We start from the raw sequence: 144,179 nt of genomic DNA on the forward strand, positions 1-144,179 counted from the left end.
ACATTGTCAAAATCACTGGATTGTAGTCATTATTATACTTTGACTCTTCAGTTCTTCTTATGTTGTATGTATTCTCCAGAGATTTGTCGTGTTATTGTATCTCTTACTGCTGACATAAAACTATTGCCTCTTCCTTTTGAAATTACCTGACGTGGGAATCCAAAACAACATTTTGTATAAAATTTTCCTTTTGAAAAGGGTGAGACAGACACTGTTTAGTACTCACATTTGGACCCATTGTCATATAAACACCTTCCAGGGAACAATAAATAGTGGCATTCAATTTCTTCAATAAATCCAAACCCATCAAATTTTCACCATGATTGGTCATCAACATAAATGGGGAATCCACAGTAAAGGACCGACAGTCAATGCTAGGGGTCGTGGAATGAGGCTTAAACTGGTACACCTGAAAACCTACCAAAACATTATTATGGCAGAACAGAGCCACCCTAGAGACCATATGCCGAGAAACAGAACTCTTTGTGGTACCAGTGTCCACCAAAAATTTCTTAGTCAAACCTTGCAACTCCACAGTGACATAAGGACCATGCTGATTTACAGGTATCAGATCTGGTCCCTCAATATGTCCCTGGCTATCCTAGCTATAAGATATCCCTGTTGCTTCATCCATATCATAATCATCATGCTAATACTGTCCATCGCGAGGGTCATCAAAATAATTGGTGTCAGAACGACCCTGCGAGACAGCAGCACTCTGAGCTCTATTGGTCCCACGACCTCGTCCACGAGGACCTCGCCCTCCAGGAACTGCCACCTTTTGCAAAAGCACGGGACCCTCGATATGCCAATGACCCTCCTCCTTGCAATATGCACACTGATTTGAAGTGTGGTAGTCGGCTGCCTACTAGTGTGTGGAAGCTGTCTGACAGGACCACCACGTCCTCTACCATTCCCTCTAAACGCTTGCTGCAACAGCACCTTTATCTTTAGATCCTTATGTTTTTTCTCGCTCTTCTCTTTCTCCTCTTGGTCACGATGTTCATAATATTGAACTATATACAAAATTACAGATGGGGAATAGGTGGACCAAGTCCTCTCAGATGCCTGTAAATGAGTTGCAATTTCGGGAAGCAAATTAGAAACAACATGTCAAAAAACAACCAAACTCCAACCTCAATAGACATATCTTGCCCACTATAAGCCCAAAATGTATCTTCAAACCGGGTAAAGAAATCAGACACACTTTTATCCTTTTTCTGTCAACAAGCCATCATCTTATCCCAACTTACTTTCTTCGGCAGGATAAGAGAATGCAATATTGTAATATTACCACTGGGTAAAGCAAGTATCTTGGCTCTGGGCTTATCGCCTGGCTTCCGTTCCTGATCCCATCCCTTAATCGCCTCCCAAGTGCCCCCCAACTCTGCTACATGAGCTTGAGTATGAACCTGTATTCAAATGTCAACCGGAACAAGAAGGCCAAAAAACATTTCAATATCAGCAAGGGTCATTGCAGTAGAAGAGGCAGACTCTGTCAGTTCTTTATATTAAGTATTAAGTAGTAGGATATTTCCTAGGACCAGGCAAATTAATCTTAAGGGATAAAACCTCACTTCTTTTCCACTGAGTATAAACCCACTGTTCTTGAAAAGAGGCGTTATACCTAGTCTGGTTACAGTACAGCGCTGATCCGTTAACTCTGGTATTTCTGGGTGATATCTAGGATAAACCTCTCGCATTAAAAAGTAAGACACTGGGGTAGGACTCTTCTCATGCAACCTATCGCTATAAGCAATTAACGTCGTAACATTCCCGAAAACTTAACTGGGCTCCATACTGCTAGCATACACACGATCTCTAATATCAAATAGCATTTGCGGTGCATCATCCCCAAAGTGTTGCTGCCAAAGACTAATCAATGTAGCAGACATATGCTTGAGAGCATGCTGCTATACAAAGGGCTCAAAATTCCGCATAACTGCCCAAACATCCCTTACACTACATGAGATTACGACCCCACTGTGCAGCCTGATCAGCTACTACCTTCTTCTCCTTGCCCCCACCCCAGATCGCACTAATGGGCCCATTCGCTCCTTACATTTTGTGAAATATCTATCCTCAAATCCGGGTACTGGAGTCTCAACACTAAAAAATGTCAGGGGATGAAGAACCATAGAAGGAGAAGCAACAGAACTAACAGGAACAATCGTCGCTGGCGGTTGCGCTGGAGGCAAGAAAGCAGGAGGTATAGGAGTCGAGACAGTAGATGTGCTAACAGTCACACTTGCCACAGATGGCGAAGACAAAGAGGGAGCAGGGGGTGCCATAGCCAAAGCCATCGTAATGTCAGCAGTGGACACGGGAAAAGTTGGAGCAGTTGTAACAGGCTGCTGTGATAACAAAGGAACAACCGGATATATCCTCTATTGGGCATATGGGGGCAGGAGTCGGTGTCTAACAATTCCTCCACAAAATTATTAATTTCATCTTGGGCCAAATAAGATTTATCAATATGTAATCGAAACCTCCTATCCTCACACTCAACTCCTGCCTCCTGCTTCTCTCTATCATATGCTACAGTTTTCTGAGTCAGTATTTGCATCTTCCCTTTCTGTGCGTTTTTTTCCATCTTCAGTCGTCTCTGCCTAGCTACTTTCTGCGACGTTCTGAGGGAATCAAAAATAGACTTTGTCATTTAAATAGCTGTAAAAACCCAATCTTTTGCTCATCAAAAGTGCCTGTCAATGGCCACTGTAACTTGGCATTGTCCCCATATATTTGTGCCATAATGTACTAAACATAATAGGGCCAAGACCATGCTTCACATACATATCAAAATTAGGAGTGCCTTCTGGGGGTGCCGGCTGGGCTTCTTCTAATCGAGCATCTGCAGAACAACAGCGATAACACAAAGAGAGCAATTTACTAATTCCCGAATTTTTCAAAAAGAAAACAAGTTTGTTATTTATGAGGATGTATCCCTCCTTTCCCAATCTTTCAATTAACTCCCATCAATGGGTGTTTTTTTACTTGATAGTAGAAAGTAGTACAGTACAGGTTAGCTTGAGTGAACACAGTTCTTTTTATTGATGTTTTCATTGGATTTTATCCATTTCCACTTATTTTTAAAATATTCATTGTGCGTGTTTTCTTGAGGAACAAAAAGGCAGAACAGCCAACACGTGTTTCGCGCTGTGTGTCGAGTAAAGCCAGGGCTTTCTCAAGGTTATTTTCAAAGCAGCAGTGCATCATGATTAGTTAATTCATTTTCACTTAGTATGGTCGACATCATCAGCGGTCAGTCAAATTTCAAAGACGGTCGTCATTAGTTCTGAAGTCCCCAGATCAATCCGCTGCTTTGAAAATAGCCTTGAGAAAGCCCTGGCTTTACTCGCCACAGAGGGCGAAACTGGGTATTTTAATGGGTTTCCATTGGAGGATCTAAGCGTGCAGCATGGAACATAGTGGGTGAACATGGAATGTAGATATTGGGGGCTTTTTTGCTCTCTACTGATAATGGGTAGACCCAAAAACACGAGCCTAGAGATAACAGCACTACCTGCACCAACTTTGGTGAAAGACTACAGCAAATATGAAAGTAAACGTACTGCATTTACCAGGATGTAATGGGGTGAACTGTGCTGGGATGAGAGGCAGTGTGCTCCCTCCCCCCCTGTGCTCAAAAGGCTCACTGAGCCAACGAGCTGACGAGCTCTCCTGAGATGCACCTGTGTGCCTGTGGAGAGGTACTGTGACCTGTGAAGACTTGGGCACCATTTCAGCAACCCCTGATGACTTTTCTCTGCTCCTTACTACTTTTTGCACTCTACTGATGATGGGCTAAACCCAGAAACACGTGTCTAGAGATAACAGCACTACCTGCACCAACTTTGGTGAAAGACTACAGCAACTTTGAAAGTAAGCGTTCTGCATTTACCAGGAAGCAATGGGGTGAAGTGTGCTGGGATGAGAGGCAGTGTTCTCCCTCCCCCCCTGTGTTCAGAAGGCTCCCTTGAGTCAACGAGCTGACGAGCTTTCCTGGGATGCACCTGTGTGCCAGTGGAGAGGTACTGTGACCTGTGAAGACTTGAGCACCATTTCAGCAACCCCTGATGACTTTTCTCTGCTATTTAATACTTTTTGCTCTCTACCGATGACGGGCTAAACCCAGAAACACGTGTCAAGAGATAACAGCACTACCTGCACCAACTTTGGTGAAAGACTACAGCAACTTTGAAAGTAAGCGTACTGCATTTACCAGGATGCAATGGGGTGAACTGTGCTGGGATGAGAGGCAGTGTGCTCCCTCCCCCCCTTTGCGCAAAACCCTGAGCCAATGAGCGGACAAACTCTCCTGGGATGCACCTGTGTGCCTGTGGAGAGGTACTGTGACCTGTGAAGACTTGGGCACCATTTCAGCAACCCCTGATGACTTTTCTCTGCTCCTTACTACTTTTTGCTCTATACTGATGATGGGCTAAACCCAGAAACACGTGTCTAGAGATAACAGCACTACCTGCACCAACTTTGGTGAAAGACTACAGCAACTTTGAAAGTAAGCGTACTGCATTTACCAGGATGCAATAGGGTGAACTGTGCTGGGATGAAAGGCAGTTTGCTCCCTCCTCCCTGTTTTCAAAAGGCTTCCTTGAGCCAACGAGCTGACGCTTTCTCCTGGGATGCACCTGTGTGCCTGTGGAAAGTTACTGTGACCTGTGAAGACTTGGGCACCATATCAGCAACCCCTGATGACTTTTTTCTGCTCCTTACTACTTTTTGCTCTCTACTGATGATGGGCTAAACCCAGAAACATGTGTCTAGAGATAACAGCACTACCTGCACCAACTTTGGTGAAAGACTACAGCAACTTTGAAAGTAAGCGTTCTGCATTTACCAGGAAGCAATGAGGGGAAGTGTGCTGGGATGAGAGGCAGTGTTCTCCCTCCCCCCTGTGTTCAAAAGGCTCCCTTGAGCCAACGAGCTGACGAGCTGTCCTGGGATACACCTGTGTGCCAGTGGAGAGGTACTGTGACCTGTGAAGACTTGAGCACCATTTCAGCAACCCCTGATGACTTTTCTCTGCTCTTTAATACTTTTTGCTCTCTACCGTTGACGGGCTAAACCCGGAAACACGTGTCAAGAGATAACAGCACTACCTGCACCAACTTTGGTGAAAGACTACAGCAACTTTGAAAGTAAGCGTGCTGCATTTACCAGGATGCAATGGGGTGAACTGTGCTGGGATGAGAGGCAATGTGCTCCCTCCCCCCTGTGCTCAAAAGGCTCCCTGAGCCAATGAGCTGACCAGCTCTCCTGGGATGCTCCTGTGTACCTGTGGAGAGGTACTGTGACCTGTGAAGACTTGGGCACCATTTCAGCAACCCCTGATGACTTTTCTCTGCTCCTTACTACTTTTTGCTCTCTACTGATGATGGGCTAAACCCAGAAACACGTGTCTAGAGATAACAGCACTACCTGCACCAACTTTGGTGAAAGACTACAGCAACTTTGAAAGTAAGCGTACTGCATTTACTAGGATGCAATAGGGTGAACTGTGCTGGGATAAAAGGCAGTTTGCTCCCTCCCCCCTGTTTTCAAAAAGCTCCCTTGAGCCAACGAGCTGACTCTTTCTCCTGGGATGCACCTGTGTACCTGTGGAAAGGTACTGTGACCTGTGAAGACTTGGGCACCATTTCAGCAACCCCTGATGACTTTTCTCTGCTCTTTAATACTTTTTGCTGTCTACCGATGACGGGCTAAACCCAGAAACACGTGTCTAGAGATAGCAGCACTACCTGCACCAACTTTGGTGAAAGACTATTGCAACTTTGAAAGTAAGCGTGCTGCATTTACCGGGATGCAATGGGGTGAACTGTGCTAGGATGAGAGGCAGTGTGCTCCCTCCCCCCCTAGATTGCCATTTAAGTTTATATCATTAATGTGTTGAGCATGTTTACATAGTGATCTGGAGTTGATAAGACCCCTTGCAGGTAGGTCGATTATAGTCTATTTCCAGTCGGTGTAGCTTGCGTGGGTTCAAGAATAGTATTACAGTTTCTACAATCATTTGGACCTATCCATTTAGCCACATTGATGGAGTCTTTACAGTTGCGAGTGCTGTTATTAAGTGACAAAAGAAATTCTCTGTAAGAACGTGCAACTTGTATGTTTTAGGCATCATTTCTGGCCCTGGACGCGTTCCGGATGCGGACGTGCGCAGACAGGCTTGCCTTTGGCACGCCTTCGGCGCACCAGTGCCACGCCCACCGCACGCATCAACTGCACCTCTGCGCCATCCCTTGCTTAAATATGGGAAGGGAGAGGTTCCGGGAAAAGACTAGACCATCTCCTTCAAAATGGGGGCTGTTACTGTCCTCCCGGAAGTGAGGAAGGTTAAGGATTACGTCTTCCCTCCACTCAAACAACTCGAGAAGGCTATGGTGGACTGGGCAAGAGACAGTCAAAGAGACTTGGTAAGTAAAAATAATTAAAGAAGTGTGCTAGCAAATTAACAGGCAGCAATTACTAAAATACGTTTTTCAGACTATTTAAGAATCAGTGCAGGCTTAGTTTAAAAAGAATAGACTGGGTCCGCAACTCATCTACAGCGCCTCGGTGCCATCCCTAGCTTAAGTACCAGAAGGGAGAGGCCTCGGAAAAAGATTAGATCATCTCCTTCAAAATGATGTTAGTAAGGCATGGAGCATGTGCACTTTGACAGTATTTATTCAAGATTACAATGTCTACATTTGCTAGGTGTCATCGTCCACATCAGTTTTGGCTATGAGTGTGAGGTGAAGTCACAAAGCTTTAATTTGTACATCACAATTGCACATAGAAAATCCTTCTCATATGTCAACATAGCGCAAGTGTTTCAAAGTGCAACAGTTTAGGAGGAGCATGCTGCATATGTCTGTGATGTACAGAAAGACACCTGTCTCATCGATTTACCTGGCTACAAATAGATTTTGACTACATGGTAGTGACTTTGGACACACCCATGCACACAGAGAAATGATACAATACATGTATGTGACTTGATAGTGGTGTACACATGTCTGTATATTCTTTAGATCTGGTAGACTGGTGGCAATGGCATGCCACAGCAGGCAAATACCTTTCATGGCTTTGTTATCATCTGATACACTCCCTGAGCCCATGTTGAGTGTAGGGTGAGCAGTATTCTCACATTCTTCAGACCCTGATACCTTCAAGGACTCCACTTTCTGCAGTGATTCATTTTAGGCAATGTATGTGTTGCCCTAATAGTCCATTGCTTTCAAATTTATATGTCAGACAAACCATCCTACTTTTGTTTGGGGATATCATGTGTATGGGGTTTTTGTCTAGCCAAGCTTAAATTTCATATTTACAACCACACATCAGTCGCAGTTGAGTCTATAAATTGTGTGCATTTTGTCATTTGTGGATGACTGACAATGGGGTCCTTTTAAGCTATGATTGATGATTTCCAGGTCACACAGTGATGACCTAGGAGTGGCGTTGTGTCTGTTGGATTGCCCTGTGCTACATATGGTGATCCAAGTGGACAGTGAGTACACAGAAATGATGTGTGTATGTCTACTGTGTGTATGCTACAGGAGCCAGTGTCACATCCACACTCTTAATTGCCACACAGGGGAGGATGTGTTTCTTTGAATGTGAGGCATAGCTGGAGATGTGTTATCCAAGGTTAATGTTGCATGTGCTGAGCTCGATAAACAAGGGTAAAGGTGAGAGTGACTAGTCTTTCAAATTTGGAGATGGAGTGGAGATTCATACGTCATGTGGGCAGAACAAATTTAGTGATTGTCAGTGAGTGTAAAGTATGAGTTAATTTCATAGGCAGTTCTTGAGTTGGAGACATGAGGTAGCCACATTCACACAATTTGAGTGGTTAAACATACGAGAGAGTGAATTAGAGTATGCAAGCTTGTTAGACTGGTTAAATCCTGCGCAAGGTATGGTAGGAATAGGTAGATGTGATAGTGGTATGTCCATGTGGACAATGTTGTATTCTGGTAGGAGATGTGAGCTGTGGTCTCAGTCACTACGGTGAGAGATGACAGTAGCAAGTCAGTTTCATTGAGTGAAAATTGTTGTTAAAGTGTATAAGTCAATGGTGGTATGGAGCAAAGAAGTCATATGTGGATGTGACAGGGCCACAGTGAGACAAGGTTAAACTTGTCATTTGTAGCAAAGTGTATAAGTGTATGTCAAGGGTATTCACCAGTTGTGAAAGTTAGGGTGCTGAATGGTGACATATGAGGTGTTGTATAGTTGATGTATGTTTTTGAAATGACTATCTGTAAAACTTAAGCAGAGTAGGATGGGTGTAGGTTTATATACAAATGACTAAGGACATATTCATGGAGCAATGTAATTGTCTTGTTGTGAAATGTGGTGAGGTGTTACATGAGCATGTCAAGTGGGCTGTGATGTTGCACGTTGTGATATGAGTACAGTTCAATACATTACTGAGGGTGCAACTGGTGATGAGAGTGGTCCATTTGACATTCTACGTTTGACGTCTGCTGAGGAGGTGATGAGTACATGTCACGTATGTGTTAGATATTTGGTACATAGTGATGAAGAGTTGCTCAGTGGATCTAGGTGTGGAGGTAAGAAGGGCATGGTAAGTGTGAGATATTTTTAATCAGTTTGGAAGAGTTTGAGTACAATGCTTGAGCTTGTGGGGCAGACATACTTTTCCATCGAGATGCACCAGAGGGTGCTTATAACATGCTTGTGTGTGTATGATAGTTTTGAGAAACGGGCATGCACTTTGAGGCGGAAGTGATGGGGTCATAGTGGAGATCATGCAGGCCATGAGGAAATGTTGAAATGTACATATGTGTAGATTATGTGTATGTAAGTAGGCAAAAACAGTAGCAAGAGTAAATAGGAAGATGTGGAATGTGTTTGATGCAGCTTACTGTCTGCCACTGAATGTTCATGACTGATTGTTGTAAAGGCCGCTCTGAGTCCAGTGGCATATGCAAAACATATTGTCCTTAAAGGACAATTTGCCTCCACCTAGCCTTGCCATGTCTGAGTTGTGTGTGGTCAGCTGTGTGGAGTTACCCTTTGTAGGTAGTTGTAGTCACTGATTGTTCATTTTTGCCCTTGCGTATTTCCTTTTGATAGAGGTGTTGATTACATGTATTGTAATGTCATGAAGCTGGAACATTGGATGATAGTACATTGCTTAGAGGGCTATCAAGTGGGAATTCAATGACGTGTGTTGTAGTTCCACCTGGTGTCAGACTACTCCAGAAACGCATCCCCACACTTCCAAGTACACTACACACGCGTGGTTATTTTTGGCATACTAACTTTGAATTTTCAAGTTATGGGGACACCAAGGGAGTTGGACTCATAGTGATGATATATCTGGTTATGCTGAGGAAAATACATTGGACTGTATGCAAACAGAAATGTGACACTGGAACATTACACCCAGTTCCAATGAGTGTTTGCATTGTCAATATTTTGCAACCTCTAATCGGCTTTGGCAAGGGTAGCCCATGTGCATGTCCATGGGTGCTCCCATTTTGCACATTAAACACTGCCCTAGAGCATGATGGCAATATGTCTTTGTGGAAGGTCTCGTTGACGTTTTCATAGATTTGGAGACAGTGGTTTAGTGCCATATCTGGACAGAAGAGACTTCATTCTGCACATATCCCTCATCCTCACAAGATGTACCCATATCCCCTGGCTTGAGGATGGCTATGTCGATTGTGTTTGGGAGCCACAGATTGAGACATCCCCCCCTTGTACCTCACCAGTACTTGCAGCTTATCCTACCCAATAGGCTGTGCACTAGACCCTCCAACACTGTTGGTGGGCCGTACGTCCTGAGTCTCATGCATAATCTTACTACTCTGCAGGACACAATACGCACATTAAGCATGGGATATTTATTTGCGGCACACACTACAGCCTGAGGTGGTTGATGCAGAATTGCTGCAAGTGACATTCTCCAAAGATGACCGTGTACATATACAGTTTGGGAGCTGTGTGCAGCACCCACAGTCCACACCTGGTTACTGTATCCCACATTGTTGTTGGTGCCTGCTTCTTTCCAAACCAGTATGGATTTTATCTACAAATAATACAAACAGGAATGTAACAGAACCACTTCTAGGTTGTTGTATTGGGAGGAACTGAAATCAGTAGTGTGTTGTCTGGGCTAATATAATCTTGGCTTTAATGTACAAAGAGGCATACTTTTAGGTGTACATTTGAGTTATGTTGCCCTGCAATGTTTCAGTGTGTGTTGTGGTTAACTCATGCATTGAATTTGTGATACATACATATGTGTGGTTATGGCAATTCCTGTTCCATTGTCAAAAGTGTGTTTCTAATATCATTTTGCCAGGCTAAGTGTACCTGCCTGATGATTAAATTCCCTCATTGGACACACACAACATGCTAGGGACCCATGTTCGGATTGGGATTAGAATGATGTTCAGGCACTCTGAAAGTAATTGGCAAACATTCTGTGATCATGTCTTTCATTGTAGACTCTGTGCTTTTATCAAGGTAGGTTTCACAAAGGTACACTGGTGCTGATCAAGATGGTGGTGTTTAGGTTAGACTGTCCAAATGAAACTTGCCTCCCTGCAAGGACCCTACATACAACACAACCTCCCTGCACCTGTCATGACCTGAAAGTGATGGACGGGTGGGAGAGATGACACTGCTTCTGTCAAGGCATGTAAGGCAGTGCGCAAAGGTAAGTATTCTCCAAACACTTGTGCCACATTGCAGCGGCCTGGTGGAGACTGGTAAAGTAAGTCAGTCTCTTGGTGTGTTTTTAAGAGGCCCCAAAAACCATGGCCCACAGGTGACCCAGGTGCCCCGGACTATCAACCAAGGTCCAATTTCACACATAGACAATCCAAGCCTATGCAGAACACTTTCTGATCAAAGTTAATACCCTCGCGATTGTGTGTGTCAGCCCAGGTTGAGACCGCTTACACACACACACAGTCCTGGAGCTTCTGTGTGTGGCTAGTCTGTCGTGTCTGTGCATCAGCACCTGAGTATTTCACATGTTTTTAAGGAACCATTTGCAAGAAGATCAGCATTTATTTGTTTTTCAACAGTCCCTAGAGCACCAGCATCTCCACTCTGCCCATTCCTCAACGTTGCCAGTTGCTTTTGCTGCCAAAGTGTGGGAAGGAATTTTTGGCAAAATGACATTTGGATATTTTAAAAAATAATAATTCCTGCAGCATGTACTCCACCTGTTGGTATTGAGGCACTTTGCATGAGCACCAGTTACATTGTTCAGACACACATTGCTTGGGGTATTAGTCCCCCAAAATCCCATACTTGCCTCAACATTGCTGGGGATATTTGTCAGTCAGCCCCAGGTTTGCCTCTACATTGCTGGGGCATTAACCCCCAACACCCATGTTTGCCTCTGCATTGCTTGGAGTATTAGCCCTCAGGCACCCCCTTTGGGTCAGAATTGCTGGGGAGATTAGCCCCCAGCCCCAGGTTTCCTTCTACATTGCTGGGGGTATTAACCCCCCAAACCCATGTTTGCCTCGACATTGCTTGGGGTACTCGCCCCCAGCCGCCCCTTTGGGTCAGAATTGCTTGGGGGATTAGCCCCAGGTTTGCTTCTACATTGCTGGGGGTATTTTCTCCCCAAACCCATGTTTGCCTCTACATTGCTTGAGGTATTAGCCCTCAAGCACCCCCTTTGGGTCAGAATTGCTGGAGGTATTAGCCTCCAGCCCCAGGTTTGCCTCTACATTGCTGGGGGTATTTACCCCCAGCCCCATGTTTGCCTACACATTGCTTGGGGTGTTAGCCCCCAACTCCCCCTTTGGGTCAGAATTGCTGGAAGTATTAGCCCCCCAGAACATTGCTTCTACATTGCTGGAAGTAGCTGTAGAGTATAAGGATGACATGCATGATGGGATACATGGCTGCGCCGTCTCCTTCGCAGGAATCGTGTTGTGGCACGAATCTGAGCTGAAATGCTCCCCTTCCGGATACTCTGAAGAATTGCTAGTGGCGTCCAATTTGACGCATGGGAAGTACGCATCGTACTTGTCTGGTCGGATTCGGTCTGGGAAATGCCTCCGGACGCCTCCATACTGTGTTTACAGAGGCTTCTCGTTTGGATAACGAAGATGGATTCAGAGTGACCAGTCATTCTGTAAGTAAAAGGTTTTGGGCATCGTACCGAGTCGTTTGGTAGAACCGGATTCCAGTACGAGTCGATTGGAAAGTCTGACTCCAAACGGCTCTGGGATGGCCTTCCTAATGACATCAGAATTGGCCCCTGATTAGTTATAGTTAGGCCTGCATATCCATAGGAAATATGTTTTTTGTGATACCAATAACTTTGGCCCCGATAGACGAATCTCCACAAAATGTTTGAAAAAGGTGCTATTTTCAGATTCATTTGTACTTGGAAAGCCTCAGGGTTATCAGTCAAGTGAGAGCAAAGAAAAAATGGGGGGTCCTAAAATGCAAAATCCCCATGCATTTTCCACTGACTTTGTTGAGAAGCACTACTGCAAGAATTGCTGAACGGAATTACACCAAATATGGCAGGAAGTTGGATTTTGGTCACAGTTTGTGCTTTCTATGAATTGGTGTTTGAGAAATGAAGGCTCAAAAATATATGTATAATTACACAATTGGGTTCAGGATTCTCTCATGAGAGTCACTCAAACCCAATTTTAAAAAAACAGAGCATTCTTATTGGATCAGGAAGCTTTTTTTCTTTGGTCCATCTCACTCCTGTGGTTGCCAGTCTCCCGTGGGTAACATGAGACGTTCCTGGCAGCCATCCCAAAACTCAGGGACTTAATTCTTTGTCCTGAACTTGTAAAAACTAAATGATATAAGCGGACAGGGTAGGGATACCCTGCTCTCTTAAGCCCCAAAAAGTTGGCCCTGTACTGCATTCTTTAATTAAGACCAAATATCGGGCCCGGGATCCCATACCCCAGAGCTCAATTTATTTAATTTGGGAAAGGGGCATTCGACATCCCTTCCCAAGCTGTATTCAGCCCTGGGAAGCCCATCCTCCAGTGCCCAATTTAATAATATGGGGAGGGGGCATGCAGCCGCCCCACCCGAGCTATATTTGGCCCAGGGACCTCATCCCCCGGAGACCAATTTATTAATCTAGGCACGCTGCCCCACTACAGGAGCTGTATTCAGTCTTTGTGGTCAAATCACCTAGGGCTGTCATTTTCTTAAAAAGGGAAGGGTCCATGTGGCCCTCTCCCCTAGCATTTAATGGCCCTGGGGACCCCCATCCTCTAGGGCCAGCATACTTGCTGTGTCCCAGGGAGCCTACCCCGGGACACAGCAGTTTCCCTGCCCTCACCAGCACAGGCAGGGAAATGTGTGTGCTCCCACCTGGGTGGAACATTTTTAAAACTTCCACCAAAAGGGAGCAAACACAAAGTCTTTAAAAATGCTCCCACCAGCTGGGATCAGACTTGAGATCTGTTCCTCTGCCTGCACTGATGCAAGCAGGGAAACAGGCCAACATATTGCTTCTGGCTGGAGCAAGCAATATAAATAGCTGCTCCTTAAGTGCAGGAGCAATGCCGGCTCCCGCAGCATGCAGGGAGTTGGCTGGGGCAGCAGTACCCGGGGGCACCCCGACAGCTCCCAATGTGTGCTTGGGGTGGGCACTCATTACCCATGTGTTTTAAAAAGAAGACACTGGGGGATGGGGTCCTTAGGGCTAAATAGGCTCAGAGAGGGGGGCTGTGCAATTCCCTTCCCTTTAAAATTCAGAAGACCTGGAGTATGGGTTCTCCAGGGTCTAATGAGGGTCGGGGAGGGGGAAACATAGTACTACAGGGTACGAATCCATGATTTATGGTGGCTACATTTTTTTGCTAAAATAAGAAGTAAATTAAAACTGACAACAGTTTGTTCTGTAGGAACAGTGCACACTGCACACAGGGTGTACCCTGTAGTACTATGTTTTCACTAAGTGTGTAGCCGACACATGATAGTAGTGTAGCACCCTTTGTATATTATTTGATCAGTACTTTTCTTAGAACCAGTATTAGTGGAGTGTGCCTCATCATTCTTAATAGCTCGGGGAGGGGGGCCACACAGCCCCCTCCTCTTTAAAATAACTAAGGCCCTAGGAAATGGAGTCCCCAGTGCCTAATGAAGCTTGTAGAGGGGGGCCACGTGACCCCCTTCCCTTTAAAATACATAATGCCCTGGGGACACCAGGGCTTAATGAGGGTTGGGGAATGGGTCATGTGGTCCCCCTCCCTATTAAAATGTATACAGCCCTGGGGGATGGGGTCCACAGAGCCTAACAAGGCTCAGGTAGGGAGGGCATGTACCCCCTTTAAAATAAATAAGGCCCGGAAGGATCGTGTCCGTAGGGACAAATGAGGCTTGGGAGGCACACAGCTAACTATAACTTGCGCTCTCGCCATGCACTGCTTATGATCTCACATAATGCATCACTCATGACATGTTCTATGACATCATTTTTAGGTCCAACCTGGAGTTAGCGCACAAGCGCTGCTCTGGTGAGGATCTGCTTTAGTTCAGTACGTGAGGGAAGCCCCGCCCACTCCCCCGCCCATATTTTTTATTTGCTTGTGTCTTTGTCCTTCGTAAATACTGCCTTTGGATTAGTTTATAGGCTTGTTAGTCCCTCCTCATTACTGCCATGTCGTCATTTGTATCCTCCCATGGCTACTGGCCCCTTTACTTTGATTGTTACATGGTACATGTAATTTAGACTGTGAGCACTATTTTCTTTAATGAGGTTCTCCTACTGCCTTCTCTACTCCCCCCTCGCTCCTGCTGTCTGTGCCTTCTTGCCCCCTTCCTTCCCCGTCCGACTCCCGATGTTCGTGCCTTCCACCCCTGCCCGCACTCCCTTTGTCTGTGCCTTCTCCCCCATTGTCCGTGCCTTCCCCCCCTCCCTCCTGTTGTCAGTGATGACTACCGTTTGCAATGCAATAGGTCTCTCGTAAATGCGAGTCCTATTTCATTGCAAATGTTTGTTATTCATTCCTCTGGTTCTACTACCATCTCGGGCTCAGGTTCTTGTTTCCTCTGGTTTTCCACCTTGATTTCAGCATTCCGAAGGTTTGGTTGACTTTGGGTGGCAAATCCTAACTTTTATTTGTGTGGAAAAGAGGTATCTTTATTCATTTGGTGACTTCTGCGCCCAGAGTCGAGGACTTTTCCCACAGCGCATGAAAATTATTTTGAAAGAAAACATTCTTCAGGAAGTTTCTGGATTCCCAGCCCAGCTCAGTGCGTTTGTTGGTGTCAGGTGTTCACAGCTTAGCAAATTTAGGAATTTAATTGGTCTCCAGTCCTGATAGGGGTAATAATTCTGGGTGTGTGCTACGGTCCCAATCAAACACAGTGCAACCTTTGTTCTGCTGTGAGAAGCAATGAAGAATTTGGGGTTCCAGTATTTTCTCGGGAGCTGGCATGTAACTCTGCAGGGTTAGATATGTGAAAGCCAGCCTTGTGCACGTGACCCGATGGGGACCTGAAAAGCTGCATACTTGCAGAGGTTTAGCAAAGACCACTAAACAGCAAGTGTTAGGAATTACATAATAATTTATTGAAAGCAGGAGACAGCTCTGAAGAGATGCCTGTACACTGTTGTTAACCCGTTCCCCCACATGGAAACCATTATAAAAGTTTTTTTTAAGTAGCGCACCAACAAAGTCAGCGAACATTCGAAACTCTATTGTGCTCGTTATGTGCAGCAAGTTTTTTATTTCCGCAAATCTTCCAGTTTGTCGTGTAGTTAGGTGACATCATTCTCCAAAACTGAGTGCCACCTAGCCTAGATAGTCAGTACTTTCTAATTTGAAACCTAAATTGAAATAACAATTTAATTTAAAAATCGCTTCAAATGTATTTTAAATCTATCCAAACTATTCCTAGATATTTTTTTGTTTTTTTTACTTCTAACAAGGTATTGCCTTATCCGAAAAAAATACAGATAATTTTAGTTGAAATTCTGTTAAAGTACCGGCTGCTGACCCTTCCAGAATCACTGAGCACAATTAAATGGCGATAATTGTTCATGAGAACAGACCAGCATTCCATCTCATTCGCAAAGCCCACTTTTGTGCTGCTTGAGGTAATAGGATCTCTGGGGGCTCGTGCCCAACCAGGGTGTTGGCATTTCCACTTCTAAGAGCTCAAAGAGAGCTAGTAAACGTAGGTCTCGTTAAGGTGGTGGGTCCTTGTATACGTGTCAATATGAATGCTGGCCACAGTGTTGGACTGAAACTTCGGGCAGTCTGGAACTGCTTAAATAGACGTGTTTCAAAGTCAAAGTCAAAGTCAAAACATTTATATAGCGCACTACATACCCAGAGGGTTTCAAGGCGCTTAGGAAGGGGAGGTGGATTATTTGTCAAATATCCACGTTTTAAGCTGCTTTCTGAACGCTAGGTGATTCTGGGTGAGGCGAAGGTAAGCGGGGAGTGAGTTCCATGTTTTGGCAGCCAGGTATGAGAAGGATCTGCCTCCCATGGTGGTCTTGTTGATGCGAGGTACAGTGGCGAAGGCTTGGCTGGAAGAGCGGAGTTGGCGGGAGGGGGTGTAGAAGGACAGTCGAGAGTTGAGGCAATCTGGTCCGATGTCGTAGAGTGATTTGTGTGCGTGGGTAAGCAATCGGAAAGTGATCCTCTTATTGACCGGTAGCCAGTGGAGGTCTTTAAGGTGACCGGAGATGTGTTCGTTGCGTGGGATGTCTAATATGAGACTGGCTGAGGCGTTTTGGATTCGTTGTAGTTTCTTCTGGAGTTTCGCGGTGGTACCTGCGTAGAGGGTGTTTCCGTAGTCCAGTCGGCTCGTGACTAGAGCGTGGGTGACTGGTTTCCTTGTTTCGGGGGGGATCCAGCGAAATGTTTTTCTGAGCATGCGAAGAATGTTAAAGCAGGAAGAGGATACGGCGCTGACTTGTCTGTTCATTGAGAGTGAAGAATCCAGGATGACGCCAAGGTTCCGTGCGTGGTCTGTCGGGATGGGTGCATTTCCGAGGGCTTCCGGCCACCAGGAGTCGTCCCATGCAGAGGGGGATTTACCTAAGATGAGGACTTCTGTTTTGTCTGAGTTCAGTTTCAGACGGCTTTGTTTCATCCATTCGGCGACTTCTTTCATTCCTTCGTGTAGGTTAGTTTTAGCGGTGCTGGGATCCTTGGTGAGAGATAGGATCAGTTGAGTGTCATCCGCGTAAGAGATGATGTTGAGGTTGTGTTGGCGGGCGATGGCCGCGAGGGGGCTCATGTATACGATGAAGAGGGTGGGACTGAGTGAGGATCCTTGTGGTACGCCGCAGATGATTTCAGAGGCCTCGGACTTGAATGGTGGGAGGCGGACTCTCTGGGTTCTTCCGGTGAGGAACGAGGTGATCCATTCCAGTGCCTTACCTTGGATTCCGATGTTTCTGAGGCGTTGTAAAAGGGTGCTGTGGCAGACTGTGTCGAAGGCTGCAGAGAGGTCGAGGAGGATGAGGGCGACTGTGTCTCCATTGTCCAGTAGAGTTCGAATGTCGTCTGTTGCTGCGATGAGGGCGGTCTCAGTGCTGTGTTTGGCTCGGAAGCCAGATTGTGAGGGGTCGAGTGATTTGTTGTCTTCGAGGAAGGCGGCGAGCTGGTTGTTGACAGCTTTCTCGATGACTTTGGCCGGGAATGGAAGAAGCGAGATGGGGCGGTAGTTTTTGAGTTCGGTGGGGTCTGCTGTTGGTTTTTTCAGAAGGGCGGTGAGTTCAGAGTGTTTCCAATCTTCTGGGAAGGTAGCGGAGTTGAAGGAGCAGTTGATGACGTCTCGGAGGTGCGGAGCTATGACGGAGTCTGCTTTGTTGAAGATGTGGTGGGGGCATGGGTCTGTGGGGGATCCAGAGTGGATGGAATTCATCAGGCGGATGGTGTCCTCAGTGGAGATTGGGTTCCAGGCGTTAAGGGTGTTAACGGGGGGAAGATGGTCAGTTGATGGTGGGGTGGGTTGGCTTCCGGGTTGGTTGTCAAAGCTGTTGTGGATGTCAGCAATCTTGTTGTGGAAAAAAGAGGCTAGGGAATCGCAGAGGGTTTGAGAGGGGGTGATGTCGTTGGAGTTGGCCGAGGGGTTGGAAAATTCCTTGACGATGTTGAAAAGTTCCTTGCTGTTGTGGGTGTTGTTGTCAAGTCGATCTTTGAATGCTGTTTTCTTGGCTTTTCGGATCAGTTGGTGGTGAGTACGGATGGCGCTTTTGAAGGCGTCCTTGTTGCTGGTGGATGGGTCTTTTTTCCAGGCCTTTTCAAGGGAGCGGCACAGTTTCTTGGATTTCTTGAGGTCGTCGTTGAACCATGAAGCCTTCTTGATGCCAAGTATGTGTTGACGTTTTTTCAGTGGTGCTAAGGTGTCGGCGGTGTTGGATAACCAAAGGGTGAGGTTGGAGGCGGCTTCGTTGGCATTAGAAGAGAGGGCTGGGGAGGTTTGAAGGAGTGATGTGGAGATCTGCTCTGTGGTGATTTTGTTCCAGTTTCTTCGTAGAGTTGGTTGGAGGTGGATGATGGGTTTCGGCTTGTTGTAGGTGAAGTGAACGCAGCTGTGGTCAGTCCAGAGGAGATCTGTAGTGTGGCTGAAGGAGACATGGTTGCTGGAGGTGAAGATGGGGTCGAGAGTGTGACCTGCGATGTGGGTGGGGGAAGTGACCAGTTGTTTAAGTCCGAGGTTGGCGAGGTTGTCTAAGAGGGTGGCGGTGTTGCGGTCGTTGCCCTTTTCAAGGTGGAAGTTGAGGTCTCCCAGAAGGATGTAGTCTTTGGAGGGGAGCGCGTGTGGGGTGATGAAGTCCGTGATGTCTTCACTGAATTTTGCGCGTGGTCCTGGTGGTCTGTAGAGGAGGGTGCCTCTGAGTGTGGTCGTGGGGTCGATGTGGATCTGGAAGTGAAGGTGTTCGGAGTTAGCAAGGTTGGCATCGGAGCTGGTGGTGATGCGGATGGATTTCTTATGGACGATAGCGATTCCTCCTCCTGTATGGTCGGTGCGGTCCTTGCGAGTGATCTTATAGTCTTCAGGGATAGCGATGGCGATGTCAGGGGCGGAGGAAGCGTTCATCCATGTTTCCGTTAGGAAGGCGACGTCAGGAGAGATGGTGTCTTTTAAGCTGGGTTTTTTTGTATCGTGGGCCGTGCCAAGAACAACAAGCATTTGCAATGCAATAGGTCTCGCATTTACGCGAGTTTAAGCTATTGGTATTGTAAATGACAATACATTTTATTTATGTTTTAAAAACAAAAACATAAATAAAAGGCATTGTCATTTGCAATGCAATAGCTCAAACTTGCATAAATGCGAGACCTACTGCATTGAAATGCTTGTTTTACTTTGCTGGCATCATCCAAGCTTCTTTGCTTTCACATAACTCTATAAACTAGTATGCATTAGATGCCTGAAAGTAAGTATCCAATAGCTCAGAAAATTTTGAACCATCATTAATGCCATCACAGATACATGCAAGCATGTTTTATGTGGAACATTGACCTTGTGCCATACACTTCACTGGTAGCCTAGTTCACAATACGAAATCTACCACAGATATATGGGAATTCCTCATTGCACACCCTGTCCAACGTCTGTTCCAAAATAAACGCTCTACTACGGACAGCTTTTATCTGTGTCAAACCCCTCACAGTCACCGAACCTACACTGAAAAATTAAGTTGATTTGAGTAGAAAAGTGGGTACTGTGAACAGTGTTTACACTACGGAGAGAGTTTAATCTGTACTGCACTGTTTGTAGACAGTGAAACTCTCTTGAGAAATACATCACACAGTATTAAAAAAAGCATCTACTAAGAACAGTGTACAATTTATGCAACATTAGTCAAAAAAGACTGTATTCTCTTAAAAAAAACAAAGTCTGAAGGTTCATACTGTGGGGAAAACTTTACAAATAGCCCATCTTCTGAAGCAAACAAAACACATGTACATAGGTTGGTACCTAGTGTACACAGTCTGTATGTTATGTAGAAATTGTCCTGCCGAAATGCTGCTTACAAAACATTAGTATATATTTACTAAGAATTTGTGCCGTGTTTGCTTCACAAAAGTGACACAAATCTACGAGAAATCTATTTTTCACAATTTACTTTCCAGCGCAAAACAAGTTTTCCCTTGAAAGTAATGAAAGCAACGCTATGCGTTGTTTTGCATTAGTTAGTACCCAGGGAGTATTCGATGGGTGGTGTTTGGGTGTTCCCAGGCACCCACCCATGTGTTTTTACACAAAACCCTATTTGCTAAACAAAATAGACAGGGATTTTCATCATAAAACAATTCCCATTTCAAATAGACACTGTCAGCAAGAAATGTTTTTATTTCTCCTTTCTTTGCAGACATTGCATGTGTGCCGCACTGTACAGCACATGCACAAAGTGGGAAAAGTTTTAAAGCTAGTCTAAGCAAGGTATTTCACACTGGAAAGGGTATCCATCCCATACAAAACCTATACTAGACTCGCGCAGACACCCTTTCACTTGCACTGGTGCTAGAGAGAGGGAAGGACAGTGCCATATCTCTGATAATATGGTGCGCTCAATCTCTCTCCTTATCAAGCGGCATTGCATTTTTACTGGTGCACTGTGCTGCACTGCTTGGGAAGTTGGTAGAAATACCACTTAATATCTACTACATAGAATCTATGCCCTTTTAGAAACGTTTTCTGCCTTACTAAAAAACTTGTGTGGAACATACTTGACACAAGTCATCAAGTGTCATCTACGCACAGAGTTACTCTTCATTACAAACATTTACAACATGTTCAATATCTCTACACACACGATGCATTAGGAGCACATGCGTTTTGTAAACACTTACACTCATTAGCTGGACACACCCTGTACAAAATTAGGTGGAAAAGTAATATGTAGCTACCCTTCACTATGTACAATATGAAACAAATGGAAAGGGGCGACCATTCGGTCCCCCCGAACGTATGGTGGAGTACCACGATCCCCCCGGGAAGCCATCTTGGGCGGGAGGCGAGTCTCGGCTGGTATGCCCGAAGCGGCGTAGCCGGGGCGCGCCTTTTTCCCGCCCTAGAGTGGGTTGTCCTAGACACTGACGCGGCTGGCCACGCCCTCCGAGGCAGGCGGGGGCGGGTTTACGCCCGCCCTGAAGACGGATAAAAGGAGCAGAAAGCCAAGAAAGCATCCTCTTGTTCCTGTGCTCTGAAGCTGTACCTCCCCGCTGCACGTGAGCTCGAGACGGAACGAAGAGCCAATTTTGAGCGTAGTAATCTTTCTTTTGTCTTACAGATATTCCGTCTGAGAATGCCCAAGAAAGTCGGAAAGCGGGTCAGTACCGATCAGATGCTCCGCATGCTCATGAAGGAGGTAGCCGATTTGAAGAAGCAGATGGCGGCTAAGGACGGGGAGGGAGGACCGAAACGGCCTTTGCAGGGAGCAGTCCCCGGTGGGAGAGGCAAAAGGTCCAGAAGGGGGGCACTCGGGGGGGAAACCCCGGTTCCCGATACCCCACTTGAGGAGCCAACCCCGGTGCCGAAAGAGGGGAACCCGATCCCCGTGGTGGTCACCCCCGTGAACGGGGAAGATATGCCTCCTGAGTTAGCGGCACAATTGGCAGCGTGGTTGGGAAAAGATAGCGAGGGCACCACGGCTGACGACGCCCGGGCAGTAATGAGACAACTGCGGGAATCTAGGGAGGCTGCGAAGGCACCATCTTCTGTTAACGCATCAGGCCCAGGTTCGGTGGCAGATGCAGCGTCTGGTTCAGGTAAGCGGCCATTGCCGATTGCAGGGCAGGGGTCTGTACCTTCACGAAGGGAAAAGGTGGCTCAGCATGTGCCACTAGAAATTAAGGAAAAAATTTGGGCGAATAAGTATGTGAACATTTTTTCTTTGCTTACCGATCACTATGAGATGGAGCATGTAAAGAGCCAAAAGGAGCTCATGCATCCGAGTGTTTGGCGCGCAAAGATGGCCGCCTTTAAGGTTGACGAAAACATTGGTACTTGGGGCAGAACTTGGGGCAGAGCGTGGGGCATTTTTACCTCCATCATGGGCGAGCGCAGGCCCGAGTTGCTGACCGAGTTGCCTATTTATCAATCACGTATCATGGAGTATTCTGTAGCATATGGGGGCAATCAGTGGTTCTGCTATGACAATCTTTTTAGAAAAGCTAAGGAACACGACCCATTTTTGACTTGGGATTGTTACGACTCCGTGTCATGGCAAAAAATGGAGAGTACAGGAATGTTGAAGGTACCATTGTTAGGGAGTATCGGGGGGGAATCTTCCCGCCAAAACTCTGGGACACCCTTTCGGACGGGTGCAGGTAACGAGTACCACTCAAAGCCGAGTGGCAACACAGGTAAAAGGGGGATCTGTTGGAATTTTAACAGAGGGAAATGTACGAGGCCACAGGGGTCATGCAAATTCAGACATGAGTGTGGGGGGTGTGGGCAGCCATCCCATCCTGAGTCCATGTGCAGAGCCAAAACGGGTGATAACGGTGGTAAGGGAGGCGCCAAACAGGTCTAATATAGTCCGAGGGGCGCCTTTACCTACCCCGATTGATACCATGGCAATGATTCCTTGGCTCAACGAATACCCAGATCATGCTTCCGCTGGGGTGTTGCGAAACGGGTTTTCATATGGTTTCCGCATCCCAGTGGGGGATTTTCAGGGTGTAGCAAACTGTAAGAATCAACTGTCGGTCTTGCAGCACAAGGCAGTGGTGCAGGTAAAGATTGGGAAAGAGGTGACTCGAGGTCGTGTCGCCGGTCCATTCGATTTGCCACCGGTTGCTAACTTTGTTTGTTCCCCTCTAGGGGTGGTCCCCAAGAAGGACCCGGGTGAGTTTCGGCTGATACATAACTTGTCAGCCCCACGTGGTCTTTCCGTGAATGACGCAATAGACCCGGAAGTGTGTTCGGTGCGGTACGCATCTTTCGATGAGGCCGTTGCCATGTTGAATCGCCTGGGGCCCGGGACGCTGATGGCAAAATCGGACATCGAGTCAGCGTTCCGGTTGCTCCCGGTACACCCAGACGATCAGCGTCTCCTTGGTTTTCAGTTTCAGGGTCGCTATTACATGGATAGATGTATGCCAATGGGGTGCTCGATTTCCTGTGCCTATTTCGAGAAGTTCAGTTGTTTTCTGCAGTGGGTATTCACAAGGAAGACAGGTTTTCAACATGTTATGCACTATCTCTATGACTTTCTGTTTTTGGGGGCAGCCGGGGATCCTGAGTGTGGACAGGCTTTACATGAATTTTGTGTCTTAATGAATCAATTCGGTGTGCCATTGGCGCCAGGTAAGACTGTGGGTCCCTCGACCTTGATCGAGTTTCTGGGGATCGAGCTCGACTCGGTAGAAGGTTGTTTTCGATTACCCAAGGAAAAAGTGTTAAAATTCAGGTTATCCCTTGAGACATGTATTCGTGCAACAAAAATAAACCTGCATCAATTGCAACAGGTGGTGGGTCAGTTGAATTTTGCCCTGAGAGTGATGCCAATGGCGCGCCCCTTTTCCCGCTCGATTGCACAAGCCATGGTCGGCCTGAAGGAAGGACATCACCGCACGAGACTCTCGGCAGAGGTTTGCCAGGACATGCGCATTTGGTTGGCATTTCTGGCGGATTTCAATGGTCGAATTGTCTGGAACAAACCAGCGGTGTCCTCCGAGGAGCTGGGGCTTTGGACAGATTCGGCGGGGAGTATAGGTTTTGGTGCCATATTTGGTACACAATGGTCGGCTCAAAAATGGCCGTCATGGTGGCATGAGTGCGGGTTGACAAGTAACATTGCTTTTCTCGAACTTTTTCCTATTTTGGTGGCCCTGAAAACGTGGCCCGAGGGGTTCCGTGATCACTCTGTGGTGTTCTGGTCTGATAACATGACCGTGGTTGAGTGTATCAATAGTCAGGCAGCACGATGCAAATTGATTCTGAGACTGCTCAAGGAAATTGTGTTGTTATGCATGCAACTGAATGTACTGTTTAGGGCAAGACATGTGCCGGGGGTGATGAACCAAGCGGCTGATGCGCTTTCTCGTTTCCGTATGCAGGCCTTCTGGGGTTTTCTGCCCACAGCGGACCCGGTGGCGGCACCCTTTCCCGAAGCTCTCTGGTCTCTCGGTGCCCCGAACTACAAAACCTCGTGGGAGAGAGTTTAGCACCCAGGACGAGGAAGGCATATGAAGGGGCGTTCCGTTCCTATTGGGCCTTTTTGGGTACTGCTAGGGGGGAGCTTTGGGGTCAGGAAGAGTTTGTAGTGAAATTTCTGCTCTCTTTACATCAGGCAGGCAAATCAGTAGCTACGGCCCAGAGGCATCGGGCCGCCATTTCCTTTATGGCAAAGGCTCATGGGATCCAGGACCCGACAGCGTCTTTCGTTGTGCAGAAAGCGCTACGTGGGTGGCAACGCCTTGAGGGTCGCAGAGTAGATGAGAGGCACCCAATAGGTCTGGATAGGCTGACCCTGTTATTGTCCGTGCTCCCGGCAACGTGTTCATCCCAGTACGAGGCAGTGTTGTTCCGAGCCGCATTTGCACTAGCATTCCATGGGGCTATGCGGGTAAGCGAATTAGTGGCAAAGAACAAACGGGATACGATGGGGGGACTGTGCCGGGAGCACATTCAGGTCAGGGGGGAGACGATGACGATCTCATTTGTTAGGTCCAAATCCGATCAGGGAGCAATCGGGGACTGCGTAATCATTCAGAGGATCCCCGGGTCTTCCATGTGCCCTGTGGTATGCGTAGAGGAATATTTAGCGCAGAGGGTTGCAGCATGGGGGGGGACCTTGTTGAGACACGCTGACGCCACCCCACTGACGAGGTTTCAGTTCCAGAGGGTGCTTGCGATGTCGATTTCGGCCGCGGGCTTGAACCCCGGCGAGTTCGGGACCCATTCCTTTCGGATAGGGGCTGCTACTGAGGCTACAGCCAGGGGTCTGAATGTAGAACAAGTAAAACGTGTGGGGCGTTGGTCCTCGAACTGTTATAAAAGGTATGTGCGGTTGCACATGTTGTGAAGCTGTAATGATATACTCACGCTTCTTGTTTTTGTTTGGTTTTCAGTTGCGCAAGCTTACGAAGCGGGGCGGACTGTGCAATCGACCCGACTCCTGGGGACCAGCGGTCAGAAATCACCGTCTGCGAAAAAGGAGGTGTGGGTCGTGGGCCACTCATACGTGAGGCGTGCCGCGGACGTATTCAAAGCAGGTGATATGATTCACGTGGCTGGGGAATACGGGTACAGGGTGTCCTTCTACGGAAAGGGCGGGCTCTGTATTGACCAGTTTCAATCCTTTTTTGAGGGTTTGTTAGAGCGGACGAGGTCACCGCCGTCTATAATCATAGTCCATCTTGGGGGTAACGATCTGGTGGCCACTGGTAGACGACTTCTTCTTGAGGCAATGCTTTCCACAGTAAGTTGGTTGGCAAGAAGAGTTCCAGGGTGCACAATTGCATGGTCCCATATGATCCCACGAAAAGTGGGGCGGGGGGCTATTTCGGTTTCTGCTCTGACTCATTCAGTAAAGAAAATAAATAACAAAGTGAGTAGATTGTTTCGTTCAAGTACACTGCATTCTGTTTCGCATGGTTGTATCAAAGGGGACAGCATGTATTTGGGGGACGGGGTTCATTTGTCCCGGGTGGGGAATGAGTTACTCATAGGAGACCTCATAGCTTGGTTGAAGGGTTTAAAACATGACCTTTAGGCAGGAGTGGGGGGTCCGGATAGCCGGTCAACTATCCGGCCTGTGGCGGTAAGGTCATGATCGGTGAGCAGTAATTGGAAGATCCCTATGGGGGGGCGTCACCCATTACGGATGGGAGCGCTCGGGGGAGGTGGCCATGGGCCCCTCAACGGGGAGGCGGTCCTGTCTAAGGATAGGCCGCCGGAAGGAAAGGAAAGGTGGTCAAGGCCCCTTCCTGGATAGGAGGGGCTACGGGCCCTCCTGGGGAATTTCCCGGGGCCAGGACATCTGCGACGGCAGATGGGTAAGTTGTGTGGGGTGCAGGAGGGGGTTTACGCTACCTTTTAGACACCTCACACGAGTCCTCGGACGACCGTTAAATGGCGTCGAGTTCATTGGGGCCCCCGTCAAGTCCAAGGGAAATTGGTAGATGCACTTGAGGTACGCCTCTGTGCGGTCGCTCCCCTCACAAGTGAGGGTGGTTTTTCTGGTTTAGGGATCTGACACCGGTTACGACCTTGCCGTTGGCCCTTAACGTTAGGATGTACAATTTCAAGTCAAATGTTTTGTAGGATGTTAGTTCGGCTAGGAGAACCTTTGTATTAGAGATCTGTTAAGGTTAGCCAAACATCGTAATGTGGAAATGAAATTGTACATAATATGAAACTGTTATTTTAATGTTTTGATTTTGTTTCATATTTTAATAAATACGGCCGGGAAGGGTAACTCCCTTCCCGCCTTCCAAAAGTTCAAGAACTGTTTCCGGTTTCCCAATTCTTGGGGATTGTGTTGAGAGGGGGTGGCGGGTATCTCAGCCATATGGAAAGGGGCGACCATTCGGTCCCCCCGAAAGTATGGTGGAGTACCACGATCCCCCCGGGAAGCCATCTTGGGCGGGAGGCGAGTCTCGGCTGGTATGCCCGAAGCGGCGTAGCCGGGGCGCGCCTTTTTCCCGCCCTAGAGTGGGTTGTCCTAGACACTGACGCGGCTGGCCACGCCCTCGGAGGCAGGCGGGGGCGGGTTTACGCCCGCCCTGAAGACGGATAAAAGGAGCAGAAAGCCAAGAAAGCATCCTCTTGTTCCTGTGCTCTGAAGCTGCACCTCCCCGCTGCACGTGAGCTCGAGACGGAACGAAGAGCCACTTTTGACCCACCCACCAGCCCCTGAGGACAGCTAGTTGTTTTTGAATAAAGTTTGGATGTGGTAACTCTGTTTTTGCAGGTTGTGATGATTGTCGTGAAATTTTTGAATATGCAATAAAGAATGGTTATTTTCAGTATGTTTTTGCAAATAAAGTAATTTTGCACTAGTGTTGATCAGTATTCATGCTTGTAATAAGTTATGTTTGTTTTGTAATCTTAGTGAGTTAGGTAGAATTGTCGTATTTATTTTGGTCGGGCGGTAAGGTCATGATCGGTGAGCAGTAATTGGAAGATCCCTATGGGGGGGCGTCACCCATTACGGATGGGAGCGCTCGGGGGAGGTGGCCATGGGCCCCTCAACGGGGAGGCGGTCCCGTCTAAGGATAGGCCGCCGGAAGGAAAGGAAAGGTGGTCAAGGCCCCTTCCTGGATAGGAGGGGCTACGGGCCCTCCTGGGGAATTTCCCGGGGCCAGGACATCTGCGACGGCAGATGGGTAAGTTGTGTGGGGTGCGGGAGGGGGTTTACGCTACCTTTTAGACACCTCACACGAGTCCTCGGACGACCGTTAAATGGCGTCGAGTTCATTGGGGCCCCCGTCAAGTCCAAGGGAAATTGGTAGATGCACTTGAGGTACGCCTCTGTGCGGTCGCTCCCCTCACAAGTGAGGGTGGTTTTTCTGGTTTAGGGATCTGACACCGGTTACGACCTTGCCGTTGGCCCTTAACGTTAGGATGTACAATTTCAAGTCAAATGTTTTGTAGGATGTTAGTTCGGCTAGGAGAACCTTTGTATTAGAGATCTGTTAAGGTTAGCCAAACATCGTAATGTGGAAATGAAATTGTACATAATATGAAACTGTTATTTTAATGTTTTGATTTTGTTTCATATTTTAATAAATACGGCCGGGAAGGGTAACTCCCTTCCCGCCTTCCAAAAGTTCAAGAACTGTTTCCGGTTTCCCAATTCTTGGGGATTGTGTTGAGAGGGGGTGGCGGGTATCTCAGCCATACTAACACACTCATTGGATGATTTCATCAGTGATGATATGTCATCAATAATGTAATTTGAGATGTCATCAGTGATGTCATAAATGATGTCATAGAACATGTCTCCCGTGATATAACATAAGAGGCCATACATTGTTTATGGCAGGGTCACAAGTTGTAGTTAGCTCTGCTAACTATAACGGGTGAATTTCTGTGTTTTGTTTAGTTCAAACCATCAATGTTGTCACTGACATATTCACCTAACTATGACATTACTTTAACCTTTAGGTTTTTCAGGGAACTTTTAAGGCTCTTTATTCTTTTTAAACAAAACAGATCTATTTAACATACCTAAATATAATGTCACTTTAACCTTTGTTTTTTCAGTGAAAATATATATAGATATATAGAGAGATAAAGATACTCATGTTTATGTTCATACACACTTGTGTTTGTAGTTACTGCTCCTTGTTGACTATATTCTTCAGGGAACGGTATTGGTTACAAAATCAGCTACCGGTGGGCTTTTGGTTGCACTTTGACAAGGATAAATATGTATAAAGCTTAGAATGTCCATCTTTGGCTGTACCCTCCTTTTTAGAATGTGTGGTGAGTTCACAGTCAAGCCACTGTGAACAGTTTTTTTAGTGACTGAAGTTTTGTAAAGCATAGTTTAAACTTTAGAAAGTGCTCACAAGAGCTGTTGAAATGATTGAGTTAAAAAAGAGCGATAAATAAGGGTGAGAGGATAATCCCTTTACAGGGAATCCTTGTCTTTGAAAATGTCCTTAAGAGTCAGTAACTTGAATACTTGGATTGCATATTTTGTGAAGGGCATAAATCTACAACAAATTATTTTCTGAAAATTAGACGATCCTACGTGGAATTTCATGCTGAGTTTATTTTTGATTTAATGTGAAATTGTCACTGTAAAATGCAGCCTGTGAGTCCCATGACATATATCAAAGAATCAGTGGCTTATGAATGTGCGTTAGCCACTTGGCAGAAAGTGATTGATCCAAATTATGTTGAAGTTTTTTGGGAAGTGATTAAGGGCACTCCTTTTCTTGGGAGACTACAAGTCCCATTGTTTTCCACTTTGACCAGCAGCATCCCTTGACACTACCAATAAGCCCTGCATCTACTAAAACCTCTGGAAATATTTGATAACAGTTGAGGAAAATCTGATACTCAAGTAACCATTAGGTGTAAGGATTCAAGACATATACAATTGTAAAATGGTGTAAAATAAGTATATTCAAAGTGAAAGACAATTTATTGTAGATTTGTTAAAATCATTACATTCACACAATGAAATAATGAACAATCAATAGGTCAGGGATCATACATGCAACAAAACAAGCATAATAAAAATAAAATACTGCATTACATTCAGCTGTTTGCTGCTAGATGCAAGTATTTTTCAACTCTGAAACCTGCTGTTCACTAGTATCAAGCTAAAGGTTACAGTGCAGCAAATACCTGAGATATTCATAAACATTCCTTTTCGATATTAAGTGTTTCTTTCTGAAGCACAAGTAATTAATTGATAAGATCAAGCCTACTTTCATATTTGCGCAATTTAAAATATTTTCATGAATTCTAACAAATTTGTTTAGCAATAAAGATCCTCAAGCAGTTCAGTTGGTGCTTCAACAGCCAAAGCAGGCAGCGTATGCACAGACTTCACACTTGTCTGGATGTTCAGCCACTTGTGCTGTTAACAAAGAAAACACATTTTATGAGATGATAGTCACAATTCAATTCAATATGCTTTATTCGATCTTTTACAAATAGTCATAAAAGCAGTAACAATAAAAACCAGTATGTATCATCATACACATTTCATTTTTTTTTTTTATTGAAAGTTCATAACAATATAATGTACACTATACACAGCAATATATATTAAAACAAAAAGATAAATATACATGATGAGTATAAAAAAGGCAAGTGATAAAGCATAAGGCATTAAATACGATAAATACGATAGATTGATAGTCATATCAAAGTTAGGAAATTAGGAAAAAACTATGAGTCCCCACACTTCGACCGCCTCCATGCTGCCACGGGCGCCCAGATCCGTAGCCCCATTTCCCTGGATTTAGCTCCCTTTAGAGCATACAATTCTGACTCGATGTTATGGATCCCTAGCATACTGCAAATCCACATTTGGAAGGTTGGGGCCTCAACATCCTTCCATGCAGCAGCAATTAATATTCTAAAAACAGCTGTCGATATAAAAACGAGCGCCTCGAACTCTGTGCTTAAACCCAGTTTGGCATCACACCCAATTATTAAAAGTGTAGGGGATAGGTCTATTTTGACAGCTAGCAGCCCCTCTAAAAACTTTTCAATTTCCTTTTTAATGGGGCCTAATTTTCCACAGCTACAAAAGATGTGCACTGCGTCAGCGGGCCCATTCCCACACCTAGGGCAGTTGTTATCCGCCCTCCTTCCCCAATCATACAGTGTTGCCGGTGTGTAGTATAAATTGAAAAGAGTCTTAAAGTGCTGTGCTCTTAGATTTGAGGAGCGTAAAAACCTTTTATCCATTAAAATAGTTCTGTCCAGGTCAATATCTGGATCTCCCAGTTTAGCAGCCCAAGCAGCCTCTGTCTTGAGCATGTCATCATGTAGCTTTTCCAAAAATAACCCATATATTGACCTGATTCTGCGACCACCTCCCTTCATATAATCTTATAGTGCACAACTTTTTGATATATTTATACACTGTCTTTTTGATTTTATTGTGTTAGCCAACTGCATATATTTGAACTCTTGACAACCTCGCAGTAAGTACCGTGACTTCAGAAGTTCAAGGGGCCTCAATGCATCCTTTATCATCACTTGACCTAGTGTAGTGATTCCCTGTCTTTCCCAATATCTCCAAGGGCCATCCCTGCTGAGATGCGGGAATAATCCTGAATTCCAAAGTAGGGTATGTTGATTATATTTTGGAATACTCTGATTTTTCTGTACAGCGGACCATAACCCCCAGATGTCTTCCAGTATTTTATATCCTAATGCCTTATAAAAGCGTTTATCATATTTTCTCAGCATTACCCCGTATGCTTCACTCCCTAGAGCCAGCTGATAAATAGAGGGGATATCTCCCTGGCTGTGCAATCTGTCCTCAGGGAAGAAGAGTATAGCCATTTCTGTGAGAAGGCAAGACCAATTGTAGAACCTAAGATTAGGTATTCCTAGCCCACCCTTTTCCTGGGGAAGAGACATGTATTTGATTGATCTCCTCACCTTACCATATTGCCACACAAAGTTCATGAAAATTGCCTCCATTTCCTTGATCAATGTATCTTCTATTTTAAAGGGGATAGACCTGAATTTATATAAGATCTTCGGGAACATTGTCATTTTAATGACATTGACCCTGCCTATAATTGACAAATGGAGAGTATCTATTCTTTTTAGGTCCTGTTTCATCTTTTCCAATAGTGGCAAAAAGTTGTCTTTGATGATGTCCCTTGGCTGGGCATTGATTGTTATACCTAAGTATACTACTGATTCTACATATCTATCATCCTGTTTGACTATATTTCTTGAACATAATACCTGCGTTTTTTCCACATTAAGTCGATATCCGGATAACCTCCCAAAGTCAGAAGTGATATTAACTATTCCCCTCATGGCACTGTCAGGGTCAGTGGTGGTTATGGCTAAATCGCCCGCATATGCGAGGATTTTGGTGTGGAAACCGTTAATGACAACTGGCTTTATATTGGTACTATTCTTTATAAGAGTTATTAGGGGGTCTATGTATAATGCGAAAAGGATGGGTGAGCACGGACACCCTTGTCTCGTGCCTCTCGTTATATGAATCTGCCCAGAACTTTCACCCATAAGCTGGATGCTAGCGGTTGGATTAAAGTACATAGCCTGCATTGCCTGCCGGAATCTAGGACCAAATCCTCTATCTGCCATCACTCTCCACAGGAAACTCCACCTAACACGGTCAAACGCTTTTTCCGCGTCGAGGAGGATCATTGCGACCCCCCCCCCCACCAGCAGCATGGGTGTCGAACAGAGTTATGGCTCTTCTTATATGGTCAGTAGTATCCCTGCCCGGGACAAAACCATGCTGCCAGGGAGAGACCTGAGTCCCAATAATCCTCCCCAACCGTGTCGCCATGATTTTTGCATATAATTTGTTATCGCTATTTATTAACGATATTGGCCTGTAAGAGCCGGGACTTTCCTTAGGTTTCCCTTTTTTGTGGAATACCACTATACTGGTTTTGGTCCAAGATTCCGGTATAACTCCGGTAGTCATGACCCCATTGAATAGATCTAAAAGAAGTGGTGCCATTTCTTCCTTCAGGCATTTATAAACCTCCAGGGGTATGGCATCGGGCCCTGCTGCCTTGCCTGCTGCTAAGTCTTGTAGTGCCTCAGCAAGCTCATCCATAGTAATATTCTGCTCCAAGGTTTCTTTCTCGCTAAACGTGAGTTTAGTACCTGTTTCCGGCCAGTTTATACCCGGGTCATCTATGCCCAGCTCTTCCTTATATAGATCCTGATAAAACCTCCTAAAGACTTCAAGAATTTCAGTTGGTTTATTAAAGGTCCGATCCCCCATAGTATTTTTAGATGTGGCCTGTCTTATCCGTAACGCTAGAGCCCTACCTGCATTTTCCCCTGTTTCATACATTCTGGCTCTCTGGGTTTGGTATTCTGCTGCAGCTTTTTTAGCCAATTGCCGCTGGATGTCTGCCTTCATACTATTCAGCCGCTCTAAACTCTGAGTACCCTGATTCCCGTGGCATACATCCCTCCTATGCTGTTCCTCAGCCTCTGCCAGTTTTGCCAATAGACGTTCTCTCTCCCTTAGCTCCTTTCCACATCCGACCCGAGTAGCTAATTGTCTCCCCCCTCAGACCAGCTTTAAAACTATCCCAGACCATGACACGGGAGGCACTATATCTATTCGCGTCAAAAAATGACTGGGACCACTTCTTTACGTGCGCTATATAATTGCTGTCCACTAAAACCTTTCTGTCAAAAGTCCAGGGTCTGATTTTTGTCCTTTGTTTATTAACGCTCATTGTTAGGACAAGGGGGTTGTGATCTGATATTAACCTAGGGAGCATTGCGATTTCCAAGTTAGGAAGACAAGTAGCTAATATCATGAAATAGTCCAATTTTGTATGCTTATTGAATGGATGTGAGAAATATGTGAACCCGGGTACATCTTTCTTTAGGCTTCCCCACACGTCCCTCAGCCCATGGGATTGAATTATAGAGGATACTGCTCTGAACACCCGGGGCTTGCGACCAGTATATGGGGTATCACCTATAAAATCTGCTGAGATATTAAAATCACCGCATATTACTATAGGTGCTGGCCAGTGAGTTAGTTCCCTCTCTATGTGATCCATCACCCCCGGGTCATCCAGGTTAGAACCGTATACTGAACATAGAGTTATGCCTAGGTTCATTTCGCATATTGCCCATCTTCCCAATACATCGGCCTTAGATTTTTTTGCTCCCCCCAATCCTACCCTACCCATAATTGCTACCCCCTTTACTGTTAATGTCTGTGAGGAACAGGACAGAATTTCATAACCCCTTAGATTTAGCCAGTGTTTCTTTTTCCAAGGTAAGTGGGTCTTTTGTAGGCATATGATGTCAGCCCCTATTATTTTGATATACTCCTCAAACCTACCCCTCTTTTTCCAATTGTTCAATCCGCCTACATTTAGGCTTACTACCCTGATCCTAGACATAGCCCTGTAGGGAACATAGCCAATGCACTAACCAATCAAAAATCCTCCTGAACATTTCATGAGTATACATTTCTTCTTTAAACATTTCATTTATATTAATATACACATTTATTGCATGAACTTTCTTTTTACTTTTTGCTTTTCCCTTCCCTTCCCCACCCCCCCACCCCACTCCAAACCTTGTCCCCCCTGACCCCAACCCCAACCCCCACCCTAGCGAAGCGCGCAGACTGAGTCTGTGCGTGTGATGGATGCAGCCCAGCAGTGGACACTATGCAAACGACTTATTGGACCTCAACCTCAACCTCATAATCAAACCATAAACCACCTTATCGTGACACCAATAACTCAGTGAAACCTAAAACTCGGAAGTCATACACTGCACCCCAATAATCTATATTCTACCCCCCTTAGACTACATCATTCTTTGAAACAGATCATTTGAAGGCTTGGTAAGAAGGCACACTGCCGGTAACTATATTATACATAGTATGATACTGTACTATACTATATTGAGTCCAGATACTCCTGAGCTTTGATTTCTGAGGAGAAGTATATTGTCTTGCCCAGGTGAATTACTTTTAGTTGGGCTGGATTGATAAGATAGACCTGTACTCTTTAATCCTGGAAAGGCTTGATTAATTATCTTAATCTCCAACGTCGTTCGACGGTGGCGTGGCAAAAATCAGGCCTTACGAAGAAGGATCCCCCCTCCAAGGTTCTTTTGGCGTCTGGCCTCGCCTTCTCTGAAATGGACTGTCGCAAAGAAAGTTACCTATGTAGATGAGAATTGCTCTCGGCTTATCACCTGCTCTGGCATTCTGCCTCAATTTGAACGGTGTCCTATGCGCCCTCTGGATTTCAGTGGTCCAGTTCCACCCGGCAACATCTGGAAAAGCTTTCTCGAAAATTTTAACCATAAAGGCTTTGACATCCTATCCCTTCAATTCCTTCCGGAATCCCAAGGACTCTGAGATTATTCCTCCTTTGCCTATTTTCTAGGTCTTCCAGCTTCCACTGGACATCCTGTGCTTGTGCTCCGAGAGATTCCTCTCTGCTCGTGGCGGCTGCAGCCTCTACTTCAGTGGCGACTATCCTCTCTTCTAGATTTGAGACCCTATCTCCAATGTTCACACAGGCTTTTGAAAGTTTTCTGACCACTCCTTTCATTTTTCTCATTGCTGCTTGGGCCTTGAGACTATCTGAACGTGTCTCTTCTCGATGTGCTGTGATTCCTTGATGGATTGATTCCATCATTGCCATCAATTACATCATTGAGAGTTGTGTGGTCCCCTGGTTCTGTGTATGACCCGTCCCCTGATTAGAGTTTCCTTGTAGGGATGTTGTTAGAGAATGATCCCATGTTAATTCTGCTTGGTTCCTTTGAGGAAACATATTTTTAATAGTCGTTGATGGTACCCCCACCTCGATGTCGCTCTCTGTTTCTGGATTACTGCAGTCGATATCAGAGCTATGCAGCTCCTCATCCTCTGACCAATCAGCCTCCTCTGTTACGGAAAAGAAACATTCACTAGGGGTCTTCTCTTTTTCCCTCTCCTTCTCCCCATGTATCAAACCACACTGATTGGCGTTTGCTGTTGTTTGTCCTTGTTCACCAGGGGCCACAGTAATCGTGATAGTCTCTTTCGATATTTCGCCTGTTGCTGGGCCTCCTTGATCGTTTCCGCTATTTTTTAATGCAGGTGTGGCAATATGCTCTACCATGCCATCTGGAAATGAGGTTATCGTGTCCTTAGCTGATATAGGATCTGTATCCTCATTCCCCTCATTACCAGGTCCTTCATCACCCTCCACAGTCATAGGAATTGGAAGCGCCGAGTGGGCCGTCAAGCCCTGAGCTCCATTAAAGGCATCGCCCACGGATCCAATCTCCTGGTGTGGCTGCAACTGCGGTTGAAGTTGTGACTGTGGCGTTGAGACCGACTGTAGCACAGGCTCAATCTCTGGCTCGGGTTCATGCTCCACATCCTCTTCGGTAGCCAGTAATGATATAATTGCCGCTACTGGGGCCATTTCCATTTCCATTGTTTTCACCTTTTTTGTCTTGTCCTTTCGGTTCATCAGATCTACCACACTTATAGTGGCAGTGGCAGTGGCTGTGGCGGCGGCTTGCCTGGTTCTAACAGAGGGGGGCCGCATCTCTTTGGGGGTACTCTGTCCTGAGGACTGTTGTTGCTGTCTTGTCCGACCCCCAGGTTCTACTTCAAGCGTTACTCCCTCAGCGCCAATGCTGTTTACAGGAACAGGCACAACGTTTATAGGATTGTCTATGATATTACCTGCTGTGCCGGCATTTTCAGCTGCGTTTTTCATTTTAGATAGCGGCTTACCTCCGGTGTTGGTTTTCGGGGCCATCCGCACAGAGAGCACTGAGAGTAACGAGAGCCACTGCTTTGCTCTAATCTGCTTCCTGTCCCCACGGTCTACACAGCCTCTGAATACCGCTCTGCGATTGCCGCTGCCTCCACTCAGCTCCGCCGGAACTGTACTGCTCCGCCTCCTGACTCCGCGGACTCTGCTGAACCTGCCGGCCAACCCGATCCTCAGGAGCAACGAGGCTACAAGCCTCAACAGTCCGGGAGGGAGTGCCCTGCGGTGAAGAGCGGCCAGAAACATCCAAGCCGCCATGCTGTATCTGGGCGTTTTTTCATGCAATTACTCGCCTTTCATCATAATCCTTTTTAGCTCGGAAGCTTCTCTTCACTGAGTGCCCGGTAAGTCCATAGCATAATCCGGCATTAAAGAACGAGTTTGTCGAGGTTACACACAACCGTGTCCACACTGCCGATGCTGCTGCTCAGTCATACCTCACGGCCGCCATCTTGCTTCCGCTGTGAGACCGACTGTAGCACAGGCTCAATCTCTCTCATTATACACATTTAATATGTAATAAAAACACACGTATTTATAAATCATATACTGAATCCTAAAAACATTCATTTTTTAAACATGATATCATACATTTTAAAAATGAAAAAATTACAAAAACAATATAGCTGGTCGGCATTCTCTAAAACCCAATATCTTTACAATTGGTAAAGTCCATCTCTTTCTTTGTACTAAGTAAAATTTACAAAAAAGTACCACATGAATTTTAGATTGGGCTGACACTTCGTCACATGGACACTTACTTAGTATTTTTGTCCAATCGTTTATTGTAGGAAAAGATGTTATACAGTGGAAGATACCAAACCTAAATCGGGTCAGGACAAATCCATCCTGTTTATCCTCCATGTGTTTTAGGTATAGTTGCATGCCATATGAAGTAAGTGTCAGTTGATTGGACTGGACTGTTGGCCTCCCAATTTCTGCAGAGAATCTGCAGGACTCTAAAAGAGTCATACTCTCTTTTTTATATATATTTTCTGGTAACCGAGAGTGTAGAACTTGGCTCCTCAAAGTATTCCGGGTGTCGTAAATCATGCATAAAACCTTTTATATATTTCAACCATGGGATGTTGGAAGCACGGTCGAGTTCAATACAATCTCTTATAATTCCCCTGTTGAGATTGGTTTTCGTGTTAGTCTATATTCTGTGCCATAAGAGGACTGTTTGGATTTTTATTAAATCGGTTATGTATGGTAACCCCAATTCTGCATGACATATATAAGTGAAGGAACTATCCAGGACTACTAGGAGACATCTTAGCAAAGCATTTACCACTATCTGTAGGGGCTGGGCATTAGTATAACCCCATATACCTGCCCCATATATAGCTGTGATAACGCAATTTTTCCCTATATATGTTTATCAGTTCCTCAGGGGGTCTTTTCTTTTTCCCAGTTTCCGTGCAATAATTCAGTAGGACTGCTGTAGATTTCAAGAATAAGAGCTTCCTAGCTTTAACTGCCCGGGACCATGTTCCTTTATGATCAAAAATAATTCATAAGTAGGGACATTTCTTTGTGGAGTCTATCATTGTTTTGTCTATATATAAATATATACATATATGTCTCTACATGTATTGCTCCCTCTTCCACATTGCATAATAAATGCATTTGGGATATTTACTCAGCGATCCAGCTTCTGCGTAAAAATGGTGAAAGAGTATAACACCCGTTGTAGTCCCATATGTGTGACATCAAAACTGCGTCATCTGCATAAAGAAGGGCTGGTATAGGGCGTCTGACAAGTTGTGGCAAGTCCTGGCACTGATCTACCAATGCTTGTTCTAATCCGTTGGTGTAGAGCGTAAATGAAAATGGTGCCAGGACGCAGCCCTTTATTACCCCCTTCTCCTGCCAAATGTAGCCATGCATTCACCTTTTACCCCATAAGGTAACCTAGTTCTCATATTTGCGTAAAGCTGTCTAAAAAAATGTAAGAGTGGGGGTTCCACACCCATATTGGGATCAGGAAGAATGAAACATTTTCAAAATATTAATGTCTCTGCCTAGCTGCACAATGGTCCAAGCAATCAGAATGGAGCTAGGGTGAATATCTTGGAGTGTGCAGGCCAAAATTGCTTTATTAAGATTCTGGAAGTGTCAGGACCCAGGGGATGTACAGATGGTCTCACAATGGTGCAGAGAGGAGATTGAAACAAGTAGCCTTCGTTGGGCAAAGGACGTGAGAAGAAACCTCCAGAAAATAGCAGCGCGCCTTAACGTGAGACTTTCTCAGCAATCACTGATGGTCGACTTTACAAAGAGAACTCTTAGGGAACAAGGGCGGTCTTATTTAAGATCACATGACCTTGATTATATGACAGGGTAAAAATCGGTCCAGTGGATAAAAAGCTCATGGGCAAAGGAAGCTTGGTTTTCGTACCTGGATAATTTGCCCAATCAAGGTTTAAGACATGAAATCCTAAGGACCCGAGTTGGGATTAACCCTTGGAAGACGGAAGAAAAAATAAAGGCTGCATTGATCGGCTCAGATGGTAATTGTAATTGTGGGCTAGGAATAAGAAATTACATTTTGCACATATTGCTTGATTGCACATTTGTCTTAGCCATACGTAGATTGTTTTTACGCCCAATATTGTTATCACATAAGATAAATTTGCGTGCCCAGGCGGTTTGTTTACTTACAGATATGCCATAGTTAGAAATTGTTATTGGATTGGGAAAAATCCTGAAGGCAACAAAATATTTTTTAAGGGTGCAACTAAAGGATGGGCACTGATCCTAAATGTTTTAGGGCTCTCCCATTAATTTGAATTTTTAGGAATTTAGAGATTTTTGTAAATTGTGTTTAATGAATTATATGTGTTTGAGGGTTACCTTTTTCTAACTTGTATAGTATTTTAATTATTTATTTGTTATAGAATTTAGATTGTCCATATTATCTGGATACCGATTGTGTTTTGTACTGTTTAAAATACTATGGTCTAAATAAACAAAAGTTTTCTCTCTCTCACACCCATATTGGCCAGTATGGTCCACAACTTATCATGTTCCAAGCAGTTGAATGCTGCAGTTAGGTCAACAAAGGCCAGATATATTCTGCCCTGCTTGGCCACTGCAAACATTCCGATTGCAAGTTTAGGTTAAGCCGTGCTCGACCATACCCACGCCTTCCTGGAAACCAAACTGCAACTCTGATATTATATTATTGTCCTCAGTCCAATCCTGGAGTCTGTTAGATACTATGCGCCCTACCACCTTATCCAGGGAATCAAGAAGTGATATTGGCCGATAAAAAATTGGGTTTTGTCGATCCCCTTTCATAAAGATCGGAACCAGGAGTGATTCCGACCATGTTGTAATGAACCCTGAGGAGCAACAAGCCTCTATCACTTGGGTCATCAATGGGGCCCTTGGCGGCAAATTGGCTTTAAATAAATCTACAGGCACACTGTTCGGTCCGGGTGCCTTACCTCCGTTACTAAACTTAATTGTGGTAATTACTTCATCTAAAGTAATGTGGAGATCTATTGGGTGTGCCCTTATGACAGTTGAACCCCGCACTAACTGGGTTTGGTCAATGACTGGCCTATCTGGTGTGGCTTTATACATGTCTGTAAAGTGTTTTACCCATTCATCTTCGCCAATGGCAATTTCTATAGAGGGCGTATCATGAGATGTCAGAAATGGAGCGTTGACCGCCCTCCAAAAGGCTGTATTATCTCTGGCCGTTGTTGCTTCATGTAGCTCTGTCTATGCTTTCTTCTCTACATCCACCTTGCGCTCTTTCAAATCCTGTTTATATTCCCATCTACATTCTTTTGTCTCACTGCTGTCTTTTGGTGTCTTATGTAGAACGTGTTTCAGTTTAGTGTATGCTTTCGTACATCTAGCGTTAAACTAACCTTGGGGTTTCTTGCGTTCCTTTCTATTTTTCATTGCTAGTCCCTCCTTAACTCCTCTAGTAATCATTGCAAAGGCTTCTAAAATTTCCGACCCATCGGATGCGCCATCAAGACAAACTGAAAAGGCTGGTTGATATTTTCTCACAATTTTTCTAGTAAATTCGGATGGGTCCACCTTCAATTACCGTAGGGTATAACCATTAACTTTATTGAGCGCTATATCTTGCACTAGGTGTGTAGTTGTACCCCTAATACATATTGCCTTTATTGGCATTTCAATAGCTACACTCAGGGGAAAGTAATCACTTTAAGCATTTTTATGAGTTCTAAAACATTTGAGTCTATTTGAAATGATTATGTTATCAATAATTGATTTTGCACCGCTCCCATTAAAGGTAAAATCAAAAGGCACCGAGGGGGTACATAAATCATTTGCAAAACCTAAGTCAAATCTAGACAGGATATCATTTAAATAATCCCCATAGTGTGAGTGTGGGAAGTGGGTGTAAGGCTCATTATCGTCAGATACTATACCACAATTTTTCCCCTTGTTGAGAGCACACAACCCAATATTAAAATCTCCACACCTGAGTTTTAAAGGTACTTTTACGGACCAATGCAGTGCATTATGAAGATCAGCACTCATTTTCCCTAAGACCCTCAACATTTGGTCCGGCAAGCATTATTATAGAAATTAATCACAACTGTGCAATGATGTTTACCTGTTTCAATAATAATTAATGGGTATCAGAGATTGCCAGAGTTATCCTATCCGTGTTCATATAATTAGATACATATGTAGATAGTCCTCCTTTAGATCTCTCATGTACCGATGGTATTGCTGTAGTATGGTAAGTCTTGTACCCATTAATATGCATAGGGTCTTCTGCCCAAGTCTACTGGAGACAAAGAATATGACATTTATCTACCAAGCCTCGCCAGAGGGGATCTGTTATTTTCTTCTGTAAACTCGTGACATTCCAGAATAATACTCTTGCTTGGTCATATTTACTGTTACTGCCGTTCAAATTATTTCCACCAGTCATTAGAAGGGGTGGCGAGGTAATAGGTCGAGGGTGCAAGTTTAAGTCTCTTTCTCCATCTGTTTCATAAAAGGGATTGCTCTTTGAGGTATTAGAAACTATGTGATGAGGAGATAACATTCTAGGTGGTGTGTCTAGTATTATACCCTTGTGTGAAGTTATATCTGTTTCAAATATACTCTCTTGTGGATCTAGGCCTTTATCTAGCATATGTGGATAAAACTCCCCCACTGGCGGTCCTATTCAGTCAGTCTACTTCGTCAAGTACTGGGAGACCGTGAAATCAGTTACTGACGGGGAGGTTATAGGCATACTGTGTGTTTTCACCTATCTCCTCATACCTATTTCTGGGTCTTGTGCTAAGGTTTACTTGGGGATGATAGAAAAAACACAACTGAAAAAGGTTAATACTGTTACTATTAATTGTTTGGCTAACCAACCCTCTAAGAACGTTTTCTACCAAAGATTTATTTATTTTGCCTTTATTTATAAAGTTTTATATAGCACGAACTAGATCCCGAAGGATATCCGAGCGCTTTACAAGAGAGGCCAAGAGTGTAATGACAACAACAAATTAGTAAAAGACGGGGATCATACAATAAACAGAAGTAAGCGGGCCATGAGGGGGGCAAAAATAAGCATAGTAAACAGCAGGGATCATGTAATAAACAGAAGTAAGTGGGCCATGGGGGCGGGGGGCAGTAATATGCATAGTAGCAGATCCGTATAAAATTGAAGGTACGATTGAAATAATAGAAAAATAAAGTCACCCAATCCCGAGAGCCTAACCCACTAGGATAAGAATTTTTTCATTAGGAAACTTTTGGTTTCCAGTTTGAACGCCGTTGTCGAGGTGAGTTTGCATACCGTTGGTAGATAGTTCCAAATCTTTGAGGCAGCACCGGAGAAAGCTCTGTAACAAGTTCTCTTTTTGCTAAGGATGCAAGGTTTCAAGAGGAAAAAAGTAGAGGAGCTTATAGTTCACGTTTTTATGCCAGGTACCTGGGAGTATTGAAGTGAAGGGCTTTGTGTGCTAGAACTGCAGTCTTCAGCTGAATCCATGCTTCATAGGGTAGCCAGTTGAGAGATTTAAGGACTGGGGAAATGTGCTTGTTTCGTTTGGCGCCAGTAACTAGTCTTGCCGCGGAGTTCAGTGAGACCCTTAGTGGCGTCAAGGCGTATTTGGGAAGGCCACAGAGAGTAGCACTGCCATAGTCTAGCCTTGGCAAGACAAGTGCTTGTACCACATGCTCGAAATCATTTTGTGACAGGAAAGGCTTGATATTTCTAAGAGTCCTTATCAAGTAGTTTGTCCCTTTGCAAATATTGCTGATCTGATAGTTCATATTCAAGTGCTTGTCCATGGTGATTCCGAGCGATTTGTCTGAGTCTATGATAATCGGAGTGCAGTTGAAAGCAGTGAAGTGAGTCAGCCAGAGATCTAGATTTGAGTTTCGGAGGGTAGATGAGCAGGAACTCTGTTATGGTTGTGTTAAGCAGGAGATGGTTCTTGGCTAACCAATTTTGAGTAGACGTTATGATAGTATTGAGTGAGATGATATTTTCCGGGGATTAAATTTTCAGGTAGAGTTGTGTGTCGTCAGCATACATGTGGAAGAAAATGTTTGTTGAGTTTAGTGTGTTAGCTAGAGGTTCCAAGAAGAGGTTGAAGAGGATGGGAGCAAGGATGGACCCTTGGGGGACCCCCATGATTACTGGAGAAGGCTGGGAGACAGAGTGGTTTGACTTGAATCTTTGTGATCTGTGCTGGAAGAAGGATGAGAACCATTGAAGCACCAAATCCAAGAAACCCATTCTAAATGGCAAGATGGATAGGAGGTTGTCATGATTAACTGTGTCAAAAGCTGGGGAAAGGTCCAAGAGTATGCGTAGGCATGATTCATTATGATAAAGCATTTTCAAAATGTCACCCATAACATGTGTGAGGGCCGATTCGGTGCTGTGCCCCCTCCGAAAACCGGATTGATGCTGGTCTAACAGTTGATACTTCTCTATGTGAGCACAAAGTTGGGATTGAACACATTTTTCAAGGAGTTTCGCTAGAGTAGGGCTGTTGGAGATGGGACGTAGTTATTGAGATCAGATTTGTCAGTATTGTTTTTTTTTTTAGAATAGGTGATACCTGAGCTGCTTTTAAGCAGTCAGGAACCATGCCTTGCGATAAGGAAGCATTTACAATTTTTGTCAAGGTAGGGATGAGAGCAAACTTGATCTCTTTGAATATGGTTGTGGGCAACGGGTCACTGAAGTGGTTGGATGGGCTGATAGTCTGGAGAATTTTGTTGATGTCTTTTTCAGTAAATGGGGAAAAGGTGACCCATGACTCATTGTTCTTAGCAATCAGGAGGGGGGAGTTATATTTTTCAAAGAGGTCAGGGGGTGTGGAGGCAATAGAGGAGGCTAATAGTGCCTTCTTATAGGCAAGGTCAATAGAAATGGGCCGTGATTTCTCCGTGAAGAAGGCATCAAAATCCTCACAGGAGGGATGATTGCCAACTGAATACGAGAGGATTGGAGTAGAAACCGATTGCTGTTTGACCAGTTCGAAAGGTTTCTTGGGGCGGTTTGCTGCTTGGTCTAATTGTAGTCTGAAATTGTCAGCCCTAGCTCTCTTGATCAATTTGTTGTAGAGGTTCCTGACCTCTCTCAGAAGTTTTAGTTGGTCCAAGAAGGGATTGGATCGCCAAGAGTGTTCAACTGCTCTAAGGTTGCAACGTACTGTGTTTAAGTTGTCGTTATACCATGGTTTGGATCATTTGGATGAGGCATTTTTGAGCTGGAGTGGTGCAATGTCATCCATGATGTTAGTAATGGTCACATTGTAGGCATCAGTGAGTGTTTGAACCTCGTCTAGGTCGGCTTGAAAGGAGAGGACAGATTTACAGTGGTCAGCGGGATTGCTGAGGTTTACTGATCTGAGGTCCCTTTTCCATACCTTTGATTTCAGAGATTGAACCTTCCTCATCACTACCACCCTGTTGATAAAGAAAAGGATGCTGTGGTGGTCCAATCAGTCACGCAGGGTTAGTCTGTTCCTTGGAGATGATGAGGTCAAGAGTTTCTCCTTTACTATGGGTTGTTTTGTCACAGTGCTGAGTCAATTCATGAGTATTTAGAAATGATTTAAGGCAGGCTACCGCTGGATCGTTAGGGTTAGTCCAATGCAGGTTGAAATCACCCAGGAAGATTTGTGACATAGCAGAGTCGATATTGCTAGAGATGATTCCCATTATTTGTTCAATGAAAGGGAGGTTATTCCCAGGTGGGTGGTGGAAGGTGTGTAGTTTGTAGATCGGTAGGTTCTTACTCGAGATGCTAAGACCTAGGTATTCACAAGAGGAAGGGGAAGAGGACTCCACGTGAGAGATCGAGAGATTGTTCCTGTGAATACAAGCTTTCCCCCACCTGTCTTTAGCTCTCTGTCAAGCCTGATAACATCATGAGTGGGAGGAACTAGGAGGTCTAAGATAGGAGTGGAGGAGGAATTTAACCAGGTTTCAGTGAGTAAGATAATATCTAAGTCATTGTGTTGGATGAGGTCAAAGATTTCTGATACGTGTTTATTGGCTGATATGCAGTTTAGTAATACACATTTGAGAAGTAGTGGATTAGGGGGGGGCGAGAGTCCAGGATATGTTCACCCTGGTGAGGTTCTCAGAGTTGCTGCATCTCAGATTGCGAGGAGGTTCTCTGTCCGATTTGGAAAGGATGGGGTGAATTTGCCTTGGCGGGGTCATGTTAGAATTGGCAGTGGGCGCAGGGTGGTACTCACTTTTCATTGGGCAGGGTTGGGAGTATCGGGAGGGAATAGGGTTCATAATCGAGAGGGCTAACAGCTGGCCTATGTGCTCACTATCCATAGTGGAGGCTCTGGGCCGGTATGTAGAGCTGAAAAGAGAGCTGATCATGGGGAAAATATCTTTTGATAGGACTTTCAAGTCATGTAACTCCGTCATGAGAAGGAGCAATTGTCGAGAAATGTCCTCTAACCGCGTCGTCAAATCTGAGTATTGGGCGGGGGATGTAGCGTGTGAAGAACATTCTAGCAGCGTCAGGGGGACTTGGAGAGAGCCTGTGAGGTTTGTGGTGGTGGTGTATAATTCCTGGGTAGGGAGCTGATCAGTGGGTACTAGAGGGCAGTTTGACGTTGAGATTGTAGTCTTCTCGAGATGGGGGGAGGTGATTTAAATGATAATACCACACAGCCACCATACAAAATTGTAGGTTCTCTGATAATCTAGCTAACTCTTCTCACCATATTGAAATCTGAAAAGAGTGGCTGGGTTAGGCCTGTTTTCATACCTATCCAACGCAGTGCCTAATTTCTTAAGGTATCTCAAGATTCAGTTCCATGATCCGCTAATCTCGGTACATTCGCAAGAACTACTGTGTAGGGAGTGGCTGCTTGAGGGAAATCCAAGCGATCCCAATTGGACAAATGTCAATTTTGGTGCTCACTAGGTTTAGGTTAAGGATGTTTGTTATTATTTAGAGGTGGAATACTAAGAAGTTGTGGGCTTACCCTCCCATTTTCAACTAACCCCCCTGTGTCACGTCAAGATGGGTAGATTGTACAGTGGGCATTATGATTTCTACTTGCGACCTCGGCATGATCTTTATTTGGCACATCTTACAATATGATTCTCTAATGTGTTTGTCTAATCCAGGGGCCACCTGAGGGTCTGTTGTAGTCCCTATATTGCTGGGCTCAATTGCCCCCCTTTGCTTATGGGACAATAGCAGGCTTGCCTGAGTAACTACACTGGCCATTCCTCTGGGGATATTTTATAACAGCTCCTCGATCGGAGCCACTCTGGTCGTTAAGGTGTCTAGCGCATGCCGAAAGAATCTACCCAGTTCTTCCACTGTTGTCAGAAATTTGGTAGGTTCTAATTGTGGGTTTTTCGGTTGCTTTTTCTGGCAGGATTTTCCTATGGGACCAGTGAGGTAGCTGCTGTTTTAACATGCTTTATATTTTTACTCATTATTTTCTTTTTGGAAGCACCCTCATGGTTTCTGGGGCGTGTGGCTTGGTGTCACACTCCAGATCGCAAACAATAATATGATACGGCACGTTTTGAACACATCCTTTCCGGTCTTGTGTTGCCTTAGGGGACTCTATTGTTGTTATCCCATCTATCGCTTCCACCCTGCTCGTTGAAGCTGCCTCCACAGTCATAATTTGTTTCCCTATTCACCCCGGTGAGATATTTCATCAACGTTAAAGAAGGGGCCCCTAATACTTTTTTCTTTGGGGCGATTGACTACTTATCGCCTTTCTTTTGCCGAACGTGCCCCCAACTTACCCAAGAATGCATGAAGGGTACAGTGTATAATCAAATGGGGGTGAAACAGCAACCACAAAAAGTCTCAAGTTTGTGAAGAGTCTGCTTAATAGTTACGTGCTTGCCAGGCGCGCAACACCCATTGGGCTCACGGGGCTTCAGCCTCCCCCCGTCGTGTGTGTCAGCCCATTCTGACACAGCTTTGCGGGCTGGCGACGATCTAATTGCAGCCACACCCGAGTACTTAACAGGTGTTTCAAAGACCATTATGACCATTTACTTGTAAATTAGGCTTTTGTTATGTTTTCACCCCTTCTTACAGCCACTATGTCTATGGTTGTTAGAATTAGCCCCCCCGAAATATTTTTCAGCCCCCCCCCCCCTAAATTTGGCTTTAGTTGCCCGCCTGCACTTGCTGCCGGAAGCTATTGTTGTGTAACTCGCGCAAAAGAAGAAGAGCATGCAGTCTCGGTCTTAGTGGAAAATAAAATATGCCAAAGTTTTAAAATACCTTACAGGGATAACAGCAGTAGTACCCAGTCAATTCTAAATGCAACATTCACGGGGGTGGTCCTGCCCTGCCTCTTCCTGCCAATGGCGGGCAACGACGGGCCCGCCCTTGGCCCGGGCAGCGGGGCTCCTGTGCTGGTAATAAGCGCCTCCTGGTACGAAAAGGATGACCCAGCCTGGATGTGGTCATTCCCTGTGGTGCCTGGGGGCTGAAATCCTCGCCTGCCTCTGCAGAATGGAGTCCCATGCAGCGGGGCTCCTGTGCTGGTAATAAGCGCCTCCTGGTACGAGAAGAATGACAGGGCCTGGATACGGCAGTTCTCTGTGGTGCCTGGGGGCTGAAGTCCTCGCCCAGCTCTGCAGAATGGAGTCCCGCGCAGCAGGGCTTCTGTGCTAGTAATAAGTGCCTCCTGGCACGAAAACGAAGACACAGCCTGGATGCTGCTGTTCCCTGTGGTGCCTGGGGGCTGCAGTCCTCACCCGGCTCCTGAGGAGGTGTCTGATGACAAAAAATCAATTGGAGGTTACAGACCTGGTCGGTGAACAAGCTGCGGTCTGTTCAATTATGGTGGATGACTCCTGGGTATTGGGGCAGATACCCCAGTTGTAAGCGGTGACCTTCCGTTTTGTCATTGGTGCTGTCATGATGTGATCCACGTAATTGGCGATATCGGGAAATGTGGACTCAAGGAGGGTCAAAGTCCCCCGACATGAGATGATAGTCACATTACTCTCTTTCTGCAGGTACCAATATCAAAACCTACATTTTATAGACCCTGAACTAGCATATGAATAATTACAATCTAAAAAGTATCTTCAAAGTTAATAAAAGTAAACATTTCTATTTTCCACATGCAAAACTTTGATTTGAATGAGTAGAAAAGTCTCATAAAAACATATTGTTTGAATGAAGCCAACACAATAAAATACAGAATAATTATGCCGATTTTCAATATACAATTGGTTGGCATCAACATCAGCTTAATAAAAATAGCCAAACACATATTAAAAAAAACATAACAACAAACACTGTGAACACTTGGGCAATAGCATTTGTACAACCTCAAATTACACAAATGTTTTTCCTGCAATTGCCGTTGGTAATTTGCCTAGCACGTCTCTGTCACTAGTGTGGTTTTGCAGTGCTGCAGCACTGGCCAATTAATTGCAAGATTGAGTAAACATAACTTGTGTGATAGGTTGCAGGCAGGGCATGCATGCTTGTTAGGGACTGGTAGCAAGTTAGAATATGGTTGCATGGTTGGAAGAACTTATTGGTGGAATAAGAAATTTTGGAATTTCAGGTTTGCATATGACTCTAAGCAGTATGCAGAACATGAAGATTGGTTCACTGCTTATATGTGGAGATTTCAACAAGAGTTTGAGGATTCCAAATCATGTATTTGTATAGGGTATTACACGCTTACAATACGTCTGACAGTTAGGAGTATTTAGGATTCATGGTAGGGTATAATTTCGGAGTAGCAAGGTTTTTTTTAGAGTTCAGGGATGGGTATCGTTTAGAGGTAGTAAGGGGTTTTAGAGTTCAGCATAGGGTTGTGTTATGGGGTATCAAGGGTTTTTTAGTGTTCGAGTAAGGGTTGCATTAAGGAGTATTACATTTCTTTAGATTTCATGAACGGGTAGCATTGAGGGGTCGGAGTGGTTTTTAAGATTCAGCAAAGGATAGCGTTAAGGGCTAGTATGGGGCTTTAGTGTTCAGGGATAGGTAGCATTAAGGGGTAGTAAGGGCTTGTTGGGGCTCATGGAAGGGTAGAGTAAGTAGGGTTTCAAGCCTACTGGAGGTACAAAAATACAAAGTCAAACAGAAGTTCAGGAGCTCACACTTGTCTGCAGTTTTTATTGTAGTTCTGGTGTGTAGTAACCACAACTGTGCAACAGAGGCAGACATGATGGAGGGTGTGTGTCCCTGCAGCAAACAGTACACACTACCCTTTACTCCCACCAGATATGTAAGGTGAACATAGAACGTTTGAAAGCTATGATGTCACAAGGGAATGAGTCTTCCCCACTATCACTGTTGATGAACACTTTTTGTGTGTCACTAGGGAACTCACAAGTCATTAAAAAAAATACTAGCATAGATCAAATATTCTGAAGAAAGTTAGGAAAAACATCAGATCATGCTAAACCCTACTATGGTGTGGGGATCGTAATGACCACAACCAAACCCAGATGGTGACCAAAGAGTGCCCTCCAATAGTATGTCTTCACAAGTCTCATATTTCAACACTCTTATTTTTATCTGGCCCTCCAGTGAAGGGCTTGGCAGAAAATGTGAAACACCTGACAAATGGTCTGCTTAACAATCTGCCTGGCTGGAGCAAACTTTCTTTCTGTAATACTTTTCTGATCAGCTCTTTTTTAAGAGGATAGAAATACGTCATTCACACATTAAGGTTGTCATTTTTTACATGATGCAATTTCTATAACCATTAACAGATCAAAATAAATGCTGTCTGGTGTAGTGTCTTGTGAGTTAAAAATTACAGAACCCATTTGGCACCTGATGAACTCTGTAGAGCTATGATATAATGGCTAGAGTGTATTTCAGTGTAGGTAGTTTTTTTAATGTTGAGTTCACAGTTACACGCAGACAAATAAAGACAAGTATACCAAGCTCTGTGAGTGGCATACTCTTTGGAGGATACCAAACCTGGGAATAGGCTACAAAAGGCAATGAGATAGGGGGTAAGGAACCCGAAGCTTAACACTGCTCCCTTAGAGAGTTGCTGTGGTCCATGCAAACTATTTTTGCATGCCATACGTGCTGTCGTTGAAGTATCGAATCAATGCTTAATGCATGTGGAGTCAAAGCGCAGTTCCAGGCACTGCGAAATAGTTTAAAACTAAACCATTTACAGAGAATCTACACGTTGGTGGTCAAGTACCTGTTGGTCAAGCCATACATAAAGGTACCGCACTACTACGCAACATAGAACCATACCTAGTAGGGAGTGATCAAGCTGCAATTACAAGTGCTGCCAGGCAGAGATCAATCTGGTGTCAAAAAGTGCCAAGTGACTGCCAAGTGCAAGATAACGCTGTGATTACAAGTGCTGTAAGGCAGAGATCAAATAGGTGTGAGCAAGTGCACAGAGACGTTGCAAGCAAAGCTACTTAAATGCAAGAAACAGCCGTCTGCTTACTAGAAGTAATTAAAGAGAGTCGTCATACCGCAGCACTGGACACAGCAGCCCCAAGGAGAAATGCCCAGGGTTGTGCTTATGGAGCTGTCCATACCTGGAGAGGTGCACCACCAAAACTGTTGAATGGGGCTCAGAACAAGACCCCAGGTCTTTGAAGAATTGAAAGTCAAGAGCGACAATCGGAACAGTGCAAGTCTTCAATGGCAGGGAAGAAAGAACTGAAGTCTCTAGTCAGTGTCAAAGATGACCCAGAAGTTAGTACATTGCAAGGCCCCAGAGATGGCTTGCATGAACAAGATCACCACATCGTGACAGAGAAAACATTACTCTCAACATCTGTAAGTTCCACAAATGGTTGCAATGCTGCTGCCTTCTTGAAACTACCAGCATCCATCAATGCTGCAAAAAAAGCAAAATATTGGCAACCGAAGGACTACGTGGATAGAGACATTTGAAGATTTCATTGAGGTACTTGAAGAGACTGTTAACAAAAAGATTATCAAATACCTCGAAAATCTTGTAGGTGATTGTATAAAGGAAGTTATAAACAAAATGCCACAAACTGATGAAGAAATCACATACCATCAGATTAAAGACACCTTGAATCTCAAGTTCAATCCAATGCTGATTGTTGACTATGAAACATATATTGTCAGTCAAGAATTACAGAAAGTTGGCAAAACCATCAATGAATTTGTAGAAAGACTTAACACACTCATTAAACAGTTAGTTCAATTCATGTAATAATGAATAAGCCATACGGCTTAGGGTAATTGATGAGTGCTTGTCCGATTCATTCAGATGGCGAATGCTGAGAGAAACTTTGAGACTGGAACAAGTGTTAATGGCTTTTGGAGGTGAAGAGAATGCCGATCAAAGCTACTGACATGGAGGCCAGAGATGCCCAAAATGAATCAGTCATGAGCATGAAAAGTAAGCCAACGCAAAAGACCGAAGGACACAAGGTGATGGCCACATGTAAAAAGAAGTTATGTTTTAGATGTGGATTTTCATTTCCACACAAAGACAAATGTACCACTCTTGGATAGATATGTAAGGGCTTTGGGAAGGAGAACCATTTTATGACTGTTTGCAAAGCAAAGGGACAAACAAGTGCACCACCGCGTGAAGACAAAATGCCCGTCAGAACGTTACAGAAGCAACATTCGACACGTACCCACAAAACCCAGTGGTGATGCCAGCTATGACAAATTGACACTTAACTTAGTTGATTGTCATCTAAATCATCCTCAAATAGTTATTTTTTATCAGTATCAAGTGAAAGTGAAGAAGATGCCTGTGCCATGCCAATGTTAACCTCAGTAAAGCATGTACCTGTTGGACCGGTCACACGTGAAGAAAAATGTCAGTCAAAGAAAAGTCGACATGCCAAAGCACCAAAATCATTCAAACATTGTCTGAAAATAACACTGAAAGTAAATGGTTGTTCGATAACTTTCCTCATCAACAGTGACACGTCGATAAACATTATGACTGAGGAGAAATATAATGAATCGCATCCCTTACCACAACTTATGCCATTGAAAACTAAAGAGTACACATTGCGTGCATCGACTGCCTTAAAAATTTAATGTTCATTTTTAGCGACAGTTAAACACAAGAAAACAAAAGTGCAAACACCCATCCATGTACTTCAAAGGACAGCATCAAATGCCTGGATACTCTGCTTCAGCGCAACTGCTGATATGGGACTGATTTCCGTGAACTACAACATGAATGCTCACCATGAAATAGTAAGTAATTTCTCTTAACTGTTTCATGTTATGGGAAAGCTTAATACTTAAAAGTAAAGTTGCATTTTAGTATTTTTTACAGATAAGAAACCTTCCCTACTCTTGAACCAACCATCTTCCTGCTCCCTGCTTAAAAGTTACTGAAAAGAAGGGAACATCTAATGTAACAGGCATCAAGGTTATAATGGTACATCATCTTTCACTTTTAAAGGATACGCATGAGACCTACAAGTACCTCCCCCGTTAAGTCGTCAATTTGAACAAACTTAAAAACCTAATACATTCCAAGCCCATTCCCTTGTCCTTCATCAAAACTTGCCACTTTCAAATTTATGGCCCATATCCAGGACCCTCTATCTTAGATTTTCCATGATAATCAAGGTCCTTAGCTTTCCCGCCCAGTCTTGGACAGGTGGAATGGTTGGGGACCTCCATCTTAGCGCTAGCAATTGCTTTGCGGCTAGAAGCACGTTGCTGATAACTCTACAGTCCACATCGGCCATTTTTTTGCAACTGATGGGTTGATGATCCAGGATTATAGTTGTGGGGTCAGGCCTTTGTGGGTATCCAATAAGCCCTTTAATATGACCAAAGATCGCTTTACAAAACAGTGTTAACCTTGGACATGACCACAACACATGCAATACATCACCATCTTCACCGCAACATCTCTAACATAACTCTTCTGCTGTTCCATACATTCATATTAAGCGAGCTGGTGATAAGCTACAACATCATGATCTTGTAAATTTGCAAATTTGTTCAAAAGGAGGTAATGCCAACCCAAGGTTTTTGCCACTTTTCCAGAGGAATTGAGTGACCAAGAGTCTTAGACCAATGTTTCATGTAAAACCATTCCAAATCTGGTGTCAGGTTGTGCAGCATCATACAGCCATCATCAGCCCACCTCGAACAGTCATTCTTTATGGTACCCAGAGAAAAATCCATGTTTACCTGCAAGGGGGTAAACGGGGATGGGAAAATAGCAAGCTTATGATTTCTGATGAGGGTGTCTCAGACATCTAAGGTCAATTTGATAATTTCAGAGAAGTAGCAAACAAAAGGCCTTGCATATTTTTGGAGCCACGGTATCGGCCAGGGTGTCCGGCCATTACTGCAGTGTCCATGTTTCATATAACAACCATTCAAAATGTATTCTAAGCTGCCTGGTAACTTCAAATGTCTAGAAGACCCAGCCCCCCCCCCACAAGACATCTTCGAAGCTCTTAGAACATTCCTGGAAATTCATGGTCTTTCCCACCCCAGATAAAGTGATCTATAGAATTCTGTAGGACCTTTATTTCAGTCTCTGGGAACTTAACAGGGAATGCCTAGAAAAGATTCTGTAGTCTGGGTAGGATATTTTGTTCAATTACCACCACTCTCCACAACCAGGAAATGTATAACGTTTTCCATTGAAGGAGATCATTTTTGATAGCATACAGTAGACGTAGTTAATTTGCTGCATAAAGCGAGTGATGCTGCTGGATGATGTAATCCCTCAGGTACCTAAGTATTTCATTTGCCCGCCATCGAAATAGAAGCATATTCACCAGTTTAGTTTTCATCTCCAGTGGCAAGACCACACTGAGCATTTCCAATTTCCTAGGTTCACCTTAAACCCTGAAACCCTATTGTAGGCCTAGTGGAGTTCCATCACCTTAAGAATTGACCTTAGTGGGTCTGTTAGCATCAGGAGGGTATTGTCAATGAATAAATGTACAATGTGTTGAACACCCTCTAAAGGCATACCCACAGTATCCAAATGCTGTCTGATATCTGCAGCCAGTGGTTCAACAGTGAGCACAAAAAGCAGCTGAAACAGTGGACAGCCCTGTCTTGTTCCACTGGACAGAGAAGTTACTCCCGATCTACCCTTGTTGTCAAGAACCCATGACATTGGGAATTTATAACTGCTGCAGGGCTATTCAGGACGTTGTACGGGATGCAAGGCCAATTACCTCCAAAACTTTAGTGAGAAAAACCCAGTTGACCCTGATGAAGGCCTTTTCGGTGTCCATTGATGAAATCACCATGGGAGTAGCTTGGTAGTTGGCCTTCTCTATAAAAATTAATACATTCACTGAGCTGGGTGGCTTAGGTACAGTAAGTGGGGCATGAGTCTATTCGCCAGAATATTTGTATAGATTTTTGCGTTGGAGTTTAACAGGGGAATGGGCTGGTAGGAGCAACACTTGTCAGCAGATTTACCAGGCTTGTATATCAGGTTAATATTTACTTCGACCATCAAGTGGGATACTGTTTGGTAGGATAGGAAAGAGTTAAATACGGAAACCAATTGGGGGACCACCACATCTTTGAAATGCTTATAAAACCAATTTGTAAGTCTTTCTGGAACAGGGGACTTGCCTGGGTGATGAAGTAAATTTGCAGTGGAGACCTCTTTCTCCATTAATAATTCCTCTCACTTATCTATATCAGTTTCCGAGGCCTGCTCCATCGAAGAAAGACTATGCTTCAACAGAAAGAACTGGATACTTTTGATACAAGGCCACAAAAAGGTCCCTGGAGGACATCATTAGCTTCATACTATAAGGGTGACATCCCTGCTTCCCTGAAAGGAGGGAATTGCCCTAGAGACTGTCTGAGCTCCGAGCCTTCCACCAGTAGCGAGCTGGTCTTGTTGCCTTGTCATAAAATTTCTGGTGGTGGCATAGCAAAGCTTTTTTAGATTTCTCTGAGACAAGAAGATCAATTTAGCCTCAAGAAATCCTCCAGGGAGCCCATTAGTCTATAGTGGTGCAAGGCTTACTCAAACACTGTTTCCAGGGATACTGTTTAGTCCCATCGATATGGTATTGCCGCACTCTTTCAACAATACACTGTCCTCTAAAGATTTCTTTGAAAGCCTCCCATACTACATAGGGTGAATCTCTCCTGTGTTTTTTTCCAAAACATGGTGTTTGATCTGGTTTCCCAGGCCATGGAACCCTTTTTTCAATTTCCTAAATGAAACCTCATCTGATTTGAAAAAAAAAAGCTAATGGATATTAAGGTAAATATATTTTTCATAAATCAGACTTGGTTAAGGTCAAAGCAAATCAGCATGTATGGATGATTGCAGACATTGGGCCTGATTGAGAAAGGTAGCTTACAGTTTTGAGTGAGGTTAGACTTTTGAGTAAGTTTACTATTTTTCATTATTCACAAACTCTGAGACTATGTTACTACTAAAATAAAAAAACACTAGCAAGTCAAGCACAACATATGGCCAGCAACTGGTTCTAAAACACCCTCCCATAGAAAATAATTGAAATAGGAACTTAAAATAGTTGGTACGATGCAGCAGAGTAAAGCAATCTAGATTCTACCAGTGAAGCTACTCCCTTGGCGTAAATGTGCCAACAGGGAAGCATCTTCTCCTTCTAAGCCGATGGGGGCCCTATAAAGAACACTGTAAGGTTTTGCTTCAATTATCAGGTAGGAGAGCCTTATGTCTCCTTCTAGCCCACATACCCCTAGGAATAAAAAAAAAGGGAAGGCATTGCCTCCAAAGGCAGACGCAAACAAGGAAAATGTGCATCAGGTTGCCCGCCTTAAATATGGCTGGTTTCTCCACACCTCAAAGGTGGCAACCTTGTGCCAGGTGTCAATGACTGACTTCTGGCAGAGCCAGGAAAGGCTTCATCTCTTGTTAATCTCAAGGTCTCCAAACTCCAAATGTGGTGAGGAGGCCACAGTTTGGTGGAGCAGAAGCCAACCTGATTGACAGAAGTGCACCCGCTCCACATATACTGTGTGCAAGTAAGCATATGTATTTGTATTTATTTATCACAAACATATCTAGCTGAGAACAACTAAGTACTGTACATGATAGTGGTATTAGGAGCTAAAAGGAGTTTGTGTACATCTCTCAACGATCCCCTCAGTGGTCATAAACCAAACGATCATTTTGGGTGGCTGTGAACTGCCATTCACCCAAGATTCTTGTGAATTCTCTTCTCAGGACATTTCCATGTAATCTCATGATGAAACAAACATTCATCCCATAGTCTTCTTACCATATTTGTCACAGTATGAATTATCATCAGTACGTTTTTTTACAATTAAGAATATTGAGATTAATTTAAACCTTTTGGGATGAAACCATCTAAGTAATTGATCCACACGCACTTCTGGTGAAGCAACCACAGTGCAGAAGGGGAGTAGCACAGGCGTACAGTTTGTGACAGAGGAACAGGCTCTAATAAATGAGTAGACAACAGACACAGGCGCAGCAGCAATCAAATCTGAGGTAAGCACAAGAGGCAGTACATCAAGAACCACAGGCAGAGAAGCAGACATGAAGCATCAGTACAGAGCAAGCTGAAGAGCTGCCACTGGATATTAGTAAAAAGGTAGCAAGCAGCCTGACTGAATCTGGAAATCAACCAGTGGCCACAGAGAGCATAAAAAATTAGCCAGGAAAACAGATAGTTTCTAAGAATAAGGAGCAGGCTCTGACTGCAGTTGTGAGCTCATGCAAAATTGATACTTGTATAGCGCACTACTCACCCACAAGGGTCTCAAGGCGCTTGTACGAATACCGCTGTGGAACCCATCCTGGCTTTCCCTGTGAGGCGTCCACTCCTGGGCACCCCCAAGGTGGAGGCCAGGCATCCTTAGCGTTGTGGGGGCCGTTGTGGAGATTAAGCAAGCTATTGCCCAGAGTTGCAGAGTGGGACTCCATGATTGGAATAGGCACCGAGGCGAGAATGATCAGGTCCATGGAATTTTTGAGCCCAAGACCCGTCGAGGCGGGGAATTGAACCCTGGTCCCGGGCTAGACCTCTGCATCAGGGTCTGCCGCTCTAACCATTGAGCCACATTTCTCCACTGAAAGGCACTCTGCGCACATAGACAGCAGACGAACCGCCAATTTGTGCCAGCAGAATCAGAGAAGCAGCAAGGGACCATGGTCTGTGCATATTTAAAAATTCTGGGTCTGCAGGATATTTCTGTTGGCACACGAGTAGGGTTACTAACCGTTCATAAATTTCACGGACCGTCTGTAATTTGGACCTCACGTCCATTGTCCATGAGGATCCCTTTTACCGACGCCTTTTGTCCGTAATTTTGGGCATTAAAGGGGACAGCACTGCTTCCCTGCATGAAGCCTCAGCTCCCTGATGGGTCCGCCTCACACTCCTCCTCGGAGCACAAGAGCAGCCCCACCCTGCCCTTTATCATTCTGTATGCGGCTGATTGCAACATACAGAATGACAATGGGCCAGTCTGGGCTGCAAAGCGTGTGGTGGGCCTCCCCCAGCCTTTCTCTAGGGAAGGGTATTCTGTCAGAAGGAAGAAATGTGCAAAAACGCCAATGCTGCAACGTGAGAATCCCGTTCAAGCAAGAAAAGAAGCTGGTGAAGGAAGTTTAAAAGAAGGGGCTAGAGTTTTTTCACAGTCTCATCATTTTAGAACTGATGCATTTTCAATATTCTATTCAAAGAAGCCATGCTTGCAGCCTTTTCCTAGTTTATGCAACTAACAACCATTGACAAAGTCAATAGTTCTGGCTTGTTGCAGGTTTAACAGTACTTGTTGTGTTATATATCTGGATACAATGACAGAAGAAGCAAAATACCAGTCGGGTGGCACACTATTCTAAGCACAGATTTTTAGCTTAGGTGTTTTAAGCCACACCTTTAATTACATCGAATACCGCCTTTGAAGAGTCCCCCCAGTTTTTTCATCCAACTTGAAGCCCTGGAAACAACACCATGTCACAGTCACCACATGGCCTGGCACTGTGCATCATGCATGACTCATGTCTTCCACTTTTTCAGATTGCCTATGTGCAACAGCATAGTGAACCCTACCTCCACCCACCCCTTGCCTCAGGAACTACAGCAAGGGTGAAATTCTTGATGGGCCTCTTCTGTCTGCAACTCTGCAGACAAAAGCTCAGCTCATAATTAATATGAAAAGGTGGTTAAGTGAATAAGTGAAGGGATGGGTGGATGACTGGATAGATTAGTGAAAGGGTGAATGTAAGAGTGAATGGATGGATACTGAGAGAAAAGATGGATGTATGAGTGAGTGAGTGAGTGGAATGATGGATGAGAGAAAAGGTAAATAGATGGGTAAAAGGGTGGATGGGTGAGTTAAAGGATGGATGGATGAGTGAAAGGGTGGATAATGGATGAGTGAATGGGTGGGTGCATCAGTGAAATGATGGATGATTGATGAATTTATAAGTGAAAGGGTCAATGGATGGACGGATGAGTGAAAGGGTGTCCTGAATTTTTACACTCACCATCCTGAATTTGCACCCATGCCAGTTGGTCACCCTACTCGCGAGGAGGACATGGTTGGGATGGAGCATCTTTTTATTGCTCATAAATACCCCCACTCCACCCTGAGAAGAATGTGATCATTTTCAGACAAAACCACTGAACAAGTCGTTTTTCATCTCCCACATCACCTGTATCACTCCAGATCAGATCACTCTCATGCAAAGCTCATACCCGGCTTATACACTAAATTATCTTACTTAGTACTGCAAAGGCTTCTGCAGGGTTGGTGACACACGCCGCTTTGAACTTCGCAGGAAGGCCGTTGCACCAAGCACCATAGTTTCTTGGACTTATCCTGGGTGTGTTTTTCAATTCCTTCACCTCATCCAGGGTGAAGGAGCGACCTCCAACCTGCATGTAATAAGAAACCATGAATTACACGATGCAAACTGGCTGAGGTTTGTAAAATCATGCTCCAGCATACTCAGCAAAACTCCCGCCTTCCACCATTGCAACTTTTGAGTAGAGTCCTCCGATGATGTAGTCAACGACATTGCCTTGGGCTCCATTATGCTCATGGAGTTTATGGAGCAGATGAGAAAAATGCCCCATATTTAGATCACAGGACTTTTTTCCTCACTTTCCACTATTGTTAAAACATCCCTAATATTTTCGGGGATTGCAGTTCATTTACTCCAGCAACACAGTGCATCCTCTGGTAATTCTCGGCTATGTTTCTAACAAGCATTTGCTTCTGAAGAAAGCTGAGGGAATTAACAAAGGTAGCAATGTTTTATTTTCCAAACCTAGGTGTCCAGGCTTAAGCATGGGGAACACAGTAGCTGGTAAAGGAATTACCAGGGCAGCCTTAACGATTTCTTTACCAGACAACTTTAAAATCGGGAAATAATTTCTTTCCAAAATGTTGATAAATCAGCTGCTCAGACTGCGTAGAAAAAACCCCACAACGTCCTAAATATATGGGAGGAAATTAGACTGAGGTGTTTATTTAATGAAAGAGATAATTGTTCCTTCGTTGTTTGAACGTGCATAAGTTGACATTATAGAACATACATACAAATAAAGTGTCTCCTTTTTCTACATCAGGTGTCCTTAGAACACCATACATTTAAGAGTCAGTGAGTGTTAAGTGGGTATTACAGCAAGTGACATTGAAAGGTCATATGATCCTGAAATGGAATTAAACAGAGTGAGAGCAGCCAGTTTAACGTAGAAGGATTGTGAGTTCAAAACAGAGGGGCTGTCCAAAACTCTTTTATGTAAGGGTGGAAGGAAGCTGTGCCCAGCTCTTTCTCCACACCATCTCATGACCGATCTTCTATCTATCTATCTATCTATCTATCTATCTATCTATCATCACTGAAAAAAACAAAGGTTAAAGGAAAGTTATAGTTAAGTTCACCCACAGAACCATGGAAATTCAGCATTTATATTTATCTCAAGTAACTATAGCTCGTGCCCTCAGGTAACTATACCTCGCCCACAAAGCACAGTTTTCTCATCAATATTTTCACTGCAAATTTTACAGTGATATTTTCAATGATGTGATAGATGTCATCAGTGATGTAATATTTGAGGTAATTAGCAGTGCATGGGGAGGGCATGAGTAATAGTTACCTTAGTGCCCACGTTTTAGTTACCTGAGATAACTATAACTGCTGAATTTCTATAGTTTTATGTCTGTAAAATCTGTACCTAACTATAATGTTCCTGTAACCTTCACTTTTAAAAACAAATTCTACAGTTTTATTTTATTTTCTATATAACATCCTTTGCTTTTTTCATTGAAGTTCTATATTTTTTAAATGCTATTTCCTAACTGTAATGTCCTTTGAACCTTTGATTTTGTGTGAGTGTGTGACTGCGTGTGTGAGCGGGTGTGTAAGTGGCTGGATGTATGTGTAAGTGGGTGTGTGAGTGTGTGAATGGGTGTTTGAGTGGGTGTGTGAGTGGCTGTGTGAGTCTGTGAGCGGATATGGGAGTGGATTTGTGGGTCTGTGAGTGGGTGAGTGAGTGGCTAAATAGGTGTATGAGTGAGTTTGTGAGTGGTTGTGTGGGTGTGTGATTGGATGTGCAAGTGGGAATACAAGTGGCTTTGTGGGTCTCTGAGTAGGTGTGTGAGTGGTTTTGTTGGTCTGTGAGTGGGTGTGTGAGTGGCTGTATGGATGTGTAATCAGTTGTGTGGGTGTGCAAGTGTGTGTTTGTTTGACTCTGTATACTTGGCATGGTTTCCCTAACATTTTTGCCTCTACCCTCTGTATTTTTGATGGTATGCTAGATTTCGTTTCTGCTGACTTAGATGCTTTGGGCACTTTACCACTGCTGTACAGTGTCAAATAGCAAGTGCTCCCTAGGGAAATTGTTATTCTGATTGGTTATCCATGATTGACATATTTGATTTACTGGTAAGACGCTAGTAAATTGTACTGTGTGTGCCCAGGGCCTGTAAATCACATGCTACCATTGGGTTTGCAGCACTCACTGTGACACGCACATGAGTAGCCCTGTAAGTGTATCTCTGATCTGCCTCTGCAGTGTTTGCACGCACAGTTGTAAACTACCACATCAAACTGGCAAATGTAACCACTTGCCAGGCCCAAACCTTCCCTTTCCTCACATGTAAGGCACCCCTAAGGTAGGCCCAAGGTACCCCCTGGGGCAGGTTGCAGTTTATGTGATAGGTAGGACATGTACTGGAGTGTGTGACATCTCCTGATAGTGAAATACTGCCAACTTCGTTTTTTACTATTAAAGGTCATCTATTCGATTAGTTAACATGGGAGTTACTTTGTAACATCTTACAAGTATACCTTTCCACTGGGACAAGATGTAGAAATGGAGTTTCGCCTCTCTGAACTTAGAATCTTTTTAGGGAAATGGTTTTTAAATTGTGTGTTTAAAAATGACACTTTTAGAAAGTAGACATTTTCTTGTTTAACCATTCTGTATGCCTCAGCTGGTTTATGTATTGACAGTGTGGTTTGGGAGTGACATGGGCTGGGGTTTGCCATCTTTAAAGACAGCCACAAGGGGGTTGAGGTGAGTCCTGCATTTCCTGGGTGACTCATAGATGAACTGAATAGTCCTTGGCCACATTTAAAGTGGTGGGAGGAGTTTCACTTGCACGTGAATAGGCAGTGTCTCCTTTGTACAATGCCATCTCCATCTCCTGTGGTCATGCTACACCAGGAGGACAGAGCTGGTTTGGACTGGGCTCAGAGACCCTTGCCACAAAGAGAACAAAGAGAAAATGGGCTATAAGTATTGGACCTTAAACTCCAGAGAAATAGATCACTTCTGGACTCAAGAGAAACCTCTGCCAAGGAGTAGAGATGGAGGGCTGTAAGGAGGAGTACTGCCTCTTTGCTGTGTGTGATTTGCTGGGTGGGCCTGCAGTTGTTGCTTCTGCCAAAGAGAGGACAAAGACTGGAACTTTGCTGTGAACCTACTTGAAGAAAAATTGTCAAGGGCCTGTGTGTGCTGGCTTCCTGTTCTGAAGTCTCAGGGCCACAAGGACTTCCCCTGCAACCCACTGACCAAAACCTGTACTCCTGTGTGGACTCCTGCATTCAAAAAGGCGCCAATTCCAATTCCTGGGACATGAGAATTGTGTGGTTTATGTTGCAAAGCAAGAAGAACAACTCCGACACAGTCAGCGCTGCCACCAGTGACCTTTACTGAGGCCAGGGGCACCGATTGCGAAGTGCATGATACACTGCCCTGCTAAACTGTTTGACTTCGCATCGCCTCACTGGAACCGAAGCCTCACCGCCCATGCCGCCTAACTTCTCCTGTCCTGGACTCTATGCCTCGTCTCCTCACATACTTGACGCCTCACCTGCCCTGTGGCAACCAGGGAACCGTCTTCACCTCAGCACCGACGACTCATCTCCATAATGCTCTGCATCATCCATAGACTTTTTTTTCCAAGGTACTGTTGCTTGGGGGTCCCTGTGACTCCAGGCTCATCGCCACCCATCTCGCAGTCAATGCCGCACTTTAGATTTATGCTGGTGACAATGTCATAATAGCCCCAGGTGGAGCTATTTTGTTTCTACAAGTTCTATTTAAACATCTATTCTGAAACTGTTACCCTATCCCCCAGGGCCTGACCCCCATTTAAAAATAAATATTTATATATGAACGGGAAGGGGGCCGCGTGGGAACCCTTCTGTGGCCAATTCAAGCGCCAGGGACCCCATCCCCCAGGGCATGGCCACAATTTTTTATTGAGGAGGCTGAGTGGCCCCCCTCCTGAGGTCTCTATTGGCCCACGGAACCCCATCCCCCGGGGCCAGCCTTATTTTTTTAAACTTTTTATTTTTTTATTTTTGGGGAGGAGGGCTGTGTGGCCCCTTTCCCAGGCCACTTCTAGCCCCAGGGACCCCATCCCCCGTGGCAGCCCCTATCTTTTGGGGACCGCGGGGGAGCCCCAATGCCCCCCACGGTCCCGCCAGCTCCCCGCCTCCTGAGGGAGCCTCCATTGCTTTTCCACATGGGGAGCTGCTGACGTGCAGCTCCCCTTGTGGAAAAGCAATTCTGCTTTGCTTCATTGAAGCGAGAGCAGGTTTCCCTGCTCTCGCTTCAATGAAGCAAAGCAGTTTGTAATGAGAGGGCGGGGCTCCTACCCTGTCATTGCAAACAACAGTGTCCCAGGGGTGGGCAGCCCGGTACACTGCAGGAGCCGGCCCTGGGGGTGGCGGTCCCCAGGGCCATGGAGGGCTCCAGGAGGGGGGCCACATGGCCCCCCTCCCACCTATTGCACAGCCCCGGGGAGGTGGTGGTTACCGAGGCACAAGATGGCTGCCAACACTTCCTGGTTTGGAGTGTTGACAGCCAATTAGAATAAAGCTCGTGGTGGGGTGGGTCCGCGGATCCACCGCACCTCACTATATCAAAACCTTTAGTTTTTGATTTTCTCAGCAACTACTGAATGGATTTACACCATTCAATAAAAGGGCGCTTTCTGAATCAAGCACTACCTTTTTGATAAATTTGGTGTAATTTCGTTCAGCAGTTCGAGATGTAGCTGTGTCTAATTTTTCCTATGGGAAATTCATTTTCCGACCTCTTTTTTTTTAAATTTCTCAGAAACTACTGAATGGTTTACACCATTTAACAAAAAGAGTTCTTTCTGAAACAAGGGCTACCTTTTTGCCAAATTTGGTGTAATTCTGTTCAGCAGTTCGGGCTGTAGCCGTGTCAAAAGTTCCTATGGAAAATAACATGGAGAAAACATGTTTTGGGACCGCCTTTTTTCCCGACCCCCGCTTACCAATCACCCCAAAACTCTCAGGATAGGAGCTGACCAGAGCACCCCAAGAGTTTTGAAAATTTCGCTAAGATTCGTCATCCGGTGCCAAAGTTATTGGGAAAACAAAAAACGCTTTTCCTATGGAAACTAGGTCCCAACTATAACTACATACTGGTGACCGCCAGTAGGTAACATATATATATATATATATATATATATATATATATATATATATATATATATATATATATATATATATATATATATATATATATATATATATCAACGTCATACATGAGGTGTGAGTCAAAGAAAAAATCATAAAATATTTGAGATATATTGATGATGTCTGTATTCTGTGGCAAGGGGAGGAAGAGGAAGCCATTTTATTTATAAATGAAATTAACAACAACTCCCTTAACTTGAAGTTCACGTCTCATATTAGCAGGAACGAAACAGAATTTCTAGACATGAAGTTTTATATTGCCAATTGCAAAGTACAATCCACCCTCTATAGAAAACCGACGGCGGGTAATACCACCTTACACGCCACCAGCCTCCATCCAAAACACACTATTCATAGTATTCCCTATGGTGAGATACTCTGTCTCAAGAGAATATGTAGTTCCACTTGTGACTTTGATCTATGTGTAGAAGAACTCAGGGTGAGGCTCAAGGCACGTGGATATTCTGACCTTACTTTTAATCAAGCCTTGGGTAAAGCTAATTTGAGAACTAGGGAGAGTCTGTTTGTTTCAGACTCTCCGTATTCTGACAATAATGACGTACAGATTATGACTGGTAAAGAATCCAATGATTGCCCGCGATTCATCACTGTATTCAGCGATGAAGAAAACAAAATTCGGGCTATCATGAAGAAAAACTGGCCCATTGTGTTAACCGATAACATATTAAGCTTATCGTTACCTAGTTAACCTCTGGGCACTTTCGCCGGGCTAAAAGTATGGAGTCAGTCCTAGACAGAGTCAGTCCTGAATTGAAGCAAAAAAGCACATGGTTGAAACCTAAGACAGGGTTCCACAAATGCTCTACTGGTAGGGCTTGCAAATTTGGGACCAATAAAACACATTACCGGACCCTTTTTAGCCCTACTGAGATCCCAATTCAAGGCAATCACACTTGTAAGACAGAGTTCGCTGTTTATGTCCTGACGTGCACCTGCGGTCTAAATTATATAGGCAGTATCAAACTGCAGGTACACGTCAGGATCTTGCAACTTCTGAGAGCTATATTGCACAGCGATACAGCTTACTCAGTAGCTCGCCATTTTCTGAAACATCATAATAAAGATGTGAGCTGTCTGTCTTACTATGTGGTAGGATCAGTCCTCAAGCCTCGACGGGGTGGCAATAGGGAACTATTACTCAGGCAGCTTGAAACACGCATGATACTCGAGTTTGATAGTAAGTTGCGGAATGGCATTAACAATACCGAGGACATACATACGTATCTATAAGAACCTTTTTGATCTCGGATCCTTATTGGACTAGCTTTGCCTGTTGTCGCCCGTATGATCTATTAGCCTTAAAGATGAACTGTGAAATCCTGTCTAGGTTCATATTGAAGAAGGACCTGTCCACGTGGGGGAGCGGGCAAGGCCCCCCCCCCCCTCAGGTAGTCAGGTTCCCTGTTACCTGCGGGGGGTTTTCCTTTACCCCTCGGCTACACTGAGTGATTTGGATGCCTATTACTGCTTTTATAGGTAGTCAGGCTCCCTGTTACCTATTCCAATGTTCAGCAGTTCCTTAGTCCTCTCTTTACATGATTATCCATCTGTTGGTCCTCTCTTTTAGATGGTTATATGTATCCCACATTAGGTTTGCACCACGTGTAAATATGATGAAATTGTCGTTTTTTATGTAATGTTTTATAATTGACTTTTTATTTAGAAAATATGGTTTTGACCAGTTTTTAATGAAAGCAATATTTATACATATGCATTTTGGCTTTTTTATCATAAGGGTATGCACTGTTTACCTCTATACTCAGCACTTTAGACTCTACAGCTCTTTGTACTGTTGGTAGATGAATTATGGCACTGTTAGTAGCACTTTATTATGAAGTATTGCCCACATTCACCCCAAATTCCCCTTTCTTTCCACATATTACAATTGATAGAATGTTTTAATGTATGATATATACTGATTCCCCTTCTAGCCCCAGGATTTATCCTAGAATGTGATTTTATAAATGTTTTTTTATAAATGTCTTTTCAGTCAGTACATTGGAGCATAGGAGGAATCAGTTATTGTGCGTTTTTTCTATCGTGAAATGTCTTTATACATATGACATTAGGTGCATTTATGCCGTGATTTTGGGATAACATATATTTAATTATATGTTTATACATCTATCTATGTATTTTACATGCGGACATAGGGATGAAGCAATGTCACTTTTTTCTATGGGGATGTTTTCCATGTCTATGGTCACATGACCAGAACAGAGGTGGAGTTTGGGCGGACACTTATGTTTTGCACTATATAAAATGTATTGAAGCCGCAATTCTATGCATGTGAACAAAGGCTCTCGAGCCCGAAACGCGCCATTGCTGTCTTTTATACCAGAAACCTGACCGAATAAAGACCTACGATCAGATCCTGTGGTCCGTCTCCTGCTTGCTAGTCCTTGCGGATGGGAAGTGTTGGGAGTCTTGTGCGCATATAGATATATATATATATATATATATTTATATATATATTTTAGTCTATTCCTCACTTCTTTTTTTGGAATATATGTGGGTTGGAGTTTGTAAAACGGGTAGCTTGCAAAACAGACTGAATTCCAAACCCTACAGTACAGCACTTTAATAGGTGCAATAAATAATGCATGCATAGCAGCAGGGAGTTGTTTGAGGTGTGAGACCCTCAAATAAACTATTTTTGGCTTGGTAGGTGGATTTGAGGACCTGAGTCTGATCAGATTTGTCTGTGTCAGTTTTTCTGGTCGTATGCCAAGAATAAAAGACAAACAGTGATAATTGGAAACATGGAGCCCTGCATACATGCACTGATTTGACCACTTTACCATCAAAACTTCTCGTAGGAGAGACTAAGACGTGATCCCAGGGCGGGGACTAGAGGCTGCTGCTTTGAACTCGACCATGCAAACACAACAGGTGATGGACCGAATGTGGATCAATGTCACACACTCAACCCAGTCCAAAGATCTGGGCCCAAATCCATCGTTATTTTGCACTCCACACCACCCTGGGTTAGACAATGGCGATATGCAAATCTGCTCTGACCCTGTGCCCCATGGGAACAGTCCAGTCCGAACTACAAAAGCCATGTCCTTCCCAGAACGGAATCAAGCATCCGAGGACCGGACCGGTTTCGAGGTAACACCTCTCATCAGCCCGGCTAGCTTGACTCCAGTGGTGTGGAGTGCCTGGGACCCACGTCTGGGCATCCCCAGCGCACTTAGGGCGGAATACGCAAACACAACAGGTGATGGACCGAATGTGGATCAATGTCACACACTCAACCCAGTCCAAAGATCTGGGCCCAAATCCATCGTTATTTTGCACTTCACACCACCCTGGGATAGACAATGGCGATATGCAAATCAGCTCTGACCCTGTGCCCCATGGGAACAGTCCAGTCCGAACTACAAAAGCCATGTCCTTCCCAGAACGGAATCAAGCATCCGAGGACCGGACCGGTTTCGAGGTAACACCTCTCATCAGCCCGGCTAGCTTGACTCCAGTGGTGTGGAGTGCCTGGGACCCACGTCTGGGCATCCCCAGCGCACTTAGGGCGGAATATGCAAACACAACAGGTGATGGACCGAATGTGGATCAATGTCACACACTCAACCCAGTCCAAAGATCTGGGCCCAAATCCATCGTTATTTTGCACTCCACACCACCCTGGGTTAGACAATGGCGATATGCAAATCAGCTCTGACCCTGTGCCCCATGGGAACAGTCCAGTCCGAACTACAAAAGCCATGTCCTTCCCAGAACGGAATCAAGCATCCGAGGACCGGACCGGTTTCGAGGTAACATCTCTCATCAGCCCGGCTAGCTTGACTCCAGTGGTGTGGAGTGCCTGGGACCCACGTCTGGGCATCCCCAGCGCACTTAGGGCGGAATATGCAAACACAACAGGTGATGAACATGGGGCAACAGGGTCAGAGCTGATTTGCATATCGCCATTGTCTAACCCAGGGTGGTGTGGAGTGCAAAAAAACGATGGATTTGGGCCCAGATCTTTTGACTGGGGGAGTGTGTGACATTGATCCCCATCAGTCCATCACTTGTTGTTTTTGCAATTGCCGCCCTAAGTGCGCTGGGGATGCCCAGACGTGGGTCCTAGGCACTCCACACCACTTGGAGTCAAGCTAGCCGGGCTGATGAGAGGTGTTACCTCGAAACCGGTCCGGTCCTCGGATGCTTGATTCCGTTCTGGAAGGACATGGCTTTTGTAGTTCGGACTGGACTGTTCCCATGGGGCAACAAGGTCAGAGCTGATTTGCATATCGCCATTGTCTAACCCAGGGTGGTGTGGAGTGCAAAAAAACGATGGATTTGGGCCCAGATCTTTTGACTGGGGGAGTGTGTGACATTGATCCACATTCAGTCCATCACTTGTTGTTTTTGCAATTGCCGCCCTAAGTGCGCTGGGGATGCCCAGACGTGGGTCCCAGGCACTCCTCACCACTTGGAGTCAAGCTAGCCGGGCTGATGAGAGGTGTTACCTCGAAACCGGTCCGGTCCTCGGATGCTTGATTCCGTTCTGGGAAGGACATGGCTTTTGTAGTTCGGACTGGACTGTTCCCATGGGGCAACAGGGTCAGAGCTGATTTGCATATCGCCATTGTCTAACCCAGGGTGGTGTGGAGTGCAAAAAAACGATGGATTTGGGCCCAGATCTTTTGACTGGGGGAGTGTGTGACATTGATCCACATTCAGTCCATCACTTGTTGTTTTTGCAATTGCCGCCCTAAGTGCGCTGGGGATGCCCAGACGTGGGTCCCAGGCACTCCACACCACTTGGAGTCAAGCTAGCCGGGCTGATGAGAGGTGTTACCTCAAAACCGGTCCGGTCCTCGGATGCTTGATTCCGTTCTGGGAAGGACATGGCTTTTGTAGTTCGGACTGGACTGTTCCCATGGGGCAACAGGGTCAGAGCTGATTTGCATATCGTCATTGTCTAACCCAGGGTGGTGTGGAGTGCAAAAAAACGATGGATTTGGGCCCAGATCTTTTGACTGGGGGAGTGTGTGACATTGATCCACATTCAGTCCATCACTTGTTGTTTTTGCAATTGCCGCCCTAAGTGCGCTGGGGATGCCCAGACGTGGGTCCCAGGCACTCCACACCACTTGGAGTCAAGCTAGCCGGGCTGATGAAAGGTGTTACCTCGAAACCGGTCCGGTCCTAGGATGCTTGATTCCGTTCTGGAAAGGACATGGCTTTTGTAGTTCGGACTGGACTGTTCCCATGGGGCAACAGGGTCAGAGCTGATTTGCATATCGCCATTGTCTAACCCAGGGTGGTGTGGAGTGCAAAAAAATGATGGATTTGGGCCCAGATCTTTTGACTGGGGGAGTGTGTGACATTGATCCACATTCAGTCCATCACTTGTTGTTTTTGCAATTGCCGCCCTAAGTGCGCTGGGGATGCCCAGACGTGGGTCCCAGGCACTCCACACCACTTGGAGTCAAGCTAGCCGGGCTGATGAGAGGTGTTACCTCGAAACCGGTCCGGTCCTCGGATGCTTGATTCCGTTCTGGGAAGGACATGGCTTTTGTAGTTCGGACTGGACTGTTCCCATGGGGCAACAGGGTCAGAGCTGATTTGCATATCGTCATTGTCTAACCCAGGGTGGTGTGGAGTGCAAAAAAACGATGGATTTGGGCCCAGATCTTTTGACTGGGGGAGTGTGTGACATTGATCCACATTCAGTCCATCACTTGTTGTTTTTGCAATTGCCGCCCTAAGTGCGCTGGGGATGCCCAGACGTGGGTCCCAGGCACTCCACACCACTTGGAGTCAAGCTAGCCGGGCTGATGAAAGGTGTTACCTCGAAACCGGTCCGGTCCTAGGATGCTTGATTCCGTTCTGGAAAGGACATGGCTTTTATAGTTCGGACTGGACTGTTCCCATGGGGCAACAGGGTCAGAGCTGATTTGCATATCGCCATTGTCTAACCCAGGGTGGTGTGGAGTGCAAAAAAATGATGGATTTGGGCCCAGATCTTTTGACTGGGGGAGTGTGTGACATTGATCCACATTCAGTCCATCACTTGTTGTTTTTGCAATTGCCGCCCTAAGTGCGCTGGGGATGCCCAGACGTGGGTCCCAGGCACTCCACACCACTTGGAGTCAAGCTAGCCGGGCTGATGAGAGGTGTTACCTCGAAACCGGTCCGGTCCTAGGATGCTTGATTCCGTTCTGGGAAGGACATGGCTTTTGTAGTTCGGACTGGACTGTTCCCATGGGGCAACAGGGTCAGAGCTGATTTGCATATCGCCATTGTCTAACCCAGGGTGGTGTGGAGTGCAAAAAAACAATGGATTTGGGCCCAGATCTTTTGACTGGGGGAGTGTGTGACATTGATCCACATTCAGTCCATCACTTGTTGTTTTTGCAATTGAACTCGACCATAGTCATGAGTTCCCAGAGAGAACAACCTCCCCAGGTAAGATTTGAAGACGCATAGCTTCTGGGGCGTGTTTGGAGTATGACACTCTTAACTGCATTCTTGGTTTGGTAGTTAGGTCACTTTTTGGAGTGGGCATATCTTAGTGACTGGTTTACCAAAAAATAAGTACATCTACACCTATAAATGTACTCCTTGAATGGGTGCAAATGTACTGCCTTTTGGAATTTACAAACCTTGGCAGTAGTAGGTTTGAACAGCTGTGCCAGTCTCAGGTTTCCAGGCATACTATTGGCAATTTAACAACTGAAAGGTGATGGGATGAATGTTTGCAAATAGTCTTACCAGGGCCAATCGCTTGGGGTTGCACTCCAACCCATAATTTGTTACCAGCTGTGCCACTCTAGGCAGAGGCCCAATTAATGCAAATCAGTACTGACCCAGATCCTCAAAGAAACAGTCCATCCTGAACCTTGCTCATCTCACTCTCTCCACCTTGCAACCCACTGCTTTTTTAGTTGGGAAATTCGAGATTCACATTCTCACAAAATTCACCGACTAAGCTACATCCCTCTTCAGATGCTTGTACAGCCTCTTCTGCAATACTGATCGTGCTGGCTCATATGTTTCACAAATGCTATCTTCAGAAGGTGTTCCCTCATTTGCGTGGGGGCATGGCTCCATGCAATTGAGCAAATCACTTTCCTTGTTCACCTACTCCGTATTATGGATACAGGGCCGGAGGGCAAAAAGGCCCTTAAAAGGTAAAATCACAGTGCAATACAAAAAGTGGAGCATTGTCAGTGTGCCTCCTTACAGTCGCTCACTGGACTTGCATGCTACGGGGGCTTTCTCCCCTCTTTAATGTGCAGACAGCATCCCATCATAACAGAACAGTGAAAACATCCGTTCCATATTACACTGAATGTCCTGCACCAGGGCAAGCGCAGGTTCACAGATGCCCTGAGGGCAGCTCATTGCTTGTAATCGGGCTCACTGTCCCTGCTAGCTCCCGGCATACCTGTGTAAACTGTAGTACAAGCACAAAGAAGTACAATGCACCCTATCTCTAATAAGTGCCCAGGTGGTTGATGTGAGTGAAGTGATATTTGACCCCATTGGTGTGAGGTGAGAAATGGAGAAGTTTGCTCAAATTTTAGTGGTGTAGGAGAGAGCACATTGAAAGTTGAAGACTAGCGCAAATGAGAATGGAATGACAGGTGAAGAAGTAAAAGAAGCAGTAATAGTAGTTTTTCATGTTGGAGGCTTCTACACCCAGAATCATCTTGTGACTGTCATATATGGAGACAATGGTACTCTCTAGGCATGGATACTGGGCAGACTGTAGAGAGAACAGGCCTACAGGAGTGGTAATCACATGCATGCAAGACAAAGGAATATTCATTGGGGGAGAAGGGCAGGTTGTATCAGTGCTAAGGAACCAATGGGGAGCATCAGAAATGGACTCAAATAAAGTGTTAATAGAAAAGGGATTCACAAGAAAAGTAATGTGCCTGTATTGAGGGACAATACCAACTTAGGTAGTGTCTGGGGCTATACATACTATAAGCAGTGGATAAGAGAAGTAGTATCCATGTTACCAGACATTTAAATGGATGTTCATGCATTGATCCCATGCAGCTTGTTCTTACAAATGAGCCAGAATTAGCAGATGCTACAATACATGACCGATTGGGTGGGTACGAAAAAAATAACACACATTCACAATGTTTACAATGCATGTTATATGATTGGCCCTATTGTCATGATCAAAGAAAACTACAGAAGAAATCTCTAAGGTTTGGTACCAGAATATAATTCGACATAAATATAGTATTGTTTACAAAAATATCACCCTATAGGAGTTAATAGGAAATGTATACCCAATGGGATGGTTTTTTGTAAATGATATTTAGGATACAATGTATATGACGACCAATATTTCTGAATACAATATTTTCTGCCATGCAACCATACTGTGATGTGAGTACTATTACTGGAACTGTCAAGCCATACCTGATATACATGTGCCCCCTCCCCCAGACTAGCAGAGGCAACAATCTTGTACTAGCGCATGGAATTCTCTCTTTAGCCTGAGGCGTTCACCAGTTCAACTTTGGTCACAAGTGAGGCACATGTCAATTACCTCTTTTTGAAATCTGATACTCCCCATGTTATTTGTTCAGAGAAGGAGAACCACCTTTCGACAGTTTGGTGATCAAACTATGGGCCGCATTTAGATTTCAGCAAATGGGTTACTCCATCACAAATGTGATCAGATTTATAATTCTTCCAGGTAGGGAGAGCACTGCTCATTACACTGTTGCATGTGATGTAACAGGTCTTAAATGTGATACAGCTTCAAGCGGTGGTCAGTGATGGTATTTAAAGTAGGAAATGTGGGTTTGAATTTCTTAAGTCCACCATTGTATCAGCATGAAGGGTGGACCTCTTTCATGCAGGAGGCTAATTTGGAACTCCTGTTAGCAGAGTACCGTTGCGTCCAGATCGGAGGGGCCAATGGCTTTCATGGTGGTTCTGAAATCTCCTTCAGATGTCAAGATATAGCATTGCACAAAAGGGAGAGTAGGTACCATGCTGTCTGTGTGTTTGTGTGGAATGAGTTTTAAAGGATGGTTGTAGTAGGGAATATTCAGAAAAGGAGGTAAGCATTTACTGTTCTTAACTCCACAGCTACACACCTTGAAGTTATATGTATCACCAAGGCATGTATATGTGGAGTTAGGTATTTTTTTATCTGTTCTGTGGAGAAGTAGTTGCATTTCTAGTCTGAACAATTTCTGCCTGGATGTTTAGGGAGCCGTTGCTATATTTCGGTTCATTGAACCATGCTTTGTTTTTCTTTAGTATTCCACCTTAAGATCTATTCAAGATATGCAGACGTGGAGTTAAGAGTAATAAATCTATACTTACCTACAAGCATGTACTTTTTGAATATTTTCGTCCTTGATATCTTAGTTACATATTTTAGTAGCATAATGTTTCTGTAGCTGACATTTTTATATACAACCGTATGCTTTTGGAGGCTTCTGTGATATGGCTGTGTACTAAGTAAATTAGATTGTGTAGATGAGTTTTATTCTGGTGGTCTTAAGTATATGAATTCAGTCTGTTCATCTTGGCAAAGTGACCTGCACATAAAGCACGATGAGGCTAAATAGCGTGGCATCAAATTTCTTCAAACACTTTTTAAAATTGTATTTTTTTCAGTGCATGAAGACCAGTCAAAATGATATTTTGCCAGGAGAGGTGAAAACCATATTCCTGATGGGACTTTTGTGCAGCTACAAAGTTAGAGCTGTGACTCACCACCATCAATGACAACTATGATATCGCATGTACTGGTCATCATGATAAGCATTGACAAAGTCAATAGTTGTGATATTTTTTACAGTCCGCATAAAAAAAGGAACCCAACATATAGGCACACATACACAAACTCAGCATGCACACATGCAGAAATACAGTATGAACCACATATCAAATGCTTCTTACAACCATTTTGCCTATGTTGTATAGACCCTCAGCCACTGATGTACTCCGGGGCTTATTTATGAGTGCACTGCATCAATTTTGCACACCTCAAAGTGGTGCATGCATGATGCAGGGGTCTGGAAAAGATTTATGAAGCCATGCAAAGCCACCCTGCATGGCTTTGAGTGACCTCATAAATCATGAGTAAGGCGATGCAATGCAAATCAGTGTGTCGCCTTATTCTGCACCTGGGAAGCATTCCCTTGGCGTTGCAGTGAGTTATCCCATGCAACACCCATGGAGATTTGATGCTGCCCTAGATTTACAAAGTGATGAAAACCTGGAAAAGCATAAAATTCGTATGCCTCCCAAGGTGAGGCATACCGAGAAGAAATATGTTTATTTCTCCACATTTTCTTTCCATGTGTGCTGCATTCTGCAGCTAACATAGAAAGAGAAAACGCCTCACAGGATTGTATTTGTGCAGGACGGTGCCCTTTCCTGCACAAAAACAATGCTGCCTGAATTGAGGCACCCTTGCACCATGATGCAAGAATGCCTACGTTGGCGCTAGGCTGCCAAAATGGCACCAGTGCAAGCACAAAGGACCGGAATGTACTGTATTGCTTAAATGCGGTGCATATCTGCCCTTTCACTTTGGCATATGCCAACGAAACAAGGTGCTTTGCTGTGCTGCCATATGTCAAAATACCATAAATGAGGCCCCAAGACTTTCAAACATACAGGCACCAAAGAAGCAGAAATCTTCATCATGCATACATTTTCTGGTGGAGGCCAATTAAAATCTGCATCTGTGTAACAAATGATGAAGTACAGTGGGTGCACAAGTTTTTAGTGTGTCAAGGGATCCCAACAGTCTTAAAACGTTTCTGGATTGCCTTAGACTTTTTTATGTCATCCCAACACCACCCTATTCTTAGCCCCTCACACGCACTCACCTTACGGCGTTAAACAGATCAAATGATCTCAAAAAGAGAGCCCACAGGCCCGTCAGGCATTGCAGTACCGGCTTGATGAGGAGAGCCCTATGATGAAGCATGACACCATACCAGGTATGTGAGGGGATCACAATCTGACCACTCAGATCCCCTGATCCACTAGTTCAGAATAGGCAGATTCCATCACAATACAGGGTCTAATAAGCCCGCAGAGGAACTACCTTCTCTTGTTGCACAAGGTGATGTAAACAGGACAGAGTAGGATGGGGTGATGTGCATCTACCTTGCACTAGCTGTACACCTCATGGTGTTGTAGCTTTTAAAAAGACTGGGTGATGCCTCTCAAGGGTGTAGTATTTGGCGCACATCAGGAGACCACTGGTTGATGTGCCTCAGAGTATCAAAGTTAATGTGCCTCATGAGAAGACCTGATGTCCTGAATCATACTAAATAATACAAACACTGAGCATTGAGGATAAAATAATACTAGGTGATGTGCACTTCAGAGGCAAGGCAAGTCAAATATTCTTTATTTTGTTACTTAAAACCATAAATGCACACACACTCATCGATAAAAGTACAAGAGAATAATAACACTCTAAAAAGGTGTACAGAAATACTCATAAAAAGAATATTAAAATATATAAAAAATACATTTTAAAAAAACTGATAGCCCTTGTTTCACAGACCCAGATCACAAACAATTCTTGATAGCACAAAAATTACACAAGTTGTCTCTCAGTTTTTAAGGGCAACTGCAAGAAAACTTGCAACATTAAAACAGACTAAAGGACTCAACAGCATCTGGGGATAAATTAGAGCCGGTCTTACTTGTACAAAACAGTACTCTTTCTGAAGGGGCACTAAAAAGACTTGCTGCAAGAGACTGTAATGATCACAGATCATTGCAAAATGCATAGTATCATGTGGTGAAAAATTGACACACGTGCAGGTGCCCAAATCCTCCACTTTGTGCCGCCCCTGAGTTACTGAAAGTGACCAGTGCAAAGGTTTTAACCTGAACCTAATCTGGAAAAGCAATGCTAAGGGAAAACTAAATAGCGCCCATGTGAAGGGCAGGATTTGTAGAGAATATAGGGGCATATTACCAACAACTAGCGATAATTTTTGTCTCTAACTTGTTTAGAGACAAAAATTATCGCCGCACATCGGCAATTTTTATCGCAGATAAACCTTGCTATTAGCAAGGTTTATCGCAAATGCGATAAAAAACGGCCGCAATGCATGAATATCGCTGAAAAGTCAGCGATATTCATGCATTATCGAGCAAATGCTCTTAGCCATGTTATCCACCTCCCATTGGATAACATGGCTAAGAACTGCTCAGGGCAGGTGTTAGCTTTTGGAGATATTCCCGCTTAGCGCGAATATCTCCAAAAGTTGGTAATAGGAGATAGCGATGTTAGGGACTGTTTCCAGTCGCTAACATCTTGGCACGCCCACTTTGCATGTCATTAGTGATAAATATCACTGACATGCAAAGCGGGGCCCAAGATGGTCGCTATCTCCTATTAGCTGTCACTAACTGGTGTTAGCGACAGCTTGGTAATAGGGAGATAATTTTATCTCCGCTTTCTTGGCTTTTAAAGCCAAAAAAGCGGAGATAAACCCCCTTGATAATATGCCCCATAGACCCGTACTGTTGGTGTGGTAAGTTCAATCACTTTCCTCTCTGAGTTCGTGAGGGAGAGGAAGTGAATCTTAAACCCATCTCAAATCTCTCCTTGTAATCCCTTTTGGAGAAAATAAAAAGCTCTGTGTGACCCAATTTCATCACAAAGCGCTTAACAAAATTGAGCCATAAAATGCTGTTTACCTTCTCCAAAGACAGACAATCTTTGTTAATTGTCTGGTTCAGGGTCAAATCCGGATAAATCCAGATATAAATCCAATTTAGAAGAGATGCAAGATCTCACAGGTCAGAAATTTAACCCACCCTCAGCTCGGGATTATATAAGAGGTCACAAATTGGGGGATGTTTACCATTGTTCTCAGGAATCTATTTTCCTCTCTTTGTAGATCCGTGGCATCCTTATATCCCCAGATGTCAATCCAATAACTGGAAATTGAGATACATTTGGCGTCAAAGACTTTCAGAACAGCCTGTACAGGTTTGGACCCCAGTCTTTTGGCAAAATCAAAGACGCTGCCACTGCTCTTGCCATTAAGTTCCTTTTGGTCTGCCTTACCAGGACCCACAAGTCCCTGTCATCATATAGAACTCACAGATAAGATAAAGTGGATACTGGTTATTTCTGTTCCATTCACAACACATTTCCTTTAACTTTTGTTTCTATAACAAAGACCATAGTGTGAGGTTTGGGAAAATTGGTACTCGGATCTAATGAGTTCATGAAGGCAATTAAGGAGTTAAGCATATGTGGGACCCCCTCTGCCGTTATAGCATCAGCACCGCGTTGTCCGCTTAAAGGAGTGCAGGAATAAGCTGGGTCCAAACCCGAGGCATGGTGGATCTAGTAACACTAGGTGATGTGCACTTCAGAGGCATTCGGCTCCATACATTATGAGATTACAGGGCAACGTGCAGTAGGGGACGTAGAGTGATGTCCATTAAGGGCACAATGGGATGTACATCAGGGGTACATGACAATATCCAGCAACAGACTAAAGTTGGACATGTCAACAATTGTCCAATGGCAGACATGAACAGCTCATCCAGTGGTGTTTTATGTTTCTTTTAGATTCTATTCTGTGAATTTTAGTAGTTTTTTTCTATTGCAGACAAAGAAATATACTATCAGAACTCAAAAAAGGATTGATTTTTTTCTGAGTTTTCCGAATACATTTGAGACAATGATGTGGAGGGGCAGGATGCTATTTGTGAGCAAATAGTATGTGCCAGATTTATCAAAGGATTGCGTTGCCATTGCATCACGTAGGGTGTCGCAAGGGCAACACAATTCTCAATGCAGATTTACCATGTAATGCAAGGCTACCTTGCGTGGCCTTGCATTACTTGCATTGCGTTACATTGCATTACTGGCAAATCCAAAGTAACGCAAGACAGCGCAAGTCGCTGCCTTGCATTACTCAGCATTAAATGAGTGGTGGGTGTGTATTCATATGCATCCACTCATGCATTTTGGTGCATTTCCAGATTTACCAAGAACAATAAACGTGGGAAGGCGCCCAAATGGTACGCCTTTTCGATAGAAGCTCAAAGAGGAGAAAAATCTGTTTTCCTCCTTGTTTTCTAGTTCTAAGTGTGCGACATTCTGCAGCACACTTAGAAAGAGGAAAACATCTCTAAAAATGTTTTTTTGTGCTGGAAGGCATACCTTCCTGCACAAAAATAATCCTGCCCGCAACGCACCATGGTGCAAGGGCCCTTGCGTTGGTGGTAGGCAGCCACTAGTGCCCCAACGCAAGGGGAGAGGGTGAATGCACCCTATCTTGATAGATATGGCACATTCCTGCCCTATTCAATTGAAGCAGCACAGAAATGTTTCTTGCTGCGTTGCGCTGTTCCAAAATTTGATAAATCTAGGCCTTTTCTTTAAAACCCCCTCCTCCGTAAATTAACCTATTTAAAAAAAATAACACAAAGCGATAAACATATTCTGGCACACTTCAATTCTACAACTTCATAGCTCTGAGAGGCTCTACACTCCGTGATACTTTGAGTCAGTTCTGGGATTTTCATTAGCAGTATGTTTGAGGCTGGTATTTGAAGAATACAGGTAGAAAGGTAACAACAAAACTACATATACAAATAAGCAACGTACTGTGCTCAAAAAGTCATAACTCTCTGATGAAGTTGCACTTGCCATTTAGATATGTGGACAGATGGAGAGAAGCCACACGCACATACATTTCCAATAATGTTATTCAAAAATGTGACTAGTACTTGGCTTGCTGCTTAAAGTGTTCTCTTAGCAATATATATTGCCGCGGGCTGTTTTCTAACTGATTTTGCAAGGTAAATCTTGCTGGCTTTTATGCAGGGAAATGAGGCAAAACCTTCGGGTATTCTATTCTACTAGCCAGGCAGTGTTTTCAGTTCAGTGCCACCGCGGGAATCCCCCTTTGCCTGTGAACGTCGGAATTACTTCCAATTGGGCAGAAATGTGAATATTAGATGTAGTAGGAGTTAGACTGTGCAGAAAATAAACGTCATTCTTTAAGCGCCATGCTGGGCCCTCAACAAGTCACAAAAGCAGCAATTCGGCATGCCTCCAAGATAGTCCCTTATTTGGATTTCTCCAAAGTGATTGGCCACATGAATGTTGTAGGCGATATTAATTAGGCCAATCGTACAACTAGAGTAACAATGCACAATTTATTTATTTTATAGAGCATCATGGGTAGTAGAGCACGTTTTATTGTAACCGGCCTACCTCAGACATAGTGTGAGTACCTCAGACATGGTGTGAGGATCTTAGGCATGGTGTGAGAATCTCAGGCATGTGGTGGGTATCTCAGGCATGGGCATTGTGTGAGAGTATCTCAGATATGTGGTGAGTATCTCAGGCATGATGTGAGTATCTCAGGCATGGTGTGAGTATCTCAGGCATGTGGTGGGTATCTCAGGCATGGGCATGGTGTGAGAGTATCTCAGGTATGTTGTGAGTATCTCAGGCATGATGTGAGTATCTCAGGCATGGTGTGAGTATCTCAGGCATGGGCATGGTTTGAGTATCTCAGGTATGGTGTGAGTATCTCAGGTACGGTATGAGTATCTCTTGTATGGTGTGAGTATCTCAGGCACGGTGTTGTACAAAACTAGTATTGTGCCAGGGGATCTGGTTGAAAACAAAATGTGATGTGGAGGTGGGTATGAGACACAGAAATAGGATGTTATTTTTTGGCATGTGTGTTATTTATCTCATACGTTTAATATTTGAGGCACTGGGGCATAAATAAAAGTGCTCCGCATCACGTGCATTTTGGTTAAGTGGCAAGGACTCTGGAATCAATGAGAACAGTTACGGCCTGATGCACAATTCCCAAGGAAGAAAACTCAGACATTTGTCCCCATAAGATCACATGAATGTTTCGATCAAATAGATTACTTTTCAAGGACTCATAAAATATAACAGAATTACTCCTAACACTTTATCAGTTTTCAAGGTCTACACACATATGTACACCGAGTGAAGAACTTATCAAATATTTTCATATTCAAATTTGCATCTTTTACCGTATCTTTTTATTTCTTTGTGGAGAAAATATTTTAACCCTGTTTCCAATTAAGTTTGGAACTGTTCGCCATGAAACAACATTTGCTATTATGAAAATTTCAACATGATGGCAGAAATTAGATATTTTCCAGTGCCTTTTGTGAGTTAAATAGAATTTTTGCACCTTGATTGAACCCATATGAACAAAAATGTTTGAAACCAGGCCTTTAGAAACTAAGGGGATAAGTACAAGAAAATGCCGGAGCACAATTCTACGCCCAATGTGGCAACGCCGGGCTCCGACATTTTCAAAATGCAGGGATACGCCGTATTGACAAACATACATTACATACCTGTGTTCCCCTAGCTCTGGCACTAAAAATGCAACCTAGCGCCAGCACAGTCACCCTGCTGCCATGTTGCAAGGGTGACTGTGCTACACAGGTGATTTTCTACGTGCAGGAAGGGACACCTTCTTGCACATGAACAAATAAAGTCGATTTGCTCTTTCTATGTGTGCTGCAGAATGCAGCACACATAGAAAGATCAAATTTGAGGAGAAATCAATAATTTCTCCTCGTATCGCCATTCTTAGACCAGGTATTCCCTGTCTTTATTTTTTAGCGCTGCCCCAGCCTTGTAAATCAGGGGCAGCGTAAAAAATACAATGGGTGTTGCAGTGGACCGCCCACAGCAACACACATTGCACGCCCCTTTCATGCTAAGTTGTGCATGAAAAGGGGCTTATTTACAAGGCAGTGTTAACACCTTCCCAGCTAGGCACCTTCCCCCGCTGTGCTGGGGGGAGGGGGCATGCACAGCGCCCTGTGCTCATGACGAGCTCAGCTCGTCATGCAGCACAGTGCTCGTGTGCTCATGACCACACCTGTTCCATTAGAACGCCTGTTATTATATATGGGGTAACCCAAAGAAAGTCCTAGGACCTGGGTATCAAGTGTTGCAGATATGGTGGTCCTAGACATAGAATTCCACACACAATTATTTCAAAAAAAATTTTTCAGTTATTTTTCATATGCGAAATTAATCCTGAAATGAAAGAAAAACACAATAGCCCAAAAATACACAAGTGTCCAGTCTACACACAACAAAAGATTTGTTCAAACGTTTTAAAAGTAGAGGAGAGAACTCTACTGTTTAGTCTCAATAAAAATCTCCTCATAAGACAGTACACAAATATACAATATATACAGTTCGGAACAGAAGGGGTTACCAAAAGAGAGTAAGGTGCATAGAGTGAGAAGTTTTATGTGCTCGTGTGAAAGAAAGAAAGGACCAAGCGGTCAGGGGATAGTGAATAGTATAGTCGTCTTAGAATCCAAGGCTGAGAAAGTCGTTGGTTTTGATTTTGGACAGAGCCTGCCCTCAAAAATTAGTTTGCAAAGGAAATGTCAATCTTATTGTCTTTGCAGCGGTCACTTCGCTCAGGAAGTTTTTTGTCTTCAGAGAGGGTGAGTGGGCAGGGGCATAGAAGATGCAGGCTCACTGTGGGGAAAAATGTTGACGTTTCGACCCAAGGATAGGAAGGGCAGTTTGTATCCTCATAGGCGGGTCTTCATCAGGACGGGAAGGTGAAGGGAAGGAGCGTAGTTACATTGCATTCATGTAACCCCAGAAGTGTAGGCGGACACCCTTTAGTGGTGTGCCATTTTGCCAACAGGTCAATTCGGTGAGAGAAAGCCGTTCAAACGTGCTCTCGAGTACCTCGCTATTTCGGCGAAAGATGATGGTTGGATATTCAGTCAAACAGTATACACGCTGTGTCTCCTCCGTAGAACTGTGCGGCCTATCAATAAGGCTCTGTCTGTAGGCGACTAGGGTGGCCCCTGCCCACTCACCCTCTCTGAAGACAAAAAACTTCCTGAGCGAAGTGACCGCTGCAAAGACAATAAGATTGACATTTCCTTTGCAAACTAATTTTTGAGGGCAGGCTCTGTCCAAAATCAAAACCAACGACTTTCTCAGCCTTGGATTCTAAGACGACTATACTATTCACTATCCCCTGACCGCTTGGTCCTTTCTTTCTTTCACACGAGCACATAAAACTTCTCACTCTATGCACCTTACTCTCTTTTGGTAACCCCTTCTGTTCCGAACTGTATATATTGTATATTTGTGTACTGTCTTATGAGGAGATTTTTATTGAGAATAAACAGTAGAGTTCTCTCCTCTACTTTTAAAACGTTTGAACAAATCTTTTGTTGTGTGTAGACTGGACACTTGTGTATTTTTGGGCTATTGTGTTTTTCTTTCATTTCAGGATTAATTTCGCATATGAAAAATAACTGAAAAAATATTTTTTAAATAATTGTGTGTGGAATTCTATGTCTAGGACCACCATATCTGCAACCATTAGAACGCCCAGCACAGCAGGGGAATTAGCCCCGCGTGTGAGCGTTCTAACGGTCATGACGAGCTCAGCTCGTCATTAGCAAACGAGCACCGTGGCTCATGACGAGCTGAGCATCGAAGGAGTTAAGCCCCATGGAAAGTGGTTTAACTCCTCTTTACAGTTATGGAGAAGGGCACATCACCATCTGAACGTCGCTAAACATTCTTGTGGTGATATCCCCTTGTACATATGCCCCTATATGTCCTCCTAATGCTATAGATCACACATATTAATCTATACACCACACAGTCCTAGCCAACCGTTCACAAGGCATTTTAGGTTCAGAATCAGCGCAATACAGCAACTATGGGCATGCACAATTGAACAAAATGAACTGAAATGAAAAAAAAATGAATACAATGGAACAAACATATGATGCAATTGTTTACGTGTCATAGAACTGGGAATTTGAGAGAGGAGGTACCTTAATCAACGAGTCTTAACTAAAGACCACAATAAAAGTGGCTTTGTAACAATGGAGTGGTTCTACCGTACCTAGTAGTACAGCACGGTGTTACAGAACCATTCTGAGTTTTGCAGCTGGAAAGGCCAACAAGCGATATTGCTGACAATTTCTGCATAATTTTCTGTAGTCTGGGCCCTTTTCCAGGCATGTATTCTGCCAACTTTAAGCAACTGAATATGTACCAAGAAATGCTGGGCCGCTTATAATCCTCTTTCTAGCAGCACGTAACGTGTGACTGCAAGTTGTGAGCACAGTCACTCCTTTTTGGGGACCGGAAATTATTTTCACGGTTGACCCTGAGCGAAAGAGAGAAAAGCGAAAAAAATTGAAAAAGAAGAGTTAAGAGAAACACAGGACAAGAGAGACAAAGAGAAAGTAGGGATTGTAATATAACCTGAGAGGGAGAGTTAAAAAAACAGGAACTGCAGGGAGATGGAAGAATGAGGCATGTGGTGGAATCAAAACTAAGCAGCAGCGGCTTTCAGCAACTCTGGCATCCTGCAAAGCTCCCAGCGGGCTCCTAGGAAAAACACTTGGGGGCAGATTTACAAGTCCCTTGCGCCAATTTTTCGTCATTATTAACATGGGGAAAATGACGCAAAAGTGGCGCAAGGGGCTTGTAAATCTGCCCCTTGGACCCTAGAATTACTTCTATTTTTTACAAATAAACAGCGCATGCAGCGCAGTTTGTACGCTTTGGAAAGACAGACACCTACCTTGACGTTAACACTGCTGCAAATGTTTGTTAACAGCAGAAAAATGGCGGCCGAGGTCACAAAAGTCGTCATGCTGGTCGGAGTTAGTTAGAGTCTGCAATCTTTGCCTGCTTCGACTTGACTTTACCCAGAAGCTGGGGCTTAGGGTTTGCTTTTAAAGACTCTTGGGGGTTATTAAACAGCGTTTCGTCATTAATTGCTGCTTGATCCCCAATCAAAAGCCTGTAGGATGTGAAGATCTACAGAGACACTAGTACAGAGACTTCTTTGTGTGTCCAGGCATCAAACATTGTTGCGTTTGTTGATCCTGTTCTTTGTAGTACTGCATTGGAATATTCTCCATCTGTCAGGAAAATCAAATACCAGCTTGATTACACACTCAACTGCACGTAGCTGCAAAATTATGTCTTAAAGTTCAACATAATTTATATGGGTACATAAAAAATGCAAAGTACATTTTATTACTCTTCCAAAGAAGAGGATCATATTCTTTACAGGGGCAAATAGAAATTAGAACAAACAAACAATTTGACATCAGGTGCGACAAAGGGCATTTGATCTTCAATGGACCCACGCGCGCTTGTGTAGGCTCTTTCACTAGTAAGCAGAACAAATTCTGGGAAAGCAAATGGCTGGTTATTTGTTTGAGGGGCAAGCTTCCTATTTAGTTTTTGGTTTATTTATGTCAAAATGTACCACGCCTTTCATCCAAAGCATCTCATCTTTGGGACTGTTTGCTGTTTGTTTGACTATAATATCATACTGTCCTGTATTGTAATGCATTTTGTTCTATCTTCCTGTTAGACCTGATATCCTTGGCGTGGTTTCCCCCTAATTTTTTGCCTTGAATCCTCCTCTTTTTGCTGACTTTGTTTTTGCTGGACTTAGGATTCTGCACCCTTTCCAACTGCTAACTTGTGCTACCATGCTTGTGCTCTTTGTTTAAAACATGGTAGCATTAGCTTATACCTACATCTGCTTAGGGCTTTTAAATGCTACTAGTGGGCCTGCAGCCCTGATTGTGGTATCCACTTAAGCAGTCCTTTAAATATGTCTCAGGCCTGCCATTGCAGAGCTGGTATGTGCAGTTTTAATCTGTCAGGTCTTGGAAAAATAATTATTTTGTCAGGCCCAAATCTTCCCTTTTAATATTTTTTAGTCACCCCTGATGTAAGCACAGGACATCCATAAGGACAGGGAGCAGTGTCCTTAAACGTTGGACATGTACCTTTATGTTTGGCACGTCTTGGCCATGAAAATCTCTCAAATTCGTTATTCACTACTGCAAGGCCTCTCTTCCCTATAGGATAACATTATAGTTGCCTTATTATGTTTTTTAAGTGTAATTTTGAAATGGGAAGAGATGACTGGTACATGTTTGGTGTTTCTGGAGTCTTAATCTAAAATCCTAACCTATGGTGAAGTCAGATTTTAAATTACAATTCTGAAGATGCCACTTTTAGAAAGTTAGCATGTTCTTGCCTTAGCCATTTTGGGACTGCAGCCTGCCTCTTGTCAACTTGACTGGGTGTCGTTGGCAGGTGGACTTTATATATTCCTCCTAGACAGCCACACACAATGGGAGCTTAGGTATGACTGGATGGGGGATCACTGGTAAGATGGGAGGGATTTGCTGTGCCCAGTCTTGCGTACACCTGAATAGGCTCTTTCCTGTCTCGACACAAAGGGCTGCATACCCTCTTGAGTCAGGGCAGGGAAGACAGGATATCTTGGCACCTGGGCACTTCAAAGGCATGCCTCTAGAAGTGTCCCCCCACTCCAAAGGCACAACTGTGTATACAAGAAGGACCCCAGACATCACCATTTCAGTGTACTTCTGGACCTGTGGATACTCTGCTAGGAAGAATGACATATGTGCTGCTAAAAGCTTGGACTGCCACTCTGCTGGACTGCCTTGCTGTGCTGACCTGCTGCCTGCTGCCCTCGTGCCTGGGGAAGAAGAACTGGACCCGCAACCCATCTTGAACCTGGGACCCCAGAGCGACTCAGAGGGCTAGTGTTCCATTTGTATGCCTCAAAGCTCTGTTGTTTGTGTTACTTAAAAGGGCTGTAATATATGCAGGCACCAGGTGTTGAAAAAAGGTGAAAAAACATTAAGGAAGTACTATTGTGGGAGATTGTATAAATACAAGGGCAAACAAAAGAGATGTAGTTTAGTGGTGGGTTCGCTTAAAACATGTGGGTAGGCTAAAATACAACACACCAAAGTGAAGGATCATAAATGGACTCACCTAATTGTTTCAAAGGACAGTACGATAACAGGCTGGTTTCTATAGCCATACAGAGATCGGAGCAAAACAGCAACCCTGACTTATCTGAAAAAACAACCCATTTTACTAGGGTATCATACCCATATGCATGTGGTACTGAACAAAAATAGAAAAGTTCTGCCATACAGTGGACGCAGAGCAGTACTTACTAGGAGTTGCAAGCAGACGCTGAAATTCGGAAAGGCTCTCTGCTTTCTCATGCATGAGCCATCTAAAAATATACTGGCGGCTTAATGCGTGCATGCTATTGTAGGGGTGGAGCTTAATACGGGTTTGTGTAGGGAATGGATTGGGATTCAGGAGGAGCACAATGCTGAGTTACAAACTTTATTTGACAAAAAATACTTAATAGTTAAATGGAAAAATACGGTATTGATTGAGAAACAGTAATTGTACAACGTTTTGAGAGAAGAAAGGCCATAGTGAAAATAAAAGAAATACCTTAATGAAAGTAAAAAAAATCGTCACTGGAGTGATGAAGGTATAATTGTCATTGTGATACCATTGTAATGAATGTACTTTATATCCATATCCATACAATTTAAATAGGTCCAAAAAGATCACTGCTTAATGAATATATGTAGTCTTGTTATTTTTCAGAGACATGCTGCCTGCCTCCAGTCTTCCACTGTGTTAAGTCCTTTATTGGCAGATAATTGTCCAATTGGATAAAAAGTCCAATTTATCCATCCACTGTAACCTTTTTGACAACAGACTTGACTTGTCCTCACAACTGGCGCTAAGTTTGACTTGTTCGATGACCTGCCAACATATGGATTCTTCTATATGTAGATATACCCGTGAGTTTTGTTGCCTGAAATGTGCCAAGATTTACCGCTGTAATTGTGTATTTTATTATCAGAGGGGTGGGGTGATTGCTTGACTGTGAGTGTTAATTTTAACAAAGGGTCATATTATACAATGTGTGGCATGAATATTCTAAATAATAACAGATAACTACCAACATGGGCCTAATGAGGAGTACGCTATTACTATGACAGCCAACCCCTCCTCCCAGAGGAGATTAAGAAGGTAATAACTACCAGCTGATACATCACAAACTTAGAAAATACCACCTACAATTAAAATGTGCTCTTTCTGGTTACTGATGGTGGGAAATTTTTTCAGTGGTACTGATTTCATTATTGACCACTGTCATTACATGAAAGAGGGCATCAAGGGACCTTAGATCCACTGTGTATAATTTCCTTATTCAAGTCTTCCTTGCGATGAGTGGCCATCACCTGGGATGCATAGGGGCTCGGCTTTGCAGCAATTTGCCTGACACCTTGCATTCAGAATGTAACTTTCATTTAGGCCTGAGCTTACCTCTTTTTTCTGACACTTTCCATACAGACCACTGTCTTGAGACTCCTATCATTGAAGAAAGTCACTATACAAACATGAGTAGTCATTCATTCACTAAAGAATACATATCTGCAATTATCTGAAATTATTAAATGAACAAGGTACTTTGCTTCTTTGGTGTTTCCCATAGCAGGCTTGATCACCAACCAAAACACATCTCCCTGATAGGAATTGAGTTGTGCCGGCAACAATCATGTATGCTCAACTTTTCACTCAAGATATTGGACATTTTTGTTGAATTAAGTCCCAAGCAGAGCATCTCTGGATGCAAATCAGTAAGTAATTCGTGCAGTCAAGTTTCTGCAAGGGGCATAAGATCAGTGGAAACTTTTTCTGTGGCCTCAGGTATACATAGGGGCTGCTGCCTTTAGATGAGTCTAACACAATATGGTGGAAAGATATTTGTTGAACGTAGTTCAAAACATTGTTGTCAATTTGAGCAGTAAAACTGACCTCCTGGGTGTGGCTTGAGGCGTCAAGATGGCGGTCGCACTCTAAGAGTGCTCCGGACCCCCTCCATCATCCGCCTCGCATTCGCCCGCTTACAGCTGCCATCATGTCTCTGCATCTACCTCCGGTGACTCCCCACCCAGCCTGCTGTACCCCGATTTCCTTTGGGAGCTGATCAGTGCCTCTGCAGTCTCCGCTGAGCCCCTCTCCCTCTGAGGCCCTGAATGCTCAAAATGGCGGCCCCTTCCCGGGCCCTGAAGTCTCTGCCCTGATGGTCCGGCGCTCTCCTCGCCCCACTGCCTGTAACTCACCTGGCGGTGGACGGCTGATTCAGTGACGGGCTGACTCGCCCCAGAGCCCGGGGCTGCTGTGGAGAGCTCCCCCAGGCTGGCGGGTTCCGAAGATGGTGAGGGCGCTCCCTGGGGGTGGCAGAGGTGCCCTGGAGCGAGGAAAGGTGCACTTGCCCCCCCCGTGGTAGTGGCGGCCGCGTGAGGCAACAACACGGCCCCCAGCTGCACTGCTGCTGCCGGAGAGGTGGTGAGAGATGGCAGGGCCGGACTGATTTGGCGGGCTGACCTGTGCTGAAGGAGAGGTTGCGGTGAGTAGGAGTGGAGCCGCTGTGGCATGGCTGGACTGATCTGATGCAGGAGTGCCCGGCGCCAACCAGACGTGTGGGCTGAGTGCGGGTCCTACCTGGTCGCGGCTGAACTGTTGCGCGGGGGCCTCCCTGTGGAGTGCGCTGAGAGCGGGGGTTCAGCCCTGTGCCGCCTTCCCCGGACCCTGCCCCAGACCGCCGAGGCCGTACACGTGTGCTCCCATGGGGTGGCCGAGAGGCTTGAGATTAGTTGCGGTGCCCTGGGTCAGGGAGGTCATTGTGCAGGAGGCTGCCGGACGTCTGCTCCTTCAACCTGGTTTGAGAGGAACTACACCAGGAGGCCACATCCCCTTCTTGGCTTCTGTTGACTTTTGCGCCCTCTGCCATTTTGAGAGCGTGGAGCGGGGGCGCAGGGAGCAGTCATTGCAGTGGAGGCCCATTTCTTCTCATCGACTACGCAGCCGAGTACTATGCCGCGGTTCGGTGCAAGGGATAAGTCGGCCATCGTATCGGGTGGCGCCCCCCCTCCAAACCTTCCCCCCTGAGTGCCTGGAGCCTTGTTGCTGGTGGCCGATGGAAGTGGTCTGAGGACTGGGGTGTCATCGGTGCTGTCTGGGTGCGGTGCAGGGAAGGAGGGGTCGGCCACTACACTGGGAGGCGGGGACGCCGGCCGGGCCCCCGCTCTCTAGGTACATCCGAATGCCTTCCTCGGGACCATGGGTAGAACCTGCACCACTCAAACTCCCGCTCCCACAACCCAAACTAAAATGGAGCAGTACACTACCTTGGACCAGGATCCAGGTGGAAGACCTCCGGTCATGCCTGGAGTCGCAGGGGGGATCTTTCAACCATCCTACAGGCGATAAGTACGTCGCAAGCCTCTGTAGAGAGCAGGATCGGAGAGGTGCGGGTAGACGTGGCCCTAATTCGCCAGGCCCTCCGCAATGCCATGGCGTGCATCACGGAGGCCGAGTCTCGTATCTCCATGGTGAAGGATGACGTGGGCACGCTCAAATCACAGGTGGCCTGTCTTCAGATGCAGACCTCGGAGCTACACCATAGGGCCGAAGATGCCCAAAATAGGGCGCAAAGAAAACAACCTGCGCCTCCTGGGATTTCCGTAGGGAGTGGAGAAGGGTTGTACCGACACCCTTATAGAGACCTGGATCCGCTCCTGGATGCTTAAAGAGAACCTTTCCCTCTGGTTCGCGGTGGAGCGGGCCCGCCGCTCTCTCGCTCCCAAACCTCCGCCTGGGGTTCCTGCTCGTCCCATCATCCTCAGAATCTTCAATTTCTGGGACAGAGATGCTATACTGGGGGAGGCCAGAGAGCTGGGGCCGCTACACTTCCAGAACTCCAAAATTATGGTCTTTCCGGATTACTCCAGGGAGGTGCAGACTCAACGCCGATCCTATGACGAAGTTAAACAAAAACTCAGGGCGATGGGCCTTCGCTACGGCCTCCTCTTTCCGGCTCGGCTCAAGGTGATCTTCCAGGAAAAGACATTCTTCTTTGACACCCCCCAGGCCTGGTGGACCTGGCTCACAGAGGAGCTGCCCCTCTTGCCGGGGGCATCCCCTTCTGCTGCCCGAAGATCCCTGATGCAACCAAACCGGGACGCGTCCAAGTCCCAGCGGCACTGAACCGGGCCTCGGAGGCGGGGCGGCCGCTGGGGAGGGGGTTCCCATTCGCCGGAGGCGCAGTCCCAGTGCTCTCCGACCCAGACTCCGAATCAGGGATCCACCTCCCCTAACCTGACTTCTTCCTTGAGAAATTGGGCAGCATCCCTGGGCCCGGTGAAACTCTGCGACGGGCCATGTCAGACTCGTACTTGTCCGGGTGCCCTGTGATCCGTGGATCTGGTGGAGAGGAGGGAGTATGACCAACACCACATAGTGCAACTCACAATTCACCCTTCGGGACTCCCAGCAAAGTGACTGGTCCTGACCCCACAAGCCAGGGCCTTTCATCTGTTAGCATTTCATCCAAATACAACTCAGCCATGTCCTTACTTGTTTGGTGCCAACCATTTTAGATTAGCTTTTCACCTCTTTGTGGGGTAGTTGATGGTTGGGAATATTTCAGGGCGACAGATGCTCCTCTTCTGAAGTGTAGGGTGGGGGGAGTTGGGGGGGTGGGAGGGGGGTTAAGATCACTGTCTCAAAACAGTTTGTTATTTTTAGCCACCTACGGCCCGCTGTGTTTATTTCTCATTGGTAGCCGCATGTTCCCAGATGTTTCTGCAGTCGACAAGCACATCACTACTTCTTCTAACCTCATCTTTGGCCCCTGGTTCAGGTGGGTGTTTCCCTTAGATCAAACACGGACCCCCGCTTGCATCCGCACCCTCCATATGTCACCCCTCTAAATGTCTTCCATCCTCTCCACATCCTCTCCTGGAATGTAAATGGCCTCCTCGACCAAATCAAGCATACAGCTGTCCTCCGTGCTGCCCACCGCCACATGCCCGACATTCTGTTTCTCCAGGAAACGCATCTTTTGGGCTCACAATGCAATTTCCTAGCCTGTTACGGGTTTGACCGGGTCTGGCACTCCGGTTTTGCGTGGGGTTCCTGAGGGGTGGCCATTTTGCTCAGAAAAGGGCTTCCTTTTTCCCTGTCTAAAGCCGAGACTGACACGCAGGGTTCGTATGTGGCCATGTCGGGGACGATTGAGGGACACCCTCTGAACCTTCTGTGCACTTACGTTCTACCTGCGCTCCTGACGTCCACCCTTCGGCACCTCACACTGGTGGTTTCCTCCTTTCCACAGGGCCTCACTGTTGTTGGGGGTGACTTTAATGCCGTCTTGCAGTCCTCCCGTGACATGACGGGTGCCCTGTCGGCGCATCGTCTAGCCTCTGCAAAGAGCCTCTCGGCTGGTCATCGGCCGTGGCCCTCTGCGATGTATGGAGGGAATGGAACCCCCCCAAAAGAGAACAATACACCCACACATCGGCAGCTCATCATACCCACTCCTGGATAGACCTCATTCTAATGCCCGCCACGGACTACCAACTGGTGTCTGGGGCCGCTATATTGCCCAGGGAGATCTCAGATCACTTCCCCGTCTCCCTCCATATTGGAACCTCTGCTCCTGGCCCAGGGGCGACCTGCAAGACCCTGCGCTGGTGGAGTCCCTTGGGCAGGAATTGCGTCACTACTTCTCCACTAATATGGGCTCGGTCCCCTCACCAGGGACGTTGTGGGAGGCCAGCAAGGCAGTTGTTCGAGGTGTGGCCAGAGGATTGGTCCATGCGAAACGTATGGAGCAGGCCGCCCAGCTCGATCAGCTGGAGACTCAGGCAGTACAGTTGGAATGCGTCCAACTGACCAACTGTAGCGATGACTCCTCTAGACAACTAGCAATGGTCCATGATGAGATTCATCGGATCTCGTTGGAGTCCGCTAAAATGATCTGGCGCTCCTCGGTGGCACGTATTTATGGATGGGGCAATAAGAATGGAAAGCTTCTCCACAACCTAGTGTCCTACCCCAAAGTTAACCGTATCATCCCTGAGATTCGGACGGTCACTGGGATCCACCATGTAACGTCCTCGGCCATTGCGCAAACTTTTGTGGGCTACTGTGCTACCTTGTACGCCGCTCGCTCTCCGTGCGCTTCCCTGGCAGGCTTGCTGGAGGAGACCGGTACTCGGCTGCCAGACAAGACGCCCGGACCTCACGGGTACCCCAAAGAGTACTACGCGGCCTTCCGCGATGAATTGGTCCCCCACTTAGTGGAGCTATTCAACCATGTGGTGGAAGAGGGGTCCTTCCCGCCTGAAACCAACGTGGCCACTATTGTGGTCATCCCGAAGACGCAGCCGCCCTCCCTGGACTGTGCAGATTACGCCTAATCTCACTGATTAATACGGAGGTTAAGATCTTTGCCACCGTGATAGCTCAGTGACTCCGTCCCCTCCTACAAGACCTGGTCCACCCCGACCAATGTGGGTTCATGCCTGCCACGGGTACCCATCACTGCATTCGTCGCCTCCACCTAGATATGGCCCATCACCACCACCTGTCCCCGTATCTGGCGTTGCTTTTCTTCGACTTTGAGAAAGCCTTTGATATGGTGGATTGGAGCTACCTTGAGGATGTACTGGAGAGGATGGGATTTGGTCTTCCGTTCCGCCACCTGGTCAGGGTCCTTTATAGTAACCCCAGGGCCCGTGTCCTCCTTAATGGTGAGCTTTCTGAGACATTTCCGATCCGGAGGGCCACCCGTCAGGGTTGCCTGCTCTCACCGCTCTTATTTGCGTTGGTGATGGAGCCCCCGGGGGCGCTCATCCGCCAGGACCCTCTCATCCGGGGTGGGCCTGGGACTTGAGCCAGGTTGATAAGATAGCTCTCTAAGTGGACGATGTCCTGCTTTACCTGGCAGATCCGGACCGTTCCGGACCTAGATACCTGGAGGTCCTCTCCGCTTTTGAGCGGGTCTGTGGGCTTCGACTTAACCCTGCAAAATCAACCCTGTTCCCTTTGCAGCCCTCTCTGGCGTGTTTTGATTGGCAGACGGTGATTCCCCTCCGGAGGCAATCATTTAAGTACCTGGGCGTGTGGGTTACCCTCCTGCTGGAACTCGAATGGGCCCTGAATGTCACACCCCTGGTCACTAGGATGAAGGCAGACCTCAAGAAATAGCAGACTCTTCCCCTTAACCCACTGGGCAGCAGTGCGCTTTTTAAAATGATGATCCCCCCGCTTTCTCTACACTTTGCAAAATATCACCATCCACCTCCCAGGTAGCTGGTTTCGGGAACTGGACGGTGTTCTCACCTGGTTTTTGTGGGGGGGGGGGGTCGTGAATGTCCCTAGCACACTGTCGTATTCCCCCCTTTGACAGAGGCATGGGAGTGACTAATCTCCTCCTCTACTACTGGGCCACAAGACTCATCGTGGTCCACAACTGGTTTGCGGGCAGCTGGGCAGATCCAGCATACCAGGTGAAACTCAGTACAATGGACTTCGTGCAGATTCAGGCGTTTTTATATAGCTGCCCAGTGCCACAGGCTCTACCCCCAGTCACTAAGACGGTGCTCACGGCCTGGCGTACAGCCCTTCACCACGTGCAAGGGGACCGGAAGCTCACCAGACAAACGCCGCTGTGGAATGGTGCTTGGTTGAGGGAGGTCTTGTCCCTGAAGCGGTTCCGCCGCTGGGACCGTATTGGGATCTCGCTGCTTGGAGACGTGTGGGTGGGAGACCACATTCGATCCTTTGCTGACCTACAACAACGTCACGCCCTTCTTCATTCCCAATTCTATAAGTACCTACAAGTCAGACACTCCCTTCACACACACATTCCATCCCCCACCTCTCTCCCGGAATTCAGTCCCCTGGAGGCTCAGGTGATGATGGGGAACCTGGGGATGGGGGGTATCCCGAATATACCTGTCACTAGTGAACAATGGTCCTGCATCCCTGGACCGGCTCCGGGAGCGCTGGGAAGGGTGGATAGGCCCTTTGGAAGAGGCAGACTGGCGGGACGCCCTTATGGCACCTAACACCCTGACTACATCCTCTAAGTTATGCCTGGTCCAACTTTACTACCTCCACGCAGCATATCTCACTCCGGCACGCCTTTTCCGGGCCCTTATGAGATCCTCCCCGGCATGTGCACGCTGTGAGTCTGCTCCAGCAGATTTTTACCACATGGTATGCACGTTCTGGAGTGGGGTGGAACTCGAGCTCACACAGGTCCTGAGGTGGGAGGTTCCCCATGATCCGAAGGTGCTAGCTGTTGGGGATGTTCGACGGCTTGGACGGCTCCAGGGCAGACAAACGTTTCCTGGGGACAGCAGTGGTGGTGGCGAAAAGAGATATAGCCGAGCACTGGTCTCAGGCCGCGGCACCGAATGTGTGGAAATGGAAGAGAGGGTTGAATTAGTGTGGAGTGCAGGAGGAGTCTCTCTTCGAGGCCTGGGGTTGCCCCGAACATAAAGTGTGGGGTAAATGGTTCAGTGTACTACTAGTGTGAGGGTCTGAGTCTTTTTGTACAGCTGCATTGTTGGGGGAATACTACACCCAGTCAGGAGGGGCCACCTTTACCTTTGTCGATTGTATATGATGAGATGTGTCTTTACTGTGATGCTTGATTTGCTGCCAATGAATTTGATTGTTCTTAAAATACGAATGAAATTGATTATCCCCAAAAAACTGACCTCCTAGGTTATAGTTTTTGTGATAATGTGCATGAGTGCACCTCCTTTATGGTGTGGAAAGCATGAACATACTCGGTCTATAGAGTGCATTTGTCAAATAATGTCCCAGTGCTGCTGCGGACTAACCCAGGTATAAAGTTAGCACAACGGAGAAAGATAGAGATAGCACACATATGCCACAACTTATCCCATGGGCTGCTATCCTGTGTGCTGTTAATATACGTTTTCAGGTATCTTAAGTATGTGCAAACATACAAAGTGCCAGATTTACTAACCCTTCACGCAACACAGTGTAGTGAGTCAACTTGCTGTGCTGCGTTGAGCAAGATATAAGATATGGTGCACTTCTGCTTTCTCTCATAGCGCTCGCCCACTTTGGGCAGCCTAGTGCCAACGCAAGCACCCTTGCGCCATGCTGCAAGGAGGCCTATGGTACAGGGAGAATTGATTTTGTTCAGCACGGGATATCTTCCTGCACAAAACAATCTCTCAAGGCATTTACCTATTTCTGTGTGTGCTGTAGAATGCAGCACACATAGCAAGAGAAAATAACGGGGAGAAAATTTTTTATTATCCTCGTTGCTCCATTCTCTGGGAGGCATAACGATCTCACGCAATCCTAGCTTTACAAACCTTAGTAAATCTGTGATTGCGTGAAATCCATGGGTATATCCACAGGAACGCCCATCTTCCACCCATGGAACACCCCCCAGAATTAAATGTAACGCAATGCAGCACCAGCTGCTGTACTGCAATACATTTTTCTAACAAAGTCACGTTAGGGGGTGTAAATCGCACCTTGCGTGGTGCAACAATGATGCAAAATATTACTAAATCGGCCCAAATGTGGGAATTTAGCATTATGCCCAATGAGTGAATAAGGAATGATGCTCAAATAAAGCACATCAAAATCAATTCCTGAGCTCTGTGCACCCAATTTCGGCCAACCACGCTCACGCACCTTTGCACAAGGCCATTTGATGAACTCATTTTTTGTGAGGACATGGGCCTGAAACACTTAATTGTAGAACTCCTTTGTAGTAGTTTATCCGATCAATAACATGATCATTCATAAACCATCACAATGAACATACAAAACCCAAAATACTCCTCTCAATCGATAAATAGGAATAATACAACATCATGTTACATATATATATATATGTATATATATATATATATATATATATATATATATATATATATATATATATATATATATATATATATATATATAATTATATATATATATATATATATATATATATATATATATATATATATATATATATATATTCATAGTTATAGTTCATCTGAAAACATAATTAAAAAGAACCTCATTCAATACTCAATTAAAAATGACTTTAAAATATCATAAAAAACGAACGTTTCATTACCCCCCCAAACCTAGAACTTTTCCACCATGCATTAACCACATGGCTGCTAGGCGTTTTCCCGTCCTGCGCTAAAAAACCGAAAACACCATACATCTTGATGAGCTGGCCTTGTAATCCGCGCACGGCAGGTAAGTGCCATGACGAGCCCAGCTCGTCATTAGCTTCGAAGGGGTTAACCAGGTACTTAGACAGTGTAAAAACAGGCCACCCAGTTGTAGCTGATTTAAAAATACACAGAGGATCTCTAGGGTGTGAAAACGAGAGCACGCAACATGCTGGAGCAATCCAGGTTTTCCTCAATGGTGTATACAATGGGCAGAAAAATATAAAATGCTCTAGTCTTTCAGGGCTGGCGTTGCAACGGGGGCATAACAAGGTTACAGACACATTCTTCTAATTACCTGTCAGTGCATTTAATGGAGAAGCCCCAGATCTGAACTGTACATAAAGTGCACATGCTTGAGGGGGTTCAATTTCATCCATATATAGTTCAAACTTAAAACAACTTTTAAAGTATAAAAAACATATTATTAAGGAGCCATTGATCCTAAGGTCAATACACAAGGAGTCAATATGTGCCCAAAATCTCCTTTTTAAAATTTACCCAATTTTTTGGGGAATTGATTTTGGGTTTTCCCATATATCCCTCAGTCCAAGTTTATAGAGTCAAACCTTTACTTTTTTTTCAACCATACTAGGCGCCCAGTCTGATTGTGATAGGTCAAAAGCTCCTCCGTTGCCGTCTTAACGGTAATCTGCGTCTTACTGGTCCAGATTCTAAGCCAAAACATAAGCGCCTTCAAGGCGGCAAAATAGGTAATAGATCTTAGACCGAGGTCTAGGTGGGGGGTATAAGTGGCATACTTCTTGGTAAGTTCAGAGCTTCTCTTAAACATTTATTTTCTGATATTTCTAATTGATTCAATTGTTCTAGCCCCCACAATTCTGCCCCATATAGTGCTGGCCCTTTCCCTTTGCCCGGTGTATTTCTAAAATTGGGAAGATTGGACAAAAAGGAGAACTATTCGTTTTCTTACTTATAGCATAGTCTACATGTTGCAGAGAGAGTACACTCTTCTAAATTTGGGGAGTCCAGGACAGGTTTTGACTGACTCTAGCACCCAAGTAATCAAATGCCTTGACCTGGTTTAACCTTTGGTTATTTAGGCTTAGTTTATTCTTTGTGGACTTGTACAGGTTAAAAACCATAAACTTGGTCTTTGAGCAGTTTATTTCAAAACCCCTTTCTTTACACGCAGTTCCAAATTTAGTGAGTACTTTCTGGATCCCCATAGGGGTTTTAGAAATAAGCAGCGTGTCGTCAGCAAATAAAAGACAGGGGATTTGTTTGCCCGCACGTTTAGGAGGATCCCCACCACAATCGTGGAGATCTTTGATGAGACGGTTAATATATAAGGGGAACAAGGTAGGTGCCAAGACACATCCCTGGAGTACCCCTTTTAAGACCTGGATATTTTTTGTTAGACTGCCATCTATATTCAATCTAACTTTAGCATAGTTTCCAGGGTGTAACCGGACTAGAAGTTGAAGCAACCCCGCTGGGAGACCAAGTTCACTTAAGGCAACCCATAGTTTAGAGCGATCTATAGAATCAAAAGCCTTTTTCAAATCAACGAAAACGATGTACAAGAGGCCCTTCAAAATGGTTACCTCTTTCCAAATTAATAATAAAAACCAAAACACCTGATTTAGGGTACTCTTGTAGGGTCTAAAACCAGGCTGCTGATGAGAAAGTATACAAAAGTCCTCCATCCAGCCTTTGATGTGCGTTAAAATCATTTTACTAAATATTTTTGGGGATACTGTTGTAAATGTTTATCTCACTTTTATGTAATCCTTCCTTTGTGTCTTTTCCCTATGTGGTTCTAGAACCTCATGTAATTCCAAGGTGTTTCTAGACTTAGCTAGATTCTACTCTCTACAGTTCAGAGTTAGGTCAGCTGAGAGGCGGTTTGCTCTTACTTTACTTCCTCAATAAACAAACCATATGAACATGAAGACATCGCTGGTTTCCTGCAGTATTTTATTTACATCATTTTGGCAACAATGGTGGGATTCGAACCCACGCGTGCAAAGCACAATGGATTAGGGATGCCCATTCATTTTGATTACGGATAACGGAACTCAACTCACTTCTCATGACATGCGTAACATTTTGGTGAGTTTTGGGGTTACACATCACCGCACTGCTTTATATAATCCCCAGGCTAATGGGGTTTGTGAGAGGGCCAACAGAGTTGTTAAGGGCATCATACAGATGTCTTTGGCTTCTGGTGGTTTTGCTCAGGAGATGGTACGAGAGATGGTTTGGGATTATTGAACCACTCCACATAATTCCAATGGCAAATCTCCTTTTAAATTGATGAGGGGTAGACATCCTGGAACTAAATTGAATCCCTCATGGTTGAAAAATAAAGTGGTTGAGGTTCCAGGTATTAATGAGCCGGTTTTTCTGGAGAGTAAACTTTCTCCTATTGACTTGGTAAAAGTTAAAGCTGGGAGAGTCACCAAGGGTCTCAATAAGTTTAGAGGTCCTTATAAGGTAAAACAATCTTTTCCCAATTATGTTGTTTTGGAAAATGGGGAAAAGTGGAACCTGTGTAGTGTAGCTATGTTTCAGAGATCAGGTTCTTCTTCTTTCTCTAATCAGATTGAACCTGATTCTTCTGTACCTAATCAGACTGGTTCTGAATCTGGGTTCATTTCAGGTTACATGCTTTCCACTTCTGGGGAGACCATTCCTTCTTCTATGAATGCTCACAGGGAGGAAGGTGGTGGTGATGCTTTCTTGAATGAAAATTCTCAAACTTGTTCTTCATCTGTTCAGACATTTCCTGTGTTTAGAACTGTTAGAACTCGCAGACCTCCAATTTACTTAAATGATTATTTGTGTTAGCAATCTCAAATCTATTTTTAATTTTCTATTTTGTTATTATTTTTTTTTTGCATTGTTAAAGAGGCAAGATGCGTTGTAAATATTTATCTCACTTTTATGTAATCCTTCCTTTGTGTCTTTTCCCTATGTGGTTCTAGAGCCTCATGTGGGGGCATATTATTAACAACTAGCGATAATTATCGCTATGTTGGTTTAGCAGCGATATTTTTATCGCTGAGCTGCGGCGATTTCTATCGCTTAGGAACCTTGCTATTATCAAGGTTTATCTCCTAAGCGATAAAAATCGACCGAAATGCATGAATATCGCTGAAAAGTCCGCGATATTCATGCATTACCGAGCTAATGCTCTTAGCCATGTTATCCACCTACCATTGAATAACATGGCTAAGAACTGCTCAGGGGCAGGTGTTACCTTTTGGAGATATTCGCGCTTAGTGCGAATATCTCCAAAAGTTGGTAATAGGAGATAGCGATGTTAGCAACAGTTTCCAGTCGCTAACATCTTGGCACGCCCACTTTGCATGTCATTAGTGATAAATATCACTGACCTGCAAAGCCGGGCCCAAGATGGTCACTATCTCCTACTAGCTGTCGCTAACTGGTCTTAGCAACAGCTAGGTAATAGGGAGATAATTTTATCTCTGCTTTCTTGGCTTTTAAAGCCAAAAAAGCAGAGATAAACCCCCTTGATAATAGCCCCCGTAGTTCCAAGGTGTTTCTTGACCTAGCTAGATTCTACTCTCGACAGTTGAGAGTTAGGTCAGCTGAGAGGCGGTTTGCTCTTACTTTACTTCCTCAATAAACAAACCATATGAACATGAAGACATCGCTGGTTTCCTGCAGTATTTTAGTTACATCAGATACATCTATAAGGCTAATGGGCCTATAGTTACCCTTGTCACCTTTTTAAATATGGGAAGAATTTCTGCGCCTTTCCATGAGTCAGGGATGTCCCCATCTGTGATAGCTGAATATACTGAATGGAGTACAGGGGCCCATATACTAGGTTCTGAAACGTACAGATCCCCAGATAACCCATCAAGCCCTGGCGCCTTCCCTGACTGGAGAGAAGAAATCGCATTGAGCGTTTCGTCTAGTGAAAAATGAACTTCTTCCACACATTGCACTGTAGATGGATCCATATTAAGAGACACTATATGATCCTCCTCCAGGTGCACTTCCGCCCGAGACCAACCTCTGGAAGTGCTCTACCCACACTTCAGGTTGTATATAAAAATCTGTTTTGCTAGCGGGCTGTTTCATACCTTTCGATAGTAAGTGCCAGAATGAGTGGGAGTCCTTTTTTTCTTGACGCCTCCACCAGAGTGCGCCAATTTTCTTAATCCCAAACCCTTTTGGCCTTCCCCTGAATTCTCTTATAAGCTCTTCTTTCATTAATTATGTCGATCCTTACTCCTTTTTTGACTGCCCTAGAAAGAGCTGATTTGCTTTGTCTGCAGTCTTCATTGTACCTTGGAGCTACTTTAACAGTGGCTATGTTGGTGTTACCCTGTCTGCTAACAATATTCTTTAAATTAGATGATAAGCACAAAAAGGTGGACACAATGGTATCTTCATTTAGATCAGTATTTTCCAATACTTCTAAGGCCTCAACGACTTCCTTATAGATAGCTGATAGGAGCAAATCATCAGATATTATCTCCTTTTATTAGTTGGAAGTAATACCCGGAACTCCTTTGTAAATCTGCAGCACCTTTGTGAATCTACTTCCTTGTATTGCATTTCATTGTCTATTGCAGCCCTCGCGGCACAGCACCTGCTTTATAGTTTGCGGCGGGGTGTTTCATTGATGTGTGGCTGGTGTGCACATGAAGTGCTTTAAACTCTTAGCAGGGAAGAGGGTTACCAGCACATTGGTTCTTTGGTTGTTTCTAGTCAAACCTGTTCAGCCACTGCTGCTGCTACTTGAAGAAACCGCATGGAAGGAGCGGTGTTTAAATATTTCAAACCACTATCTAAGGTCTCAGTTTTGTCATGCTGCTTTGTTCTTAGAGGTGGTAGTCTATTTGCAATAAGACTTAGGTCATAGATGCATCAAGCTAAAAACTGGTCGCAAACGGGCAAATTCTCAGAATCTGCCCCTTTGCGACCGGTATTTTTGTATTTGGAATGCATCATCCCAAATGCAAAAATCGCAATTGAAGAAATCGAAAAAATTGCGATTATTTAAATTGCGATTGCATTTAAGGAATCTCAAACTGAGATTCCTTAAATGCAATGCATTAAAGTAAAAAAAATTGCAATTTTGCTAAGAGGGGGAGCACATTACCATGAAGTTAAACTTCATGGTAATTTGCAAAAACTTTGAAAAATGCACTAAAGTGCATTTTTCAAAGTTCCATTTTACACACAAACATGCCCCTAGGGCATGTGTGTGTGCAAGATGTACCCATATGCAGATTTCAGGGGTGCAACAGGGTGTCCTTTTAACACCATGGCACCCTTGAAATTGCTATCTCAATTTGCGATTCTCTAATTGAGAATCGCAAATTGAGATGTCTTCCCATTCATTCCTATGGGCCTCTAGGCCCATAGGAATGAATGGGGAGGTATTCCTTAATTGCAACTCGCAATTTGCGAGTCGCAATTAAGGAATGTTAAGAAATCGCTATTTATTTAGCGAGTTCTTCATGCATTGCCTTTTGCTATTCCTTATTAGCGAATCCTTATTTTTCGCTAATAAGGAATCGCAGAATGGATGCTTGATGAATCTATAGGTTAATCAGGCAGAACAAAAGACAATCTCCACAGTCTCACCCAATTGCACTGTATGACACCTAATTGTCACAAAGAAAAAAGCCGGAAAATTACAAACGGAATTTTATTTTGCAGTCCTCAAAATGATCATGTTGCTCAGTGCCATGTGATGCCATAAATCTTTCCGGACTTTGTAGCCAACAGCATGGCGCATTCTGGAGCTTGGCGTATGGCCTTTAACAGTCAAACAAGCTTTATATTTAGGTTAGAAATCATAAAAGCACATAAAAGCAACATAAGAAATATATGTAAAAATACAATGTGTCGCCTCCACTGTACATTAGGCAAAGATATATTCAACATGTGCAACCGCCAAGGTACTTTGTGCAAAGGTGTATACCATTTACATAAAAGACATTCCTTGGCTACATTGCATTAGTCCAAAAATACAGCTCCAGCGTATAAAATGCTAATGATAGCCAGCTTCTCATTATGTTTTAAGTTACCCCCAGATTGGCAGGCTAGCTGGTTCCACCCAATTAAAAAACTCCATACTACTGGGAGCACAATACGTAGAATAAAATACTTGATTTTGGTGATAAATGCCCAAAAAACCAAAAACATAATAACATAATATATAGAGCAGCAAAACACATGGTACCAATGTTTGTGGCAAAAACTAACCTAGCTATAAATACAGTGAAGAGGGGCTGGCAACAAGGCCTTTTCCTGGGGTGAGCAGACAACAAAAACCCTCAAGGTCCTTCCACCCTGTTAGACCTACCCCTTTACCTGGCATAAGGCTTTCCTGCAATGACACTCGACCCTGCCCCCAGTAGATAAAATTGAGCAGCATCTGCATTGTACCTTAAATTTCTAGCTCCATTCTGGAGCTATTCGTTGTCAGGAGTCTGCCCCTGGTCCGCAATGCACACCTAAGATATTTCACCATAGCGTAGATGATAGTGCTTCCTGTGACCGTATTTAGGATTCTCTGGGCGTCTGTGTGCCTTCTTACTCTCAAATGACAGCAGATTGGTATTACCATTTCCATCAGGCAGAAAACAGAGAGTGTGCAGTCGATTCCTCTGATGTAAGGCAGTACAGGTAACTAGAATCATGGGTGCACGGCAATTTCCATCCAGAACAGACAGTGTTTAAGGGAACTAAATAAAAAGCTTCCTGTTCATATCCAAGTTTGGTTCATAGAAATAGTTGGCTTTATGTTCAAGGAATGCTTCTGTACACCTCAGCAGGTAGCTTCATCATGCACCATGGCATCCCAATAGGATGCCTTAAGTTCCTTCTTTGTGGGAATTGTAGTGACAGCTCCTTTTAGCCAGTGCTAGCCTAGACCCAATTCTGCCAAGGAACTATACAAATAATAAAACAAGGGTTTTTGTGATGGATATCCAGGGCCATCACCTCCTTCAGGGCTACAGCCTAAATAGCAAGATTAGAAGTAGTTGCCAGTCTTCTTAAATACAGCAGCAGTGTAAGCCCAGCCTTGTCTTTAATGGATTTGAGACCCAAATCCAATCTGATTGGCAATGTCGGGGTACTCTGTGGTCATATCTGATAATAATTTTACCCCGAGGTAGTCAACATTGATGACCTTTTCCAACAGTCACCTCACAAGCATCATGGTATGTTTGAAAGAGCCATGGAGATTCAGAGACATGAACTTTGGTTTTGCGCCACTTACTGCTAAACCATGTGTATTGCGAAAGTCTACAAAGGAATTAATACAATTCTGGAGCCCCATAGGAGTCTTTGACATTAGTAATGTATGGTCTGAGAAGAGCATCATGAACACAACCCTGCAGATGTGAAATGCATACTTCAAAATTAGCGTGAAAAGGGCGGTGCCATAACGCAGCGCTGTCGCACACTTTGATATATAGGAAACTCCTCTGTTATTTGGCCCTGTGCTTTCCAACGTCCGCGTGCTGACATATTCTGATGGAGACACTTGGTAAGATGCAACATATTGTCTGGAATCTCCATGTTCCTGAGAACAGACCACGTCTCCCGGGGACAAGATTGGAGTCTAATTGTAAGACCACGAATGACACATAAAGGTGGTCCCCACCCAATTTAACAGTTTTCCAATAAAGGGTCAAATATCACAATATATGATCGATTTTGCTTGTGTTACCCCTGAAGCCAGTCTAGCAAGGAGATAAGATGCTATTATCCTCACCCAGCTGATTCTAGGACCTGGCGACAAAAATGTTTTACTAAGCAATTAATCAGACTAATCGGTTTGTAATTAGATGGAATATCATGAGAACTTTTTCTTGAAGATCAGAATTATTTCTGTGCCCTGCCATGACGCAAGCATTAGGACATCCCTAGAAAGGGCATTTGTGATGAAATGTATATGAAGCACCAAATTGTCTATCTCATACTGAGAAGCGTCCCCTGGGATACCATCTGATCTGGCTGACTCCCTGGTAGTAATGCTATTTATTGCCCTGATCAAATAGTAGGGGCTCAGATATTCCCAGAGTCATGGCTAGGTCTGCCCTGTTGAATGGGGAGTCCGGTGAAGTATGTTCAACAGAGTAGAGATTGAAAAAATGTTTATACAAGACAGACGGCTGGATGAAGTTTCCAACTGCCTCATGGTGGCTTTAATGATTATTGGCCACAGGCTGCCAGAAATCTTTGTGTTTCTTCTGCCCCATAAGGTGTTATTCCACTCTTTTTTGGCTTCCCCCAGCGATACCTTATAGGTCTTCCAAGCTAGTGCAACTCTGGTTGGACATCTGGAAATGATTGCTTCAAAAGTTTTATTTTGACCATCCTGCAGTTTTTATTGAACCATGTGTTGATCATCCCGTGGGATTTTACTCTTCTGCCGGTGTCACCCCAAAATTGTGATTCTAAGGTATTAAAATAATCCTGGTGGGCAACCAATATAGCAGCCAAGTTACCTCCCTCTCTCTATATTTCATTGAGAAACTGATCAATTCTTCCCAAGTAATATTCCTTATGCCCTCAATTACCCATGCACTATGGACAACTTTATCCCATTTGAACATACGCCGATTGTTTGCAGAGCTAACCTCCATTGTGTTTAGTAGATTATGAGGCCCCGGGATAATGTTGGTAACCTCATTCAAAGACAGATAAGGGTATATGTTCCATGTTGCCTTTTAGTTTTACCTCCGTATGTAACACGTGTGGCCAAAGCTGGACTTTCAATATAATGTAATCAATCCTACAAATTTTATTGCTTGTATTAAAAGTCACTGAACTAGCGGGTCAGACTTGGAGCAGCCATTCCAAAATCTCAAGTCTTTAGACAGTGAAAGTGACTATAACTGCAGTGCCGCTGTCGAACTACTGCGGGTCTGTCGTATCCCAATCTGAGGGATGCTTATCCTCCTTTTCAGCCCCCACAAACCCGAGTGGCTTGAACATGACATTAAATCCGATGCCAAACAACTGAACTAGGGTCCTCAGGGTACAGGATTCAGCTTTGCCCTTGGGAATGCAGTTAGAGGTGTTGTAAAAACACAGCCTTCTGCCAGTAGAGTAATGCAATTCAACTCTCACAATGTCTGGTGAATTAACCCTAATCTCTTTTCCTGTTACATTGGCTGACAATTTTATCCACATAACAAGGCCTCCAGAGGGACGACCATATAAGCTAGGTAATGGCGGGACCCACACGTTAGATTAGTTTACCTTGTGCAGATGCTCAAACCTCAACATCTCCTTGAGCACACATATGTCAAAGCCTTTAATGATGAACTGAGCCTATTCTGGATGATCAAGCTTAGACTTCATAACTGCAATGTTCCAGGACAGGATGATAATTATCCCTGTGGTTGCATGAGCAATCGGGCCGTGGGCCATACAACTCCAATATGGTAAACCCAGCCCATACACTCTAGGCCCTTCCTGTGGGCTGGCTAGTGGCCCATGGACTAAATGGGGAAAAATGGGCCCAGATACAGGGTACTGCATGCAAAGTCAATCCGAATTCCTCAAACAAGAGTTCGGGTTAATCAATGCTTGTGCTGACCTGAGGCCTTGGACTTGTGGGGGCCGGTGGCAATTTGGCTGATGCTGTGCTGGTGGACTAAGCTTGAAACAAATGTGTGTTGTGTTGGCAGTGCTTGTTCTTAATTTCTTATCATTATCTGAAACTTTCCACTGACGCTCAACTTGGAGCAGCCCACCGTACCGTGTTAGTACCTAAAATCAAAAAAGATACCAAGAGACAATTAGCACTTATAACAACTTATAATGTGCAAAAGGATAAGATTTATAGAGTGCTCAAGAAAAATTGGCACTTGCTTCAGGGTGTGCCTGGTTTCCTTGAGAATATTGGGGAAACACCCAGAATAGTGTACAGGAGGAGCACCACAATTGGTAACTTGATAATGGGAAATGACATTGAACCACCACAAAAATCCACGATTGGGTGGATGCCCCAACCACCGACAGGTTTTTTCACTTGTGGATCGTGCAATGCTTGCCATGCTGGCATTAATCGTATCAAGGAATTCCGGTACAACAGTGAAAAGTCATATCGGATTCAGGAATTCATCAATTGTAATAGCACCAGGGTGGAATATGTGCTTATTTGTTCATGCAGGAAAATTTATATTGGTAGTACCAAGAGAAATCTTAAAATCAGGATACAAGCGCACCAACGTGCCATTCTGAACCAAGACCTTAAGTCACCTATTTTTCAACATATCACGGAAAATCATAATACCTAAATTGATTTAAATTCCATGGGATTCAGAAAATTGAACGTAGGAACAGAGGAGGTAACTGGAAACTATTGATAAAAAAGCAAGAAGCAAGGTGGATTAGCCTCTGCAGAGCGGTTAAACTGGGTTTGAACAGCGATTCAGAATTACACTACTTTTTGCAATAATGGTTGTACCTTCTATGCGTCTATAACATAATCTGTAGGGGGAGTATGCATGAATAGATCTCCAGTTGGGGGCTTCTGCACCAGAGGTGATGACATTTGGAGCATAACAGGGTTTCTGTAAAGTTGTGGTATGAATAGGTAGGAGTAGAGACTTGTTCTGAATACTTGGATCGTCCTATTGACATTAAATATGTAGGCTGTAGTAACAATGACCGTTGCGAGTAAACATCTTCTGTTCGAATTTCTAGGATATAATAAATGTTACAGTAATCGATAGTGAAATGTTTAGAAATATGGCGAACAGATTAGGTAATTGTGGATTTCAGAATTACGTTATGTAATACATGATTGGCGCACAGTACAGCGGGGTAAATGATCATATGCAGTGGTGCTATGAATAGATGTTTCATATTGAACGTTTATATACAAGCGGTCAATATGGACTTTCCAAGTTTGGGTAGTCTTATTGGGGAGAAGCGCGTGTTATTATGGTTCGGTTATGGCTGGGTTGGTTAGATTGATTAGGTCTTTTGATGGAACGTTCTTATGTGAGACACATTAAAATGCGACCGGTGATTGCTTTACACGCTAATAATGATGAAATAACGCAGTTAGTAATGGAAATTATGGTGATTGGTTGATTACGCCAAACAGGACATGAATTGTAGTATTTCCGGCCCGGAACTGCCTCCGGAGAATGCGTTACTCGGACGATAATAAGCTTGGCGCGAACCACGGAGGAACCAAGGGTGAATGTTCATCGGGTGTTGTCGGTAAAAGATGAATAGAAATAAAAAGGATGGTGATTGGCTGATTTTACAAACAGGAAATAAACGGTATTATTTCCTGTCTGAGACTTGTAGGCCATGCAGAATAGAGGTGGGGACCACAAAGGAAACAAGCGTAGAGCGATCACGGTATTACGCTTAAAGCAATTGGCTGTTTGCGGACATAAATAAAGGGGTCCCAAACGCAGAAAAGACACAGCGGAAATTATCGCACAGGCTGTCAGGAAGGAACAATGCTGCTATAATACCGGGTCGAGAATAGAGGGAAGTACAGGGAATATGCGTTTTTTGAATTTGAGATGCAGATCCGGTCGAGAACGAGTGGTCATTGTATTCTTTGTTGTTTAGTGAGCATTTTTAGACCACTGAGAGGGGTCTTCTTTGATATGACTCCTGATGGGAATTTGGTTAATTGAAGTTAAGAAAACAGGGCGACTGTGGCGATTGAGAATAAGGTGAGCAATTTGAATATATTATGGAAGACTTAGGAGAACACCTTGATTGGGGTAAGGGGATGAGGAAACAAAGTAATATATAGTGGCAAGTAGACAGTTACTTATCTCTTTATTTTAAAAATGTTACAGGCAACTTATGAGTCGCCGTGTTATATTAGCAGACAATACAATATTGGGTGCCAGATTTGTGACAACCCGTGGCCATCACAATTTTATTTTGAGAGCACTTTCGTATTCCATATGATAGGTGAGTGCATAAATACTGGTGCTAGTGAAGATTTCATGTCTTGGGACTGATGGAATGGGACTCTTTAGCTAGTTACTTTAGGTTCTTACTTGGATTTCGTTTTCTTTTTAGTGTCATGGTCACTGAATAATAGTCACAAGGCAAATAGTTAATACAGCAGTATTTTGGACTAGAGAAAGGATAATTATATTCCAAGGTGAGAAATGATGTCATAATATAAGGATTGTGAATTAATTAGTGTTAAATGTCTAACATAGAATGTTCAACCATCAATAATGTATTGAAATGATGCATGTCTATAAGTTTAAAATAACAGGCCACCACAGGGAGGTTTTTTTCTGCTTTCATGATTGAACAACACGCTTTAATAAGGATAATAACAAAGATTGTTATATAGGCAGGCTATGTTAAGAGACTAAAGTATGTCTAGAATGGTATATAGGCAGGATATAGGAGATGTTTTTGTAAAAACTATTGTATTTAAGTAAGTGGTAGACCATATTGGTTACTTTTTGTTTTTTATTTTTTCACAGCCCTGATGATGTCCCTGAAGGGACTAAACGCGTAGGCGGTAGCTGTGGAAATTGTATAGAACATGCAACAGTTGTTTGTGAAAATGCAATGAACAGCGATATAGTGGATATCGTCATCAAATGATAATATTAAAGAAATGTCTAAAGGAAGAAGAATGCCTGCTTTGCATACTTTCATTTAGCTGATTTTTGATTAATGGCATAAATTGGTGCTTGAACTATACCTGTACAGTAGATGCTCCTTGGTTTATGTTCATTTTAATTTCTTAGCAATTAAGCCCTCCACTAACGTTCTATTTGCTAGGTGAATATGTATATAGTCAACCACCTCAACTAAATCTTTCCCCACTTACAATATCCTTAAAATAGCCTCCCTTATAATCGACTTGCAGCCTTAACTTGCTCTAGTACTATCGGACCTGTCTGCAGCGTTTGACATGGTTTCACACAATCTCCTGCTGGAAATTGTTTACGAAAAGGGAATCTACGTCAAAGCTCTTCAATGGTTTAGCTCTTTCTTAAGCAATAGGTCTCAAAGTGTACAAATGGACACATTTTCGTACAAACCAAGAACAATCAGCTATGGTGTCCCACAGTGAACATCTCTGAGTCCCACGCTTTTTAATGCCTATGTGTCATCTTTGGCAAAAATAAGCAAGAAATGGGGTTTCAGCATTTGCTCCTATGCAGATGACACTCAATTGCTGATAACCATTGAAGAAACCTACAAAGACACAAGATTAAAACTGAATAGCTGTCTTTCAGAAATGGCCAGCTGGATGTTAGACCACAGCCTTAAATTGAACACAGGAAATCAGAGATTTTGCTCTTTGGAAGAGCCAATCTAATCTGGGATGCCACCTGGTGGCCCCTAACTCTGGGAGATGCCCCAGCACCCAAGCAATGTGTGAAAAATGTTGGCGACCATATTGATAATACTCTCTCAATGCAGGACCATGTGCGGGTCCTATGCGGAAGAAGCTTTGCGCTTTTAAAGCTCTTAAAAAGGCTTTTCCCATGGATCCCACTTGAATGTAGAAGAACAATTACGCAGGCCCTGCTTATCAGTAGATTAGACTATGGCAATACACTGTTTGGAGGCATGGCAGACTATCTCTTTGTGCATTTGCAGGTGGTACAAAATGCTGCAGCCAGGCTGTTCTGTAATAAAAGTAGATTCAGCTCAGCTTCTGAGCATATGAAACAGCTTCACTGGATACCCATCTGCCAAAGAGCAAGGTTTAGGTTTCTTAGCCATGCACACAAGGCTCTGCAACATCGGGGGCCTCGAATCCTACAGAACAAAATCAAATTATATGCTCCAACAAGGCGCCTAAGATCATGCTATCAAGCATAGGCCAGAATGAAACGTACCAAGAAAGTAAAGGCAGGAGGTCGTGCCTTCTCGTACCTTGCAGCAAAGCTTTGGAATTAACTACCCTAAGAGCTTCATCTTACGGCTGATTATATAGCATTTAGGAAAAAATTTAAAACTCATCTGTTTACCAAAGCTTAACACAGACAGACAAGTGACACTCATTTAGTACTTTACCACGAGTCCCACTAATCATCACTGTGATATCCTAATGGATGAATGTTGCGCTATAAAAATAAATAAATAAATAAATAAACCAATGGGTGCATTTGTTAATTAGTGCACTCTTGTCCTCTTTTCTTCCCGCCCTTTTGGCACATTATCCAAAACACATTGTTTCTAGGGGTGAAATCATAGGGGCAACCAAGGGGCTCTAACACAACCCATGCAAATTTGGGGAAAGTGGCTAGTTTAAAGTTATGTATGCTGATGGGTCTATACAGCACTTTGGTACTATCAGAGGAGGACCTAACCCTTAAGTGCACAGCATTGGATGTGTTTCCAATGACCTATCTGGGGGTAAGATGTTTATCGATAGAAATAGGGGCTGTTAGCTCATTTATTGGACTTCTCATCGTGGATGGTGATCTTCCTACCCCCTTTGATGAGCCTCCAGGCTGCCCCTCCAGGCTGCCTTCTTATCTGCGAACAAGTGCACAGTGGATTCACTTGGATGGATAAGTTGTCAGGCATTCCTCCCTCAATACTCCCATCAAAGAGATGTGTTTTGGTGCTGTCCCGTGCATTGGGACATACCAGTTTTAAAATACCAACTACTTCAGCAAGTGAATTAGACATTGTTGCCATTATGACCTTCAGGTCTCTAATCTCCCCCCTGAGGTTGTCTATTAGGGGGCTCCATAACAACCTTCATAGCATACACTCGCAATAGTACTCGGTTCAAAGTCAGGGACAGAAAGCCGTTCAGAAAGTTTTGAGCATAATACTTGTGGCTCTCTATCCTTCCTAGTAGCTGTAGATGAATCATCCTCCAACCTGGGAGTGTTAGATTTAGGTTTAAAGTTACTTTACCATTTTTTTCTGAAGAGCTATGGCATTGCGGCAGAGACTAGGCTCTGGAGATTCCCATCCGCAGAGTTATTCGGTGCACTTTTGGCGTCCTGAGTCAGGAGGGTGTACCCTTCCTCAAATATTTGATCAAATCGGTCCAGTGTAACAATTGTCCATAGCCAATACTGGTCCTGCAGCTCTCTCATGTTTGTAGTGCTGGTAAGGGGATCTGCAGCCTTGCGCTTCCACATTGGGTAAATATGCTCCTTGCCAACAATTAATTCTTACAAGAGCTCTTACACTTGCTCTTACACTTGCCCCTTTTGTATAGTGGGCAGCAGAAGGCAATGTTAGGTGGTGTGGCTCCATCTGCTCACTGATGGGGACTGGTACCTGGGTGTTTTTCAATGGGGGTAATACAGGGTAGAAAAAAAGTGGCACCCCAGGTTTAGGGGCATCTCACTCTCAGCCTATTAATGATAAAAGATACTTGCAGATTAACAGTAGCAGGTATTGAGAGGGCTTTGTAGTAGTCTCGCCTCTGGTTTTATCCATGCAAACTTCCCCCCCTAGAGCCAGATTGCAGTCAGCTGGGACGCACCCAAATCCAGTGGTGGTTGTAACTGAAATTGACCTGATCACAGTCAAGCTACTATTTTCTCCTGTGGAGATAGCAAACAATGTGGAGCAATAAGGAGCAGTTCAAGGGTCTTTCCATTGGGTGAGGCCATGGCAAGAAGTCAGTAGCAATAAAAAGTGCGGTCCTGGGCGGTGGTGATGATCGGTTCCACATCTCTCCTGTCTCCCAAGAACCTGAGCAGGTTAATTCTCCCGGAGATGCACCGCTATACTGGTCACAAATCAGTGGTCACAAAAGACTTATCTTCCTCTCCTGCGGTGACAGCAGGCAGCATGAGGCAGTAATAGTAACACTAGGAGGAAGCCTGTATGCAAGCTCCTTCACTCAGGTTAACTCCCCAGCATCTCCTGTTACCTGATTAATTTTCTGTTATGCGCTGCACGTCCTTCGGTGCTCCACTGGAGCATCTGTGTGATATTATGACTACATGCAGCTCAGATGAGGTTGAATCATAATCGGAGTCAAGAACGGTAGTGAAATGCGGTTGCAGTACTGTTTAGCCAGCATCTCGTCACAGCATCAACCCTGCAGCCCTCAGACCTTCATTATGGGCTTAAAAATTACAACAAGCAAAGCTGTTCTGGACAAAAAGAAGTCACTTACCAGCTTTATGTTGAATTCCTTTTCAGTAATATAAGTATTGTAAAAACAGCATCACTTGATAGTTCCAGCAGGACCTTAGAAGCTTTTTTTGTTGAGGTGTTAGAGGGCATTTTAGAAGTACCTCAAGTTTTCTCAGTGCTAAGCCCCAGCCTCTCTAAGGCCCTTCCCCCTCCACATCGTGACATTTTCTTATAAATGTGTAGGTCTGCATCCACCGTATCAGTGAACTCTATCTTCTTAGGAACAGTCTCTGACCTTCTTTGCACAACAAAGAGGGAATTTCATTACAAGACCCAGCGCTTTCAGTGGGCCAGGTCTCAACGGGTCTGAGTATTGGCAGTTTTTTAAAGGGGGGCTTGAAACGGGTCTCTATCGGGCTCTGTTTTGTGCTCAGGCATAAGCTGTCCATTTTTTTCCAGACTGCAGTGAATGCAGGCCCATCGATGTTCGCGTGCTCCCACTGCTCACTTCTCACTAGTGGAGAAGTTAGGGCATGATGTCATGCCAGTAGAGCGTTGTAGTGTAAGGTAAATCCTTTAAAGAGAGTAATTTTCTCTCTGGATTTCCCTTCTCTTTTTGAAACGCAGGAGCAGCAACATAGTCATTGGTGTCACCAAGGCTTTAAATTGAAGCTTTTTCAATATTATATACAAGCCATAGTTGCTGCTTGTTTATCTTATGCAACTAACAGCCATTGACAAAGCCAATGGGCCTGACTTGTTCTAGGTATGATGATACTTGTTGTATCATATATCTGGATGCAATGACCGAAACAGCAAAATACAAGTCGGGCGGCACACTATGTTAAGAAGAGATTTTTAGCTTAAGTTTGTAAGCCACGTCCCTAATTACAATTAGCCACACCCTTTTGAGAGACCCTCCAGTTTTTCCATCCCACTTAAAGCCCTGACAAGGCCAGAGGCTAACATAATGCATTATTCCTTTAATGCCACTTCACAAAGCACTTGAAAGAAAATTACATCATAAAACAAAATAAATCTAGAATAGATCATATGCACAGCATGAGTAGTCCATTCACTGAAAAACCTTTCTCTTTTAAATGCTGCTATTTGCTCAGAAAAGTACTTCTTTATGTTAACAAGATTTTCATATTTTTATTGCTATTGACTTGGTTTGTTCAACAATACTTTGTTTTGCATTCTATGGAAACATCTTCCTGTTTATTCCCAGTAGTTTTGGTGTTTATATTCCGAGTAGTTTTGGTGTTATGTAAAATAGCCTTGAACATTAATAAGATTGTTACAAAGCAGAAGGTGCAACAAGCAGGTCAAGGTTTCATATTTTATGTAGACATCTCAGTGGCCTGAAACTTTTGCTGCAGAGATTCCTGTGTTACCTGTGGGTAATACGTTTATAAGTTTTCTTTGTTTTTAAATAATTTTTTAGTGAGAGAGTGAACACAAAATTGGAACATTACATAAATATTTTGGAACAAGAGTAATACAATATAAGATTGGCAAATATTTTAGTGAGAAAGAAATATGTAAGAGGAAAGGAGAAATAAGGGTACAAAGAAGTTACATAATCGTAATAAAGGAATGTGTTCCATTAGAGAAAATATTATGTTCAAATGATGTGTTATATAAAAGAGATAGAGGAATTAATATAGGAGAAATAAAGAAGAGAAAAGGGGGAAGAGAGAAAGAAGAAGAGAGGGGTAAATGAATAGGGTAAAAATGGGTGTTATAAGAAAGATGAGTGCGAAGATAAAAATGTAGTAAAAGGTAACCATAGTAAGTCAGTTTTAATCTTTAGATAAATAGAAGAATGGGAAACAGAAGCAATTCTATGTTCATCGCAAATCAAATTCCACCAAAGCAAAAAGGATATCTTAGAGTTATCTTTCCAACATGTTAATATAGCTTTAAAGGCAATAGCAATAAAGACGTCAAATAAAATAGTTTTAGAAGGGAGGTGGCCGAAATCTGCAGATACCGTACCTAAAAAGATATTGTGAATAGTAAATGGTACATCACAAGTAAAAATCAATAAACATTTTGACCATATAGCTTTCCCAAAAATCATAAACCTTGGGAGAATAATAAAGTAAATGCATCAGCCTGCCTTCAGAAGAGAGACATGACCAACATAATGGAGAAATAGAATGGACAATTTTGTGTAGAAAGAGGGGAGTAATTACAAATCTGTTATAAATAAAATATAGGGAATGTGTAATATTGGCAGCTTTGGAGGTTTTGAAAATCTTTTGCCACATTCGGTCCCATTGATGAACCGAAAGTGATTGAGATAAGTCTTGTTCCCAAAGTAACTTGATGGGAGATTTACTCCGAGTGTAATTAGGTGAGGATAAGGTTTTTTATATAAAAGATGCACTTGGAGTAGGGTCAAGGGCAGTTTGAAATAGGGGTGTAACAGGAGTAAAATAAATAGGAAAAGGGTTGGAATTAAAGTTTTGTAGAAAGGTTTGAAGAACAGGAAACAATGTATTATATTGATGAATACAAGAATCAGGATGGTTAAATTTCTCTTGCAACTGAGGAAAGGGTAAAATCGAATTGTTAGCCATCAATTGATATACATAGAAAATGCCCTTTTCCTTCCAGTGCTTGTAGTAGAAAGATTTGTGGCGGAATTTAATATGTTTTATAAACTTAATGGAAGAGGATAAAAAGGATTGATAGGGATCAAAATCTTGAAAAAAAGGGTATGTAGTAGATGATGAGAGTGTTTTGAAATAGGATATTTGGAAATTAAAGTACAATTGGTCATAAAAGTAATGTCTCGAAAAGTAAAATCATTTAACAATGAACGTTCAACAGCAACCCATGTTGGCATAGGAGAGTCTTGATAGTCTTTAGACATAGCATAACATTGACAAATCAAAAAAGCAGTGTTGTACAATTTAAAATCAGGAAAGCCAACCCCATCCTCAGATTTTGGACGGGTTAGTTTAGAGAAGGCAATACGGGTTAGTTTGTTGTTCCATAAGAATTTGGTACAAATAGAAATAATCTGAGAGAAATAATAATTGGGGATTTTAAAAGGTAGCATTGAGAGTGTACAAAGCACCTGGGGAACAATCATCATTTTAATAGTATCAAGTCTGTCCCACCAGGATAAAAATAATGGGGTCCATGAATATAATACATTGATAAGTTTGAGTTTTGAGGACAAAAAGTTATGGGTTAAAGTATCAGGAATATTTGAAAAAAATGATGTACCTAAGTATTTGATCTTTTGAGGGCACCAAGTAAAATTGGTTATATCAAACATGTAATGATAACATGAAGAATTTAAAGGTAAAATCTCACTTTTGGAAAAATTGCGTTTGTAACCAGAGACAGTGGAAAACAAAGCAATCTCTTGTAAAAAAAAGGGGGGAGGGAGTTGCAGGGATTGGACACGTAAACAATGATATCATCTTCATATGCAGAAAGTTTGATTTCATGGGAATTAACATTAAAACCAGTAATATTAGGGTTATGTCGAATATGTTCAAGGAATGGTTCTAAACAAAGGAGAAAAAGTAACGGGGATAGAGGACAGCCCTGACGAGTGCCCCTTTGCAAGTGGAAGTATGAGTAAAAAAGACAGTTGACAAAAACGCAGGCACGTGGGGCACTGTATAGTACTCTGATAAAAGAAATACACCTTTGACCAAAACAGTTTAAGAGTATAAGGCATGTATAGCCAATTTATTCGGTCAAAAGCTTTTTTAGCATCAAATGAGAGGGCAGCTAAAGGAGAAGAGTACTTTTTTCCAAGGGCAAAAATGTTTTAAAACACTCTAGCATTGTCAGAGGCAAGAGGGCCTTTAACAAAGCCAGCCTGATCTGGTTTGATGAGATGAGGAATATACTTTTCCAAGCAAGAAACCAAAATCTTTGCAAACATTTTACAATCATAGTTAATCAATGAAATGGGTCAAAATGTTTTACAGAATGAAGAGTCTTTGTCCGGTTTGGGAAAAACAACAATAAGGGCTTCTAAAAAAGAGCCTCATGCTTTAGAGTTGGAGAGGAATAAATTAAAAAAGATCATTAATTGTGGGGCAAAAATTATGGAAAAAGTTAAGAAAAGTTCATTTGAGAAACCATCCGGCTTTGGCCTTTTTTAAAGATTTAAAAGTATAGGCTATCTCCTGGAGGGAAATATCATTTTCAAGAGGTAAAAAAGTAACAGGGTGGGAGGGGGTGTAGGGATACCTTGGAAAAAAGTGTCAAAATAATTTTCGGAAGGAGTTGTGTCTTCAGTATATAAAAGTTGATAATAGGAATGAAATTTATCTACTAAATCTGAATCGGAGGAAATAAGTTTATTGGTTGTTTCTGAGTGGATAGGCCCAATATTTTAAAGTTCTGATTTGCTTTTCAAATAGCTGTCCTACATTATTTTGGCCTCCATGAAATTTAGATTTAATCTTAGGAGAATGTCACAAGCATCAACCGTGGCAATTTTATTCAAAGTAGATTTGGCTTTAATCAATTCTTTGAGAGTGGAGGAGGATTTAGAGGAAAAGTAGTTGTGTTCGAGGGTCTTAACCACTTGAAGAGTCTCCTGATATTTAGCATTGAGTAATTTCTTTTTCTTTGCAGAGTACGCAATGGTAAAGGCTGTAAACAATGCTTTAAAGGCATCCCAATTTTTATGAGTTGAGGTATCCAAAGGTTTGTTGAATTAAAAAAACTTCATTCAAACACCAATGGCCATGTTTGCAAGTGTTAAGGGACATATCAAAAGAGGCAGACATAGGGGAATGGTCAGAAATAAAAATAGAACCAATCTCAGAGGAATGGATACACAGGAGTAGTGATTTAGAAACCAGAATATAATCAATACGGGACATAGTATGGTGAACAGCTGTAAAGAAAGTACATTTGCAAATATCATTTACATTTTTTCTATACATCATACGAGATGCAATGGCAGATTGAAATGATTTATGGGTCTTATCAGGTTTAAATTTGCATTTAGATTTTCTGTCAGAAAAAATGATCTAGCCAATTGTTAAAATCGCCACCAATGATTAAATTGGGGTTAGGGATAGAGAATAATTTCAATTTAATACAATGCCAAAATTATGGATCGGGTTTAACGGGTCCATAAATATTAAAGAAAGTGATTTGTTTTTTTAAAGATAATAGCGTCAACCAAAGCCCATTGCCCATTGGAATCACATTCAGTTGATAACATCTGTACATTAATTGCTTTATGAAATAAAATGGCAACACCGCCATGGCGGCAACAGCAGGAGAGAAAACAATTTGATTAACCCCATTGATGCTTAAGAGATTCTACATCATTGCAATGAGTCTCCTGTAGAAAGGCAACATGAGCATTAAGTTTGGATAAATGAGATTATACCTTTTGACACTTGACTGGATGACCTTGACCATGTACATTCCACAAGACAACATTAAGCATGTTGAGGGTTGGGGCCAAACATATGGAAATAGGAGCAGTACGCTGCGAGACCAATAAAAACTAAAAAGAGACAACATTTGCCAACTGTTCAACAATGAAAACCGGGAAACACAAAGTAAAAAAAAAATAGAAAACGAAAGACACTCATAGAGATAATAAGATAATAGAAAAACCCGTAATGGAAAACAGCCAAGAAACAAAATTAAAAGGGGAGAGAGAAGGAGAAAAAGATAGAAAAATAGACGAAGTAGACAGATCAAGGAAAAGAATCCAGACCTGAAGAAAGATCAGCAACCGATGTGAGAAGAGCATGATGACGCCGAAGACAAGAATGGCGGTAAGAGTGAATAGGCAATGTAAGGCCTCAGAGGAATTAAAGGAAATAACACATAATGGGAAATAAAGAATAGAAAAAAGAAAATGAAAGAATATAAGTAATTTAAGTAATATAAGACATAAAAAAGAATAAAGAATGAAAAGGTACTAGAAAGAGATATAGAAAAAATAAAACGAATAATAGAGAAACAAAATAGATATAATTTAGAAGTAAATATCAACCAGTGAACTAAGAGAAAATGAAGCACTAGTATCCATATTGAGAGAGGAAATGTTGTTTAGAAAGAGTTTCAGTTTCTCAGGATCATCAAAAGATCTTGAGTTTCCTTTGTGAGTGATTTTGCAAAGGCAAGGATGGAGAATGCCATATTGAATGTTCAAATGTCTCATCTGAGGGCGAAGAGCCATAAATTCTTTACATCAGGCATTCGTTGCATTGGAGACATCTTGTGAAATTAAGATATTATGTCCCAACCAAGTGAGACGTCGTTTGAGTTTAACTGCCTTCAGAACAGGCGTAAGTTCAGTAAATTCCAGGGAGAGCATTATAATACCCCGTGGTTTGCTGGAATTAGGGTGGAGCCGACCCAAAGGATGTACACAATGGATGTTGAGATGTGAGGAGGATTGAATGTCTAAGAGATCTGGGAGGAACTTCTTCAAAAAGGATAGTATATCCGTGCCTTCAATATTTTCCTGAAGACCATAAAGGTGAAGAATATTTCTCCAATGACGATTTTCAAGGTCTTCGGTGTGTAGTTTCAGTTTGTGGATCTCCCTGTAATGCAGTGTAGGTTGATTCAAGAGACCCTAAGAAGTAAGTCACTGCAGGGAAATCACCATCACCAGTTCCAAATCACCATATCATGAATTGCAGGTAAGAACAGAGGACCGTGTGAAAATTAAGGACCTGGTGCCAAAAAAAGACTGCATGATATCCCAAATGGGGAAGGAAATCCAGTCACAAAGAAAAAAATCGATGAGCGAACGCCGTGATTCGAGATGGCCGGCGCTTGCGTTTTATGAAGAGAAAAAACAACCCCTGCTGCTCAGGGCTCAAAAATTATGCTAGGGAAGCCATAAGCGGCTTGAAGACTCACCGCCACATTGTGTAAGCTGGACTGCTGCCAAACCTGAAAAACTCAGTGTCTAGAGGCGTATTTGTTTGAAGAAGCTCCGCGTACGAGCGGAGCTCACTGCAGGATCGCCATGTTGTCTCTGCGTCCAAGCCACACCCCATGGGTCATAAGTTTTAATTCTTCTAATATAACTCAGTGATTTATGTACTAGCATGAAAGAGCTGCATGCAAACTATAAAGCTTAGGAGTAGAAATGTGCTGTTTTTTCCTTAATCTTTCTTTTTTTTAATTGTTGCTTAAGTGGTTCCTTTGGATGGTAATAAGTACCCAATAATAAGTACTAGAGATGTGGTTATTTGTGTAATTACTCATATAGATATATATCTGTGACGTTCCTACAGTACATGCATACCTCTTACATGAAAAGCTTGGAAAACCCTTAGACTTGCCTTCAGATCATAGCTTCCAGCTATCCCAGCAAGCAGCTAATCATCCATCCGCATCGCATGCAACATCCTGCAACTTTTGTTTCACTAGCAGATTAATCTCCTTTTACTTCCATAGAATATATTGGTTATTAAATATGGTGAATAGATATTGATTAAAGTCAATTTATAGGGCTTATTCTTTTTAAGTTTTCAGTTAAAGCCCCTTTTTCTGTTAGGGATTTTATTAATTTAGGTTTACCTTAAGCCTATAACTTGTGTCTACTTTTTATAAACATGCACCTTATTTACATTATGTCTGAGAAGAACAGCCTGTAAGTGTATTCCTTATTTTCAGTATGCCAGAGAAAGATGAGGAATATCCTGAGATCCCAGAGGCAAAATTTATTGAGGAGATGTTTAAGTAATTATTCTAACATGAGAAGCATATCTGTGTATGTGAGACCATTGGCAAGTAATGCTCAAGAAGAAAGCTAAGAGTGGTTCTGACAGTGAATGATGGTCTATTTCAGAGGGAGTCTCCGATTGTGGGGATAAAGGAGTTATGAAAGAAGGAAGACAAATCATATTGAGAAATGATCTTTACTCTTAAAAAGAGGCTCAAGCACCTCAAAGGAATGGTGTCTTATGCTGCACAAAAAAGAGAGGCGTCTGATGTGGCACAATGGAGGAATGGTGTCCTATGCAGCACAAAAAAGAGAGGTGTCCGATGTGGCACAATGGAGATGGGCATCCTGAACGACACACAAGACATGGATACAATGGTGATGGGCGTCCTGAGCGATACACAAGACATAGACATTCAAGAAATTGAGTAGAGGGAGGAGGAGCTAAAGAGAGACGATGATGAGCTTTATGAGGAGTATGTACTCGACCTCCAAGGGGGTGTTGATGGAGATCGCCTCTTCCGTGAGGATCAAGATCAAGTTCCTTCCACCTCCAAAGACGACTTCTGAACCCCGTTAGGAGAGAATTCGTTCTCACCCCACAGTATTAAACATCCCAGAAGCACTGAAATGTGCTTGGTTGAACATATGGGCAAATTAATTGAGAGGTAGATTGGCTTTCGACTAGAGAAAGTAGTAAGGAATGTCTTAAAGGCGAATGTTCTAGGCCATTCATTCATGACAAGTATGCTTAATGCCCAATTGGCAGGGACCCCAGGAAGGGGCTTGAGAGATTCCTCAACACATGTCAATTTGGTTTGTGCTCTTATTTACTAGATGGGCAGGTAAAATATATTTAGATTTGAAAACAATTACTATGCAACTAGCCTCTTTTTTAGGTCTAACCTCTTGTTGTTGAGCTTCAGATATTAAGGCATTGGAAGTAAGTAACAGGTGATATGACCCCTTCAGGATAACTTTATCCAAGAGTTGATTTGTGCAAGAAATTGTATGTAGTGGATTGCATGAGAAATTATGATTTTTGAATGAGTGAGTTTAGACCTGATGGTGTTGACCAATTTTTGATTTCCTCTCAGAAACCTTTGAAGCAGTTACCACAGTTTCTATCGCAAGAGGGATGAAATGTTCCATGCAGCAAACTGGTGTTAATTTGCAAAAGGTTCAAGCTCATTCTCTTTGGCTACTCAAAGCTTCTGAAGAGGTAAAAATAAAGGTTATATTGAGAACAGATTGGTCTAATGCCAGTTGAACAAATCTGATGTGGTATTAGAGGGCTACCAACATGCATAATGGTAGCCTCCGGTCTCGTGATAAAATAGCAAGTCTCCAAATAAAATGTCAAGAAACTCTGAAATTCATTAAAGACATGGAGACTAACATTAGCCCACCCTCCCATCCCAACTAGTGGGATCTTTTTTCTTGATTATATATATAAAAAAAAGAAAACATACATTGGTAAATAAATAAGTTTGAAATTGATATATTTATTGCATGTGTAAGTGATCATCTTTGTATTTGAAAGTTTTTATTGAAAGCTTCATTTAGATTGACACTTTCACAATTCTTAATCTTTTCAGATAATACTCAATAGCACAGTTCCTGTGAGGAGTTACAGTATTGCTGTAAGAAATGACTCTATTGCTGTTTACTCAGTCCTCATGTACAAGAAATGAGAGAACAAGTTTAGCATTTTAAAGAGGAAGGTTGTTCAGTGCATGGACTATTCATACTGTGTGGGTGTTCTATTAAAGATTGCTTCTGTTTTATGATATAATGTTGTTTCAAGTGCTGTGTGGAGTGGCATTAAAAGAATAATGCATAATGTTAGCCTCTGTGTCGTTTTTGAAATTCAGATTCTCTTACCAATTCATTTGGAGAATCGCAATTCTCCTTCCCTAGTCAAAACTCATCACAATACTGCTGTTTCTACTATTCATTGTAACCTTTGCACACTGTTTTCAGTGTAATGTGCTAAAATGCATTCCCCAGATCGAACCCTGTTATCAGCTGAGAGCAGAGGAGGCATCTTGCTCTCTACCTATTTCCGCCCTGATGGCTGTGTTTTAAATTTTTCCAAGGTGGACATTCCATTCTGGTAATTGTTGTTTCACATGAAAAGCTAACAGTAAACTCCGGTCACATATTTTGTAAAGAGTTACTCTTCCACTCACAGTATTCATATAAGCTGGACTCTGCCACTTGTTTCCATTTTTGTATAGTTAAAAGGTTTATACCCAGCCTATCTAACACACAACAGGGCACAAGGGCAACAACAGAGGTACATGGGCAGCAACAGTGCAACTTTACTCACACAATGAGTAGGTAAAGGTTAGGTGGCAGCAGTAGGAGTAGCAGCCCAAAGTTCTGGCAAACATGCATAACAGGTACAACACAGGAAGCTACACAGTAAGTGTGCAATTCTCATAATAAAGGTATGAATGAAGCATGAACAGTGCAAGCATCAGTAAACTGGGACTTTAGATTCCAAGCCCTACTGGTTCATATATCCTGATCATTTCTCAATCTGCCTCCAACACGGAGAGGTGCAACAGTGCCCAGTGGTTCTAATAAGGTGAGCTGAGGTCTGGCCCAGAGCGTGGCATAGGGAGAACGCAGACAGAGCAGAAAAAAGCGCCAGTAACATGATGGCATCTATAGATGTCTGTGGTCGGCTGTGATGAATCCAAGTTGGGGGGGGGGGGGGGGGGGCTGGAGATGACTGGAGTGGCTTTTGGGCTGAGCAGCCCAGAGGAGCACCGGATAGGAAGTCCAGCAGGAATCAGAGGTTGGGTGCAGCCTCCTGTTAACAGTGGTGTCTTTGGACTCCACAGAGTGCCACAGAGTTAGGGACAGGCCAAGGCTGTCCAAGGGCAGCACACCAGGGGCTCTCTGGTCCTCCACCCTAGGGCATGAGCATCACCAAGATGTGGCACTGGTGGCGGTAGAGGGGGGGAAAAGCACCACTTAGGCCTGGACAGAAAGTGAAGACCCTACCCCAGACGATGGGTCGGAGGAGACTTAGCAACACACTAGGCCAGATAAAAAATAGTATGGTCAGAGCCCCGGGAAGCACCAGAAGGTTCTATAATATAAATAGTGCCCATTGCCTGGCAGAGGAAATGGACCCTGAACAGGCGTACACTGCCTCCCATCGGGTGGGCGCTGATGTCAGCGGGACTGCTGCCCACCATTTTCTCTTAAATAATGAACTGCCCTTCTGTGCTGTGTAGGGGATTGATCTGACCTAGGCACACTGAAATGGCACCAAACAATGATGTGTCCTGCCAAGCAGAGGCCACAGTGGCCAAGGCAGAGGGAGAATCAGACCGGACAGTGCACACAAATAGGATTCTATAGCAATCCAGAACACTAAGACCCCCCTTTTAGCACAAAACAAAGACGGTAGCTATTTACATGTGACTCCTCTGCAAGGACCATAAAAAGTTAGTGGACAGAGTGAAGGAGGCGGAGGTAATGATAACATCGGTCAAATCCATTGTGGAGAATGGGTGGCCAAAATACACAAGCTACAGAAGGACAATTCTATACTGACGGCCCTGCAAGACGATGCCGGGTGTCGTTTTCTATGTTTTATTGTGCGTCTGATAGGAATCCGTGAAAAATCTGAGGGTCCCAGTACTGAACTACGGCCCACATGTACGAGGCTTTTTTGTGGTTCCAAATGAGGTGGTTTGCAGAATCTGGCCATTTGCAAGTGCAAAAAGGCATTTTTGTATGTACCAAGTCCAAATATCAATTCTTTAATCTGTTACCAAATCGCAATTTGGGAAAGCGATTCGGTATTTGGAAGGTGCATGTTTAGGGCGTCCCTTCCTAATACCAATTTGCATTGTCATGTACAAGTGTTTTGCAACTGAGATGTGGTAGCAAAACATTCTCATTTTACTACCAACTCAAAGTTAGTGGTAACCCATTCACAAATTGGAATGGGACCCCTTCCCCTTCCCCTTCGAGAATTGCTGTACAAATATTTTTTAAGAGTATACTCCTAAAAAAGGAAATTAAAACTTTTTTTTTCCTTTTAAATGCATCCCGTTTTCCTTTATGGAAAACGGACTGCTTCTAAAAAAAAGAAACATTGCTTTCTTTAAAAGCAATCACAGACATGGTATTCTGCTGACCCCAGCATGCCACCATCCCAGTGATTTTTGCATTTCCCAATGGGTCGCAAACTGCAACATACCTCATTAATATTCATAAGGTAGGACTATTTGCGACCTATTGGGAATTGCAAATAATGTTAAACACATTTTTACACATAAGTGTTCGTTATTACCAAATAGCGAATCGCAAAAACTCACTATTTGGTCATCGCAAACACTAATGTTAGTGCATATGGCCCTATAGGTTGAACACTGGATGCTACAGATAGTGCTTGGGGGGGGGGGCAAGCATCAAACCTCTTCACAGTGGAATGGGCACATAGGGAGTATGGCGGCTCGCTACATAACTTAATTTTCGAGACCCCAACCATATTCTCCACGTGGCTCTAGATCACGAGACCTAGCAAATTGATCGGATTCCAGTCACTATCTACCCCTACTACACTAATGCGGTCAAAAAGCAAAGCGCATCATTCATTGCAGTGAAGAAACACCCACAAACATTACATTTTAAGTATGCCCTATTCTTACTGGTGAAACTGAAGGCAACTGCTCGAGAGAAGCCATACTTTTACCCAATGACTACAGCAGTGTGGGACTGGCTGGAAAGTGCAGGGTACCCGACACCCGGACGATTATGAGCAAAGTCACACTACTAGTTGGCTTAAACAGAGGTCGATGCCCGATGCCCCCGTAGTCCAAAGTTGTCCCCTCAAAAGACCAGGCACTGTCAGAGAGAGCGAGTGTGGTGGAAAAGGTTCAGATGGGTCGCCCTTGTAAGGCTGGCAATAGGTATTTGCCACTGACTGGAGACTTGGCGGAATCCGGGGAAAGCACTGTAACTTTAGAGGATGACTTAGACGAACTGAGGATTCCAGGGGTTACACTAATGACTATGAATGATATAGCCTTAGAAAGAGAGGCCAGTGATGAGATTGTCTGTAGAAAAGAGCCTGGTGGGAACAACACTTTTCCCTAAGTTACACTGGTAACGTGTGTATTGACTATTTAGGGTGATGGGCATCTTGGCATTAAAGAGGCGGGTAATTTTAAACCAGCTGCACAAGGCATGCCTTGCTTGCATGCTTTGTCCCTCTCCACCCTCTGCCATCTGCTCTTTCAATACCCCTCCCTCACTTGCATCTAGCTCAGCACACACACTAGCACTTCCTGTCTGTCATCTCACTATCCCCTCTCATGCCTTTCTTTCACATATCTGTTCCACTCTTCGTCTCACGTCTTTCTCTCCAGGATCCACAACTTTCTAACACCCCCTTTTACTACACAATTGTCTCTCACTAATGCACTCTTGTACCCTCCTCTCTCACTGCCTTTCCTCTTAGTTTTAAATCATAATTTTCCTCATTACTCTAGTGCTTGCGCTTTTCACCCACCTTTAACTTCCCTCACATTCCACCTTCTCATATTCATGCACCCCACTTTCATATTTGTGGACTCTCTCACGTACAGAGGCACATGAATGGCTGTTTCCTTATCTGTCATCAGTGCATATGTTGAATTAACAGTTTCCTGAACTGGTTTATTGATATCTACAGAGAGGCCCTGTAATGAAGTCTCAGAGAAATGTGTCTACAGCAAGGATCTTCAAACTGGGGGCAACTGATCCCAGGTGGGCGCTAGGCTCTGGCCAGGGGAAGCATCATACTGATAGCAGTGCTTTGTTGTAAGCTATAAATAAAATGAATGACAGTAAGCAACTCAGCAGTGGGCCATCGCTAACATTTGTTGTCATTTATATCTGTCTGGGAGTATGTGTCAAAAGGGAAGGGACTCCAAATATTCCTCATTACCTTTTCTGAGAATCATAGTGTGATACTTTAACTGGTTAGTGAGGCCAAGCTAACCAGAATAGTATGTTTGGCAATCATTACTTTGATTGCATGTTTGAAAAGGGTTAACTTGACTGCAATGTTTATTTAAACATTCCGATTCAATCAAATAATTGTTGAAATTCTGAGGGCCTCAATAATTTCTTTTTATACACTTGTCGGTGCAGCATTAAACAGTTTGCGGACCACTGGTCTGCGATGCCTACCCAGGGGCTCTGCAACTGCTTAGAAAATTAAACGATATTAATAGATTTATAAAGTGTTTATAAATAAGTAAACAAAATAAAAAATTTACATTTTCTAAAAGATCAGTAAATCTGAAGGAATTTGAAATTAGAGTCTAAAAATTAGGCTGGTATTCTCAGATGTATTCGCTGCACCAGCGGAAATGCATCCAACAGAATATAGTATGGATAACGGAGGACCTCAGTAGAATTTAGAGAAGCCCCAACCTTAAAATTAAAATGGAACTAAATAAAATATTTCATGAATTGTGTATTTGTTTGATGAATGTTTGTTTCTGTATTTGTGTATTATTTGCAGGTTCAAATCATCGAAGCTGCTAAAGATGGCATTCCCAGCTTCCAGTAATGACTTAGTGGGGGTCCCCAGATTCCAATCATGATTTAAGTGGGGATCCACAGCAGTCAACAGTTTAGGAACCAATGATCTGGGTGTAAAGAAGGATTAGGCAATTTAAGTCAAAATCTGTTGTGTATTTGGGAAAATAAGAAACAATGATCAGTAGTCGAGTCCCACAAGGTGAGAAATATGCAGAGTTGACAGTTATTGCACATATAATGTTAAGATGTCCACTCTTTGGGACATATGTAGCAAGTCTAATTGCATTTGCAAAGGTTGAAATTCGCAGAATTTCAACCTTTTGCGATCGCAATTTAGCAGTGTGCAATGTATCACACAAAAACCCCCTCGCAAAATAAGGAATCACAAAATTTGCGATTCCCTATTTTGCAAATGCATTTAAGGAGTCGTAAACTGCGATTCCTTAAATGCAATATAGGAAGCACCCAAGTTGTGCGATTTTGGCCTAAGGAATCGCAAATTCCCACCAACTTCAGGTTGGTGGTAATTTGCGATTTCTTTGAAAAATGAATTTTTTTGCATTTTTCAAAGTGCCTTGTGGAGCACATACATGCCTTTAGGGCATGTATGTGCGCAACAGCTGCACCCATGCTTATTTCAGGGGTACAACAGGGTGTCCTTCTGAAACACTTGTATTCTTGAAAGTGTATTTGCAATTTGCGAGTTCTTAATGGGTACTCCCAAATTGTGAATGTCTCCCTGTTCATTCCTATGGGCCTATAGGCCAAGAGGAATGAATGGGGATGTATTCCTTAATTGTGAATCGCAATTTGCGATTCGCAATTAAGGAATATGTAGGATTCGCAAAAGTTTTTGCAAATCCTACATACATAGCATTTTGCGATTCTCAAATAGCGATTCGCAAAAAATCACTATTTGAGAATCGCAAAACAACGTTTTGATACATAAAGCACTAAATCTCTTACTCCACATGGTTGAAAGCCATGACCATGATATTGAAATCTGCGCATTGTCACCAAATGTAGGCCCAGATTCTCAAAGATTTAGTGTTGAGCTAGCGTTACTTTTGTAATTCCAAACTGATGCTAAAACTGTTTGAGGATTTACAAACCCACGCAAATTGGTATTTGCGTTTGTATGGAACAGTAACACAAAGCAGCACGAAACACTTCAGTTACTTTTCTTCAGTGGGGCGTCACAAGGGTGGCACATGAGGGTACTCGTGCTACCAGCAATGCTTTTTGATGCTAAATGCTATTCTCAGCCAGCAGTAGAAAGGGTTTAATGCCAAAAATAAACGCCTCGGAAAAACAGTTGTTAAACTAAGACATTTTTCATTTCTCCGTCCTTTTCCGACTTTACATGCGTGCTGCACTATGCAGCACACTATAAAGTAGGAAAAGTTTTTTCACTTGTCTAAGCATAGTATTTTGTACAGGAAGGCTACCCTTCCTGTACATAACCTTTGCTAGACTAACGCACACCCCCTAGCGCTATGATGCTAAGGTGTGTACGTGGCACTCAGCAGTTGAAATCAGCTCCTGCGCTAGGGAGAGGGGAGGAGAGAGCATTATCTTTGTGAATATGGCATTCTCCTGCTCTTTCCCTGTCATGCAATGCAGCATTTTTGGTTACTGCGCTGTGAACCTGGGCCGTGATGTTTTCGTCATGGGGAATTTGTAAAAGGTCATCCAGATAATATTTTGACGTGGTAATCTGACTGTAAAAACATGAATTATGTCATTTAAACTAATGACAGAATAAAAATCCTTTCTTTTTCTTATCTTGACAACTGCAGGCCCTGAAAGAGGAATTGAAAGTTATTCTTAGATACGTTTATGAGAGGGTGTTGATCTACGCAGTGATAGTCATAGTAGCCCAGGGCCTCTTGCAGCCTTCCTGGCCTTTACATGCAGCTCCCTGGTCAACATCAGCACTGGCTGCTGCTTGCTTCACTAAGCACTAACATTCATCAAGATGGTAAATAAATGGGAAAGTATTTATTTATAGGTTAACTGAAAATAAAGAAGGGAAGGAATCAAGCTGTCCTGCACCACATAACAGTAGGAATAGCTTAATGTTTAAAGACTTCCTGTAATAACATAAAAATATGAACGTTTATTCAAAAAAGTGCATTTTATTAACAGGCAGATGTATTTTATCTTAGTACATCAGACTATATCAGTGCATTGAGAAGTATTTTTTAAAGTGATAGTTATCAAACATGAATTTAAAAAAATGCCAGTAGAGAACAAAGGGCCATATGTATGAAGCTCAAATGGGTTGGCAAACACCAAAATTCGCAGAATTTCTGCGATTGCTAACTTCGCTAAATGGAATGTATGATAGAATTTTGGTGAAAAATAAGGAATCGCAAAATTTGCGATTGCATTTAAGGAATCACAAATTTTGCGATTCCTTAAATGCAACGTATTAGGCAAAAAAATTGCAAATTGACCTTAACGAATCGCAAATTACCACCAACTTGAAGTTGGTGGTAATTTGCGAATTCCTTGAAAAATTCACTTTTTTGCATTTTTAAAAGTGCACTGTGAAGCGCATACATGCCCTTAGGGCATGTATGTGCACAACATGTGCACCCATGCTAATTTCAGGGGTGCAACAGGGTGTCCTTTGGAAACCGTGCACCCTTGAAATTATTCTCAATTTGCGATTCTCAAATTGTGAATCGCAAATTGAGAATAACTTCCAATTTATTCCTATGGGCCTCCTGGCCCATAGAAATGAATGGGTATGTATTACATAATTGCGATTTGCAATTTTCTAATCGCAGTTATGGAATTTTAAGAAATCGCAAAAAAAATGCGATTGTCTACATACATATCAATTTGCGAATCTTAAATAGCGATTTCTTAAAAATCGCTAGTTGAGATTCGCAAATGGGTACATTCCTACATATGGCCCTAAGCCACATTAGTTGTCATGTGACCCTCTGGGTAGCCTGGCTTGATGTTATACATGGATAACGCCATCATTGATTAAATCAAACATGAGAAGTTTTTGTGCGGTGCACATCCTCAACAAATGTATTTCGAGGTCCTCTCATATGTGATAATGAAGAAAAATGAGGCAAAGTAAAAACAAAACCAAAAAAAAAACTAGGACTACATGATGTTGTCAAGTGGAGAAGTGGGGATTGAGCCCAAGTTTTCTTGTTTCAACCTGCGCTATTTAGCTACTAGAAGTTAATGCTTCACTTCCACTGCCCCCCACTTTACAGCTACCCCCACACCTAGACCTCCACCCTACTGCCATTAGTGCGCTCCTTGACCACAACTTAGGTCATAATGTTTGACCCCTTGGAAAATGTTGGCAAGTACTGAGATCTACAATAAGCAGGTTTAGCCACAACGTTTTGATAATTTAATTGCAAGTCTTCCATTTATTTTTGGTCTGATCTTGAATCCAGTCTCCTGTGTTTAATCTGTGCTAGTGATTGCCAATGGTGTACATTGGTACTCATTTGTGGGTACAAGGATATATTTTTCACAAACAGATTTTGAGAAAAAGGGAGTACATCAGTAAATAGTGCAATGAGGGATGAAGAGGAATATAAGAAAATAGTGACAAATAGAGTAAACACATTTGATAAAGAACATGCAAGGGTGAGAAAAAGAGACATGAATTGTAGGAAGGAGAAGGAATTCATACTGATATGTGGGAAACCCATCATTTAGCACTGTTGATTGGAGACCCCTAAGCAAAAAACTTAAGGCCAATGCACAGAATTCTCTCACCCGCGTTTGAAAAGAGGAAGCCAAAGGCTGATCACACATATTTTTAGGCCTCGCATACAACAGCGCATGCACTGTCTCTTGTGATATATTTTGTTATCTCACATGGGGACTTAGTGGCTACCCATTGCTTAACATTGGTTGGCTTTATTGTTCCTCTCATTTGTTTGCTTTCTCCGTTTCCTTCTTCTTGCTCTCAGACCCTCCCTCCCACCCTCCACCGTCCATCGGCTTTTCCCAGCCATTCCAGCCCACCCTCCCTTGTTTGTGTCCTATCTGTCATGCCCGACTTCCCTACGACACTGTACCTTTAAATGCTACCACTATTTAAGACGCCAAGACCTACAGAATGACGCTTTACGTTTTGGCGTCTAGCTCCTTCCGTTTTGAATTCCGTCCCGTTCCTTAATTGCCTGACTTCAGGTTTGGTGTATTTGGTTCCGTTTACGCTGGTGGAGTGATTCCTGCCCTCTCGTCATTGATTTGCAGGTTTCGGCGTTCATTGCTACTTCAGTGGTATTTGTGGTTTGCGGACGTCTCTCTTCCTGACTTCCGCTTATGCGGCGGTTACAGTTGTTGCTGTAAGCGTTGTTATTATTTTCCCCTTCCTTGAGTCCCGCCCGGCGGCCGGGTACGTCTCCGCCATCCGACTGGGCTCAGCCTCAGTTCTCCTTGCTTCCTCAGCTGCTCCTCCCGGCAGCCGGGCTTGGTCTCCGCCATCCGGCTGGGCTCATTCACAGTTCTCATTAGATAGTTAGGTGCCTTTCTTCCCCTCCAAATTTCCTCCTGGGGTTTCGCCTGGCGGCCAGGCTTGTTCTCCGCCATCCGGCTGGGCACTGCTACTGTGGTCATATTATCCCTCATTAGTTGCTGGATTCCCCTGTGCACGTCTTCATTTCACCCATTCCTTGGCCAGCTACATATGTATTCTGGGGTTCTTGCGTGGACCTGAGTGTGGTGCATATTTCCGTCATCTCTACACAGAATCACGGTAACAGCGCTGTGCGCTGCATTTAGATATTTATATTGATTTTGTGACTATTGTGGAAAACCTGAATGTATGTCTTGTTTAATAGATTTTAATACAACGTTCAGTGGTGTTGGCTCCAGCTCATTACCATATCTACAGGAATATTGGATGTCTACCAGCATCCTCCTAAAACATACAGAGTGAGAGTTTACACATTAGATTCTTGACACTTACCAGCGCAGGGTTAGAAGAAGTTATTGGCAAGGGGCGACCAATCGGTCCCCCCGAACGTATGGCAGAGTACCACGATCCCCCCGGGAAGCCATCTTGGGCGGGAGGCGAGTCTCGGCTGGTATGCCCGAAGCGGCGTAGCCGGGGCGCGCCTTTTTCCCGCCCTAGAGTGGGTTGGCCTAGACACTGACGCGGCTGGCCACGCCCTTGGGGCAGGCAGGGGCGGGTTTACGCCCGACCTGAAGACGGATAAAAGGAGGAACAAGACCAGAAAGCATCCTCTTGTTCCTGTGCTCTGAAGCTGCACCTCCTCGCTGCACGTGAGCTCGAGACGGAACGAAGAGCCATTTTTGAACGTTGTAATCTTTCTTGTTTGTTTTACAGATACTCTGTCGGGGAATGCCGAAGAAGGCGGGAAAACGATTGACTACCGAACAGATGCTGCGTGTTCTCATGAAGGAGATGGCCGACCTAAAGAGGCGGATGGATAAAAACGAGGAAGGGGGCCCGAAACGTCCTTTGGAGGGAACGGCCCCGGGAGGAAAAGGCAAGAGGCCCAGGAGAGGAGCAGCTGGGGGAGATACCCCGGGTCCCAGTGTCCCACTCGAAGCACCGACTCCTGTGCCGGAGGAAGGGAATCCGATTCCCGTGGTGGTCACCCCCGTGTCCGGGGAAGATATGCCGCCCGAGCTGGCAGCACAAGTAGCAGCGTGGTTGGGTAAAAGTAGCAAGGGCGCCACGGCTGTCGACGCGCAGGTGTTAATGAAGCAACTGCGGGAAACTCGTGAAGCAGCGAAGGTATCCACGCCGGCTGTAGCCGTAGAGAAGCCACAGGGGGCGGTTTTAGTCGCAGAGACGGCGTCCAGTTCAGGTAAGCGGCCATTGCCACTTGCGAGGGAAGAGTCGGCACCCTCTCGAAGGGAAAGGTTGGGTCAGCATGTTCCTTTGGCTATTAAAGAAAGGATATGGGCAGGGGAATATGTGAACATCTTCTCGTTGCTTACTGATCACTATGAAATGGAGCATGTTAAAGGTCAGAAGGAGCTCATGCATCCGAGTGTTTGGCGCGCAAAGATGGCCGCCTTTAAGGTTAACGAAAACATTGGCAATTGGGGTAAGGCATGGGGAATTTTCACATCGATCTTGGGGGAACGGAGGCCCGAATTGCTACCCGAATTGCCGAGTTATCAGTCACGGATCATGGGGTACTCGGTATCACACGAGGGTAATCATTGGTTTTGCTATGATAATCTTTTTAGAAAAGCAAAAGAACATGATAAGAACTTAACTTGGGATTGCTATGATTCTGTGTCCTGGTCCAAAATGAAGGAGACTGGTATGTTGAAAGTGCCGTTAGTAGGGAGCAATGTGGGCGAATCCTCCCGTCAGTATGCGGGGACGCCTTTTCGATCAGGTACGGGTACCGACAATCACTCGAGGCCTACCGGTAATACAGGTAAAAAGGGGGTTTGTTGGAATTTTAACAGGAGTAAATGTACTAGGCCCCAGGGATCGTGCAAATTTAAACACGAATGTAGTGGGTGTGGGCAATCATCCCATCCTGAGTCCACGTGCAGAGCCAAAACGGGTGATAACGGGGGTAGAGGAGGTGCCAAACAGGTCTAACATAGTCCGAGGGGCGCCTTTACCTACCCCGATTGATACCTTGGCAATGATTCCCTGGCTCAGTGAATACCCGGATCGTGCTTCTGCTGGGGTGTTGCGGAACGGGTTTTCATATGGTTTCCGCATCCCAGTGGGGGACTTTCAGGGTGTGGAAAAATGCAAAAATCAGATATCGGTCTTGCAGCATACGACCGTGGTACAGGAAAAGATCCGGAAGGAGGTTACTCGAGGTCGAGTCGCCGGTCCGTTTAGTGTACCCCCGGTGGCTAAATTTGTCTGTTCGCCTTTAGGAGTGGTCCCTAAGAAGGACCCGGGTGAGTTTCGGCTGATACATAATTTGTCAGCCCCTCGTGGTCTTTCCGTAAACGAAGCGATAGACCCGGAAATGTGTTCGGTACGGTACGCATCTTTCGATGAGGCCGTGGCCATTTTGAATCGCCTGGGGCCCGGGGCGCTGATGGCAAAATCTGATATCGAGTCAGCGTTCCGGTTGCTCCCGGTACATCCAGACGATCAGCGTCTACTGGGTTTCATGTTTCAGGGTCAGTATTATATGGATAGGTGTATGCCGATGGGATGCTCAATTTCTTGTGCCTATTTCGAGAAATTCAGTAGTTTTCTACAATGGGTCTTCACAAAGAAGACGGGTTTTCAACATGTGATGCATTATCTCGATGATTTTTTGTTCCTGGGGGCAGCCGGGGATCCGGAATGTGGGCAAGCTTTGGCTGCATTTTGTGTTTTAATGAATCAGTTTGGCGTGCCATTGGCACCAGGTAAGACGGTGGGTCCTTCGACTTGCCTCGAGTTTCTGGGGATCGAGTTAGACTCCGGAGAAGGTTGTTTCCGTTTACCAAGTGATAAAGTGTTAAAGTTCAGGGCATCCTTGCAATTGTGTTTGAGTGAAGCTAAGGTTAAGCTGCATCAGTTGCAGCAGTTAGTGGGCCAGTTGAATTTTGCCCTGAGAGTTATACCTATGGCCCGCCCCTTTTCCCGTTCGATCGCTCAAGCCATGGTCGGATTGAAGGAGGGCCATCATCGCACGAGGCTCTCGGCCGAGGTACGCCAGGACATGCGCATTTGGTTGGCATTTCTGGCTGATTTCAATGGTCGAGTCGTCTGGAATAAACCAGCCGTGTCCTCTGAGGAGCTGGGGCTGTGGACAGATTCGGCAGGGAGTGTAGGTTTTGGCGCCATTTTCGGTGCTCGATGGTCTGCACAGAAATGGCCGGCATGGTGGCATAACAGTGGGCTGACAAGTAACATTGCCTTCCTGGAACTTTTCCCCATTTTCGTGGCCCTGAGAACGTGGCCCGAAGGGTTCAGAGATCACTCTGTGGTATTTTGGTCTGACAATATGACCGTGGTTGAGTGTATCAATAGTCCGGCAGCACGATGCAAATGGGTTTTGAGACTGCTCAAGGAAATCGTATTACTGTGTATGCAACTGAATGTGTTATTCAAAGCAAGACATGTCCCTGGGGTAATGAACCAGGCGGCTGATGCCCTTTCTCGTTTTCGTATGCAGGCCTTCTGGGGTTTTCTGCCCACATCGGACCCGGAGCCGGCACCCTTTCCCGAAGCTCTTTGGTCTCTCGGTGCCCCGAACTTCGTAACCTCGTGGGAGAGAGTTTAGCACCCAGGACGAGGAAGGCATATGAAGGGGCGTTCCGGTCCTATTTAGCCTTTTTGGGGACTGCTAGAGAGGAGCTTTGGGGCCAGGAGGAAGGGGTTGTGAACTTTCTGATGTCATTACATCTGGCAGGAAAAACGGTGGCCACGGCCCAGAGGCATCGGGCTGCTATTTCCTTTGTTGCTAGGGCTCATGGGATCCAGGACCCGACAGCGTCTTTCGTTGTGCAAAAAGCGCTACGTGGGTGGCAACGCCTTGAGGGTCGCAGAGTGGATGAGAGGCGCCCGATAGGTTTGGATAGGTTGGCCCAGTTATTATCCAGACTCCCTACAACATGTTCGTCTCAGTTTGAGACCGTGTTATTCCGAGCCGCTTTTACGCTGGCATTTCATGGGGCTATGCGGGTGAGCGAATTAGTGGCAAGGAACAAGCAGGATGTGACGGGAGGACTGTGCGCAGAGCACGTTCAGATCAGAGGGGAGACGATGACTGTCTCATTTGTGAGGTCCAAAACCGACCAGAGTGGGATGGGTGAATGCATAATTATACGCAGGGTTCCCGGGTCGTCCATGTGCCCAGTGAAGTGTTTAGAGGATTATTTAACACAAAGGGTGGCATCATGGGGAGGGACCTTGTTGAGACACGCGGACGCCACCCCACTGACAAGGTTTCAGTTTCAGCGGGTGCTTGCGATGTCGATTACAGCTGCGGGCTTGAACCCGGGCGAATTTGGGACCCATTCGTTTCGGATAGGGGCTGCTACTGAGGCTACAGCCAGGGGTCTGAATGTGGAACAAGTTAAACGTGTGGGGCGTTGGTCCTCCAATTGTTATAAAAGGTATGTGCGCTTGCACATGTTGTGAAGCTGTAATGATGTACTCACGCTTCCTGTTTTTGTTTGGTTTTCAGTTACGCAAGCCTACGAGGCGGGGCGGACTATGCAGTCGACCCAACACCGGGCCAGCGGTCAGACGTCACCGGCTGTTAAAAAGGAGGTGTGGGTCGTGGGCCACTCATACGTGAGGCGTGCCGCGGACGTATTCAAGGCAGGTGACATGGTGCACGTGGCTGGGGAATACGGGTACAGTGTGTCCTTCTACGGAAAGGGCGGTCTCTGAATTGACCAGTTTCAGTCATTTTTCGAGGGTTTTGCTAGGGCGGACGAGGTCACCGCCGTCTGTAGTCATAGTACATCTTGGGGGCAATGATTTGGTCACCACTGGTAGACGACTTCTCCTGGAGGCAATGCTTTCCACTGTAAGTTGGTTAGCAAGGAGAGTTCCAGGGTGCACGATTGCGTGGTCCCATATGATCCCACGAAAAGCGTGGCGGGGGGCTTTTTCGGTTTCTGCTTTAAATCATTCTGTGCGGAAAATTAATAACAAAGTAAGTAGGTTGTTCCGTTCCAATGCACTGCATTCTATCGCGCATGGATGTATTAATGATGACAGTATGTACTTGGGGGATGGTGTTCATTTGTCTCGATTGGGGAATGAGTTACTCATAGGGGACTTCATAGCCTGGCTGAAGACGTTAAACATGACCTTTAGGTAGGAGTGTGGTGGGGGGTCCGGATAGCCGGTCAACTATCCGGACCTGTGGCGGTAAGGTCATGATCGGTGAGCACTAATTGGAAGATCCCTAGGAGTGGGCGTCACCCATTACGGATGGGGGCGCTCGGGGGAGGTGGCCATTGGCCCCTCAACGGGGAGGCGGTCCCTTCTAAGGATGGGTCGCCGAAAGGAAATGGAAGGCGGTCAAGGCCCCTTCATGGATAGGAGGGGTTACAGCCCCCTCCTGGGGAATTTCCCGGGGCCAGTGCGTCTGCGACGGCAGATGTGGTAAGTTGTGTGGGGTTTGGGGGGGGGGGTCTACGCTACCTTCTAGATACCTCACACGAGTCCTCGTACGACCTTTAAGTGGCGTCGAGTTTTATTGGGGCCCCCGTCAAGTCAAGGGAAATTGGTAGATGCACTTGAGGTATGCCTCCGTGCCGCCCCTCTCAAGTGAGGGGGATATGTCTGGGTTAGGGATCTTGACACCGGTTACGACCTTGCCGTTGGCCCTTAAACGTTAGGATGTACAATTTCAAAAGTTAAGTAAATATTCGGTAGGATGTTAGTTCGGCTAGGAGAACCTTTGTACTAGAGGATATGTTAAGGTTAGCCAAACAGCGCATTGTGGTAATGAAATTGTACATAATATGAAACTGTTTATTTTATGTTTTAATTTTGTTTCATATTTTAATAAATACGGCCCGGGAGGGTCACTCCCTCCCGTCTCCAAAAACTTCAGAACTGTTTCCGGTTTCCCATCCTTGGGGATTGTGTTGAGAGGGGGTGGCGGGTATCTCAGCCATATGGCAAGGGGCGACCAATCGGTCCCCCCGAACGTATGGCAGAGTACCACGATCCCCCCGGGAAGCCATCTTGGGCGGGAGGCGAGTCTCGGCTGGTATGCCCGAAGCGGCGTAGCCGGGGCGTGCCTTTTTCCCGCCCTAGAGTGGGTTGGCCTAGACACTGACGCAGCTGGCCACGCCCTTGGGGCAGGCAGGGGCGGGTTTACGCCCGACCTGAAGACGGATAAAAGGAGGAACAAGACCAGAAAGCATCCTCTTGTTCCTGTGCTCTGAAGCTGCACCTCCTCGCTGCACGTGAGCTCGAGACGGAACGAAGAGCCATTTTTGAACCCGCCCACCAGCCCCTGAAGACAGCGAGTGGTTGTAAATAAAGTTTGATTGATAATTCTGATTTTCGTTACAGGTTGCGGTATTATCATGAATATTTTGAGTATGCAATAAAGAATGATCGTTTTGTGTTATGTTTTGCAAATAAAGTGATTCTGCTTTAGTGTTCATCAGTAGGCATGCTCTGAATAAAGTTGTTGTTGCTACTGTCTGTTATATTTAGCCTTTAGTTATTTAGTTATCATCGTCGTATTTATTTTGGTCGGGCGGTAAGGTCATGATCGGTGAGCACTAATTGGAAGATCCCTAGGAGTGGGCGTCACCCATTACGGATGGGGGCGCTCGGGGGAGGTGGCCATTGGCCCCTCAACGGGGAGGCGGTCCCTTCTAAGGATGGGTCGCCGAAAGGAAATGGAAGGCGGTCAAGGCCCCTTCATGGATAGGAGGGGTTACAGCCCCCTCCTGGGGAATTTCCCGGGGCCAGTGCGTCTGCGACGGCAGATGTGGTAAGTTGTGTGGGGTTTGGGGGGGGGGTCTACGCTACCTTCTAGATACCTCACACGAGTCCTCGTACGACCTTTAAGTGGCGTCGAGTTTTATTGGGGCCCCCGTCAAGTCAAGGGAAATTGGTAGATGCACTTGAGGTATGCCTCCGTGCCGCCCCTCTCAAGTGAGGGGGATATGTCTGGGTTAGGGATCTTGACACCGGTTACGACCTTGCCGTTGGCCCTTAAACGTTAGGATGTACAATTTCAAAAGTTAAGTAAATATTTGGTAGGATGTTAGTTCGGCTAGGAGAACCTTTGTACTAGAGGATATGTTAAGGTTAGCCAAACAGCGCATTGTGGTAATGAAATTGTACATAATATGAAACTGTTTATTTTATGTTTTAATTTTGTTTCATATTTTAATAAATACGGCCCGGGAGGGTCACTCCCTCCCGTCTCCAAAAACTTCAGAACTGTTTCCGGTTTCCCATCCTTGGGGGATTGTGTTGAGAGGGGGTGGCGGGTATCTCAGCCATATTACCATTTATTTTCTGTCATCTTTGTAATAGCTCAAGCAAACACCTTATTACATCCTACTTATCATTTCGGCAATAAGAGCAAACAAATGTGGTATGTAGTGATCATAGATGTAGTATAACATGGTGTGTATGTTTTTTGTGTTTAAGCTAAGATAAACTGTGTACTTATCTTCCTTTCCAGCCTACCTGGTGCACAGTATCCACTCTGGGTTACCACACATCCACTCTGAAGACCATCATCAAGCTCTATTATTTCTCCCCCAACCTTTCCTTGTTTGTCTCCCTGTTTTCCCCTGGCGAGCCTTTTGATACTCTAGTGTTTGATAGAATCCGAAGGCCGTAGGGGAAGGCTGAGGATTACTCTTCGGATTCCCGACGCTCCTGCGGAACCTGCTTGGAAACCATTACACTATCTTCCCACGCATGTCCTTCTCTCCCTCTCTTCCTCCGTCATCATTGCTTTGAGGGAGTACGCAGCTACAAGTAAGAAAATTAAATGCTATGATGTTTCCAGCGCTAATGCACTTTCTTTTTTAAGAAAAATACATTATTAGCGATTGCTTCATCATAGTGCTTTTTGAACATGATAGATTTAGCTATGGTGAACAGCAGCCGTGCAGCTATACAACATGGCTAAAAAATATCCAAAGCCAATTGCTCCCATCAGGTTAATATATTCGTTTTGTCAATGCTTGTTTATTTTGACTTCCCAGACATCTTTTTAACTTCCTTCCAGTCCTAAAATGATGGCTCGATCTTTGAAAGAAGTCATGACTTGGACATGAGCCAAACGACTTAAGAATGTACACCCAACAATAGACCAATTCACTGGGCCCATGCTTTCCCTAACTTCACCATTTGGCCATGAATGCAGAAGATTCTCCTTCACTGAAAAGATGAACACCCCAAAATAAAAAGCATCAATCAATCACTGCATTTGTAAAGTGTATGGCTACCCAGATAGAATTTATCAGCACTGCAAACAGAGGAAGAGTGTTATACTTTTTCCTGCTGCTCTGCATAGAATGTATGATGTAGGAGCCTGTTAGAATGTTCTGTGTGGATGTCTGGCAGTTGAATGAGGGCTGAGTGGCAGGAGGCCGCTCCTGGTGGGGTTTCTACTTCTACTACTTGACCTGAATAAAAGAAAGTATATGGACTACTTAGCTTTCATTTACAACAAAGAGACTGCAGACGTCTCAGAGAAGCCACATTTTCAGTAATCTGAAAACTCCAGAAATGAAGTACAAGTCAAACATTTTAGGGGAAAGGCTTTCCATAGGGCAGGGACAAGCACAGACAAGGAATGACCACCTTGTTTCTCAAAAAATAGTGTGGTATGGTAGAAAGGAAATGGTTCCCAGAGCAAAGATTATGCTTGGGGAAATATAGATGCACCAGAGCCCTGAGTAGGGAGAGCCGCACCCATACAAGGCCTTGCACATGAAGCACAATGTTTTAAAATGAATATGCTTATCAACAGTCAACTAGTGAAGAGTGAGAAGGTGAGTAGCAACAGAGTGGTCCCTGGGAATATGGTAGAGCATATGTGCTGCTGCATTTTGTACAAATTGAAGTCTATTCACAGAGTTTTTTGATGCACCCAAATATAGCACATAACCATAATCCAACCTAGATACGATCAATGCCTCAACAACAGTTATTTGCACCGCAAGAGGAAAATGTCAGAGAAATTTCTTGAGGCATTTGAGCAGCCAAAAAACAGAAAGCTATGATTTTGGATATTTGAGAGTACATAGAAAGTTTTAGGTTCAACCAGTCACCTACATTCTTGACTACCTTACAAAGAGTAGGGAGTGGTCCCAACTTAATGGGTCATCATTTAGGACCCCAAAGCTGGGGGTGATTATCCACCACCAGCACCTCTGTCCTAATGCCATTTAACTTGAGAAAACTGAGTTTCTAACTAATCCATTGGTCCTGACGAAACAACATAGTATCCACTAGGGACTGATTAGGCATGAACATGTCGACCTGATTAGACCTGATTACACATTCATCACCGGCATTCACTTGAATTTGCAAAAACAAACTAACTCTCTACTGCAGAGTCACAAGCTCCTTTTTGCCTGTTTTTAATATATCGTACGGACCCAAGAATAAATACCTGCGCGGGTACCAGCACCTTATTTTTAAAACCCACTTACACAGATCCTCACACACCTGCACTCACCACTGCTGCGTTCCTCAAAAAGATCTCTACCAAAGAGAGCCTGTGAAGGACTGCAGCGTCACCCCCACGAGTAGCAAAATGCCCAATGATGAAGCATGACACCCTGATGGGTGTGTGAGGGCAACTCTTCAATTAAGAGGAATTCCCCCTTCTTCCAACCTGTTGACATAAAGTGAGATAGGCACTTCTCTACCTAAACCTTAAACCGCAAAATGGGCGAGCTATCATCGATAGGAACAGTTAGCCTCCAGAACATTGGCTCATACCCAGTTAGCATGTATAATTTACTTATAAGTCCCTAGTAGAGTGCACTACCTGTGCCCAGGATCTGTCATTAAATGCCACTAGTGGGCCTGCAACACTAATTATGCTATATACACAAATAGACCCTTTAAACATTTCTCAGGCCTGCCGCTGTAGAGCCTGTGTGTTCAGTGTACACTGCCATTTCGACTTGGCATTGAAACCCAAACCACTTGTCAAGCCTTAGACCCACTTTTATTGTATATAAGTCACCCCTATGGAAGGCCATGGGTAGACCACACAGCACTGTTCTGTGTAATCAAAAGGTAGGACATGTACTTTTAAGATTTGCATGTCCTGGTAGTGAATAACATCCACAATTTGTTTTTCACTACTATGAGGCCTACCCCTCTTATATGTTAACATTGGGAATTTCTTATTACACTTTTAAGCTTTAATTCTTGATTGAGAAGGTGTAGATCTGTCATGCTTCATATTATTGGAAGGGTAGCGATCAATCCTCTTTACTGGTAAATTCAAATTTATCATTACCATTTTTTTAAATGCCACGTTTGTAAAAATATAAACACAAGGAGATGAAGAACGGACTACTCAAACTTTTCAGACACTCACCCTCAGTCAAAGATCTGGGATATATCCATTATCGTTCTTTAGCTCACTCCACCACCCCTGTTCATACCCAGATGTATGCAAATCAGTCTTTTCCCTGTTCCTCATGGGAACAGTCCAGCCCAAACTGCTAACCCAGGTCTTCCCTGGACTGGAAACAAGCATCAAGGGAAAAGTTTTGGGCTAACATGCTTCATCAGTCAGGCTACCTTGAATCCAGTGGCAAATTGAGCAAGGGACCATGTCTGGGCATACTCTGCCAACTTAGGGTAAAGAAAGCAAACACATGGAGATGATGGACGGAGCACTGAAAATTTTCAGACACTCATCCCCAGTCACAGATCTGGGTTGAAGCCATCATCGTTCTTTAGCTCTCTTCGCCACACCAGTTCAGACATCCATATGCAAATCAGTTTCGACCGTGTTCCTCATGGGAACAGTCCAGCCCAAACAGACAAATGCCAGGTTATCTCTGGACCGGAAACAAGCATCCTGGGACCGGTTACTGAGTAATACCACACCTGGGTCCCTTGCTTGCTGTGCCTCTGGATTTAAGTTAGCCTGGCTGATAAGGGTAAAACTCTGAAACCGGTCCCAGAATGCCTGTTTCCGATCCAGGGAGGAACTGGCCTGGCAGATCTGGCTGGACTGTTCCCATGAGGAACAGGGTCAAGACTGATTTACATATGGCTTAGTCTGAACTGGGGTGGCATAGTGAGCAAAAGAACAATGGATTAAACCCAGATCTGTGACTGGGGTGAGTGGTTGAAAAGTTTCAGCTCTCTGTCCAGCATCGTTTTGAGTTTGCTATGTTCACCCTAAGTGTCCAAGAGTATGCCCAGACGTGGGTCCCTTGATCACTGTGCCACTGGATCAAGCTAGCCTGGCTGATGAAGGGTAATACTCTGAAACCAGTCCTAGGATGCTTTTCTCCAGTCTAGGGAGGGCCTGGCCTGACTGTGCCCATGAAGAACAGGGTCCAGACTGATTCGCATATGGCTGGGTCCAAACTGGGATGGCATAGTGTTCAAAAGAACAATGGATTAAACCCAGATCTGTGACTGGGGGTGAGTGGTTAAAAAGTTTCAGCACTCTATCCATCATCTGTTTGTGTTTGCTATGTTCGCCCTAAGTGTACAAGGGTATGCCCAGACATGGGTCCCTTGCTCACTGTGCCACTGGATTTAAGCTAGCCTTGCTGATGAGGGGTAATACTCTGAAACCTGTTCCAGGATGCTTGTTTCCGGGCCAGGGGGGACCTGGCTTGGCAGTTTGGGCTGGACTGTTCCCATGAGGAACAGGGTCAAGACTGAATTGCATATGGCTGGTTCAAACTGGGGTGGCAAAGCAAGCAAAAGAATGATGGATTAATCCCAGATCCGTGACTGGGGGTGAGTGGTATCAATGTTTAAGCACTAAGTCCATCATCTTGTTGTGTTTGCTACTTTTTGAAAGATGGATTTTTTCTTACTTTTAGCCTTGTTTGCCTGTTTGACTCAATACATATCTGGGTTGGGTAACATCTGGCCGTTGTACATTCCCTCTAGACAGCCACACAAAAAGGGAGCTTAGGTGTCACTGAGGGGCCATCCACATCCTGATGGGTCATCCTGGGCATGATGGGAGGGAGGAGCTGCACACCTGGAAAGGCTGTGTCCTGTCCTCCCACAAAGGGCTGCACATCTCCCTGGAGTGAGTCTGGAGCAAGGGCTGGGATGGAGGAAATCTGTGCACTCCAAATCTCCTCTTTGAAGTCACCTCCCCTTCAAAGGCACAACTGGGTATAAGTACTGGGTCTCTGACCCCACCAAATCAGACACTACTGGATCTGTGAAGAAACTCTGTCAGGATGAAGGACTGCTGTGCTGCTACAAGAACTGCCACTCTGCGGGACGATGCCTGCTACCCTCGTCCCTGCTGGGGAAGAACTGGACACTTTGATTTGTGCCAAAGTGATCTTCAAGGGCATGCTGGCTTGTCTCCTGTTTTAATACTCCGGGATATCAAAGTCTTACCTCCTGCGCCTGGTCCATTGGAAGTGGATCCAGGTGACTGTCCAGTGAAACCAACACATCCTCTACTGCATGCATAAGAATTGACATATTGCTGCCATTGCGAGAACAGAACTGGCTCTTCGCACATGGAACTAGCACATTGCCAATGGAATGATGCACCCAAACCACTCAATCTCTACCACTGCAGTAGATATGACAGACGCATCCCCTAGACTGCGTGGAGAAAATCTGATGTACTGTCTTCGGAACCAACACATCCCGGACCTGGCACTTCATCTTTTGAACTGCCTTATGGTCATAGTTGTGTGGAGAAAATCGATGCATCACCTCGACAGCAGGATCAACACCGAAGCATCTTTGGGCTGCACCCCGCATCTTGCTGTTGCAACCAGGATCAAAGTACTTTTGTTCAGTGGGTCTTGTGTGGCTCCTGTATCCAGCCCATGCTCCCTCATGGTCGACCTGAACTCGACTTTGCCGCGGTCCAGCGCGACCAGATAACCCCATAAGTGGTTATTGCTTCTAAGCGCTTTTTTTACCTTTATTCGTTACAAATTCATATTTTTACTTCTACTTATTTAATTTTTGTCATTTTAGCATTATTTTGTTTAAAAAAATTATAATTTATTCTTCTAAACTTGTGTTTTGTCTTTTTATGGTGTTTTCACTGTGTTGCTGTTTAAAGTGTGGGAAACATCCTTTCAAATGAAGGCTGAACAACAAGATGCCTTTACAACAAAGGCAGAACAACGACAACATCTTTACCACAAATGTTTTTATGATATTTTTTGCAACAAGTGAATGCCTTAACAACAAATTTCATTGTAAATGCAAGGAAGGTAAAAGCATACTAGTAGTAAAAAAATTACATTTAAATGTAAGTATTTTGGTAAGTATTTAAGGTAAGAATTATATGTATTATATATATATATATATATATACATACATATGTATATATATATATATATATATATATATATATATATATATATATATATATATATATATATATATATATATATATATATATATATATATAGTAGCAAGTGTATTTTTAAGGGTTAGGGAGAGTATGGGTTTTTGGGTTGGAAGGGTATTTTTAGGGTTTAGGGTGGGTGTGTTTTTTTGGGTGCCAAGGGTAATTTTAGGGTTTTGGGTGGGTATGGTTTTTTGGGTGGCAAGTGTATTTTTAGGGTTAAGGGTGGGTATGGGTTTTTGGGTGGCAAGGGTAATTTTAGGATTTAGGGTGGGGATGGGTTTTTGGGTGGAAAGGGAATTTTTAGGTTTTAGGGTAGGTGTGGGGTTTTGGGTGGCAAGAGTAATTTCTGGGTTTTGAGTGGTATGCGTTTTTGGGTGTCAAGGGTAATTTTAGGGTGGATATGGGTTTTTGGGTGGTAAGTGTATTTTTAGAGTTAATTGTGGGTGTGGGTTTTTGGGTAGAGAGGGACATTTTAGGGTTTAGGGTGGGTGTGGGGTTTTGGGTGGCAAGAGTAATTTCTGGGTTTTGAGTGGTATGCGTTTTTGGGTGTCAAGGGTAATTTTAGGGTGGA

The 144,179-nt window shown here is 44.2% G+C and overlaps 1 protein-coding gene across 1 annotated transcript; it reads right to left on the reverse strand.

Annotated features, from left to right (window-relative positions):
• Positions 1-29,055: 29,055 nt before the first annotated feature.
• Positions 29,056-83,079, reverse strand: LOC147711519 (guanylin-like). The gene is made up of 3 exons (XM_086920204.1): positions 82,951-83,079; positions 58,097-58,250; positions 29,056-29,515 (listed from the first exon to the last, which is right to left on the reverse strand). Exons 1-3 carry the CDS (start codon positions 83,020-83,022, stop codon positions 29,451-29,453), a joined length of 291 nt encoding a protein of 96 aa, XP_086776330.1. The 5' UTR covers positions 83,023-83,079; the 3' UTR covers positions 29,056-29,450.
• Positions 83,080-144,179: the final 61,100 nt, after the last annotated feature.

Source organism: Lissotriton vulgaris, chromosome 5 (assembly GCF_964263255.1).
Source record: "Lissotriton vulgaris chromosome 5, aLisVul1.2, whole genome shotgun sequence".
NCBI classification, from domain to species: Eukaryota; Metazoa; Chordata; class Amphibia; order Caudata; family Salamandridae; genus Lissotriton; species Lissotriton vulgaris.

Bases quoted from the DNA above. Each gene is read 5' to 3' on its own strand.
- LOC147711519 (XM_086920204.1), bottom strand. From the start codon at position 83,022: ATGACGACTTTTGTGACCTCGGCCGCCATTTTTCTGCTGTTAACAAAC. The intron at 58,251-82,950 runs GTAGGTGTCTGT...TATTACATGCAG, and splicing joins GCAGCAGTGTTAACGTCAAG to GTTGGAGGTCGCTCCTTCAC. The intron at 29,516-58,096 runs GTAAGATAATTT...CTTTGTTAACAG, and splicing joins AGAAGCCTTTGCAGTACTAA to CACAAGTGGCTGAACATCCA.